The sequence below is a fragment of the Hyperolius riggenbachi genome, chromosome 9 (assembly GCF_040937935.1).
Source record: "Hyperolius riggenbachi isolate aHypRig1 chromosome 9, aHypRig1.pri, whole genome shotgun sequence".
Taxonomy (NCBI): domain Eukaryota; kingdom Metazoa; phylum Chordata; class Amphibia; order Anura; family Hyperoliidae; genus Hyperolius; species Hyperolius riggenbachi.
The window spans coordinates 278303384-278447562 of NC_090654.1; the positions used below are offsets into that span (position 1 = coordinate 278303384).

The following is a 144179-nucleotide window of genomic DNA, read 5'->3' on the forward strand; positions in this document are numbered from 1 at the left end:
TATGAGGATGCTTCGTCTCTGGTTCACTTTAAAGGGGAACTTCAGCCTAGAGAAACATATTGTCAATAAGTTACATTAGTTATGTTAATTAAAATAGATGGGTAATATAATCTCTTACCCACCCCAGTTTTAAGAGAACAGGAAAATATTTGTGATTTAATGGGGGCAGCCATCTTTTTGGTTGAAAGGAGGTGACAGGGAGGATGAGACACACAGTTCCAACTGTCCTGTGTCCTCATCACCCCTCCCAGCTGCGTGCGTTAGACTTTAAATCTCAAATTCAAAAAAAAAAAAAAAAGAACAACAACATCAGAAATCCCATCATGCTTTGCACAGCATCAGGGGAAAAATGCCCGGGCAGTTTTCTTCTCTGCAGCTAAAATGAGGCTTGGGTAATAAAAACAAAGTTCTGATGCTGTGAAACTACTAAAGAAACACCAAGCCTTTTCAGTGCTGCTGGGTAGATTTTTAGTCTGGAGGTTCACTTTAAATAACTACACACAGGCTATGAGGGAGAGTCCCCAGTCATCCATATACCATCTAGGAATGCCTGTTATCCATGGACTTCTATAGAGAACTTTCCATAATTGGACTATTATATCTTCTTTTCTATCTGACACAAACTGCTCAAGACAATTATACTCAGTTATTTTCACTTTTAATCCTTATTATTTTTACGAGTACACCGTAGAGCAGTGGTTCTCAAACTAAGGCCCGCGGGCCGAATGTGGCCCCCCTGAGGCTTTTTTACCGGCGCTTACAAACAAGTTGTATTACTTATAGATGCGATCAGCTACATCTTTAAATATTGGTGGTCCGCATATAGAATAGCAGTGCTGGTACCGCCCATCCACATGGAAGCCAGAAAGCAGTAATTCTCTGGTTTCCAATCAAATTCCACACCAGGTGACACTGCTGTCCACTGTAGGTTGTCACCTGGGTATGCTTCACTGTCCGGCCCACAAAGATTTCTACATCATTTTATGTATACTCCGGCCCCCCAGCGGTCTGAAGTATGTTGACCCGACCCTCGACCCAAAATGTTTGGGGACCCCTGCAACAACTCGGCACTCAAAGCTGTTTCTTCTGAGGGATGAAAGGGGTCAGTCTGCACCTGTGCAAATAAATACAATCTTCACCAAAAAAAAAACAACCTGTATACTGGCCCTATCGGACAAGCTAAAGGACGTGCAACAGGGAAAAATACAGGCGGAAAACATTTGGCAAAAAATTCTGTACAGTGAGACAGGCCGGGCACTGTCACTTTAAATGCTTTCTTACCTCTTGAGGCCACACAAATAGTACATTCAAATCTGCCAAATATCGGTAAGTCAAACCTTGGTAGATGATGGGGTGCTGGGGATGTGGGTGACCAGGGGAGAAATGGGCGGCACAGCAGCCGTTTCACGCCAGGCCGGCGCTTGCTCACGTGCGGTGTCCTGTACTTATTATTTTTACTGTATCGATTTGTTTCAATTACTATATTTAGTTTATTGTTCTGAAAGAAAAGCGCGGACTCCAGCTACAAGAATTCTCCTTTTATTATATCCACAAATAAACAGGTACAGAAGAAAGCCCCTACTGTCTACAGCTGTTTCACGCCTCTTCAAGTTACTTGGACTATATTTAGTTTATACATCATTTTTTTTAACCACTTGAGGACCACAGTGGTAAACACCCCTAAAGACCAGGCCAATTTTAACTAAAATGGCCACTGCAGCTTTAGGGCTGGTTCAGACGGACGTTTGGAGGCGTCGCGTTCGTTGGCGTTGCGTTCGTGATGCGTTCAGGCTTTCAGCAGCGTTCGCATTGCGTTTGGATGCGGTCGTGTTTTTTCTTCCCCTAGGGGGACATTACCCGTCGCGGTTAACCGCCCCTGGAAGCAACATGTAGCTTCCAGGGGCTCCTTGAACGCCAGTGAAAATCGGGACCCGAACGCCGCGTTTGTGCAAACGCGCGTAAAAGCTTGGTACAAACGCTCCCATTCACTTGAATGGGAGCGTTTAACGCCAAGCCCCGAACGCTGGCAGTAAACGCTCTGCAAACGTCCTTCTGAACCAGCCCTTAAGGCCTCGCTGCAGGGCCGCACAACACAGCACACAAGTGATTCCCCCCCCCATTTTTCTCCCCACCAACAGAGCTCTCTGTTGGTGGGGTCTGATCGCCCCCCCCCCAGGTGTTGTTTTTTTTTTTTTTAATAAATATTTATTTGTCTGTTTTTAAACAAACGTACTTTTTTTTTTTTCTTCTTCTTCCCCTCCCTCCCTCCCTCCCTGCAGCCAGCCAATCGTGCTATCGGCTGTCATAGGCTTCAGCCTATGAGAGCCGATCGCTCTCTTGTCCCCCAGGGAGACAGCCGTGTCACACGGCTGTCCCCAGTACAGCGCTGCTGCTGATCGCAGCGCTGTACTATGTAAATAGACGGTGATCACGCCGTCTAACAGTCCCCCGAGCGGCAATTGCCGCTCGGAGACTGAAGAGGGGGTGGAACTCCACCCCACAGCAGGAGATGCACGCACAGCCTGCGCGCAATCTCCTGCAAATCAGAGCCCCAGGACTTGACGCCAATCTGCCTTAGGCGGTCCTGGGGCTGCCGCCGCGACCACTCCCATTGGCGTTAGCCGGCTGGCAAGAAGTTAAATGAACAATAAAAATCGTTTGTGTGCTTGTTCTCAAAGCTCTGCAAAGAGTTTCCGCGCCTCCTGAGGGAAACGTTACCATAACCGTTTTGATATTAATATTGTTATTTTTGCTATCTCTAGAAAGTTTGTTGAATTAACCTTTTTTCCTACAGGATTTAGCTAGAGTTAGACTTAGCGTATTCGCATGCTTAATTGCGGTGGCAGTGACCTGGTCTCTATATGAGATCAGAGATTGTATCGATTGTACATACAATCGTTATTGGACTGTGTGTGGACTCACCAACCAATCTAAAAGGGTACTTCGCCTGAAGTGCTGCATGCCTTCAGGATTCCCTCAGGGTCTGAGGCCTAATGGTAAACTGCGGCAAAGGGAGCAGGAACTGGAGGGTGACTTTGCATTTCCGTCACAGGACGATTTGCATATTCAGTGGCAGACATCTCAGAGCTTACTCCAACCTGAATCATCACAAATGCCTTCCTTTTTTAGTAGATTTCGGTTTTGCAAAGCATTTTTAGTAAGAGGGCTTTTTGGTCCATTGTAGCCCCTCACACACTCCTATCGTGCGGTGGCTGGAAAGTGTAATGGTTAAGGGCTCTGCCTCTGACACAGGAGACCTGGGTTCTAATCTTGGCTCTGCCTGTTCAGTAAGCCCCAGCACCTATTCAGTAGGAGACTTTGGGCAAGTCTCCCTAACACCGCTACTGCCTATAGGGCGCGTCCTAGTGGCTGCAGCTCTGGCGCTTTGAGTCCGCCAGGAGAAAAGCGTGATATAAATGTTCTGTGTTTGTTTGTTTGTTAGACATTCTGGCTCACCATGAGCTTGCTGGGTAGTCTCTGTAACTCTCTCTGCAGTGATACAGCTGCAGCAATACTGTACATGAGAAATGCTATAGCTACTGGCGAAAACTAGATTTTATTTTATGGACAGATCTGATCATTCCCGATTGTTTTGGGTGACATTGATGTGTCTGATATCAGTGGCTCCACTTCAGTGATTTGCTGAGTTGGATGATCCTCGGCTGAACACTATCCCTGTAACAGTGCTCCCCTCCTATTTTAATATGGTTCCATCCGTTACTGCCTCCATTAGTGCCCCCTCTCTTACAGTGACCCTATTAGTACCTCCATTAGTGCCCCCTTTCTTACAGTGACCCCATCACTGCCTCCATTAGTGACCCGTTTTTTACAGTGACCCCATCACTGCCTCCATTAGTGACTACTTTTCTTGCAGTGACCCCATTAGTGCCCCCTTTTTTGCAGTGACCCCATTAGCACCTCCTTTCTTTCAATGCCCGCAGGAACGGCAGGTGTGCCAGCAGGGTAGTGCTCCGAATCGACATAAAAATGGCACCCAAAAAATCATTTCAGGCAATATTTATCTTAATTATCCGTGTTTCCCCGAAAATAAGCCAGTGTTAATAATTTTGGCTCCAAAAGATGTGCTAGGCCTTTTTTTCAGGGGATGTCTTATATGTCTATCAGGAAGTGTCTCTCAGCAAAACATTTCCTGTTCCTTTGTAAAGTACTGTGATGTTCTTGGATTTGAAGGTATGCTGTAATGATCAGGCACCTGCCCTGTCATCCCTGCACACAGCTACAGCTGATAACCTTGCTGTGTGCTGGGATGACAGGACTGGTACCCGAGCTGCGCTGCACCGCTGTGTCACCGCTTGCTGGCTGCCTCTTTAACGTCCGCTAGGACTTATTTTCAGGGTAGGGCTTATATTTCAAGCATGCTCACGATTACAACTAGGGCTTATTTTCAGGGTAGGTCTTATTTTCAGGGAAAGAGGGTATATACAAAAATTTGCAATTCTGAACTATTAAAGGTGAAACCTTGCCGAGCAGGTGAATTGGGCGCCGGCTTCAGCGGGTGTGTAATGGAAAATTGCGATCTTAGGCCCAAGCTGGTGATTTGGGCCCCTGACCCCAGTGAGTCGGCTATCAGTGCGCCCCACATCAGAGAGACAGTGGACTGCGCACGGACCGCCGGCCAAACCTTCTGCTTATCGCTTTGTACTGAATACAGAAGGGTTAGAAACATTACTGTCCTGGCTGAAGGGATTCCTGGTTGCAAAAATCTGGGTGCCCAGTGCCCACTAACAGCGGAAGTTTGGGTGTCGCCATAGACATCTATTGCAATAGCGATATTGAGAGGCCATTTGGTAAATAGCGGTCACTGGATTCAGCTAACGTAATTACCCCTGAATGCTGCTATTTCAAACAGGGCTATGGTGGCGCCCCGTAAAATTACATTTGTTTTTTTTTGGGGGGGGGGGGGGGGGGAGGGGGTTGCAGCAATTGGCAGCAGGGGAGGGGGAGGTTAAGGTTAGACATGAGTGGTGGTTAAGATCCGGTGTTTTCGGGGTGATTAAGGTTAGGCATGGGGCGTTAAGGTTAGGTGAGGGGGGGTTGGTTAAGGTTAGGTGTGGGGGGGTGGTTAAGGTTAGGTGCGGGGGGGGCAGTGGCATAGCAATTGGGGTTGCAGAGGTTGCGACCGCATTGGGGTCCCGAAGGGCCCTCCCTCAACTACAGTATTACCTCTCTATTGGTCCTGTGCTCATAATAATCACTTCTATAGATTCTTTGAATAGTGGTAATCATTAACACACTGCTCCCCATCCCCTTCTTGCACCTCTGACACTGTAGTTGCCATTGGCAGGTTTTGGTGTGCCTTATCAATTGATATGTATAGAGTGCTTGGGGGGCCCCAATGTAAAACTTGCAACGGGGCCTCACATCTACACCACTGTGTGTGTGTGTGTGGGGGGGGGGGGGGGGGGTTTAAGGTTAGAAGTGGGGGGGAGGGGTGGTTAAGGTTAGGCGGGGGAGGGGGTGAAAGTTAGGCGTGGGGGGAGGTTAAGGTCAGGTTAAGGTTAGATGCAGAAAGGGTGTCTGTGCAGGGGGAGTACTGTCAGGCATCGGGAGGTTCTGTGTGAGAGTAGGGTTATATTTAGCTATAGTAAGATATCATTATTTAACACCGATATTTTATGATCCTTCTTTACACTTTAATAGTAGAATATCTGTAAATCTAACGATATTCTACTATTGGCTTTCTTTGCGCCCTATTATTATGTATGCGGGACTCCTCCCCACATCTTATAAAAAAAAAATTAGTCCAAAAGGTAGTGCAGGAAGCAGCATCTTCCAAAGCCCTGCTGCTAGGAGAGCGTAACACTGCTAGAACTATGATACCAAACGTTTAGGAAATTCACATTTGTTACTTAGAAGTTTTCAAGTGACCTCAATAAGAGGAAGAAATAGTATTGGGGATTTTCCAGGAGTCCAGACTTTTTAAAGTGTACCTGAGGCGACATGTGACATAATGAGATAAACAGGTGTATGTAGAGAGCAAAACATATCGATAACCAGACTGTTTTACTTGTTTTATTTTGCTGCCTAGAAGAGTTAATTTTCAGGCATGCAAGTGACAGTACCTTGTCAGGAATATAGTAAACATTAAGCAAATTACAGCCATAAACGTTTTTCTGGCAGAATTCAACTTCTGAGTGCATTGAGAGATAGAAAAAGGTCAATAGTTCATGTATTTTCACTTAGGGACACTTAATAGTCTGCCACTAAGCAGAGACAACAAAACATTCAATCTACTTCGTAAATGTTTAAATATAAAATAAAACCATGTGATATTTAAAAAAAAAGGTCATTTTTTTAGGAGTAGGAGGATAAATACAATCGTTTATCTCACCAGTTTATTTTCATCTCGGGTTCACTTTCAAGCAAACCAGGAGTGAAAATAAAGTTATGATATAATGAATTGTATGTGTAGTACAGCTAAGAAATATAACATTAGTAGTAAAGAAAATAGTCTCATATTGTTTTCCTGTACAGGAAGAGTTAAGAAACTTCATGTGTTATCTATGCAAAAGAGCTTCTCTGAACTATTTGACCCACTGGGTTGAATTCAGTCTTGTTTCTGAAGCACTTTAACAGCCAAGAAACAGTGAGAGACAGCTTGGGATAAGGTTTTCCTGCAGGAAAGTTCAAAGGGTCATTATTTCTACTTTGTTTTACAGCTTAACTGGTTCCCCGCCGCCGTACAGTATATCTACGCTCCTTTGGACTTCACTTCCCCGCCCGGAGCGTAGATATACGCACCCCCCGCCGCTACCGCCGCTACCGCCGATGTCCGCTCTCCCGCTCGCACTCCCGCGATCGTGCACGCCGCTGCCCGCTCGCCCGGAGATCAATGAACGGGAAAATACATTCCCGTTCGTTGATCTCTGCCCCCGCAATGATCTGCTGCTTTCGCTAAGCAGCTCGATCATTGTAAAAAAAAAAAAAAAATACCAGCCTCTTTGTACTTCCTCCAAGCTTCCGGAAGGAAGCTTGGAGGTCGCATTAAACTGTTGCCATCTTGTGGCCAAATAGTAAACTACACCCTAAACTATTTTTCACACACACATACATTACTTATACAAAAAAATTAACTCATTACCTCCCACACTCCCCATTTTTTTTTTTTTTGTAATTAAAAAAAAAATAAAAAATGTACAATTAAAAAAAATACATAAATAGTTACCTTAGGGACTGAACTTTTTAAATATTTATATCAGGAGGGTACAACACTGTTACTTTATAAACTATGGGCTTGTAATTAGGGATGGACGCAAAACTGAAAAAAATGCACCTTTATTTCCAAATAAAATATTGGCGCCAAACATTGTGATAGGGACATAATTTAAATGGTTTTATAACCGGGACAAAAGGGCAAATACATTTCATGGGTTTTAATTACAGTAGCATGCATTATTTAAAAACTATAATGGCCGAAAACTGAAAAATAATGTTTTTTTTCCCATATGTTTTCCTATTTTCCCATTAAAACAGATTTAGAATAAAATTATTCTTGGCATAATGTCCCACCTAAAGAAAGCCTAATTGGTGGCGAAAAAAAAACAAGATATAGTTAATTTCATTGCGATAAGTAATGATAAAGTTATAGGCGAATGAATGTAAGGAGCGCTGAAAGGAGAAAATTGCTCGGATGCTGAAGGGGTAAAACCCCTCAGTTGGGAAGTGGTTAAAATACAGCGTGTGGTTTCTAAACTGCAAATATGACAGAATGATGCAATGCTATAAATAAATCTATATAACTAAAAATAAAAATGAGTCTTTCCTTTGCTACTAATGTTCCATTTGTTATCCGTACCACACATACAATTTCTTCTATCATAACCTTTTTTTATGCTTCAGGTTTGCTTCCAGAACAGATTCTGGCCCCACTGTTCTTATTTCCGCCATGAAAATGTCTTAATGCAGATAAATACCAAGAAAACCAATGTGATCCGACTTCAGAAGGCGTCGGTTATCTGAGCAGCGCACAGTTTGCTGGCAGTTAGAGGCAGGTATGGGGGGAATCACAGTAGGTGGTCCCCGTCTCTCCCATCTGCACTCCATTTACTGAAAACCTCTCCAATTAGGACTCTAAACATTCCTAGAAGCCTGATCACCGTATAGAGGCCGCTCAACGCACCATGGGAACCTCCGACACCAGCGGAATACTGTATAATCTAACAAAGTTAGCATTACCTTTAGGAACAGTAGAATGAGTGGTCTCTGCCTAGGAGAAGTTGCTTATCTGTGATGGAAAAGCAGGAGGTGTAGAAACGCCTTCTGAAATGCTATTTACTAGGGATGCTCAAATCCGAATCCGGGAGAAACCCGGATAGCTGCTATCCGCCGGATATCTCCCAGTAAACCTGTGCAGGGTGGGCTGGGCGGGGGGGTCAAGCTTACCTGTCTGACGTCTTCTTCAGTCCGTCCCTCGGCGCCTCCCACGATGCGTTCCACGCGGCGGTCACGTGACTACAAACACCTCCTCCTTCCGGGTTGAAGGAGGAAGTGTTTGTAATCACGTGATGCGCGTGGACCGCATCGTGGGAGGTGCCAAGGGACAGACGAAGAAGACGTCAGACAGGTAAGTTTGCCCCCCCCCCCCCCGCACAGGTTTACTGGGAGATATCCGGATAACAACTATCCGGGTTTCTCCCGGATTCGGATTTGAGCATCCGTACTATTTACAGGCTTACAGCACACTGAAGTTTGAAGACCGTGATGGTGGATTTTATGGCTGTAACTAATGGTGAATGGAGTCATGTGACCAAGCACTTGGTGTGAAGTTTGGTTAATATTGGTTTATTATATTCTGGTTCATATTTAGTAAACCCCTCAATAAATAAAGTGCTGCTGCCTATAAATAGCAAATTTTTTGGACTATAAGACTCACTTTTTCTCCTCCAAAAGTAGTGGGAAAAAGTCACTGCATCTTATAAGCTAAATGCAGGGAGTTCCTGACTTGTGAACGCCGCCAATACGTACCTCCAACCCGCCGCCATGTCAGGGACTCCCTGTACTGTGCCCATGCGGAGGGGGACACGGGGGGACAAACAGAGCACACAGGGGGGCACTAAGGGGCAGGCAGACACATGAGGACACTGGAACAGAGGACACGGGGACACAAAGGGGCATAGAGGTGGACACAAGGAGGACAAAGGAGGACACATGGAGATACAAGAGGTACAAGGGGGGCATGAAGTACAAAGGGGGCATAATCCACAAGATGCCTTTTCACCATGGATGCTCCAGGTTTAGTATTTTTTAGTATTTTTGTCCTCTTATGGTCAGGAGCATCTCATAGTCCAAAAAATACGGTAAGTCTGTGTGTGTCTTTATTGGGCTCTATTCACAAAACTTCTCATAAATTACAAGAAGTTTTAAACCAGGATGATACCATTTATTGGCTAACTAAAAATGAATAAAATAAGCAAGCTTTCGGCCTTGCAGCCTTCGTCTGGCTTATATCCTGTTAGTTTGCAAACTGGTGGTACAGACAGCTTATATACATGCAACATCAAAAGGGAAAACAGATATTTTTTCAAGCATCAATACATGTCATTAAGATGCCTTAATTCACACAGACCATCGACCTGGGGTTAGATGGTCTGTGTGAATTAACCAGCTGAGCGGTCTGGACGAGCTCAGCTCGTCCAGTACCGCCGGAGCCTGCCGCTCAGGCCCTGCTGGGCCGATTTGGCTCAAATAAAAAGCAGCACACGCAGCCGGCACTTTGCCAGCCGCGTGTACTACCTGATCACCGCTGCAGCGCGGCGATCCGCCGCATGCAGCGGCGAAAGAGGGTCCCCCCAGCCGCCTGAGCCCAGCGTTCATTGCGGCCTTCCGTGTTATTTCTGGCCGCCGGAGGCGATCAGAAGATCGCCTCCGGAGAGCCCTCTAGTGGGCTTTCATGCAGCCAACTTTCAGTTGGCTGCATGAAATAGTTTTTTTTTTCTTAAAAAAAAAACCCTCCCGCAGCCTCCCTGGCGATCTTAATAGAACGCCAGGGTGGTTAAGGCATCTTAATGACATGTATTTATGCTTGAAAAAATATCTGTTTTCCCCTTTGATGTTGCATGTATATAAGCTGTCTGTACCACCAGCCTGCAAACTAACAGGATGTAAGCCCGACGAAGGCTGCAAGGCCGAAAGCTTGCTTATTTTTATTCATGTTTAGTTAGCCAATAAATGGTATCATCCTGGTATAAAACTTCTTGCTTTTACTGATGGCTAACACGGTACAATACCCTACTGCTACTCATAAATTACCTAACTGATAAAAATAACCTATCCGAACATCTCAAACAACTCAAAGTAAGTTGATGCTGATTAACTTAATTTCAATATTACTTTTCTTACCTTAATTATAATTATATTTTTGCTCTTTTTGAGCTTAAAAATGTAACATAGATAAGGTGTAAACAGAGGAAAACAGGTGAAAAAGCTCTGTGAGTCTTGCCCGTTGTATAAGTTAAGTGTTATAATACAAAATATTAAAATACGGTTGAATCGGATGCAGCAATGTGCATGAGACATGTTAAAGGAACCAGGACTCTCTCTTTAGCAATAAAAAGTAATCAATTAAAATCAGACAGAACTGATAGGTTTTGGACTAGGGTTTTTCCTGAATGGCAGTTGCTAAGTTTAACTGCCAAAATAGCATGCAAGTGAGTAGGGAGGCTGGCTGGTATCTTGCTATTTTGGTAGTTAAACTGCCGTTCAGGAAATGCTTTTGAAAAAAAAAATGAAATACCTGAGAATCCCCCATGAGGAGATGGACTAGTCCAAAACCTGTTGGTTTTGTCAGATTTTAACTGCTTGCTTTTTTTTGCTACAGCAGTCCTTTAACCTCCTTAGCGGTAACCCCGTGTGTGACACGGGGTAAGCCGCCGGAGGGTGCCGCTCAGGCCCTGCTGGGCCGATTTACATAATTTTATTTTTTTTTGCTGGACGCAGCTAGCACTTTGCTAGCTGCGCCAGCACACTGATCGCCGCCGGCCCGCGCCCGATCGCCACTATCCGTTGCAGCGCGCCCCCCCCAGACCCCGTGCGCTGCCTGGCCAATCAGTGCCAGGCAGCACGGAGGGGTGGATCGGGACTCCCAATGACGTCATCCCGGGGGAAGTCCTCCAGGAAATCCCGTTCTTTGAACGGAATTTCCTGATCGGAGATCGCCGAATCGCCCTGGGCTCGCTACATGATTTACAAAAAAATAAAAAATAAAAATAACTGCTGCGCTGCCCCCTGGCGGAATTTTTCATACCGCCAGGGGGGTTAAAGGAAATGTTAGGCAATTAAAAAAAAATGAGATCTACTTGCCTGGGGCTTCCTCCAGCCTTTGGAAGGCATTTCCACACAAAGCTCCTGGCCAAGTGAGTGCGATCACGAGCGACACGGCTGCGTGCTTGCGAATGCACAGTGGCCGCCGACCTCCAGGGCCGGATTTGTACCCTTTACTGCCCAAAAACCCCCTCCAGTATAGGTAGCCAGATGGCCCTCTCCCCTCCCTCCAGTATAGGTAGCCCATTGACCTTTCCCTATAGTAAAGGCAGCCAGATGACCCATCCCACCCACCTACAGTATAGGTAGCCAGATAACCCTTCCTCCCCCTCCTCCAGTTTAGATAGCCTGAAGACCGCCCCCCCTCCCTCCAGTATAGGTAGTCTGATAACCACTCCCACCTTCCCTCTAGTATAAGAAGCCAGATGACCCCCCCCCCCTTCCATATAGATAGCCTGATGACCTTTCTTCCTCCAATATAGGTAGCCAGGTGACCCTCCCCCACCCCAGTATAGACTGCTGCCCACCCGCCCTTGATCCTGTGGTGCCCTAGGCCATGGCCTTGGCGGCTGCTTACAGAGGGGCCCCTGGGACACTGGCTGGGAGCAGAGCTGCGGCGAGAGACAAATATGCTGCCAGGGGCTGGAGGAAGCCCCAGGTAAGTAGATCTCATTTTGTTTAAATTGGCTGATATTTCCTTTAAGTACCTTTTTTATTGCACTTTTGTGATGTTGTTTTGCTGTATCCGCATACATCACATACATCGCCTCTTCCCTATATCCACATTGTCTTATCTGCTGCTGATAAGGAGATGTAGGCGATGATGCATTGAAGTGCAGCCAGATATGAGCAGTGAGGAGGCGGTACTGACAGATGAGATATATCTGCACTGAAGCATATTGTACACCTGCCTCCTCTCCATCAAGGACGCCCAACTCATGATAAGAAAGCTGTGTTTATTGCTACAGGCTTTTTATTTTTTCCTTTCTGTAACTATTGTTTTGTTTTCTATAGCGCCAGCTCTTAGGGGTCCCCTTTCTATATTCAGAACCAGAGATGTCGCAAACATAGAATTTTCCATTCGTGAACTGCAAACTTCCGTATATGTTCGTGAACAGGCGAATCTTGCGAACCGCTGCAGACTTCAATGGGCCGGCAAATTTTAAAACCTACAAAGACTGTTTCTGGGCACAAAAGTGATGGAAAAGTTGTTTCAATGGGCCTAACACCTGGACTGTGGAATGCCGGAGGGGGATCCATGCCAAAAGCTCCACCAAAAATTACGGAGTTGACGCAAATAGAGCTGCTCAAATCCGGAACCGAGAGATACCCGGATAGTAGCTATCCATGTATCTCCCAGTTACCTGTGGGGTGGGCGGGGGGATCAATCTTACCTGTCTGACGTCTTCTTCGGTCCGCCCCTCAGCGCCTCCCACGATGCGCTCCATGCACGTCACTTGATTACAGACAATTCCTCCGTCAACCCGGAAGGAGGAAGTGTTTGTAATCACGTGACCGCCGCTTGGACCGCATCGTGGGAGGCGCTGAGGGACGGACTGAAGAAGACGTCAGACAGGTAAGATTGACCCCCGCCCACCCCACAGGTAACTGGGAGATACCCGGATAGCTACTATCCGGGTATCTCCCGGTTCCGGATTTGAGCAGCTCTATTTGCGTCAACTCTGTAATTTTTAGGTGGAACTTTTGGCATGGATACCCTCAGTGGATGTTTGGGCCATCTCTATTCAGAACTCCCCTCCCCAGTTGCCTGAAGGGGAGGAGGGGCCTGGACTTATGCCTTCTTCACTAGGGCTCCCCTCCCGTGCTGAGTGCTCTACTGGCTGTGTGGTGGTAGTGACGACTGGGGATTAACTCTTCCACTGTCGGCTCTCTCTGGCGCTGCCACTGCAGCCAATAGGCGGCCTCTGACGTGCTGAAGACCTAGAGGAAGGCAGAGGTCAGAGGCCACCTAGTGGGAACGCCAGATAGACACGATGGTGCAAGAGGTAAGGGGTGCCACTGCTGCCGGCCGTGCTAATCCGTATATATCTGAACGGACGCAGCCAGATGAACATGACCTCAGGACTTTTTTACATGAGAAACTGAAGGCAGTGGCATAGGGATCACCATTAGTGGTGCTCAAATACCCCTTTTTAAAATTCGAGTTTGGTCGAATTCGAATAGTAAATTATTCGAGGTCAGTCGAATATTCGAGTCGAATAATTTTTACTATTCGATTCGACCTCGGACTTCAAGCTCACTATTCGAGTCGGTATTCGAGCTCACTATTCGAGCTGACTATTCGAATTGGCCTTAAATAGCTTCCAACACTTGTTTTGAGGGTGAATGATGCAAGAAACATCTTTTTTTCCAAGTAACAACAGCAAGTGATTATGTGGGGATGTTCCTTTAAAAAAAAATGTGGAAAGAGAAGTTGTGTCCTTAATTTTGTTCAGTAGTGTTACTGTATATACTTGTTCTTCTTCTTCTTTATCTTTCTTCTTCTTCTTCTAGATCTTCTTCTTCTATATCTTCTTCTTCTTCTTCTATATTGTCTTCTTCTTCTTCTTCTTCTTCTTCTTCTTCATCATCTTCTTCTTCTTCTTCATCATCTTCTTCTTCTTCTTCATCATCTTCTTCTTCTTCTTCTTCATCATCTTCTTCTTCTTCTTCATCATCTTCTTCTTCTTCATCTTCTTCTTCTTCATCATCTTCATCTTCTTCATCTTCTTCTTCTTCATCTTCTTCTTCTTCTTCTTCATCTTCTTCTTCTTCATCTTCTTCTTCTTCTTCTTCTTCTTCTTCATCATCTTCTTCATCTTCTTCTTCTTCATCTTCTTCTTCTTCATCTTCTTCATCTTCTTCATCTTCTTCTTCTTTTTCATCTTCTTCTTCATCATCTTCTTCATCTTCTTCTTCATCTTCTTCTTCATCTTCATCTTCTCCTTCTCCTTCTTTTTCAATATCGTCTTCTTCTTCTTCACGTATTTCTCTTTTCAATTTTTTTTTTAAAGAAATGCAGCTATTTTTGAGCGTAACAAATAGCTGGTGGGCGCACGCATGTTGGAAGCGCCATTGTATGTGCTCCCTGGCAGTGGAAACACAAAGACAGCAGGAGGTAAATTCAGCAGCAGGAGGAGGAGGATGAGTGTGTGGCAGCAGGCAGTCAATGAGGCAGGCAGCTCGCCGTGACATAATAGCCCTGGTACCTAGCGGTGATACCAGGGCTGTAAATAAACACAACAGGAGGTCCCAGACAGCGGTCGTGCAGCCCACATTGTGTCCAATACACAACTGGGACAACACAGTTTTCAACCCGGGCACCTCAGAAAAATTAAACCTTTTTTTTTTTTTTAATGGTTTGTTTGGTTTTGGTTTTGCAACCAATATAGCTATTGTTTGACGTAATAGCTGGTGGCAGAGTGGCAGCAGAAGGTAATTCTGTGTACCCTGGCAGTGGGAAACACAGACAGACAGCAACAGCAGCAGGAGGAATGGAGGAGTAATGTGAGCAGCTATTGTTTGACGTAATAGCTGGTGGCAGAGTGGCAGCAGAAGGTAAATCATCTGTGTAGTGTACCCTGGCAGTGGGAAACACAGACAGACAGCAGCAGCAGCAGCAGGAGGAGGTATGGAGGAGTAGTGTGAGTGTGGCAGCAGGTAGGCAGCGTGACATAATAGCCCTGGTACCTAGCGGTGATACCAGGGCTGTAAATAAACACAACAGGAGGTCCCAGACAGCGGTCGTGCAGCCCACATTGTGTCCAATACACAACTGGGACAACACAGTTTTCAACCCGGGCACCTCAGAAAAATTAAACCTTTTTTTTTTTTTTAATGGTTTGTTTGGTTTTGGTTTTGCAACCAATATAGCTATTGTTTGACGTAATAGCTGGTGGCAGAGTGGCAGCAGAAGAAGGTAATTCTGTGTACCCTGGCAGTGGGAAACACAGACAGACAGCAGCAGCAGGAGGAGGAATGGAGGAGTAGGCGAGCAGCTATTGTTTGACATAATAGCTGGTGGCAGAGTGGCAGCAGAAGGTAAATCATCTGTGTACCCTGGCAGTGGGAAACACAGACAGACAGCAGCAGCAGCAGCAGGAGGAGGTATGGAGGAGCAGTGTGAGTGTGGCAGCAGGTAGGCAGCGTGACATAATAGCCCTGGTACCTAGCGGTGATACCAGGGCTGTAAATAAACACAACAGGAGGTCCCAGACAGCGGTCGTGCAGCCCACATTGTGTCCAATACACAACTGGGACAACACAGTTTTCAACCCGGGCACCTCAGAAAAATTAAACCTTTTTTTTTTTTTATGGTTTTTTGGTTTTTGGTTTTACAACCAATATAGCTATTGTTTGACGTAATAGCTGGTGGCAGAGTGGCAGCAGAAGAAGGTAATTCTGTGTACCCTGGCAGTGGGAAACACAGACAGACAGCAGCAGCAGGAGGAGGAATGGAGGAGTAGGCGAGCAGCTATTGTTTGACGTAATAGCTGGTGGCAGAGTGGCAGCAGAAGGTAAATCATCTGTGTACCCTGGCAGTGGGAAACACAGACAGACAGCAGCAGCAGCAGCAGGAGGAGGTATGGAGGAGCAGTGTGAGTGTGGCAGCAGGTAGGCAGCGTGACATAATAGCCCTGGTACCTAGCGGTGATACCAGGGCTGTAAATAAACACAACAGGAGGTCCCAGACAGCGGTCGTGCAGCCCACATTGTGTCCAATACACAACTGGGACAACACAGTTTTCAACCCGGGCACCTCAGAAAAATTAAACCTTTTTTTTTTTAATGGTTTGTTTGGTTTTGGTTTTGCAACCCATATAGCTATTGTTTGACGTAATAGCTGGTGGCAGAGTGGCAGCAGAAGAAGGTAATTCTGTGTACCCTGGCAGTGGGAAACACAGACAGACAGCAGAAGGGCAGTACACAGCAGCCCACTGTAGGTGTAAAATGTGTGGCTGCAGGCGACGTAATAGTCAAAGTGAACCAGGCTGGCTTAGTGAGCAGGAGCCAGGAGGTGGTAAAGGGTGGTAAGGCACATTAATGATGGTTCCGGCAGCCAGTTCATGTCCCCCTCTCGCCGACAACAGGGGCCAGGAACTCGCCTTCCACCCACGCCTGGTTCATCTTGAGAAACGTCAGTCTGTCCACAGACTTGTGAGACAGACGTGAGCGTTTCTCGGTGACCACGCCACCAGCTGCACTGAAGCAGCGCTCGGACAGCACGCTGGAAGGGGGGCAGGACAGCACTTCCAGGGCGTACTGCGCCAGCTCGCTCCAGATCTCCATGCGCTTGACCCAATACTCCATGGGATCAACAGGGGCATCGCTGTCAAGCCCGCTGTACGACCCCATGTAGTCAGCCACCATGCGGGTCAGGCGCTGGCTGTGACCGGAGGAGGATGCTGCTGCATGCATCTCCTCTCTAGTCACTGCTGCCGGAGCCTCTACAGTCCTGTAGAGCTCGTGGCTGAGAGACAGCAGGTCTGTGGGGCGCTTGCTGCTGCTGGATGCAGGCACCTGCTGCTGCCTCTGTGCTGGCTGCTGGACAGTGGGGGTGGAAGGCTGGGGGAAGGCTTCCTCCAAGCGCTAAACAAGGGCCTGCTGCAAGCTCCTTATTTGTTGCGCTGGGTCTCCTCCTGCAGGCGGCAGGAACTGGCTCAACTTCCCCTTGAGGCGTGGGTCCAACATCATGCTGATCCAGATGTCCTCCCTCTGCTTCATCTGGATCACCCTGGGGTCCCTGCGCAGGCACGTCCGCATGTGCGCTGCCATTGGGAAGAGGCGGGCCACGTCTGCTGGCACATCGACGTCAGTGCTGTCCTCATCCTCCTCCTCTGCCGCCTCATCCTCTCTCCACCCCCGCACCAACTCAGCTGCGCTGTGCTGATCCCCCTCATCAGCAGCCAGGTCAGGGACCTCCACCAAGTCCTCCTCCTCCTCACCCCTCAGAGGTGGACTGCGCAGCTGGTTGCCGCTCCTGCTGGTCCAAGGCTGCCGCTCCCTGTTCCAGCAAAGCATCGAGGGCCCTGTTCAGCAGAGAAACCAGGGGCACCCACTCGCAGACCATAGCATGGTCCCTGCTCACCATGTTTGTGGCCTGCAGGAAGGGAGCCAGCACAAAGCACACCTGCTGCATGTGCCTCCAGTCATCATCGGGGACGATGGACGGGATGTTGCTGGTCTTGTCCCTTCTCTGAGCTGCGGAAACAGTGGCCAGGGCAAGGTACTGGTTGACAGCGTGCCTCTGTTCAACCAGACGCTCCAACATCGCCAGGGTGGAGTTCCAGCGAGTCGGAACGTCAAGGATCAGCCGATGGCGTGGCAGATCCAGCTCCTTTTGCACGTCTTCCAGGCTCGCACAGGCTGCAGCCGAGCGCCGGAAGTGACGCACAACATTCCTTGCCGTTTCCAGCAGTTCGCCCATCCCCTGGTAGGTGCGCAGGAACTTCTGCACCACCAGGTTCAGCACGTGGGCAAGACAGGGGATGTGGGTCAGGTTTCCCCTGTCTATTGCGGCAACCAGATTGGCCCCATTGTCGGCCACCACCTCTCCGACTCTGAGGCCTCTGGGGGTCAGCCCAATCCTCTCCTGCTCCTGGAGTTTGGCCAACACATGGGTTGCCGTCAGCTTGGTCTTCCCAAGGCTGACCAAGTGCAGCAGCGCTTGGCAGTGGCGGGCCTTCACGCTGCTGCTGAGGCGGGGGGTTTGGCCAGGTGTGCCGGAGGATGGCAGAGGATCGGAGGAACCTGCTGCAGTTCCCCTGACCCTGCGGGGTGGCACCACCCACTGTGTTGCTGCTGCTGCTGTGCCCGCTGCTGCTCTCCCATCCTCACCCCCTTCCACCAAGCTGACCCAGTGGACAGTGAAGGACAGGTAGCGGCCTGTCCCGAAGCGGCTGCTCCAGGAGTCCATGGTGACGTGGACCCTTTCACCAACCGCGTGCTCCAGCCCTCGCTCCACATTGGCCATCACAAAGCGGTGCAGTGCAGGAATGGCCTTGCGGGCAAAGAAGTGTCTGCTGGGGAGCTGCCAGTCTGGGGCTGCGCAAGCAAGCAGCGCACGAATGTCGCTCCCCTCCTGCACGGGCGTGTACGGCAGGAGTTGGGAGCACATGGCCCGTGCCAGCAAGCCGTTCAGCTGCCGCACGCGACGGCTGCTGGGAGGCAGAGCCCTAACCACCCCCTGGAAGGACTCGCTCAAAAGGCTCTGGCGTGGCCTTTTGCTGACACGGGAATCAGCAGACACAGCAGAGGAGGCCACTGAGGACTGGCTGCCAGAACAGGCCTCAGTGTCGGCGGCAGGAGTTGCAGAGGGGGGAGGAGCAGTGCGTTTCCGCACTCCTGCTGGTGCTGCTGGAGGAGCAGGAGGGCGGGTGGCTGCTGTTGCTGCTGCTGCTGCTGAAGGCTGTGCAGTGATGGGTGTGGTGCCACTGCCAGCACCAGATGCCTTCAGCCTCTGGAACTCCTCATGCTGGTGGAAATGTTTAGCCGCAAGGTGGTTGATGAGCGAGCTGGTGCTGAACTTTAAGGGGTCTGCACCTCTGCTCAACTTCCGCTGACAGTGGTTGCAAGTGGCGTACTTGCTGTACACAGTGGGCATGGTGAAAAACCGCCAGATTGGTGACAGAAACATCCCCCTACGGCATGGAAGCGCTGCTGCCTGTCTCCCTGTGGTGGTTGGGGGGGGGGCTTGGGTGCGGCTGGTGGTGGTACTGGCTGATGCTGCTGCTGCTGCTGCTGAGCCTGAGACACCAGCAGGCTGTGGGACGCTGCCAATGCTTGCAATGATGCGCCTCCTTGCAAGGCCCACAAGCGCATCCTCCTCCTCCTCCTCAGAGCTGCTGAGGACGACATCCCCTGGAGGTGGTGGCACCCAGTCTCTGTCTGTCACCGGGTCATCATCATCATTGTCACGTACCTGAAGGTAAGGAGACCGATGTGCTGAGGACAGCAACCCCTGCAGCTTATCAACCCCAAGCCCTGAACTGGAAACAGGTGCCTTGGGTTAACACGGGGCAGGAGTGCTCGCAGATCCAGTCGTTGGAGTGAGCAGGAACTGGAGACTCCCGCAGGACGGGCCTGGTACTGCAATGACCCGTACACCAGAGATGATGTTGCCACGCAGGTTCTGTAACAAACTGGTAGAACCGCAGATCCTTGAGCAATCCGGGGTCGGTAGCAGAGCAGGTAGTCAGACGGGCAGGGTTCGGCAACAGAGCGGGTTATCAGACAAGCAAGGTTCGGCAGCAGAGCGGGTAGTCGTACAGAGCAGGGTTCGGCAACAGAGCGGGTTATCAGACAAGCAAGGTTTGGCAGCAGAGGGGTAGTCGTACAGAGCAGGGTTCGGCAACAGAGCGGGTTATCAGACAGGCAAGGTTCAGCATGGAGTAGGTCAGGAATCAGGCAGACAAAGTGTCACGTCACGGGAGCAAACTTGCTGCAATACCACAGCACAGAGGTCTGGGCTCTCCAGGCTTAAATAGGCCGTTTGGCGCGCACCGCGCGACGCGCACACAACGTAGTGCGTCACGCGCACACGGAGCAGCGCGTCACGCGCGCATGCGCAAACACGGACACGCACATGCGTGATACACACGCGCACGCCCGTGCACACGCACGCACGCACAACAAGAAGAAGATGCATAAAACAGCCGTCTTTGCGCGCGCGCGTGCACAGCAATCATGCCCACACCTTGCGGTGCCAACACTTTCGCCGCACAACGCCACGCGCGCTGGAGAGCCCCGACAGAACACCCTGCCGGGAGGCCCGCCGAGACCCCCCAGAACGACTGCCAGCATCCGCATGTGCCAGCCGCCTCACCTGGACAGGTAACTGACCGTGACAATGCCCCCCCCCCTTACGGGCAGCCTCCGGATGCCTCCTGGTCTTGGTTTATCTGGACACCTCTGATGGAACCGTCTCACCAAAGCAGGTGCATGAACAAAAGAGGCTGGTTCCCAGGTGTTGTCCTCTGCTCCATAGTTCTTCCATTTAATGAGATATTGTACCCGACTACCCCTACATCTGGAATCCAGAATATCTTCCACTTCATATTCCTCTTCTCCATTCACTATGTCTGGTGAAGGTGGTCCTGAATTCTGTCCAGGAAAGAGGTCCGGATGTACTGGCTTTAACAGAGAAACGTGAAAGACAGGATGAATTCTGAGGTTGCTAGGTAATTCAAGTTCATAAGCTGATTGTCCAATCCTTCTTCTAATTTTAAAAGGCCCAATAAATTTAGGACCTAGCTTCTTCGATGGGCATGTAAGTCTCAAGTTCTTGGTTGATAGGTATACCTGGTCCCCCACTTCCAAGTTCACATCTCCCCTCCTGTGACAATCAGCCTTCTTCTTAAAGTCCTCCTGAGCCTGAGTCATTGATCGCTGAAGGAGTTGATTATTCTGAACCAACCACTTGGCCAATTCTTCTGCTGCAGGAACTGGAGATTCTTTCACTATACCAGGTAAAAATGAAGGATTAAACCCATAGTTGGCAAAGAATGGAGATTGCTTAGTGGACGTATGGACTGAATTGTTGTAGGCAAATTCCGCGGATGGCAATAATTGAGCCCAATTATCCTGTGACCCTGAAATGAAGCATCTGAGATATTGTTCCAGTGTTTGATTCGTGCGTTCAGTTTGTCCGTTGGATTGTGGATGATATGCTGATGAAAAATGTAACCGGATATTGAGTATTTGACAGAGTGCTTTCCAAAACTGTGAAGTGAACTGAGTTCCCCTGTCTGATACAATGTCATTAGGAACCCCATGCAACCTTACAATCTCCTTGATGAAGGTCATAGCAGTAATTCTTGCAGAAGGTAAGTTCATCATGGGAATAAAATGCGCCATCTTCGTCAATCGATCTACCACTACAAAGATCGTGTTAGCCCCATCTGCATTTGGTAATTCTACAATAAAGTCCATTGATATTGAATACCATGGTCTAGGAGGAACAGGTAGTGGATTCAACAATCCCCATGGTTTGAGATTCAACCCCTTGCTCCGGCTGCATACTTGACATGACTTGACATAGTTTTCGCAATCTTTCTGCAACGCAGGCCACCAAAAAAAACGTTGGACTAATTCCTGGGTCTTTGCTACTCCAAAGTGACCGGTCAGCTGATGGTCATGGCACAGTTTGAATACTTCCAACCGATGTTTTTCTGGAACAAAAACCCTATCTTTGAAAAGCCACAACCCGTCTTTGGCTACCAACTGTGTCTTCATCTTGTCCGGTGGGTCTGCCGAATCCTGACGGAGCCGTTCTATTAGCTCCGGTTGTATTAATAAAAAATTCTGATTGGAAAGGATAGTATCCATTACTGTTGGCATCTCTTCTTCAGGGAACATGCGCGACAATGCGTCCGGTTTGATATTCTTTGAACCAGGGCGGTATGTGATATGGAAAGAAAATCTTGAAAAGAAAAGAGCCCATCTGGCTTGTCTTGGGTTAAGTCTCTTTGCTTTCTTCAGATACTCTAAGTTTCTATGATCCGTGTAGATTAGGATATCCTGAGAAGCCCCTTCCAGTAAGTATCGCCATTCTTCCAAAGCATATTTAATAGCTAACAATTCCCTGTCTCCCACGTCATAATTCCTTTCCGCATCCGACAATTTCCGGGAAAAGAAGGCTATGGGGTAGAGAATTGCTTTTTCACCCGATCTCTGTGATAACACTGCACCCACTGCTGAGTCTGAAGCGTCCACCTCCAGGATATATGGCATGGCCGGGTCAGGGTGCTTGAGAATGGATGCAGAAGTGAACAGTTTCTTTAGCTTCTCAAAGGCGCATTGAGCTTCCTCTGTCCATTTAAACGGAATATGTTGTCGGGTCAGCCTCGTGATGGGTAAAATAATGGCGGAAAAGTTCCTAATAAATTTCCTATAGAAATTTGCAAATCGTACAAATCTTTGTACTGCTTTTCTGTTGATTGGTGCTGGCCATTCAAGAATAGCTTGAACTTTCTGGGGATCCATTGTAAAGCCTTCTGCCGAGATAATAAGCCCCAGGAACTGAATTGTATGTTGCTCAAATTCACACTTTTCAGCTTTAGCATAGAGGTTGTGACGTCTTAATCGCTCCAAAACCTGACAAACTTGTTTCCTGTGTTCCTCCAAGGATGTTGAAAAAATCAGGATGTCATCCAGATATACTACTAGAAAATGATCAATAAACTCCCTGAGAACATCATTAATGAAATGCTGAAAGGTGGCTGGTGCATTGCAAAGTCCAAATGGCATAACTAGGTACTCAAAATGACCGTATCGTGACCTAAAGGCAGTCTTCCACTCGTCCCCTTCTCTTATCCTCACTAGGTTATAGGCACCTCTCAGATCCAATTTTGTAAAGATCTTGGCATCTCTTAATTTCTGGAATAGTTCCGGCATAAGTGGTAAGGGGTACCTGTTTTTGATTGTAACCTTGTTCAATTCCCTGTAGTCAACACAAGGCCTGAGGGTTCCATCTTTCTTTTGGACAAAGAAAATTCCTGCGCCAGCAGAGGACTTGGAAGGTCGGATGAATCCCTTCCTCACGTTCTCTTCAATGTATTCACGTAATACTTCTTGCTCAGGTTCTGACAGGGGAAACATTCGACTAAAAGGGATTGCTGATCCAGGCAGTAAATCAATGGGACAATCATATGGCCGGTGAGGAGGCAATGCATCCGCTTTCTTTTTGTCAAAGACATCAAGAAAAGTATGATACTGTTCCGGTATTGCTTCCTGCAAAGAAGATGTGCAAAGAAGAGTACCCACTGCTCTTGGTTGTTCCAGTATACAACTCTTGTCGCAATAGGTGGACGGAAAGGACACAGTGCCGGATGACCAATCAATGGCAGGATTGTGGGCTTGAAGCCAGGGTAATCCTAGTATGACTGGATGGAGCGGTGAAGTAAGGAGGTCCAGCTTCAGTTGTTCCTGGTGTAATCCTTGGATGGTGGTAGCAAGAGGTAATGTCTCATAGACAACCGGACCAGAGCTCACTTCACTACCATCGGCTAGATGAATTAGAAGGGGATTCTGTTTAAACTGCACAGGTATCCGGTGATTAGTGGCCAACGTGATGTCCATAAAGCAGCTGCATGCACCTGAATCAATAATGGCTGATACTTCAAGGTTTCCTGCGGGTAACTGAAATGAGATAGGAACAGAGAAATGATTAGTGGATGGCCGAATAATCTGAAGCTTATATGTATGTGGATTCTGCATGATTTGTTTCTTCTCACCAGGGGTGCGGATCGGGCAGGCATCTAGGAAGTGACCGGCTGAGCCACAATAGAAACAGAGGTTCTCCTGACGCCGTCTTTGTCTTTCTTCGGGGGAGAGACGAGAACGAATCACCCCAATCTGCATCGGCTCTGGCTGATCTTGGTCTGCCACAGGAGCGGGAGCACCAACAGAGGAGGCAGGTATCCAATTGGGGCGTGGGCTGCGTTCACTGAATCTCTCCAGCTGTCGTTCCCGGAACCGTCTGTCAATCTGGATTGCAGCAGTAATGAGCGTTTCCAAAGTAGTCGGAGCATCAGCACGTGATAACTCATCTTTAATGTAGGCTGACAGACCCTTCCGATATTGATACCTCAGGGCTGAATCATTCCAGTCGGTGTCGGCCGCCCACCGACGGAACTCCGCAGTGTACTCTTCCACCGACCGGCGGCTTTGACGAAGATATCCCAAGGCGGTTTCAGCAGTAGCACTACGCTGTGGATCGTCATATAGTACTGCCATAGCTGCAAACAGGGTCTCCGATGTGGCTAGAGAGACATGTTCTTGATCCATAAGGTTGTGGGCCCAGGCTTGAGGTTCCCCTTGTAATAGGGAGATGATTAATCCCACTTTTACCTCTTCGCAGTAATAAGTGCGAGGTTGCAGATTAAAGTAAAGCTGACATGAGTGACGGAAAGCTCGAAACTTGGTTCGGTCTCCAGAGAACCGATCTGGCATAACTACACGTGGTTCAGGAGGAGGTGGAAGAGGAGCTGCAGCAGGAGGTGCGAGAACTGGACTAGCGGCTGGAGGAGGAACGTTTACTGGAGCTTGGTTCCCAGTTGCAGACATTTCTCCCACTCTTCCTTCCAAGCGCAAATGGCTAGCCTGTAGTTCCTTCATGGCCTCAGTCAGGGCCGACATCTGTTCATACAAGGTGGTCAAAACCTTCGCTGCCTCAGCGGTCTCCATGTGATGCTGTGGTATTCTGTCACGTACCTGAAGGTAAGGAGACCGATGTGCTGAGGACAGCAACCCCTGCGGCTTATCAACCCCAAGCCCTGAACTGGAAACAGGTGCCTTGGGTTAACACGGGGCAGGAGTGCTCGCAGATCCAGTCGTTGGAGTGAGCAGGAACTGGAGACTCCCGCAGGACGGGTCTGGTACTGCAATGACCCGTACACCAGAGATGATGTTGCCACGCAGGTTCTGTAACAAACTGGTAGAACCGCAGATCCTTGAGCAATCCGGGGTCGGTAGCAGAGCAGGTAGTCAGACGGGCAGGGTTCGGCAACAGAGCGGGTTATCAGACAAGCAAGGTTCGGCAGCAGAGCGGGTAGTCGTACAGAGCAGGGTTCGGCAACAGAGCGGGTTATCAGACAAGCAAGGTTCGGCAGCAGAGCGGGTAGTCGTACAGAGCAGGGTTCGGCAACAGAGCGGGTTATCAGACAGGCAAGGTTCAGCATGGAGTAGGTCAGGAATCAGGCAGACAAAGTGTCACGTCACGGGAGCAAACTTGCTGCAATACCACAGCACAGAGGTCTGGGCTCTCCAGGCTTAAATAGGCCGTTTGGCGCGCACCGCGCGACGCGCACACAACGTAGTGCGTCACGCGCACACGGAGCAGCGCGTCACGCGTGCATGTGCAAACACGGACACGCACATGCGTGATACACACGCGCACGCCCGTGCACACGCACGCACGCACAACAAGAAGAAGATGCATAAAACAGCCGTCTTTGCGCGCGCGCGTGCACAGCAATCATGCCCACACCTTGCGGTGCCAACACTTTCGCCGCACAACGCCACGCGCGCTGGAGAGCCCCGACAGAACACCCTGCCGGGAGGCCCGCCGAGACCCCCCAGAACGACTGCCAGCATCCGCATGTGCCAGCCGCCTCACCTGGACAGGTAACTGACCGTGACAATCATGCCCCTCCTGAAACATGTCCTGCTGGGATGATGACCCCCCAAACTCCTCTCCTGATGCATGGATGGGACGCTTGACTGTCGCCACAGTCTTGCTGTCCAATCCCTCCTCCCCCAAAGTGCCCATCAGCATCTCCTCCTCAAAATCGCCAACAACAGCAGACAATACCCTGATGGTGCCTGGGGTAAAAAGACTGCTGAGTGACAGGTCGGCGACTGATGGTGAACTGGCCTCCTCCCCAGGCCCTGCTGGGCGGCTGCTGCGAACAGGGGTGGTGGTGGTGGTGGTGGTGGTGGTGAGGGTGGAGGCCTCGGATGCAGAGCTGATGGCGGGCTGCTCATCCTCCGTCATGAGTTGCACCACAGTGTCTGCATCCTTTTCCTCAATGGGACGTTTCCGACCCGGCTGGAGGAAAATGGGAGCAGGTGCTACACGCTGCTGCTGCTGTGTCTCTGCAGCGTGAGTTGCAGATGCTCCTGCTGGGCGGCGCCCAAGGCGTCCACGGCCAGTGGCTATGGGAGGAATGTTAGCCACTGACGCTGCTGCTGCTGCTGCGGAACTGTGCATGGTGGCGCGCCCGCGGCCGCGGCTTGCCACAATGCTGCTCCCTCTCCTCCTGATTCCCTTGCTGCCCTTCCCCTTGCCCAAACCGCGCTGGCTGCCACTTCCAGACATCTTCAATGTTTTGGGCGTATAGACAAAAGTTTTTTAAAAGGGCGGGTGAAAAGTGGGGTACTTTAATGGAGTGGGTTGGTTGGTGAGGTGACTGAGTGAGTGTCCCCTAGTACAGTAAGTAAGTAGTAACAGTCAGGAAGTACAACTAGCAGTTACAATAATCAGTAGTAATCACAAATAAATTTAGTGTGTGTACACTCAGACAGTGAGTGCACGCACGCAGGAGCTAGTAGCCTATGAACACAGTGACTGAGTGTCCTAGACTCCTAGTACAGTAAGAGTAAGTAGTAACAGTAAGTAGAACTAACTAATTACAATAATCAATCAGCGATCAGAAGGAAATGGAGTGTGGGTGTGTGTACACTCAGACAGTGAGTGCACGCACGCAGGAGCTAGTAGCCTATGAACACAGTGACTGAGTGTCCTAGACTCCTAGTACAGTAAGAGTAAGTAGTAACAGTAAGTAGAACTAACTAATTACAATAATCAATCAGCGATCAGAAGGAAATAGAGTGTGGGTGGTGTGTGTACACTCAGACAGTGAGTGCACGCACGCAGGAGCTAGTAGCCTATGGACAGTGACTGAGTGTCCTAGACTCCTAGTACAGTAAGAGTAAGTAGTAACAGTAAGTACAACTAACTAATTACGATAATCAATCAGCGATCAGAACGAAATGGAGTGTGTGTTGTGTGTGTACACTCAGACAGTGAGTGCACGCACGCAGGAGCTAGTAGCCTATGAACACAGTGACTGAGTGTCCTAGACTCCTAGTACAGTAAGAGTAAGTAGTAACAGTAAGTAGAACTAACTAATTACAATAATCAATCAGCGATCAGAAGGAAATGGAGTGTGGGTGTGTGTACACTCAGACAGTGAGTGCACGCACGCAGGAGCTAGTAGCCTATGAACACAGTGACTGAGTGTCCTAGACTCCTAGTACAGTAAGAGTAAGTAGTAACAGTAAGTAGAACTAACTAATTACAATAATCAATCAGCGATCAGAAGGAAATGGAGTGTGTGTTGTGTGTGTACACTCAGACAGTGAGTGCACGCACGCAGGAGCTAGTAGCCTATGAACACAGTGACTGAGTGTCCTAGACTCCTAGTACAGTAAGAGTAAGTAGTAACAGTAAGTAGAACTAACTAATTACAATAATCAATCAGCGATCAGAAGGAAATAGAGTGTGGGTGGTGTGTGTACACTCAGACAGTGAGTGCACGCACGCAGGAGCTAGTAGCCTATGAACACAGTGACTGAGTGTCCTAGACTCCTAGTACAGTAAGAGTAAGTAGTAACAGTAAGTAGAACTAACTAATTACAATAATCAATCAGCGATCAGAAGGAAATGGAGTGTGGGTGTGTGTACACTCAGACAGTGAGTGCACGCACGCAGGAGCTAGTAGCCTATGAACACAGTGACTGAGTGTCCTAGACTCCTAGTACAGTAAGAGTAAGTAGTAACAGTAAGTAGAACTAACTAATTACAATAATCAATCAGCGATCAGAAGGAAATGGAGTGTGGGTGGTGTGTGTACACTCAGACAGTGAGTGACCGCACGCAGGAGCTAGTAGCCTATGGACAGTGACTGAGTGTCCTAGACTCCTAGTACAGTAAGAGTAAGTAGTAACAGTAAGTACAACTTTTTCAGCTATTCGAGCTCGGTACCGAGCTCGAATAGCGCCGGGTTGCTCGAATAGCTCGAATAGTGAATGGGCTATTCGAGTGTACTCGGATAGCCCATTCGAATAGCTCCAGCTATTCGGAGCTCGAATACCGAGCTCGAATAGCTGAAAAAGAGCTCGAATATTCGAGCTACTCGAATATTCGAGCTCTGCTGAGCACCACTGATCACCATAGCAGCCATAGCAGCTGCTATGAGGCCCGTAGCCAAGTGGGGCCCAATGGCAATGGCTGATGGCAGTGGCATACCTACCACAGGGCTGTAGGTGCTCACAGCACCGAGTGTAGCCATGGTTAGGGGTGTCGTTGTGGTGCTCAGCCACTTTGTTTTTATACCTTGGACGTTCTCTCATTCAGGAAAATAGCAGCAGGCAGTGCAGAGTAGTGTTGTCCGGATCATGAACGATTCGGATCTTTGATCCGAATCTATTTTGTGAGTCGAATCATCCGAATCATCAAAATGAGTGATTCGGATCGCAAAAGGGGCGGGGCCAGGAGCGACACGCCCCCTCTCAGCGGGCAGCCGGGTCCTGCTGGAAGCAGAGCAGAGATGGATCGCTCTGTTGGAGGCGACTCAGGGGAGCCAGCCTTGCAGGGACAGGTAGAGAGGACATGGGTGCCACTGCCAGATATGTGTAGAGCACACATACTGGCTATAACGTGCTGCTCATTACAGGCTGGCTGTTCCGTAGTTGTGCACAGTGAACACATTGGAAACTTTTGGCTCAGCTCAGCATAGCTCAGTAACTTTGCAGGCACTGTGATTGCTGCGCAATATGATCCTCCTGCACTCGGCACTAAACAGCTGCACTTATCTTCCGGGAATGCTTTCTCTCACTGTGCGACGTTTCCATTCAAGGTATACAGATGAGCATATAGGTGAAATAATATATGTAAAGCATATGATTGCAGCATGTGGGGATTGTGTGCAAACAAACATTTCTGCTCTCTGCTCGTCCCTCCTCCCATCTCTGTCCACTCCCTGCCCTCTGTCTTCTCCCCTTCTCTGTGTGTCCACCCCCCTCCCCTTCTCCTGCCCTGCTAGTCATTTCACCCCCGAATGCTTCCCTTGTAAAATGATCCGAGATTCGGATCAAAGATCCGGATCTTTTCAATGATCCGATTCGAATCATCCGGATCATTGAAAAGATCCGAACTTCCCATCTCTAGTGCAGAGGACTGTACTACTTCCTGCACTAGATGTAGCACCCCTCCCCCTTCCTGTCCCGTAGGCAATGTGTCTCCTCGCTTGCTACACACAGCCTGCAGTGAGTAAATGTGCAGAGCAGCAGGGTGAGTATAGAGAATGATTGCTGTGCTGCAGCTGGGACATTAGCAGGGAGAGGTGGCAGGGTGTGTTTAGTGCTTCAGAAGTTGTATGTCATTGGTAACCATGTGCGCTGGCTGCTGTAATACCAGAGTGCCCTGGACTATTGACTATTCATCCTGATCAGAGTAATTAATCAATAATGCAGGGCAGTCTGCTGTTGCAGAAGCCAGTGATACAGGTGTAGACAGCCGACTTCTGTAGTGAGCAGACTTATTTCTTTTCCCAGCTCCCCCTCCCTCCCTGTTGTCTGCCCCCATGACCTTTTCCTCTCTTCACATTTTAGTAGCTTCTTTTAACAGCATGTCCCTGCCAAACAGCACTGATGATGTCTGCAGACCTGGTGAGAAGTCTTCCTGACATTTCTTCTCTCCCGCCAGGCTCCCCCCCCCCCCCTCCCATTTCTGACTGTCCTCAGAGGAGCTCACAGTCTAATCATACCATAGTCATAGGTACACCACTGGCTGACAGTGATAATGTCGTCCACAGTGGGCTACCTGAGGGTCAGAGTAAAGCTAGTGAAGTAGTTCTCTATACGGAGGTAGGCTACCTAATACTGGGGGCCTCTCTGGCTACCTATACTGGGTTGCTATCTATCACTGGAGGTCCCTCTGACTATACTGGGGGCTGCCTGATACTAGGTGGTTACATAATTCTGGGGGGTACCTCTGGCTTAAACGGGTATGTGTGGAAACGGGAGGGGGACAAAGTGCCTTATTTTTTATTTTTTTGTGTGGGGGCCCCAACCAAAATTTTGCTACAGGGTCCCATGGTTTCTAGCTACGTCCCTGGCTAAAGGTTATGCATTCACCACCTGTCTGCTGGGCCTACAACCCTTCGCCGTCCGTCACATGAAGTTACAAACACTGCCACCAGGCGGTGATAACACTTACCCATGCAAATTCCACAAGTGTTTTTTGCTTGACCAATTGTACATTTTTGTGTTTCTATGTGCGTTTTTTGGGCAATTTTAAGATGCACACAAAAAATAAGAACACAAGACAAATGTGGTGCCATTTAAATACATTATACGCGCGACCAACGCAAAATCATAATTCCGTACGATGGACGTGAATTCAGATAATTGTGAATGAGCCCCTTAGTGGGTCCAGACGTTACAAGGATTTGCAGGAAGCACACACATCCAATAACGGTCGGGTTACATTGTAAACCGTGTCCAGCCATGGTAGCCATGGTAACCAGTGTCTACCCCACGTGGAAATACTTATGTCGCAATGCAAACTCTCCCTTATGCTGTGTAATTTTATCACTGCATTCCAGACGTCCGTCATCCCACAACCCACATCTGCAGAAAATAACCCGGGCTACTGCTGCAGAGAAACACAGAACTGCTGCAGGAGGGAGAGCCGTCTTCATTTTATTTTTAGGCAAAATTCTGGGTAGCATTTTGGCCTTTCGTTTAGCAAAGCTGGTTGTTTTGGCACCAAGCACCTGAGCGGGCACCACTATAGCACTAACACTATAGTGAAAACCCAGCACAAGGGTAATATGTTGTTCCAGCGATCGCCGGACCCCAAATTTCTTCTCCCTCCGAGTTGCTACGACTCAGAGGGGGAATATTATTTTAATAGAAACCGTCACCAAGAATTGAACTTCATCCCAATCAATAGCTGATACCCCCTTTCACATGAGAAATCCTTTCCTTTTCACAAACAGATCACCAGGGGGCTCTGTATGGCTGATATTGTGGTAAAACCACTCCCACAGTGTGATGTCAATACCATAGTTCTGACATCACACTGTGGGAGCCTTGTTGCATTGTGGGCAATAAAAGCTGTTTCCAACTGCCAAAAAAGCATGCAGCATCTCCAACTCAGGACCCAGGGGAAGTGTGGACAAGGGACAGATGAGGAGGGTTCTAGACCCAGGGGAAGTGTGGACAGGGGATAGATGAGGAGGGTTCTGGACCCAGGAAAAGTGTGGACAGGGGATAGATGAGGAGGGTTCGGGACCCAGGGAAAGTGTGGACAGGCGATAGATGAGGAGGGTTCGGGACCCAGGGGAAGTGTGGACAGGGGATAGATGAGGAGGGTTCTAGACTCGGGAAGTGTGGACAGGGGATAGATGAGGAGGGTTCTAGACTCGGGAAGTGTGGACAGGGGATAGATGAGGAGGGTTCTGGACTCGGGTAGTGTGGACAGGGGCTAGATGAGAAGGGTTCTGGACTCGGGAAGTGTGGACGGGATAAATGAGGAGGGTTCTGGACTCGGGAAGTGTGGACAGGGGATAGATGAGGAGGGTTTTGGACTGAGGGGCAGTGTGGACAGGGGATAGATGAGGAGGGTTCTAGACTCGGGAAGTGTGGACAGGGGATAGATGAGGAGGGTTCTGGACTCGGGTAGTGTGGACAGGGGCTAGATGAGAAGGGTTCTGGACTCGGGAAGTGTGGACGGGATAAATGAGGAGGGTTCTGGACTCGGGAAGTGTGGACAGGGGATAGATGAGGAGGGTTTTGGACTGAGGGGCAGTGTGGACAGGGGATAGATGAGGAGGGTTCGGGACTCGAAGTGTGGACAGGGGATAGATGAGGAGGGTTCTGGACTCAGGGGAAGTGGGGTCAGGGGATAGAAGAGGAGGGTTCGCTGATACTGCTGAGGTGTCTCTATGTTCGCAATCTTTGCAGGTCGAGGAAATTGTTTCAAACCGTTTGCAGCCACAGGGACAGCAGCTGTGTGTGTCACAGTTTAATCTGCTGATCATGTTAATCTTCTCTTATAAACAAAACAGATGAGCTGTGGGGACATTGGTAATCAGCACATAGCTGTTGTGTAGTTGGGTGTTAATAATTCTTTTGTAGAGACTTTTGTAGAGAATTTCACGGTTTGCGTCTGGGATTTCCGCTAATTGCTGTCAGTTTCCACCTTCCAGGCTAGCGAAAGATACAGGAGCCCAAAGAAGGATGAAAGGCCATTCAGTTCAACATGTATTTTCTGAAAAGAAGTAAACGATTGCTAACACCTTGAAAAATTAGGTCAGGTGCCATTCACACAGGAAGAGACTTACCCAGCACACCACAATGATCGAGACAGCAAAACGGCACCCTCATGTACATACAAGTAACAAAGGCGACTAGGAAAAAACGGTGCTGGGGATTGCCGCTATTAGGCCCCGTTCACACTGCACGCGTTTCCAGCCGCGATTTGGAAACGCGTGCAGGTGGCCAACACGCACGACATCAGACATTGCATAGAGTGCAATGTCTGATGTTCACACTGCATGCGTTCCGGACCTGTGCGGTCCGGGAACGCATGCTGCACGCATTTTTTGTAAAAACGTGTGGCTGTCCCATTCACTTTTCAGTGATGGGATCAGCCACGCAACGCACACAAACGCGGATGGCGTGCGTTCGCATGCGTTGCGTTCCGCATGCGTGGCCATCCGCGTTTGTGATGTGAAAGGGGCCTTAGAGTATCTGTAAAATTAATGATATGCTACTTCATTCCAATAGTAAAATATCGGTAAGCTTTGCTATTTTACTATGTCTTATCCTAATCTTACTCTCACACAGAACCCTCCCTCTATCGATGCCTAATCCTAACACCACCCTCTACAGACGCCTAACCTGACCTCGCTCTACCAATATCTAACCCTAAAACCTTCCTCTACCTATGCCTAACCCTAAAACTTTGCTCTATCGATGCCTAACCCCAAGACCTTCCTCTACCAATGCCTAACCCTAAGACCTCCCTCTACCGATGCCTAACCCCAAGACCTCCCTCTACTGATGCCTAACCCTAAGACCTCCCTCTACCAATGCCTAAACCTAAGACCTCCCTCTACCGATGCCTAACCCTAAGACCTCCCTCTACCGATGCCTAACCCTAAGACCTCCCTCTACCAATGCCTAACCCTAAGACCTCCCTCTACCAATGCCTAACCCTAAGACCTCCCTCTACCAATGCCTAACCCTAAGACCTCCCTCTACCGATGCCTAACCCTAAGACCTCCCTCTACCGATGCCTAACCCTAAGACCTCCCTCTACCAATGCCTAACCCTAAGACCTCCCTCTACCAATGCCTAACCCTAAGACCTCCCTCTACCGATGCCTAACCCTAAGACCTCCCTCTACCAATGCCTAACCCTAAGACCCATGCCTAACACGTAAACAACCCCCACCCACCTTATCCTACCCTGTTGCAAAACCGCGATTGGCGGCAAATAAGGTAAATTTGGGCACCCAATAAAATTGCACATACTGAGGCATGTCAGATTCTATACGGCACCTCCAGGCGCCCAAATTTCCATTATTTGCCACAAATCGTGGCTTTTATAATAGGAGCCTAAGGTGGCACCTTTTTTACTGTTTCACCATCATCCTGCTGATTGAACCATTAGGCAGGAAGCACCCTTATTTCAATTGCAGGAGTTTTGTTGCATAGCAGAAACTCACGCAAAACCGTGTACGATGAAAGTCTCTGAGCTGCATACTAAAGGACATACGTCTGTGTTTCGCAATTTGCGTTTCATACGCCTTTTAAAGTCGTACAGCTTTCTGCTTTTATCCGCACACCGCATGCAAGTCAGAAGCAATGGTTTCCTAGGGAGACGCAATAGGTGTGCATTCTTAGTGCGTTTTTGCACCGATCTAGTGATGTATTTCCTCTTCCTGTTTTCTTTAGTAAAAAGGTAGACTTGCAAACGTTTGAAAAATAAACATAACAGAAAGTTTTACCACATTTCGAAACATACAGTGTATGGAATAAGTACGGTACATATTGCTGGAGCACGGTAGCGTAGTGGATAGCACTCTTGCCTAGCAAACTGGGTTTGTATGTTCGCCCTGTGTCTGTGTGGGTTTCCTCCAGGCAGGGCCGGGCCGAGGCAGAGGCTGGAGAGGCTCCAGCCTCAGGGCGCAGTGTAGGAGGGGGTGCCCAATTAATTCAGCTGTCATTCCTAATTGTGTATGAAGCAGAAAGAAAGAGGAGGATGTGAGGATGTGAGGATCTGCTGCCCGGTTTCCTGGTTGTGACACACTTCCGTCTCCACCCGCCCATCAATTCATGGTCTACCTTTCCATCACGTGATGCTCTGGCATTCGGGGGCTCTGATGTGTTTGGCGTCCTCGTGCTGATGTATTGATTTAGGCGCAGTCTGACACCCCACACGCCCCGCTCATCCCGCTTGCTGCGCTGACGCAGTGGATACAGTGGACGCGCTTCTGGATGGAAAGTTTGCCTGGATGCCTGGATGGAAAGTTTGCCTGTCCTGCTTGCCGTTCGCTTGTCATCCGCTGTAACCCGCCTGTCTCCTGTCTCCACCTGCCCTCCTGTTTCCACTTGTCTCCACTTGCTGCTTGCTGCTTGTCTCTGCTTGTCGCTTGTCTCCGCTGGTCTCCGCCTGCCTGCCTCTGCTTGTCGCCGGTGCACCGGTGCGCTTTCTTTCTTGTGCTCTCCTGTGCCTCTGTACCTAAGGGCCTCTGGGCCTCTGAGTTTCGACCCTCAGTGACTCCATTTCTGTGGCTCCATCTCTACTATCCGCCACGGACCACCCCGACTCCTGACCCCTGGTCTCCTCTGGATCTCCTCTGGATCTAACCATATCAGTGCAGTTGCTTCTGCACGGAAATCCGGAACTGCACGGAACCCCGCATGATTGACGGTGGCTATTACAGCACTCACTACAGCACTGCCTGCATCTCCTGCATCCCTTAGAGGCGGCCAGACTGGTATCGTATTGAGGGGTTACGGGGGGGGGGGGTACGGGGTTGTGCGAGGGGCTGGGCGGCTGGACGAAAGGTGCTCTGATACCTCCGCAGCTTGTATACTGCTGTATGAAATTTCTTCTCGGGTGGCATATGTGTATATGTGGTGTGGCGTTTACCCTGATTTTTCTCTGTGATGATTTCCATTTATGAGGTGCACCTATGTTGCATGATGCACCTATGATGTTATCTGCTATCAATTTACGGCAGGTTATTACAGGTTATTACAGCTGAAAACTATAATTAACTGTAAGTGACTGTTCTCTCTATATAAATATTACAATATATCACAGTTAGATCATAATTGAAGAACTAAGAGGGGGAGTTAAGTGTAATCCCTTTATAGTCCTTTTATAAAACAAAGGTTTGTTGGAGCCTGTACTTGACTGTATTAGAGGCTGTCTGCTGTATAAGGGTCGGTAGGTTTACAGGATTGAAATCTGGCCATGGCTACAGGTACAAGGAAAAATAAGGGAATTCAACCAGAAAAGGGCCTACACAATTTTGGTTTTGGAGCAGGGGGGATGGGTCATGGGGATGACCCCTTAAGTAAACCAGTAACCCCGAATAGGAAAACAGAAGGTATGTTCTCTCCCCAAGGTTCAGTGACTCCGCAGGATATTAATAAACATATCAAAAAAATCTCAGAAATTTGTGAAGTGGTTCAAAAATCTGCCAAAGAAAATCAAGGACGGGGTGAAAAAAAAAACACTAAAGAGTTACAACAAGTGAACTCACAAGAGGTGCAATATCTAACCCCTCAAGCAACTGGAATTGATGTTAATCAAGAAGCACGGGAGAGCAGATGTCAAAAGGACCACATACCTGATATAAATATAAGGGAATTAATGGAAGAATTTTCCGCAAAGATAAAAGTAACTATGGTGGAGACAGTGCAATCTACAATTAAAGAGACCGTGAGTAGTGAGTTTAAAATCATTAAGGAAGAACTACAGCAGCTCATGGATAGAATGGATAGGCTGGAGAAGAATCTGGAGGATTCGGTTAAAACTACTAACAAACAATCGAATGAACTAGCAACACAAAAAAAAATGCTAAAAGAAATCACATTAAAAATAGAGGATCTTGAAAACCGGAGTCGGAGAAATAACATAAAAATTAGGGGTTTTCCGTCAAACATACCGGCTAAAGAATTACCCTCTCTAGCACAAGAACTTTTCAAAGATCTTCTGAAAAAAGACAACGAAAATAAAATCGTGATTGATAGGATCCACAGGATTGGCAAAGAGAGATCACAAAAAAAAAGGGAAAAGTACAGATATCCTGTGTAGGATTCACTTCTTTCATGAAAAGGAAGAAATTTTAAATAAGGCCCGCTCACTGAGTAATTTTGACTTTAAGGGGTGGAAAATTGAGCTTTTCCCTGACCTTTCAAAACGAACTATCGATCGCAGAAGACAATTGAAACCGTTACTGGAGGCAATTAAAAAAAAGGAGGGACATTATAGCTGGGGATATCCCTTCTCATTGAGAGCAACGGTAGATGGGAATACATATAATTTGACAGATGGAGAGCCACTAGTAAATATTCAAAAAGCTTTAAAACTACCTACAATACATATCCCGGGTTGGGAGGATACTGATGTATGATATAAGGTCTACGGGTAGGGAAAGTAAATTATCTACTCTGAAATATAGGGTCATTGGGGGGGGGGGGGGGGGGGTGGTAGGAATAGGTGTCAAACCAGGTGGTAGGGGCTCTATTCCTGTTATCGTTGTTGTTTGACAGGTTTAGAAGAGTCCGACACAAGAAGTCAACAGGGTTGACTGTGAGGACTAGATCAAAAAAAAAAAAAAAAAAGTGATTGTTGGTTGATTGTGTAAAGTGATTGTTGGTTGATTGTGTATGATGTATGAATTAAGGATGACTGGAGTGTGTGTATGGCAGGATAGATGTACATTTCATGCCCTGGAGCCCCTCCCCCAGCCTACATCTCCTCTTGTCCATCATCGTGTACTGTCCCCCACTTGCCGTAATCTATTGCTTTTAAAAATAAATAAAGATGTGTGAATTAAAAATTCTCTCTATGAATGTAAATGGAGCCAATTCAGGCTGCAAAAGAGGAAGAATTACTGAGGTATTGCTGAGGAATAAAATTGATATTGCTTTTATCCAGGAGACGCATTTTCAGTTGGGGAAGGCCCCAACAATTTTTGATAAAAGATATAAGGAATGGATTAATAATCCTAACCGTCTTAAAAAAACATGTGGTGTAACAATTATTATAAGAACGGGTCTCGACTTTTCTGTGGATAGAATTTATAAGGATGACGAGGCCAGGGAACTTATTGTACTGGGGAGGGTAAAGGGAGAACCTGTAACTCTTGCTAATATATATGCACCAAATAGAGGCCAATCTGCTGTGGTAAGCAATTTTATCAATAAAGTTAAAACTAAAGCAAAAGGGATTATAATTTTAGGAGGCGACTTTAATTTACCGTTAAACCCCGAAAAAGATACCTCAAAGGGTAGGTCATATTTGCCCAAAAATGAAATATATGAAGTTCAAAAAACTATTAACAATAATAGAATGGTGGATATTTGGAGGATTAAAAATCTCAACGAAAGAGATTACACCTATTTTTCACATGTGTACCAGAATTATTCAAGAATTGATTATTTCTTAGTCCAGCAGGATATCATACTGTCAGTAACAGATGTAAAAATAGGACAAATCACTTTTTCGGATCATGCACCGTTGATAATGACCATATTGTTAAAGAAAAGATCTATAGAAAGTAAACAATGGAGATTAGATGTCTCCTTGCTGGATAAAACAGAACATATGCAACAGATTGCGAATGCAATCAAAGATTTCATAGATCTGAATGAAAATTCTGTTTCGTCGTATGGTATCCTGTGGGACACTTTAAAATGTGTCATTAGAGGAACTTTAATTAGTATTAAAAGTAAAATGAATAAAGGGAAAAACAACAAGATTAATAAGCTATTAACATCGCTCCAACAAGCAGAATGCGAACACCAAAAATGCGCAACAATTAAAACCTTATCAATAGTGACCGAAATTAGAACTGAACTTAATGACCTTTTGAATAGCAAATGTTCATTAGAACACAAAAAACTAAAAAAACAATATATGGTAGGGAAAAATAAATCGGGGAAAGTTCTAGCTGACCTCCTGAAAAATAAAGGGAGATCTAATTTTATCCACCATATAATTGATAAAAAAGGTACAATAATACATGACACTAAACAGATTTCAAGAGAATTTTCTAACTTCTATGACGAATTATATAATATGGATGAGTCAAATTTGTTAAATCCTAAAGATTTTTTAGACAAAATAAAACTCCCAAAGGTAAGTTTGAAGGATAGAATAGAACTGGAATCCCCGATCTCCCTGGCCGAGTTCTGCAGGACTGTAAAGGAATTACCTAAAAAAAAATGCCCAGGCCCTGACGGATTTAATGCCGAGTTTTATCAATCATTTACGGACATTTTAGCACCCCTATTTTGTAAGCTTGTGAATAACAATGAAAATCCTACAATTTTTTCTAACGAATCAAATCGAGCAATTATCACATTGATTCCGAAAGGGGATAAAAAGAACCTAAACTGTACGCAATTTAGGCCAATCTCCCTCATAAACTGTGACGTAAAAATCTACGCTAAAATATTATCAAACAGATTAAATAAAATAATTGGTAATCTCCTGGGGAAACAACAATCAGGTTTTATTAAAAACAAACAAACAAAAGATAATATATATACGGCAATTGATCTGATTCAAAAGTGTAGATTAAGAGGGAAAGATGCAGTAGTAATTGCAGTCGATGCCGAAAAGGCATTCGACCGCATCTCAAGAGGTTTTATCTTCGCAGTCCTGGCAGAGTTCGGACTGGGACCAATATTTATTGGGAATATGAGGAAGCTGTATAGAAATCAAAGTGCAGGCGTTAAAGTAAATAATCAGATCGACGACACATTTTCTATTTCTAATGGGGTTAGACAGGGATGCCCCCTGTCCCCCATATTATTTAATCTTGGAATTGAAACAATTATTCAATCTATCCAACAAGATAATGAAATTAGAGGTATACAAACGAAACAAGGCGAAATGAAGATATTGGCTTATGCCGATGACCTACTCCTATTCTTGACAGAGCCACTTAGCTCAACTAAAAAATGCCGAGACAAATTTAATTTGTTTGCAAAATATTCAAATTTTAAATTGAATAAAGAAAAAACTGAGATCCTAAATATAGGTTGCTCCATGAAAATTATAGAAGAGATAAAACAAATTAGTGGATTTAGATGTAATAACCAGTTCATTAAATATCTAGGTATCAATCTTACTAATAATCAGGATCTACTCTTTAAGAATAATTTTTTAAAAATAGTGGATGAAGGTAAAAAAAAAAAAATTGAGATCCTGGGACCGCTCGTGTTTTAATTTGATTGGTAGGATCAACATCATTAAAATGCTGATCCTCCCCAAACTTATTTTTCTGCTGCAGAGTCTTCCGATAGCCATCCCTAATACATGGTTCCATAACTGGCACAAGTTATTCCAGAGTTTTATATGGAGTAACACTAAGCGTAGAATAAATTATAAACTGGCCATGAGAAGAAAAGATCAGGGTGGACTGGCCGCACCAAACTTAGGCCCGGTTCACATTAGCGGTGGCCGTCCGGAATCGCCGTGCCGGAGCCGGACCGCTTTCAGAACGGACGGAACAGACGCACGGCAATAGCAATGAAAGCCTATGCGTCCGTTCACATGCGTCCGTTCTGCCGGACCGGAGCCGGACCGGATCCGGACCGGATCCGGACTCCGGCGTCCGTTCCAACATGCGCTATTTTTTGGTCCGGCTCCTCCGGCAGCCGTATCCGGAGCGGAGCCGGGCTGCACCATCCGGCCAATACAAAGCAATGAGAGCCGGAGAGCGCACAACACACTGGCTACAAAAACCGGACGTTCTACCCCACTTCCTATGCATTTTGGATGGGGACCACATGGGCCAAGCGTTCAAAGAGTGGGGCAGCAGCGATTTCATGCTGGAGCTCGTTTTGGCAGCAACATGTCTGATGTCTGATAACGAGGAGGCGAACAACAGGAAGGAGAGAATTCCCAGGTTTACGAGTAAAAAATGCCTGGATCCATGGTCCCAACTGCAGTCTCTGTCTCCACACGTCCACCTGTCTCCAACAATGACCCCAGACCCTTCTGCTGACCTCCCAGACCCCAGGTATTTACAGGATGGTATCTCCTTAAGAAACCGGATCCGGACCGCAACCGTGTTCACACCGCACGGAAACCGGATGCAAACGGACCGGATCCGGATAGGAACCGTACGGATCAGGTCCGGTCCGGCTCCGGTGCGGTCCGGACATCCGGTGCGGTTTTGACAAAACCGCAAGTGTGAACGGGGCCTTATATAACTATTATAAAAGTGTGCACCTGACAAGAATCCTGGAATGGAAAATAGAGACCACCACCGATATAAATAATAAGATATGGCCACGGCTGGAGGAGGAAGAATCCGATTTGGACCTTGTCTTCACTTGGATCCCTAAAAATATTAATAAAGTATATAACTTATCGTCCCATCCATTGATTAAACCTACTCTTAAATCACTGCTATGGTTTATTAGAAAATGTCAAAAAAATACAGGGTTCTCTCCCCTAACAACTTTACGAGATAACCCAGACTTTCCCCCAGGTCTTGACCCAGCCTGGTTTGGCAAACATAATATAAGTCGTGAAACTCGCCTTATTGATATTAGGGGTAGTCGTGTTCTGGGTATTAAACCGATTTTTGAAGGTAATAATCAGATTAGTTTATGGGGTTCCTCTCAGGTACGCAGCTTTACTCAAAAATGGATTCTACAATTTGCTCAGAGGATGGAACTGAATAATTTTGAGAAACATCTCTATCTGGGGAAAAAAATGAACAAATCGATTTCTAGTCTATATTCAGATATTGGGGCTGCAGAGTATGGCCGGGATTTCCCGGCGTATTGTAATAAATGGGAAAAAGAGCTGGGGTGCAGTCTGGAAGAATCTTGGCCACAAATATGGGCAAACAACTTTAAAATTCAGGATCCAAGGTTACAACTGATACAATTCAAAACAATTGGTAGATGGTATATTACACCGCTTCGTGTTAGTAAGTTTGCAAAACGCAGGATGATGTGTTGGAGATGTGGACAGGGGGACGGAGATACTCTACACATGTGGTGGTGGTGCCCGACAGTCAAAAAATTCTGGGATGATATCAGCCTTTTGGCCGAGAGACTGCTAAAAGAAAAATTTGAGCTTACACCAGAAGAAGCAATCCTTAGCTATGCAGATAAAACAAAAAAAAAAGAAAGCCCCGGGTGCGTATTGATCAAAGAATATGGTACAATAGTGGCTAAAAACATCATTGTTAATAATTGGAAAAATTCGACTTTTTTGGATATAAGGGAATGGTTTGTCGGGATGGATGAACTGTGTAAGAATGAGAAACTGGGATGTACAGCTAGATTTGAGGAAGTGTGGAGAAGCCTTACAGCCAACCTTAGTTAGGTTATCTGTGAGAGAGTGGCTGGGGAGGGGAGAGGGGCATGTATAAGAGGATGGTGCCTGATGTGTAAGAGGGTGTTGGTGTATGTGTGCAGGTTGTGTCTCGAGAAAGATAGTTAAACAGCAGGCTCAGCAACAGTCGCTAAATGTTGAGGTAGGGTGTGAAAATCTTTGTATGTAGCTACCATCAAACGGTGATGATCACACAATTCAGTTCAGAGGTATGGCAAGAAAAGAGTATTGCTAAGACCACAAGTAACTGATTACTCATGAAATTGGGTCTGTGTGCTGAGTTTGAAAAAAAAAAAAAAAAAAAAAGAAGCAGAAAGAAATAAGAAAAGGGGATACATAGCAGTGACTGCAAGCCAGATAACTAGATATTAAGGTGTTGGGGAGGTTGTGGGCCCTGTGGCCCTCTTAGTCTAATAGCAATCTGTGTGTGACAGCTGAGGTGGGAGGGATGGAGGGGCGCACTTTGGTGTCTCAACCTTGGGTGCTGGAGGACCTTGTCCCGGCTCTGTCTCCAGGCCCTCTGGTCTACTCCCACATCTCAAAAACCTACAGATAAGTTAATTGGCTTCTCCCAGTGGCATGACTATGTACTCTGTAAAGCTCTGCAGAAGATGTCAGTGCATTAAAAATGCATAATAATAATATGGTAGGACATTAGACTAGGATAATAGATTTTGATCTCCTCAAAGGAAAGCCAGTGCCAGTGACATGACTATGTACTCTGTAAAAGCCCTTCCGAAGATATTAGTGCTTTATTAATAATAACAATAGTTATAATACAGTTTCTATAAATATTTTAAATAGTAACATTTTTGAAAGTAAAAATATAGGTACCTATTCCCAGACTTTTCTGCCCCTCTCAACTGAATGGTTTCAGATTCGTATCTACAGAGGTGTGGGTATGGCATGTGCCATGGGCACCTCTTACTCGGGGCGCTGCTCCATAGCATACTTGGAGTTCGCTATACAGAGTCTAGATTTTATCTGGGTGACATTCTGCTTCGGTTTTCATCTTTTGGGGGGACTAGCTGCCTGTTATTTGGGGATATGTATAGGCTGATCTATTGCGATACTTTTAATTATTTATTTTAAGTATTTATATAGTGGCGACATATTACGCAGTGCTGTACAGAGTATATTGTCTTGTCACTAACTGTCCCTTAGAGGGGCTCACAATCTAATCTCTACCATAGTCATTTGTCTATATCCTGTAGTGTATGTATCATAGTCTAGGGCCAATTTAGGGGAAGCTAATTAACTTATCTGTATGTTTTTGGGATCTGGGAGGAAAACGGAGTGCCCGGAGGAAACCCACGCAGACACGGGGAAAACATACAAACTCCTTGCAGGTGTTGACCTGTCTGGGATTCGAATGGGGGACCCAGTGCTGCAAGGTGAGAGCGTTGACCACTACGCCACCATGCTGCCCTTACGGGCCATGCTTTACTCCAACTTGGTCACAATCAATTCCACCGAGACTACACTGTTTGGAGTGTCCCCCACCCATGGGCACTGTTTCCCCTCGATACGCCTCTGAATGGCTCAGAGTATATTTGGGGGTAATTAGGAATAACGATAGCTCTGAGGACTGTAGTATGGGGGTCTCTGCAAGGGAGCATCCAACAAAGCTGTATAAAATGAGTTATTTTTCATCAAACTATGACTATGCACTCTGTTATGCATAGATGAAAACAAGAGTACAGCAGCCACATCCATCAGTATAATGATTTATACATCTGCTGTATTAGATCTTTCCCAAAGAATGCCTTGAATGACGAAAACATGTAAAAACCGCACATAGTAAGAAGGACAGTGAAGATAGCAGCAGAATATCGGTACAATTGCCAATACCATACTACTTAATCCCTATAGCCAGTGGCGTAGCTAAGGAGCTGTGGGCCCCGATGCAAGTTTTACAATGGGGCCCCCCAAGCACTCTATACATAACAATCGATACGGCGCGCCAAAACCTGCCAATGGCAACTACAGTGTCAGAGGTGCAAGAAGGGGATGGGGAGCAGCTTGTTACTGATTACCCCCAAGCACTCTATACATAGCAATCCCTGCCAATGGCAGCTACAGTGTCAGAGGTGCAAGAAGGGGATGGGAAATAGTTTGATAATGATTACCACTATTCAAAGTATCTATAGAAGTGATTATTATGATCATAGGACCAATAGAGAGTACTGTAGTTGAGGGAGGGCACTTTCGGGGCCCCTCTGGCCCAAGGGCCCCGATGCGGTGGCTACCTCTGCACCCACTATTGCTACGCCCCTGCCTATAGCAGGGGCGTTGCTAGCCCCAAAGATCAGTGGCACGTGCCCGAATCTACTCTGGGGTGCCCTGATTGTCCCCCAGGCAGAGTCAGCTGTGATGCCTCAAAGGTGGGCATGCTGGGAGCTGTGGTGCATCAGTCGGGGGTATACTGGCTGCTGTAGTGCTGTAGTGCTTCTATGTAGGCATTCTGGGTGCTGTGGTTCCCTGCCGGGCACTGTGATGCCTTAATGGGGGCATGCCGAGAGCTATAGTTCTTCTGTGGGGGCATGCTGGGAGTTGTGGTGCCTCAATGGGGGGAGCATGGGAGGGGGTCCACTAGATGGTCAGGGAATGCTATGAAGCAAATGCCAGGTAACCTAGAAGCAGGCCAGCCCACTCAGCAGAAAGCCAGACCGGCCAGCACAGAAGCCAGGAAACTCTGCCTATTTATGTGATATGCCCCATTTTTTTTTTTTTATTAATGGAGAGGGGGCTTCAGCCAACATTTTGCTGAGCAGGCCCACTTAGACCTGTTTAGTTCATGTAAATATGGCTCCACCCATGACCACAACCCCATTCTGGTGCGTGACTACACCTATTTTCTGGAGTGCTCAAAAGTGCCCCGGATCTCTTGGGATCCCAGCAACATCCCTGCCCTATAGTGCACCTCCAGGGCCCTTTTTTTTATCATGCCCTTCAAGCCGGAATCGAACCAGGGACCTAAGGATGCAGTTTAGTTTTTTTTTACCTGGGAGTAAAACTCATGACATCATGCTTCATAGTCAGGGGCAGTACCTCGGACATACTAAGTGCCCCCTTTTACCTGCTTCACCTATAAGATATACATACAGAAATAGTACAGTTATAGGGATCCTGTAAAAAAAATAACATTAAATTGATGGAATTAATGAGTGAAGCTACCCTGAATATCGGAATTGCACTCAAAAATACATGCACGTGGCAACCTGTGACACAGACAGTGATTAAAATCACTAAATATGTGCTTGTGTGTATGATGGAGAACATGGGCACAAATCTGGGTCAGGCAGGAGGGAAAAGGACATTCATACAATCATCTGTACATCATAATCTTACTTGATAGTGAGAAGTGATAGGAATCGGCTGCAGGTTTATCTGATGCTCAGATAGACGGCTGATGCAATATATAGGTCACTCAGTTTCACTTCCATGTTGCGGAACTTTAGTTTGTTTTCTAGAAATAAGTCATTGCTGTAAGATTGAGGTTACATTGCAGAATTACTGTACGAGGCTAGGCGCCTGCTCACACCTATGAACTGTATTGCTTTCAGACCCGGATTTACATCGCAGGTGCTTATAGGCACAGATGTCTTGGCACCCTAGACTCCGCCCTCCATGAACCTACAAATACCCCACCAAACCGCACCGCAAGTGTGCTGGCTGTCCCAGCTGTCACCTCTCCCTTACTTCCCTTGCCTATCATAGGCAGCATTAGGTAGCCAGAGGTACCCTCAGTATTAAAGGCAGGGTTGCTCGTAAACTACGCCAGCGCGAATCTACGCATCGTAGTACGCAACTACGCATCGTAGTGCGTAGGCGAAGTTTAAGAACTACACGTACGCATTTCCGCGTAGTCGTAGTCCCGCTATGCGAAGCTTCGCCCGCTACGCGTAGTTGACGTATGTATTGCGAAGTCAACTACGGGTGCGGTAACTGCATCTATATGGGTCATTGCGCATGCGCAGAAATTTTATTGCCCTTTATACGCATACAATTCCGCATTGGATGGTGGAATGTATGCTTATATTAGTTTGTGTATGCGCATAGTTAGCAGATTATTGCGGAAATTTTTCCGCATAAGAACATAAGCAGTCGCATCAACTACGCTACGCAATACATGAAGCTTGCGTATTTTAATGCGTAGTCTACTGTATGCTAACGTAGCGAAGTGGCTGATTTTGGAGCCGTAGATTGCGAAGCGTATTTGCGTAAAAATACGTGTAGTTCCAGCGTAGCGAAGTTGGCTGACTACGACCATCCCTGATTAAAGGGGAACTGAAGTAAGAGGTATACAGAGGCTGCCACATTTATTTCCTTTTAATCAATACCAGTTGCCTGGCAGCCCTGCTGGTCTATTTCTCTGCAGTAGTATCTGAATAACACCAGAAACAAGCATGCAGCTAGTCGTTTCAGATCTGACTTTAAAGTCTGAAACACCTGATCTGCTGCATGCTTGTTCAGGGGCTATGGCTAATAGTATTAGAGGCAGAGGATCAGCAGGGCTGCCAGGCAACTGGTATTGCTTAAAAGGAAATAAACATGGCAGCCTCCATATACCTCTCTCTTCAGTTCCCCTTTAAGTGGTTCTAGTGTTTCTCCCGAGAGTCCCGACTGAAGAGAGATCTTGTTAGTGGAATTACCGAGAGCTGGGTGAGTAACCTCTCATTTACACTCTCATCAGGACTCTGCATAGGGAAGGAGGGAGGGAGGCACTCGTTGGACGGGAGTGAGCTGCCTTTCCATCCTCAGGCGCCTGTAGGCACAAGCCTACAGTGCCTTATGGTAAATCCAGCCCTGATTGCTTTTGTATTACATTGTGATGTTCTGCATTATAATGCAGCTGTTAGGACGGACTGCAATGCCCCCCTGTCAGCCTGGCCGTAAAGCGCGTATGTTAAAAAATGTACTGCATTCTAATATACAGTAGTACTCCCAGTATTCAGCATCAATGGGGATTGGCTGATGTCAGATAAGGGCAGTTTCTGGTTGCTTGAGAGTCAATATTAAAGAGGATCTGTATAAATAAAAAGCGCCCATGGGGGGTACTCACCTGGGGAGGGGGAAGCCTCCGGATCCTATCAAAGCTTCCCCTGTCCTCCTCTGTCCCACGGCGGCGGCGATAAATATTTACCTTCCCGACTCCAGCGCAGGCGAAGTAGCAGCTCTCGGCTCGGAAATAGGCAGAAATAACCGATACCAGTCGGGTCTGCTCTACTGCGCAGGCGCAAGTCTCCTGTGCAGTAGAGTGAACCGGACTGAGATCGGCTATTTCTGCCTATTTCTGAGCTGAGAGCCGCAACAGCGCCCCCCTGGAACAGGGAGAGGCAAATATTGCACAGCCTGACAAATTGTCCATTCCGTGGGCTGCAGCGAGACCCCAGGGGAAGTTTTTTTTTTTTTTTACAGAGTCTCTTTAAAAATAGGCCTAGCTAAAAAAACAGTACTATACCCCACACTGTTTACTTACCAAAAGCTCTGTAATAATGCTGAAATACAGTAATTAAAAATTTAGACAAAGGACAGACTTAAAGGAAACGCGAGGTGAGAGACGGAGTGATATGGAGGCTGCCATATTTGTTTTCTTTTAAACAATACCAGTTGCCTGGCAGCCCTGCTGGTCTTTTTGGCTGCAGAAGTGTCTGAATCCCTCCAGAAACAAGCATGCAGCTAATCTTAACAGATCTGACAATGTCAGAAACACCTGATCTGCTGCATGCTTGTTCAGGGTCTATGGCTAAAAGTATTAAGGCTCATGGTACAACTTTCTGTCAGATTGGATCTATTAGTCGGATCTATTAGATCATTTCCAACTGGTCCAATCGGATTGCGTTAGAATTTGCAATAGATTTTGGGTACTTATCAAAGCAAAATCTATCGTAAAATTGATCTGAAACAATTTGGACATCTACACACGATGCAATTTCTTATTAGATCTATCTAATAGATCTGTCTATCTGATGGAAAATTGTACCGTGTAGATGAGGCTTTAGAGGCAGAGGATCAGCAGAATAGTCTGGCAACTGCTATTGTTTAAAAGGAAATAAATATGGCAGCGCCAAAACATACCTCCCAACATTTAGAGATCAGAAAGAGGGACACTTAAGCCACACCCCTGATCACGCCCCCATCACACCCCCTAGTCACGCATACCATAAAGATTTCCTAAGAAAAATATGTTGTTTCATAATTCAAACCACACTGGTACTTTCTATCCTGGTTCGTTTTTCTTCATAGTAACATTTTAAAATTAGTAATATATCAATTTAAAGGATGGGAATAAAGTATAGTAAACACACTTTTTAGTAGAGAAATATATATATTTACAAAGAAAGAGGGACAAAGTCCTGAAAGAGGGACAAATGAGAAGGAAAGAGGGACAGAGGGACAGGGCTCCCAAAGAGGGACTGTCCCTCTGAAAAAGGGACAGTTGGGAGCAATGCCAAAATCCCACTCAACTTGTGTTCACTTTAACTTAATGTAGCATGTTTATTACTTACATAGTTATTTTGGTTGAAAAAAGACATACGTCCATCGAGTTCAACCAGTACAAGCTGTATAGTACTGTATAAGGAAGTGTAAAAGTAGGTTTTAACATCCTGCAAGACCATTTTTTCCCCCTTGCTTTGATTTCTTTGCTTGGGACTTCTGGATAACTGAGTTCTGGATAACAGGGGTTTTACTATATCTCACTACAGGGCCTCTTTAAATTACAAAAAGTCTTGAGAGCCTCTGATATAGGTGTGTGGAAATTTTACCCGGATAATTAATTTTATTTCGAGCATTTCTCTGAAAAGGCAAAGCGCAAACAACTTTACATTGAAGTGACGAGAGAGGTATGTGTCGGGAAGGACAGTGTGACAGGTTCAGCGCGCTGCGTTCTCACATTCTTGGCACAGAGCAACTCCCATAACTCACAGAAATATGAGGTCAACAATGGTAACACAATTACCTCCGAGGAGGAAAAAAATGAAACTTTTCACTAAAAATAAGTGTGGCATGTCGGCGGTGTTTACAGTAAAGGACAAACAAAGCAGAAACGATGTCACACCAGCTTTGCAGCATTTCTAGGCTGCGAGTGTTTGCACTGGCGTGTGCTGTCATGTGGGGCTGCGTCTGCAGCTGTTGTAAGGCACACAGCCAGCACCTGCAATAAATTCTCACGTCTACCTTGGCACGCAAATGGCGATTCTCACCTGCAGCAATAAGAAAAAAATGCAGAGCAATGCAGGACAAATGAAGAGAGAGGTATATAGAGGCAGCCATGTTTATTTCCTTTTAAGCAATACCAGTTGCCTGGCAGTCCTGCTGATCTTCTGCCTTTAATACTTTCAGCCATAGACCCTGAACAAGCATGCAGCAGATCAGGTGTTTCTGACATTATTGTCAGATCTGACAGATTAGCTGCATGCTTGTTTCTGGTGTGATTATTATTATTATTATTTAGTATTTATATAGCGCCGACATCTTCCGCAGCGCTGTACAGAGTATATAGTCTTGTTACTAACTGTCCCTCAGAGGAGCTCACAATCTAGTCCCTACTATAGTCATAGGTCTATGTATGTATTGTGTATTGTAGTAGTCTAGGGCCAATTAAGGGGAAGGCCAAGTAACTTATCTGTATGTTTTTTGGGATGTGAGAGGAAACCGGAGTGCCCGGAGGAAACCCACACAGACACGGGGAAAACATACAAACTCCTTGCAGATGTTGACCTGGCTGGGATTTGAACCGGGGACCCAGCCTTGCAAGGTAAGAGCGCTAACCAATATGCCACTTCTGCGGCCAAACAACAGGCCAAACAACAGGCCAAACAACAGGCCAAACAACAGGCCAAACAGACCAACAGACGAGCCAGGCAACTGGTATTGTTTAAAAGGAAATAAACATAGCAGCCTCCATAATCTTCTCATTTCAGTTGTCCTTTAAAGTGGACCGGAACTCTTGAACAGGACAGAAAATATAACAGAAATACACTCTGTATGTATTTAGAGAGTTTAGCCTGTCTGATTCCCCCTCATCTGTGACTAATCACAACTGTAATTAGATCTCTCAGCTGACTGCCTTGGCAGAGCAGCTAATTTGTAAACACAGGATGTTGACACTGTGCCTGCTTCCACTTGAAAAAGGGCCTCTGCCCGAAACGTTGTGCTTTTTTGTATGCTGTATCACCGCTATGGATTAATAAATATCTCATTGTATAATATACGTTGGAGGGTCGAGTCCTATGTGGAAATTGGGACTTTTTTGGATGTTTTTTAGGAGGTTTTGATGGGCCTCTTACCACACTGGACTCCCCGTGTGTGATTTACACAGTCTTGGTGGCCGGCAGGGTTCACACTTTATTGCACCTGCTTCCGTGAAAGCAGGAAGTAGACACACTGCAGATTTATTGCAGGATTTGTATCAACGGTAACAAATGTTTTTCTGTAAAGGTTATTATGCTGTTGCTTATCTTTTAGCGCAGTGAGTGAGTTCTAAGTTTGGGTCCGCTTTAATTCTTGTACCACAAACATGGCTATAGTGAACTTGCTGCAAACATTGGAGCAGGATAATGCTGTCTATGCTAGGACTATACTGAGAATTCTAGCTTGCATGCAAGCTGTATGCAGTGCAGGAATGGGCCAATCAAATGCAAGTTCTGAGGTTTTTTCGTGCTGCCTCTAGTTTGCATTAAACATGCATGCAAGGTGTAATTATTTCCATCTAAGTCAGGCTAGGTTCACAGAAACGCAAGAAAGTTGGCTTTTAAAATCCTACAAATCCCTAAGCAAGCTCATTTTCTCTTGGTTATATCATAATGGTACATGCTAGGCTGGCTTCAGCATGTAGCATTGTAGTGTGTTGTGTTGGTGGTATAATGGTTAGGATAGCAGCCTACCAAGTGGTAGGCCTGGGTTCGATCCCTGGCCAATGTATGTGAGTTGGTGTTTGACATCCTACAAATCCCTAAGCGAGCTCATTTTTCGCTTGGATATCATATTGGTACATGCTAGGCTGGATTCAGCATGTAGTGTTGGTGGTGGTACAGTGGTGAAGAGAGCTGCCTACCGAGCACTAGACCTGGGTTCGATTCCCGGCCAATGTATGTAAGCTGGCTTTTGAAATCCTACAATTCCCTGGAATACAAGACCGGAGGGGGGAGGAAGTCTGTCGAGCAGAAATTCTGCTTATTAGGGAAAATCAGTTCGGTGGGAAAAAAAATGTGCATTCGGTAAAATTCAGCGGAATTTCTTCTTTCACGGAATTCTTAATTCCACGGAATCCAGCGACCATCCCTACTCATATGTCCCTCTTTCAGGACTTTGGCCTCAATTCACTAAGATCATGCTGGAGATAAGGCAAGAGAAAACTTACCTCCACACAGTAAGAGAGTTATCTTATCTCTTCATTCCTTAAAGCGGAACTGTAGATTCAAATCAAACACACAATTGTTTCACTTACCTGGGGCTTCCCCAAGCCCCAGCAGCCGTCCTGTCCCACGATGTTCCTCGACAAGCCTCCGTTCTCATGTCAGCAGCTACTTTCAGCTCTGGCCACGCGTATCCTTTCTTCACGTTCCCCGCTATTGTAGAGGGGAACGCGAAGAAAAGATACGCTTTGCAGGGCTGCCCTGCCATCAACTTACAAGTCGAGGTACAGAACGGAGCGGCGGCGGGGGAACGGAGACTCGTGGAGACTCGGCTCATGACAGGACAGCTGCTGGGGGCTTGCAGAAGCCCCAGGTAAGTGAAGTGTTTAATTTGAATCTACAGTTCCGCTTTAAGTTACCTCCTCTATAGTTAAGTTAACAGCCTGTCTTTAACTTTAGAATTCTGGAGTTATTTTAAGGATTGAAGAGTTAACTTTAGAGATCTCACCTTATCTTAAAGAGACTCTGTAACAAAAATTGCATCCTGTTGTTTTATCATCCTACAAGTTCCAAAAGCTATTCTAATGTGTTCTGGCTTACTGCAGCACTTTCTACTATCACAGTCTCTGTAATAAATCAACTTATCTCTCTCTTGTCAGACTTGTCGGCCTGTGTCTGGAAGGCTGCCAAGTTCTTCAGTGTTGTGGTTCTGATATGAACTCCCCCTTCCAGGCCCCTCTATGCACACTGCCTGTGTATTGTTTAGATTAGGGCAGCTTCTCTCTGCTCTCTTATCTTTTACAAGCTGGATAAATCCTCCTCTGAGCTGGCTGGGCTTTCACATACTGAGGAATTACAGACAAGGGCAAAGCTGTTTGCAGGAAGAAACGAGCAGCCTGAAACTTCAGTGCATGAGAGATGCAGGGGGAAAGAAACACACAAATGATCTCTTGAGATTCAAAAGGAAGGGTGTATACAGCCTGCTTGTGTATGGATGTATTTTCTATGTGTGGACATACTGTACATCAACCTACTTCCTGTTTTGGTGGCCATTTTGTTTGTTTATAAACAAACTTTTTAAAACTGTTTTTAACCACTTTTAATGCGGCGAGGAGCGGCGAAATTGTGACAGAGGGTAATAGGAGATGTCCCCTAACGCACTGGTATGTTTACTTTTGTGCGATTTTAACAATACAGATTCTCTTTAAAGACAGAATAGGTTTGAGGTAAAATGTTTCCTGAATATTAAAAGCCTTATCACCATGGTGATAACTATAGAAAAGTTAAAGACAGGAGATAAGCTTAGTGAATTGAGGCCAATGTCCCTCTTTCTATGTAAATATACTGTATATATTTCTCTACTAAAAAAATATGTGTTTGACTCTAAACTTCATCCCCATGCTTTAAATTGATATATTACGAATTGTAAAATGTTAATATAAAGGAAAATGAACCAGGATAGAAAGGGCCAGTGTGGTTTCAATTATAAAACAATATATATTTTCTTATGAAATCTTTATGGTATGCGTGACTTGTGGTGTGACGGCGGTGTGATCAGGGGTGTGGCAGGGGCGTGGCTTAAGTCTCCCTCTTTCTCATCTCAAAAAGTTGGGAGGTATGTGTGTGCATTTGCAATGGCAATAACGTAATGCGGCGCAGCGCAAAAATTCAAACATGAAGCGTTACCATAGACTAACATTAAATGCATCATAGCATACATTTGCATAAACGCAGAGCAGGATCTGTGTATAAGACTACTTTTTAACCCTTGAAAATCTTCTGACAAGTCAGGGATCGTCTTATACGCCAGGTGTCATTGATGCCGGGTAATACGTGTTGTGCATACGCGACATGCTGATTTTCAATTACCGGGTGCTGGAGATTCAGCGGTCCCCGCATATGCTGGGGGAGAGCTCATTGCTCATGCTGCAAGGTCTGGGACGCCCAGGATGTGGAAGAAAGAGATTGCGCTGTTACCATAATACACGCCTCTTCCACCCATCTGGCCCGCCCTATCCTGTTACCACCTCTCAGATCTCGCTGCTGAGGACTGTAGTGAAGATCTGAGAGGCAGAGAAGGAGGTAAATAGGATACAAGGGCAGGTCCAGAAGGGTGAAAGAGGCGTGTTTTATGAGCACAGCGCAATCTATTCTTCCATACTGCTCTGATAAACAGGGAGAGCTGACCAATCCACTTAGGGAGAGGGAGAGCTGACCAATCCAACCAGTCAATCGCCTGCATAGTGTTATATACTGTGTACCACATACAGTACAGCACCAGTATCTATTCATACATAGCACCAGTATATGATGGTTTTTATTTTTATTTGGTGTGTGTTGGAATAGGGGTAGTCTTATATGGAGAGTACATCCCAAACTCTCTATTTTAACTGGAAAAGTTGGGGGGTCGTCTTAAAAGCCCAGTCATCGTATACACTGGAAAATACGGTGATTTTCAATAAACATAAGCCAGTGTATGAGGATCGCTACTGTAGTTTCAGTTTGGGGTGGAGTTGTCCACTTTTAGCCGTCAGTAAGTGACACCGAAATTGCAGGCTCCGCTCTCCCACACAGCGTAGGTGACTCAGATCTTTTTAAGTAACTTCTGAATTATTACGACATGGGATGAGACTTGTGCAACCCCGGCACAGAAACACGGGCATGTGAGAAAGCCAGAGAGATGTGAGCTGTAAGAGGGTGTTACTGTCAACACTTGGTGGGGCTGTATGATAACCACATAAGGGGAACCTCCACACACCTACTCATTACTTCCCCTCTGCATTAACCGCGACATACTTATCAATCATCACATTGCGTACTACTTGCCGTAAACAGATCGAAAGATAATCAAAGCAGAATGACATTTTCCAGGACAGACAACTCAGGGGGAACCTGCAGACATTTTCGTGTACACTGGGGAAGTCAAATGCAGGGAATAGACTTCCTGTGCCCATATACACCAACCCAGATGAAAGTATCCATGGAACAGCATTTTGGCAGTTGAACTGAGCAGCTTGAATTCCGTAAGTGCTTTTTGTAAATAAAGAAATACCTGAGAATACCCCATGAGGACATGGACCACTCCGAGTCCTGTCAGATTTTCACTACCTACTGTAAGTGACAGCAACATAAGAAAAAAGTAATTCATTGTGCATTTGCCTTTTGGGCAAAATCTACATTTTATATTTATGTTAAAGGATTAGGATGAATAGTGCTCTAGGCAAGATAGCAGTTTTTCCCCACCATTGATAGTTACCTGGCTGTTTTCGTAAGATTTGGTGGGAGCGAGCATCCACCAGGCCCCTAGACTCTCTACAGACCCTAGGCAACTGCCTAGGTTTGCCTTGTGGATGATTCTGCTCTGCGTATGTATTTTACACTCAGTGGCATAGCTAAGGAGCTGTAGGCCTCAATGCAAGTTTTACAATGGGGCCCCCCAAGCACTCTATACATAACAATTGATACGGTGCACCAAAACCTGCCAATGGCAACTACAGTGTCAGAGGTGCAAGAAGAGGATGGGGAACCGTTTGTTAATGATAACCACTATTCAAAGCATCTATAGACGTGATTATTATGAGCACAGGACCAATAGAGAGCTAATACTGTAGTTGAGGGAGGGCCCTTCGGGGACCCTCTGGCCCAAGGGCCCTGATGCGGTGGCTACCATTGCAACCTCTCTTGCTACGCCTCTGTTTACATTTTAGGGCCCGTTTCCACTTGTGCGGTGCGGAATCACCGGAAAGTCACCGCGGACGAAATCGCATGCGGGTGCGATTTTGCATGCGTTTTTCCCCACGACTTTGCATAGGGTAGTATGTATGCGATTTTAACCATGTCACTGCCTGTGTAAACTAACATTGCTTCCTATGCGAAATCGCGGGAAAAAACGCATGCCAAAACCACATGCGATTTCCCTATTAAATACATTGTATGCGATTCGCATAGCGGTGTGCGGGGAGCGAATTCTGACGGCTCTGCTGTGCAGATTTCCCCCGCACACAAACACGCTTAGGAAAACTGACAAGTAGAAACAGGCCCATCCACTTGTATTGGCTGTGCGAATCCGCATGTGGACAACGCATGCGGATTCGCAATAGTGGAAACGGGCCCTTACAATTATTTCATGATAGTTTTCATTTAATCACAGCTCCCAACTGTCCCTCTTTCCTCCTCATTTGTCCCTCTTTCAGGACTTTGTCCCTCTTTCTATATAAATATATATATTTCTCTACTAAAAATGTGTTTGATTGACTCTAAACTTTATTCCCATCCTTTAAATAGATATATTACTAATTTTCACATGTTAATATGAAGGAAAATAAACCAGGATAGAAAGGACCAGTGTGGTTTGAAGTATAAAACAACATATTTTTCTTATGAAATCTTTATGGTATGCGTGACTAGGGGGTGTTATGGGGGCGTGATCAGGGTTGTGGCAGGGACGTGGCTTAAGTGTCCCTCTTTCTTATCTCAAAAATTTGGGAGGTATGGTTTGATGTTTAGCTTTTTTGTACAACATATAATCCACATGAAGCAGCAAAATAAAAAGATATGGTAAATACAAACATACAAAGCTGCTGCAGTTCATGACAGGGTCACTTTGATAGACAGGTGTCTTTTTTTTTCACTAATGTATAACTATGTATAACACTATTCTGCACAGAATGAAGAGAATGCAAGTCTCAGCACACCAGAGCTCTACAACTTGCTAGATTATATAACTAGAATGATGAGAATCCTGCCAAGTTTACAGTCCTGCTCCCATTGCCTGCGGCTACTGCTTTCCCCGGTCACAGAATCATAGAATCCAGCAGTCATTGGCTGCTTCAGCACTTTGCACTCAGTGGAGGGAGGCTGGCTGATTCTGAACAAGCTGTGGGTGAGGATCTGGGAGGGACTAGAGGCAGCATGGACTTGTTTCACATGGAACTGCACAGATACTTTTTCATTTATTGCAAGCCTTCAGAGAAGCAGAAGCAGAAGCTCTGCTCTTCGAGAGCTTACAGAGTCCTGGAGTTCAGACCAGACCAAGAGTGAGACCCTTTGGAGAACTTTGCAGCCTATCTTTGTTGTAGGATCATGGTAGCACATAGAGGGCAGATACACATCTCCCTAGGCTTGTGTTTTTCCCTGGAGGGAAAGGGTGAGAAGAACGTGGTGTGATGTCACAGGCTTTCACCCACCGAGGCTCACTTTCTCCACTCTGAGTGACTCTAGCCTTCTCCAGTGCTAAATGTACACACCTTGCCATGAGTTCAGAGGGGAACACCAGAAGTCCTAGCAGTGGTTGACCCTCAGGGCTGAGCTTTCAGTCCTGCTTTTTTTTGAGAGCATGAACGGGTCAATGACATATGGCAACACTACCGCTGGCAGACTGGACTGCAAAACCCTCCTCGATCTAGAGGGTCATGAAACTCCAATCCCCAGCGCTTTCATGTTCTCCCTCGGGGTGCTGGGAAATTTGATTGCACTGGTGTTGCTGGAGAAGCGGCGTAGGGAATTACGGGGGAAAATCACCTTGTTCTTCATCCTCGTGACTGGATTGGTGATTACGGACCTGATTGGCACCTGTATGCTCAGTCCCGTCGTTTTGACTTCTTATTCCAGGGGGCACACTTTGCTTAAAATGGGTCTATGTGATTACTTCGCCTTTGCCATGACGTTCTTCAGCCTGGCCACCATGATGGTGCTCTTCGCAATGGCCTTAGAGCGAGCGTTGGCCATTGGACACCCCTACTTCTACGAGAAGGTCATTAAAAAACGGTGTGGGGTCATTACCTTCCCAGTAATCTATGGGATCTCTATCTTGTTCTGCCTTTTACCAATCATGGGATTTGGGGAGTACATACAATACTGTCACGGGACATGGTGCTTTATTGACATGAAGGGTCGAAAAAATGACACCAGATCCAACAAGGTCTACTCTATGCTCTATGCCACCATCCTCCTCCTCCTCATTCTCGCCGTGTTGGCTTGTAACTTCATCGTTATCGTCAGCCTGGTCAGGATGCACAAGAGGCAGAAGACTCGTAGACTTGGTTCTGTAACAACCAATAAGCGGACGAAGATTTCTGTGTCCGAGGAGATTGATCACCTCATCCTTTTGTCCATCATGACGTTCGCCTTCATTATCTGTTCAGTTCCATTTACAGTAAGTTAAGTCATTCTTCTTAAAATGGTATAAAACTCAGCCTTTCCTCTTTGTTTTAAAATAATATTTACAGCATAAAATCTACTATCACAAAAAAAATTTAATCAGAATAGATTTCAAACAGTTCATGTGTTTAACTGTTTGAATGCTATTCTGCTACAATTTTTTCACTTAGTTTTTCAGTGGAAAGCTGCTTCTGGATACATATGAAGAGGTGTTAACATTATCTTTTGTTTACATTTGTCAGATACCAGTAGTAAACAATTAGCAAAGTGCAGAGAGGCGTTCTCTCTGTTTCTAGTATATGTGCATGTGATCACTTGATGGATTTTAATATGTATCTACTGTACTTTGGGAATTTGTAGACAGACAATATTACTTTTGCACAAAAGCAAATATGATAACTGTACGGTTGATAAAAAGTAGCAAAACACATTTTTATTGAATGTTATTTTAGAGTTGTATCCCACTTTAAACAGCTTCCTTGTGGAAAATGTAAGAAAACTCAAGTTTGCCGAGGGCTAAAGTCGAGACCTAAAATGTGGGTTTGATGATCCCTCATATGTTTTTGCACCTGCCAATCACAGAACTTCTGACATCCTGTCCCAGCGGTAGTAATACACGTACATAATCTTGCACATTTTAAGAAAGAGGATTTGGAAAGTCTATTTCTAATTATGAAGAAAAACAAACCAAATAGGGGAGATACTGCAGAATCCAATAACATGCAGCTTGTTCATTCTGTGTTAAATCCAACACTATTTAGTTCAAGATCAAGTCTAGAAAATGTAGAACCTTGATCAGGTTTTTTTGTTGTCTATGTTCCATTTAGTGAGTGTTCTCTTTACTTTCTGGTCTCAGTAGTGCGTACGTATATTTACGCCTCCAGGGGAGCTGGGCACAGGGTGAGCCACATAACGTCTCTCCCTGCTGCCGCTGAAAGCCCCGGAGGTGAAAATACTATCCCCCCTCTGAGACGTAGCAACTCGGAGAGAGAAGTAATTTGAGGTACCCCAAATCAGTCTAGCGCAGGATTCCTAGTATAGCACTAGTGCTATAGCGGTGCACAGTTTTGGCTGAGCGCAGAAACAACCTGTTTTGTCAGTAACACCCATTACTGGGTAGAAAGTGAGGGAGAAATCCCCCTCCCCCCCCCTAAAAAAACAGACAGTATTAACAACTGGATATATTTGCAACTGGGTAAGTTTAAGCACTTGTGTCTGGATTTCCACTTGAAACCCTAATCCAAATGTCATTAGGTCTGGACATAGTGATGGTGGTGAGATTGTTGGGTGGGGTGTTACAACCCTTACAGCTGTCTGTGTTCCTGATGGAACAATGTTTACATTTGCCTAGTTGGAAAGGCTTAGAGCTCCTATCAGTTTTTAATGCTGTCTGTGTTTTTTATTTTATTTTTTTGGTAAGTTTTGGGTGTCAAAAATCTATCCTGGTGGACAGTGGCGTAGCTAAGGAGCTATGGGCCCCGGTGCAAGTTTTACATGGCCCACCCCCCAAGTACTCTATACATAACAATTGATGCGGCGCACCAAAACCTGCCAACGGCAACTACAGTGTCAGAGGTGCAAGAAGGGGAAGGGGAAAGCTTGTTAACGATTATTATCATTCAAAGCATTTATAGAAGTGATCATTACCAGCACAGGACCAACAAAGAGCAAATACTGCGGGTTGAGGGAGGCCCCGGTGTGGTTTCTTTCTCATTCTGATGATAGCCAAAACTTATCCTAGAGCTGGATGTTCAAATCGAGGTGACACCGACAGCAATAAAAGCCTGGTAGACAGGGGCATAACTAGAAATCACTAGCCCCCCTCCCCTGCAAAACTTTAGATAGGGCCCCTTCCCCTGCATACTTAATAGGGACAGTCTACAAATCTTTGTCTACAAAACTTTGTATGATTCCTTATCAGTGGCTGAGCAGATGCAGTTATTGTGCAGAGAGCAGAAAGCTTTTTCTCTCCTTGCCCTTAGTTGTCAGTCTCTTAGGTGACGGCCTTCTGTGGCTTATGGGCCCCACTGCAGCTGCATCCCTTGCAGGGTCTATTGTTACGCCCCTGCTGGTAGATGTTCTAAACACCTCCCCTCATTTGCTTAAGCCACATTTTTTTTGCCTGGGTTTAGCTGAACTTTAACCACTTAATGACATGCTGACGTATAAAAAAATCCTGCTAGAGCCTCTTAATGGCTCCGGGAAGTTTTTATAAGTCAGACAGTGCTACTGTCGCTGTGCGCGTGCGCGCTCCCGCGTGTGCATTCCGTGCACGTGAAAATAGTGAAAAAAAAAACATCAATGAAGAAATACACCTTTATTTCCAAGTACAGTATTATCACCATACTTTGTACTAGGGACATAATTAAAGTCTTGTGATAACCAGAACAAATAGGCAGATAAAATGTGTGAGTATTATGCAGTAGCACTGTTTATATTAAAACTATAGGGGATGAAATTGGAGAAATAGTGTATTTTTTCTTTTTTTCCTTGTTTTTCCCTTTAAAATGAATAGAAAATAAAGTAATTACTGAAAACACATATCAACCCCAAAAAGCCCAATTGGTGGTGAAAAAAACAAGATATAGATCATTTTATGGTGATTAGTAGTGATTAAGCTATTGGCAAATGAAAGGGATGAGCACTGAAAGGTGAAAATCGCTCTTGTCCGTTTCTTCACGCCTTTGGGGTGAAGTGGTTAAGAACTCAGTGGGAAGATTACTGAAAACTAAATTACATGGTAGAGGGGAAAATATCCAGCAAGTAATTCCAACGTTTCTGCCGAGGCGTCCACTTCCTGTTCAGTTGGGTTTTAATTAAACAGTTTATTCTGTTCGATTTGTCACAAAGTCTAAACGAGAGAAAAAAAAAAAAAGATTAATTGAACTCAAATCCCAGTCACAATTCCTGAGAGGAAATGGATACAAAACTAGACTGATATACTGCAAATGATGCAGACCATACACTGAGAGATACGCAGGGCTCCACTCACAAGGAATGTGAGATATTTTATAATTATAACAGCTCTTCTGCAGCTGCCTGGAGAGTTATTTTACATAGGCGGGAGGCGGAGACAAAATAACCAGTTTCAGCTTTAGGAAAGTCTTGTGAGACATGCTATCATCATTTTCTTATTTCTGCACAGGCAATCACTGCTTGGCACACACTGTCAATTTTGATTGGCCAATCACTGACCAATTTCACCACCTCTATGTCGTAGAGAGAGCTTATCTACACAATATGTTCATAGTATTTAGCCCCTTAAGCCTATCTGGACAAATATGTTCGTCCAGATAGGCTGTGCACCTTGCAGTGTCCTGCCGTTAGCCTCCCCCCCCCCCACCAGTGAACGGGAATATACTTCCCATTCACCTATCTTAGTCCCCCGCAGAAAAAACGACGGTCTGTCATCAGAGACCGCTGTATTTCTGCAGAAAAAGAAATTCCCCGTCTTCATTCTAGTTCCTGGAAGCGTCATTGTAAGCTTCCAGGACTTTGACTGTGGCCATCTTGTGGCCAAATAGTAAACTACTCCCACATATATTTAAAAATTAGCTGATTACTTCCCCACACCAAAAATTACCCAAATAAAATTTTTAATAAACAAAATTACAATTTAAAAAACAAAACAAAAGCAAATAGTTATCTAAGGGCCTGAACTTTTTAAATATGCATGTCAAAGGAGTATATCAATATACTTTTTTAAATTATGGGCTTGTAAATAGTGATGGACGCAAATTGAAAAAATGCACCTTTATTTCCAAATAAAATATCGGCGCCATACATTGTGATAGGGACATAATTTAAATGGTGTAATAAACGGGACAAATGGGCAAATAAACTACATGGGTTTTAATTACGGTAACATGTATTCATTTCTAACTATGATGGCCAAAAGCTAAGAAGTAATGATTTTTTTCCAATTCTTTCTTAATATTCCTTTTAAAATGGATTTAGAATAAATTCATTCTTAGAAAAATGTATCACCCAAAGAAAGCCTAATTGGTGGCAGTAAAAACAAGATATAGGTCAATTCATTGTGATGAGTAGTGATAAACTTATTGGCAAATTAATGCGAGGTGAAAGATACTCAGATGCAAAAAATGTACAACCCTGTGGGCTTAAAGGGAAGATCCGCGCTGCTAAAAAAAAAAAAAAAAAAAATGCACTCACTTGGGGCCTCTTCCAGCTCCTGGCAGTCGATCGGTGCGCTCGCCGCAGCTCCTCTCCCTCCGAGCGTTTCGAAAAGTCGCAATCACGACAATTTTACCACGATTTTAATGTTAGGGCTAGTACACTGCACACACAAAAAATCACTATAGCAATTGCTAGCCCTTAGCGATTTGCAGAAGCGATTTTGTGAAGAGATTTTCAGAACAATTTTTGAATGGATAAGGGCCCTTTTCCACTAGCAATCACTAGCGCTGAACTGAACGCTAGCGATTGCGATTCAGCAAAGTAACAAATTTCCCCGGCGTTTGCGATCGCGATTTTGCTATGCACAGGACTGCATAGCAAAATTGCGGCAAAAATCGCTCCGCGGCGCGATCGTGTTTCAGTAATAACGGTAGTGGAAATTATCTACCGCGATTCCTATGTTAAAATACAAACTGTAGCGATTTTAAAATCACTAGCGGTTTGCGATGTTGCAATTCAGCATCGCAATCGCCGCTAGTAGAAAAGGGCCCTGAGTGTTTTTGCACATTCATTCTAGTTGAGTCGCTCTTAGGGTTTAAGAAGCCAAACGCTTTTCAAAGGGCTGGTGATCTGAAAAGTGCTAAGAAGAGTTCTTGGTGCGCACCAGCCCTAAGTCATTGCAGGTGTTCTTTCTTAAATGAAAGCCACCCTCAGGCCTCAGCCACACGATAAGCGCTTTTCTGAGCGCTTTCTGATTGATTAGTGCTTTTTAACACTTTCATTAAAATCACGGTAAAAATCGCCACGATTTTTCGCGTATGCGATCCCGATGATTTTTATGCAATGTTTACTACGATTTTAATGAAAGTGAATGGGAGCAATTTTTTCAAAGCGCTCAGAAAGTGCTAATCAATTTCAAAGCGCTCAGAAAAGCGCTTATAGTGTGGCTGAGCCCTCAAAATGCTTTTTGTGTGGAGGGAAGTGGGAGGTTGCTGAGGAGTTGAGGGGGATTCTATCAGAGCCGGGACAAGGTCCTCCAGCACGGGAAGCTGAGATACCAAAGTGCGCCCCCCAATCCCTCCCACCTCAGTCATCACATACTGATTGCTAATAGACTATGAGGTGCCCCAACGCCCCCAACACCCTCAACACCTTAATCTCTAGTTATCTGGCTTGCAGTCACTGTCATGTATCCCCTTTTCTTATTTCTCTCTGCTTCAAACACAATAGGGGAATGATAGCTGAGTGAGTTGTGCGCCCCCTCCTACACTGCGCCCTGAGGCTGGAGCCTCTTTCGCCTCTGCCTCAGCCAGACTCTGTGCCCTCTCCTACACTGCGCCCTGAGGCTGGAGCCTCTCTCGCCTCTGCCTCAGCCAGACCCTGTGCCCCCTCCTACACTGCGCACTGAGGCTGGAGCCTCTCTCGCCTCTGCCTCGGCCAGACCCTGTGCCCCCTCCTACACTGCGCCCTGAGGCTGGAGCCTCTCTCGCCTCTGCCTCAGCCAGACCCTGTGCCCCCTCCTACACTGCGCACTGAGGCTGGGCTGAAGCCTCTCTCGCCTCTGCCTCAGCCAGACCCTGTGCCCCCTCCTACACTGCGCACTGAGGCTGAAGCCTCTCTCGCCTCTGCCCGGCCCTGCCCTGCGCCCCCTCCTACACTGCGCCCTGAGGCTGGAGCCTCTCTCGCCTCTGCCTCGGCCCGTCCCTGGATTCTATGGAATGGTACAAGAAATGAAACTACATTTTTAAAACTTTTCCTGAATAATTTAACACAATGTTTTATTAGATGTTTGGGCTGTTAATTAGCAAGTTTAGTCTACACAAGCTTAAACTGTACTTAGTAAAAATAATAAACTACATTAGTTCTACTTATTTCAAATTGCAAAAGAAAAATAAAACTTTGTATTTCATTTGAATTGCCTTTAATGTTTTAACAGCTATGCTTTCTAATGTAACCTTTATACAAACACCGTTCCCTTATCAATAATGCAAACATGCTGCATTATTTATCATATACTTTGCATCTAGGAAAATTTGTGACAAAATATCTGAGCCTTGTTGTTTCTGTACAAGACAGCTGTTTGTAGACCAGCGGGGGGAAAAGATCACCTTATCACCTAGGGCGGTTTTTGTTTTTTGAAAAACGCCTTAAAATAACTTGCGCAATAAATGGGATAGTTCATATCAGCGCGTTGCATCTGCTTTCCGTTCACAAAAGCGCTGCATGTACCATTTTTAGGGCGATTTTGCTCCAATGGAAGGTAAAGTGCAAAACGCTCACAAATCGCTTTGTGTGGTGATTGCATTCTCGATTTTAAGAATAAATACATTGTATTTATTATTTTCCGGGTCAAAGAGTTCACTTCCTGACTTGCGTCAGGGAGTGAATTAAAAAAATCGCTCTGCAAAATCGCTTTAGAAAAGTGCTTAAAAAAAAGCGCACAGTGGAGTGCCGAGAGGGGAAAAATCGCTTTAAAAATCTCATGCAAGTGCATGTCCGACCGATAATGCGACCAATTTCAGGACGAAAATTGGTGGCATTGTCAATCGCGCATGCTGTAAGATGTCAGGCCGAAGTTGGTTGGTTGGGTGTGTGTTGGTACGGCGGCCAGGGCTGAGCTCTCGGATTCCGAATTTCGAGTTTGGCATCAGAATTTGGCAGTTCACACTAGAAACTTGAAAATTCGGCAGTTCCGAGTACCGAATTCGGTTTTCCATTGAAGTCAATAGTGCCAAATTCCGCAGTTAATTGTGAAAAATGACTTGTTTCGCCACTTTAGTGTGGCCTTCAGCGATTGGGGATTTCCCAGCGGCCATTTTGTTTGCATCACCATTTGCCGAAGTTTCTTGTTTCAAAGGCAAAATTTTCGTGTTCCCAGCCTCTGCTATGCAGGCTGACTGTGACCATTCAGTGGCGGGAGTTCGTCAGTGTCAGAGGGTGGTGGCATGTCTAAGAGGATACTGGCGTGGGACCACTCCTGAGGATACTGGCGTGGGACCACTCCTGAGGATACTGGCGTGGGACCACTCCTGAGGATACTGGCGTGGGACCACTCCTAACGATACTGGCGTGGGACCACTCCTGAGGATACTGGCATGGGACCACTCCTGAGGATACTGGCGTGGGACCACTCCTGAGGATACTGGCGTGGAACCAGTTCTAAGGATACTGGCGTGGGACCACTCCTGAGGATACTGGCATGGGACCACTCCTATGGATACTAGCGTGGGACCACTCCTGAGGATACTGGCGTGGGACCACTCCTGAGGATACTGGCGTGGGACCACTCCTGAGGATACTGGCGTGGGACCACTCCTGAGGATACTGGCATAGGATTATCACAAGGTAAGTATCCCTGGTTAATCTAGAACAATAAAGGACTTTTTTTCGTTGTCGTGTTTTTATTTCTTTTTTTAATTTTGTGGAAATGGGTAAGGGGTACTGTATACCCCTGTACTCATTTCATCTGGGGAGGGGAAGGCCTCCGGGATCCGCTTGTTAAAGGGGACCCCCGGATGGCACCATGAACCCCCCCAGCACATCGGCGGCCCCCACCTCCTCCTAGGGCACCGGAGGTGGGGAAGAGCCTCTTGTCCATGGATTGGAAAAAGGCTCTGGGGGAGAGGGGGAGGCTTGGCCACCCCTCTCCTCCAGAGCCCCCCCATACTATGGACCATGCGGGCTGGTATAGCTCAGGGTGCAAAGCCCCACGTGGCCGGGACTCCGCATTCTGGCTATCCCAGCGTGCATGGGGGACAAGGGGTTAAGGAGGCTTGGGAAGGGGGACCCCACGCTGTCTTGTTTTCATGAAATGTATACAATATGTATACAGACCTCGGAATGCAGTAACCTGTGCTGCAGTCATTTTACACAGTTTAAAAAACATTTTTCCTATGAAACTTTGAAATTTATTTGCTCAAAAACTATAAGGTCACAATTTTTCTTTACATTGTTCCTACTCATCTGCTTAACATACATGCCAAATTTGGTGAAGATAGCATCTATGGGGGCTTTATAATTAACCGTGGGAGTTGGCACCATTTAATACAAAATAGAAATGCACTCGGAATACAAAAATTTGTAACACGAAATTCGGTTTTCGCCTGCGGTACACCGAATTTTTCTGAAATCGGAATTCAGCTGTTCCGATCAGCCATAACGGCAGCCAATTTCGCCGCCAGGGATGAGCTCCAGATGAAATCCAAATGAGTTTTATTGGGATTTCAGCCACATAATTCGTGCAGCTGATCATGTGGTTGGTAAACTTACTCAGCGGCCGTCTTCTTTAACCTCCTTAGCGATATGCCCGTCACTGTGTCGGGCATACCGCTCTGTGGCCCCGGGAGTCCCCCATAATAAATGTTTTTAACCAAATGACCAGAGCAGGGACAAGGTCCTCCAGCACCCAAGGCTGAGACACCAAAGTGCGCCCCTCCATCCCTCCCACCCCAGCCGTCGCACACTGATTGCTATTAGACTAAGACGGCCACAGGGCCCACAACCTCCCCAACATCTTAATATCTAGTTATCTGGCTTGCAGTCACTGCTATGTATGTCCTTTTCTTTTTTCTTTGTGCTTCAAACACAATTAGGAATGACAGCTGAATGAATTGTGCGCCCCTCCTACACTGCGACCTGAGGCTGGAGCCTCTCCAGCCTATGCCTCGGCCCGGCCCTGCAAATGACTTTAAAGCCTTTAACTAGCACTAGGCTAGTTAGTTCAAGTGTCGGGCAACCACCATTCCTCTGCGATCCCCCCCGATCCCCCCGTTTATACGTAACCCCCCCCCCCCTGGATCCAGCGATCGCGCAGCCTCCCGGCACAGCTCCGTGCTCTCTATGGGGAGGATCCGGTTTGCGCATGACATCATGACATTGGGAAAAAAATAGCAAAACCTCCTGAGCTGCGTAACGCTGAGGAGGTTAATCCATCCCACGTCGCGTCCCATGCGGGGGGGACATTTTATATATTGAAGCAGGGGCGTAGCAATAGGGGGTGCAGAGGTAGCGACCGCATCGGGGCCCTTGGGCCAGAGGGGCCCCGAAGGGTCCACCCTCTATCACAGTATTAGCTCTCTATTGGTCCTGTGCTGGTAATAATCACTTCTATAGATGCTTTGAATAGTAGTAATCCTTAACACACTGTTCCCCATCCCCTTCTTACACCTCTGACACTGTAGTTGCCATTGGCAGGTTTGGTGCGCCATATCAATTGTTATGTATAGAGTGCTTGGGGGGGCCCCATGTAAAACTTGCATCGGGGCCCACAGCTCTTTAGCTACGCCACTGTATTGAAGGGCAGCAGCGGGGCGGATGCGGCGGGCTCAGCCGATTTCCTGAAGATTTCATGCTGAAATCGGACGGGAATCGGCCTGCAGTATATGGACAGCTTTGACAAAGAGATACATTTGTCTCTTTGTCGAATCTGCCCATAATCTGCAGGTGTATGGCTACCTTTACAATGCTCACTATGCAAGCCTTTCAAATAAAGACACCACAGTGGCCACAGTGCTGCATTTTTAATGTAACCTTTTGTATGTTTTGACAAATAAAGTGATATCTTAAAAAAGCTGAGCCGGATTGTTTTGGAGCTTATATAGCACTGACATCTTCTGCAGCACTTTACAGAGTACATAGTCATGTCACTGACTGTCCTCAGAGGAGCTCACAATCTAATCCTACCATAGTCATAGTCTAATGTCCTACCATATTATTATTATGTATTTATATCGCACTGACATCTTCTGCAGCACTTTACAGAGTACATAGTCCTGTCACTGACTGTCCTCAGAGGAGCTCACAATCTAATCCTACCATAGTCATAGTCTAATGTCCTACCATATTATTATTATGTATTTATATAGCACTGACACCTTCTGCAGCACTTTACAGAGTACATAGCCATGTCACTGACTGTCCTCAGAGGAGCTCACAGTCTAATCCTACCATAGTCATAGTTTAATGTCCTACCATATTATTATTATTACGGTATGTATTTATATAGCGCTGACATCTTCTGCAGCACTTTACAGAGTACATAGTCATGTCACTGACTGTCCTCAGAGGAGCTCACAGTCTAATCCTACCATAGTCATAGTTTAATGTCCTACCATATTATTATTATTACGGTATGTATTTATATAGCGCTGACATCTTCTGCAGCACTTTACAGAGTACATAGTCATGTCACTGACTGTCCTCAGAGGAGCTCACAATCTAATCCTGCCATAGTTACAGTCTAATGTCCTACCATATTATTATTATGTATTTATATAGCGCTGACATCTTCTGCTGCACTTTACAGAGTACATAGCCATGTCACTGACTGTCCTCAGAGGAGCTCACAGTCTAATCCTACCATAGTCATAGTTTAATGTCCTACCATATTATTATTATTACGGTATGTATTTATATAGCGCTGACATCTTCTGCAGCACTTTACAGAGTACATAGTCATGTCACTGACTGGGCTCAGAGGAGCTCACCTAGTTTAAGGTCAATTTTGGGCAAACCGATCAAATTATCAGTATATTTTTGAGAGGAAACCTACAACGAACATACAAACTCCATGCAGATTGCATTCTAGCTGAGGTATAAAGCTGGGCCTCCAGTGCGGCAGGGTGAGGGCGCTATCCACTACATCGCCGTGCTGAACGTCATGTCCAAAAACAACAACTCGTTGGCTTGTAGCCTGAGAAGCAAGTTTTGTGAATCCAGGCTTGGATAAATAGCTCCAGGGATTAACTCGTTTTGTAAATGTTTGGGGGTACTGCAGATTTCTGAAGGTTTTCCCCAAACAGCGGCTTACATGAAGTGGCCGTGAGTGAGTGAGGGGCTGGTGACGGCGTCCAACCAAGCGGAGGGATATCACCATGTAGGGAGAGGGAGACTCCTCAGGTCCTGGGAACGGCCACCTACAGACAACGCAGATCTCCTGCCTTATAAACAGGATACAAACACTTATTGGCTCTGCTCCTGCCTTCTGCTGACGGACCAGGCCACATGTAGGATGACAGATACACACAGCTGCTCCTCTGCACACTGGCTACACCTGAAGCCAAACTCAGGCCAATACGCTTTGTTACAGAAGCAATAAAGCAGACCTGAAGCTAAAAACAAAATATATGATATAATGAATTGTATGTGTAGTACGGATAATGAATAGAACATTAGTAGCAAAGAAAAGACTCTCATATTTTTCTTGTCAGTTAAATAGCTTTTATTTAATAACATTGCATCATTCTGTCACAGCTGCAGTTTTAAAACCACACTCTGTATTTTAAGCTATAAAACAGAGCAGAAGTAATGACCCTCTGAACTTTCATGCAGTAAAACCTTATCTCAAACTGTCTCTCACTGTTTCTTGGCTGTTTAGAGGGAACCTGAGATGAAGGATTAGGGACAATTTATACTTGCCATGGGCTCTCCTGTGCCGTCCTTCCAGGATCACTTCTGGTATCTGCTAAAGTCGTGGTATTCTGTAAAGTCGTGGTATTCTGTAAAGTCGTGGTATTCTGTAAAGTCGTGGTATTCTGTGCCTGCACCGTCCGGCCATGCCTCCCATGGGGGGGGGACACATTTTATATTTGGGGGGACAGCGATTGGGGATCTGTCACATACATCAATCATCGCAATATCGAATGCCGTCACTGCTGCGCACACGACTGCATAGCTCACAACTGTCCCTCTTTGGGAGCCCTGTCCCTCTTTCCTCCTCAATTGTCCCTCTTTCAGGACTTTGTCCCTCTTTCTATGTAAATATATATATTTCTCTACTGAAAAATGTGTTTGATTCACTCTAAACTTTATTCCCATCCTTTAAATTGATATACAGGTAGTCCTCGGTTAACGAACGAGATAGGGACTGTCGGCTCGTTCTTAACCTGAATCCGTCCTTAAGTCGGGACTACCTGTTCTGCTGCCATTTTTAATGCAGAGTTGGTGCAGCGGAAGGTAAATAGAGGACATCTCACCTGTTCCATGGCTGTAGAAGGTCCCAGCGTGCTGCCTGGAAGCTGCGGGGCCCGAGCTCTCGCTCCGTCCACTGTCCTCCCGGCGGCTTCACATGTGTCACATAATGACGCATTAGCAGGCGCCGCCACTAGGGGGCTTCTCCTGATTGCGTCATTATGCGACGCATGTGAAGCCGCCGGGAGGACAGTGGATGGACCGAGAGCTCGGGCCCCGCAGCTTCCAGGCAGCACGCTGGGACCTTCTACAGCCATGGAACAGGTGAGATGTCCTCTATTTACCTTCCGCTGCGCCAACTCTGCATTAAAAATGGCAGCAGAACAGGTAGTCCCCGGCGGCGTGACGTCATCGCGGCGGGTCGGCAGGAGTTCGTATCGGCGAGTCGTTCTTAAGTCGGGCGTTCGTAAACCGGGGACTACCTGTATTTCTAATTTTCACATGTTAATATAAAGGAAAATAAACCAGGATAGAAAGGACCAGTGTGGTTTGAATTATAAAACAACATATTTTTCTTATGAAATCTTTATGGTATGCGTGACTAGGGGTGTGATGGGGGCGGGATCAGGGGTGTGGCAGGGGTGTGGCTTAAGTGTCCCTCTTTCTCATCTCAAAAAGTTGGGAGGTATGGTGTATGGAGGAAGAAAAGTTTTAGCCAGATATTTAGAAAGGGGTTATTTAAAGTAAAAGTGATTAAAATGTGGAATGTATTGCCTCAGGAAGTAATTATGGCAAATTCTATATTTGCGTTTAAAGCGGACCTGAAGGTTAAAAAAAAAAAGGTTCACTTTCTTGCCGCCTGCAGCCAACCTGTGCCAATGCCGTTTCCAAACAATCCTCTGTTCCCCAGCCATGTAAGTCAACGTCCATTGCACCAGCACGGCCCTGGCCGCAAGCATTCTCATACGTGCTTCAATGGCCAGAAGCGTGCTGAGCAGAAAATCTCACCAGGAACGCGAACGAAGGCATGCAGGCCAGCGGACGGCAACTGCCAGAAGCAAAAGTGAGCCGCGGGGGATGGAGGATCATTTGGTAACGGCGCGGGCACAGGTCGGATGCAGGGGGCTGGCAGAAGCCCTAGGTAAGTGAAACTCTTCCTTTTTTTCATCTTCAGGTCTGCAATAAGGGGGGCTTAGAAGCTTTCCTTACGTTGAAAGACATCCATGACTATAATTACTACGTAATTCCCAGTGATGTTGATCCAGGGATTTTATCTGCCATCTGGAGTCTGGAAATAATTTTTTCCCTTTTGGGGCTAATTGGACCATGCCTTGTAAGGGTTTTTCGCCTTCCTCTGGATCTACAGGGATATGTGAGGGAGCAGGCTGGTGTTGTACTTTGTTCTCTGGTTGAACTTGATGGACGTATGTCAATTTTCAACCTAAATAACTATGTAACTATATGTAACTAAGTAACTATGATACGAATCCAACTATTTACTATTGTCTCCCAACTCCCATGTGCAAAGGACAACTGAAGTGATAAGAACATGGAGGCTGCCATATTTATTTGCTTTTAAACAATACCAGTTGCCTGGCTGTCCTGCTGATCCTCTGCCTCTAATACTATTAGCCATAGCCCCTGAACAAGCATGCAGCAGATCAGATGTTTCTGACTCAGCTGACTCAGGTTTACTGGATTAGCCATATGCTTGTTCCAGGGTTTTGACTCGGATACTACTTATGCCAGAAGATCAACAGCCAGGCAACCGGCATTGTATACAAGGAAATAAACATGGCAGCCTCCATATCCCTCTTATCTTGGGTTCCCTTTAAATGAAGATAAAATCTGAATCCATTCGGAAATATCAGTGCCCCTACATCCAATCAGCATTCAGCAAACAGCTCTGCGGCATCCTCATTCATAGTTGTGAACTGACTCACAGCGTGAACTGGATATGCGCCAATCTTTTCATTTGCCAAGAATAATGTACACAACATCCCACTCTGCCCTTCCACGGCCGCAGCGCCAGGCATGCAGAATATGTCATTTTACAAACACAGCCCCGAAGTTTGCAGCACAGGAGAGGTTGGGTGTGAGCAGTCTGCACATGATGTCATCGTGGGGGACATAATATGACGTGACACGCGTCTTCCTGTGTGTCACTGTGTACACGCTGACTTCCCTATTCCAGCTGTGAATCAGAAGGATGAAGCCGCCTGTCTCTGGTCAAGGTTCACATCTATTTCCCCTTTCTGCCTATTTCATGATCCCGCTATCAATATACGCGGCTCCTTCTCTCGACTCGAAGACAGATCTGTCTTTTCATTGCCGCCTGGTTCTGTCATTCCATCCCGGCGTCTCGTTATTTTCTGGTTGCTGTTGGCTTTGCTGATCTGACAGTCCTAAATAAAACAGCCGCTCTGTTATCCTAAAACCAGCAAAACCGCACGGAACAGGGGACTGAGTCCCACCAGGGGCGTAGCAATAGAGGGTGCAAAGGTAGCGACCGCATCGGGGCCCTTGAGCCAGAGGAGCCCCGAAGGGTCCACCCTCTATCACAGTATTAGCTCTCTATTGGTCCTGTGCTGGTAATAATCACTTCTAGTGTTGTCCGGATCATGAATGATTCGGATCTTTGATCCGAATCTATTTTATGAGTCGATCATCCCAATCATCAAAATGAGTGATTCGGATCGCAAAAGGGGCGGGGCTAGGAGCGACACGCCCCTTCTCAGCGGGCAGCGGGGTCTTGGAAGCAGAGCAGAGATGGATCGCTCTGTTGGAAGGGAGGCAGCCTTGCAGGGACAGGTAGAGGGGACATGGGTGCCACTACCAGATATGTGTAGAGCACACATACTGGCTGCAATGTGCTGCTCATTACAGGCTGTCTGTTCCGTAGTGCTGCACAGTGATCACATGGGAAGCTTTTGGCTCAGCACAGCTCAGTAACTTTGCAGATAGTGTGATTGAAAGGCAATATAATCCTCCTGCACTCGGCACTAAACAGCTGCACTTATCTTCTGGGAATGCTTTCTTTCACTGTGCGACCTTTTCTTTCAAAGTATACAGATGCACATATAGGTGAAATATATGTAAAGCATATGACTTCAGCATGTGGGTATTACGTGCAAACATTTCTGCTCTCTGCTCGTCCCTCCTCCCATCTCTGTCCACTCCCTGCCCTCTGTCCATCTTCTCCCCTTCTCTGTGTGTCCACTCCCTCCCCTTCTCCTGTCCACAGACCTGTCCTGCTGTTCATTTCACCCCCGAATGCTTCCGGTAGTAAAATGATCCGAGATTCGGATCAAAGATCCGGATCTCTTCAATGATCCGATTCGAATCATCCGGATCATTGAAAAGATCCGAACTTCCCATCTCTAATCACTTCTATAGATGCTTTGAATACTAGTAATCCTATTCCTTAACACACTGTTCCCCATCCCCTTCTTGCACCTCTGACACTGTGGCTGTCCTTGGCAGGTTTTGGTGCGCCGTATCAATTGTTATGTATAGAGTACTTAGGGGGCTCCATGTAAAACTTGCACCGGGGCCCACAACTCCTTAGCTACGCCACTGAGTGCCACGACTGTAGGGAACAAATTCAGAGCAATATATTTCACCACCGGGCTCAGGCTGGGATGCAGAAACGCAATCGGTGCGGAAAACGCTGCGAAAATGTACATAATGCAAGTTGCCGCATGTAAAAATGCATATACTTGCATTTTGCAATGTGCGTTTTGAAAAACACTGGTTTGTATTGCATATTTTCCAAAAACGCATCAAAAAACGCACATAATGAAAGTCAGTGGTGACACAGAGGTATTGCGTTTTATTGAGTTTTGCATGCATTTTTATATGCGTTTTTTTTTTTTTTAAGTTTGATGTATTTCTGCTTCCTACTGATTTGCATAAAACTCATATCAAAAACGCATGCAAAATGTATACAATATGCAAACCGCAAACGCATTAAAATGCACGCAAAACACCAGAAAAACATACCCAATGTCGCTATCGGAGTCCTCCGATCCGATAGGTGGCGTTTGTGTCAGGGAATGGATCAGGAAAGTGACGCTGCACGTTATCTACGCGTTGTGTTGCTTACAGTGAAGCATACAGTCAATGAAAAGCATGCTTCACTGTACCTATCAGTAACGTAACTGCATCCAGTGCGTTACCATGCCGCACGCCACTTTACCATAACACACCAGCCGCATTGTGGACGTCGCCATAGGTGTTGCATTGCAGTGCGGCAAGACTGCCTATCTGTCCATTACTGAAACTTGCATGCAGATTGAAATAGAAAGATACAGTACTTTTTTAACTATGCTGGATTATAAAACGTATTGTGCAGACAATATTTTCGCTTTAAAGGACAACTGAAGTGAGAGGGATATGGAGGCTGCCATATTTATTTCCTTTTAAGCAATACCAGTTGCCTGGCTGTCCTGCTGATCCTCTCCCTCTAATACTTCTAGCCATAGACCCTGAACAAGCATGCAGCAGATCAGGTGTTTCAGACATTATTGTCAGATCTGACTGGATTAGCTGCATGTTTGCTTCTCGTGTTATTCAGATACTACTGCAGCCAAATAGATCAGCAGGGCTGCCAGGGAACTGGTATTGTTTAAAAGGAAATAAATATGGCAGCCTCCATATTCTTCTCACTTCAGTTGTCCTTTAAGGAAACCCCCACCAGAAGGTTCTGTCTCCCTCGTTGCAGTAGACACTACAGTACGTAAAATAATAATATAACTTCTGTCCAATCAGAGGCAGCGATGTGAGAACGCAGGTCTTTCCCACTCCATCCACGTCAGCCCTGGCCGGGTCGGGGGGAAACGAGGGGAGCGGGTCACGGATACACAAGCTCAAACAACAACTTAAAAATAAATCTAGCGCTACTTTCCTCCTTTTTATTGGGTCTCTCACAAGACAGATCCTCTTCCTGGCGGCCAGACAAGCCAAGATAAACTCCCAATGCTTCAGTCTGCGTATATTGTAAAGTCTACTTTGATGAGAAGACAGAAATCACTTCAGTGCGGCCAGGCCTGGATTTACATTACAGATGTTCTGGCATTACACTTCCCTCTCCATGAACCTACAATCCCCCTGTTGAACTGCACCACAAATGCAGGGCTGTGGAGTCTGTACAAAAATCTTCCAACTCCAACTCCGGCTACCCAAAATGGCTCCGACTCTGACACCTCGACTCTGACTCCTTAGTCTAATACTTAACAGGGCTGTGGATTTTGTACAAAAATCATCCGACTCCCGACTCCGGGTGCCCAAAATTGCCCAGACTCAGACTCCGACTCCGACTCCACAGCCCTGCACAAATGTTCTGGCACTTACTTCCCCTGACCTTTGTAGGTAGCCAGGTGTCCCTTAAAGAGAACCCGAGGTGGGTTTGAAGAATATTATCTGCATACAGAGGCTGGATCTGCCTATACAACCCAGCCTCTATTGCTATCCCAAACCCCCCTAAGGTCCCCCTGCACTCTGCAATCCCTCCATAAATCACAGCCACGCTGCTGACAAACAGCTTGTCAGAGCTGGCTGTGTTTATCTCTATAGTGTCAGTCTGCTGCTCTCCCCGCCTCCTGCAGAACTCCAGTCCCCGCCTGCATCCCTTCCCTCCCTGCTGATTGGAGGGAAGGGATGGGGGCAGGGACCGGAGCTATGCAGGAGACGGGGGAGCAGCTGAGACTGACACTACAGATGTAAACACAGCCTCACAGCACGGCTGTGATTTATGAGGGATTGCAGAGTGCAGGGGGACCTCAGTGGGGTTTGGGATAGCAACAGAGGCTGGGCTGTATAGGCAGATCCAGCCTCTGTATGCAGATAACATTCTTTAAACACACCTCGGGTTCTCTTTAAAGGATACGTCCGAGAAATAAAAAAAAAAACGAGATCTGCTTACTTGGGGCTTCAGCCACTGGCAGCCAATTCGTCCCTTGCCTCAGCTCCGGTGTCCATGAATCCCCTCCGCTGGACATGCCGATCTCTGTGCCAGTGCAAAACACTCCAGGCCACGTGAGCATGATTGCAAGCGGCGTCGCCGACTGCTCACGCAGCTGCAGAAGATCCCGACCTGGCGAGGTCAGCATGTCCACAAGAGGGAATCCCTGGACACTGGAGCTACGGTGAGGGACAGACCAGCTGCCAGGGGCTGGAGGAAGTCCCAGGTAAGTAGATCTCGTTTTGTTTTTATTTTTTGGACGTATCCTTTAATACTCAGTGTAACTCTGGCTGCCTAATACTAAGTAGCCAGAGGTGTCCCCAGGTATTAGGTAGATGGAGGTGCCCCCAACTGAAGGGAGATCTCGTCAGTGGAATGCTGAGAGCAGGGTGAGTAACCTCTCATTTATGCTCTGCTCAGGACCCTGCATAGGGAAGGAGGAAGGGAGGCACTCGGGGAGGGAAGTGAGCCGGCATTCCATCATCAGGCGTCTGAAGGCATGAGCCTACAGTGCCTTATGGTAAATCAAGACCTGAGTGCGGCTCTGTATACAAAGGGGTGCTGATAAGTTTCTGGCTTTGCCCAGGAAGAGTTATGAAATGACACATCTATTCCACATATTCCCCCTGAGACTCACTGATGCACTTGCGTAGTTGCATGTCTAGGTCAGAATAATCATAGCGGTGATAACAAACCCAGCACACTCCCGTGAGATGTCCAGTATCTGGGCTATCTTTTTTTTGTGGATATCCGCCAGTTCTCAATACTCAGCTCATGGACAGCATCGCAGGATGAATTTATAGCTGCCAGGGTTCTATTGTTCTCAGCACTGGTGGGCGTGGAGTCTAAGTGAGAAAGGGTCTTCACCAGCGCACCCCGCAAGGGATGATGGGCCGTCACTCCTAACAGGTGGCGAACAACTTTGCTCCCTGGTGCTCACCAGGTCACGACCCCTAGGACTACCCCACCGGAGATGAGAAGAACAGAAGGGGTTACCTTGCCGATGGGGAAGGAGAATAAGCACCAAAGTACCATATAGGACATACTGATGGGACTTGCTGGACAAGGACAGGAAGGGACAGGCTGAACAGGACTGGCTGGATAAGCACGGAAGTAATGGCCAACCTAGAAGGGACAGCCTGGAAGAGACAGACTGGGCTGTCTGAAGGGACAGATATAGGACAGACTGGCAAATGACAAACAGGCAGACTGATGAATGACAGGCAGGCAGACTGGCTGACGAGACAGGACCAGTCCCAAAGCGTGGCCCCTGACATAATCAAGAAGTCATACATCATATTTCAATTTCTCCATTACCGGTCAAGGCCTTGTGGATGTCCAAGATTCCTTCAAATCCATTAGAAAAACAACATTTTATTTATCTACAGCCTTTGGGTCTCCAAGTGTTCATAGAAAACTATATTCTGAACCTAAAAATAAACGTTGGTCATCGATAAGATACTACATATGACCTTGTATCCATGTTCTGAGACTGGAGGTCCTTCGTTACTAAACAGGGCAAGAACTGCTCAGTAGAGTGAAGCAACATGACCCCAGGAATGTTGGCTTGACAGGCTGACACTTGAAGTTTTTCTCTTAGGTCTGAGGACCATAATGTAGCTTCAGAAGGACCACCTATAGCCTCAGTGGTTGACCGTCAGGATATTATTTAGAAGGCTTAAAGATAGTTCATTTTAAAAGCTAATAACACTGGCTAGAGATATCTCCAGAATGAATAATAGACACAACAACACCACATTCACATTTCAATGATCTCTCGTCCCAAATAATCTAGAAATTGCCTCAGGCGGCAGTATTAGAATGATTGTTGCATGGGCATTCTATTCTGCTATCAACCGAGTAGCACGTACTTCTCCATGGAGATGGGAACAGATGACTTCACACCATCGGTACAATCTTTGAAGTACCCTCTGGGAACAATAGGAGTTGTGGGCAGTGATGTGACGAGACAGATCTCTACTGGGAAGATCTACAATGTCGGGGGACATTTGGACATTCTTTAGAGCTTCACCCTGGCAGACAGTCAAGCAAACTGAGCCCTATTTTTTCCAATGAAAAGTGCGTTTGTAGCCTCAAAAAGTTGTGGCTGCTCATTAGCACTAGACCAAGAGGTGGACCACCATATAAATGTTGAAAGGATGGTATGGAAACAGTTCTTAGAAGTCTCGTAGTAAGAAGATGGAGAGAGATGACAGAAGAACTCTGACAAGGCCAAAACCTACAGAGGATTGTACAGAGTAAGTACAAGTATTTAACAAGACTGGAATTACACATTAAGAAAATCAGATTCAGACTTCGTGGACAACCATCTGTCCCCATCACTGAAGAAGAAGTTCTTCTCCAAAAATAATATGGCTTCTGTCCATTTGGTAGGGATTTTGAAGATGGAATTTTCCCAGTCCATCCACGTCACAGCGTCAGAAGAGAGGGAGGGGGTGGGACAGGTCATGGAGATATAAGCATAAGCAGCTTAAATTTAAACCTGACTCTCATTTTCCCATATTTTTATTGGGTCTATCACAAACCAGATCTTCACCCTGGCAGACGGTCAAGCAAACTAAGTCCCTAATCCTTCAAACTAGAGACATAAAACATTGAGAAAATAGCAATCCCTTCGGTCTAGCTGCACACATGGTAAGGACTAACGGAGAGCCTTATTTCAGTTTACTGGCCTTGTTTATTGCTGTATTCAAAACGCAGTCATTCCACTGTGTTCCTAAATGTTGAGATAGGTCATTTCAGTGCCCACTAGGTGCCGCATTGCACTGGATTTGGGTGCCACTTTAGGCCATAATTTTAATTACGACTATACTGGTGCAGCCTAACGTACAATAAAATCACTGTCATTTGAGTGCCGGCAATAGCCTGGAGGAAAAAATAAGGTAATCAGCGGGGAAATGTATTAGTTATATGCCACAAGATTACCTACTGCAGAGCCAGAGAGACACCTCTGGCTTCTGCCTGCGCTCAAATTAGCACGTGTCTAAAAACTAAGTAACGACAGACGATACAATACAAAAAGTTCCCATTTTTTTATAAAAACGATCAGAAAAATTTAAAGGTTTTTTATTCAAGCAAGAAATGTGAATTTCCCATTTTTTTTCCGATATATTTTGATCGGGAATGGATAGATCGTCGGTTTCTTAATTTATACACCCACAAATTTATTTTTGGGAGTTTTCGATCATTTTTTTCAATACATTGTTCAGATGATTCAAAGGTTACAATAAATCAGAAAAATCAGTAATCGTAATTATCAAATCAAGAAGAAATATAAAAACTGATATGTAGTGATGTAGCGAACGGTTCGCCGGCGAACGGTTCCAGGCGAACTTTGGTGGTTCGCGTTCGCCTGGATCAGGCGAACTTTTGTGGAAGTTCGATTCGCCCCATAATGCACTATGAGGGTCAACTATGACCCTCTGCATCACAGTCAGCAGGCACATTGTAGCCATTCAGGCTACAGTAAGCCCTGGAGCCCCCCCCCCCCCCACCACCACCACCTTATATAAGGCAGGCTCGCTGGCCATGACACTCACTCGTGTGCCTGCTGCAAATAGACAGACTAGGGAGAGCTGCTGCAGATTATTTTTCCTAGGGAAAGATTAGTTAGGCTCTTGGCTTGCTCCTGGCTGATTGTTATTGCTAACATAGCACCCCTCAACAGCTCTTTTGAGAGCTAATGTTTTCCTGATGTGTTTTTTTTTTGTGTTGCTCACTGACACTGACATTATACAGCCCTATCTGTTGCAGCTGGACCTTGGTAATTGTTATTACTGTGCCAGCCAGGCCCTGCCTAACTACCTATACTGGGACACCTACCTATGCCTACCTAACTACTGGGGCACCTACTTACCTATACGGGGACACCTACCTACCTACCTATACTAGGGGACCTACCTATGCCTACCTACCTATACTGGGACTCCTACCTATACCTAGCTAACTACTGGGACACCTACCTATGCCTACCTACCTATACTGGGACTCCTACCTATACCTAGCTAACTACTGGGACACCTACCTATGCCTACCTACCTATACTGGGTCTCCTACCTATGCCTAGCTAACTACTGAGGCACCTACCTATGCCTACCTACCTATACTGGGACTCCTACCTATACCTAGCTAGCTACTGAGGCACCTACCTATGCCTACCTACCTATACTGGGACTCCTACCTATGCCTACCTACCTATACTGGGTCTCCTAACTATGCCTAGCTAACTACTGAGGCACCTACCTATTCCTACCTACCTATACTGGGTCTCCTACCTATGCCTAGCTAACTACTGAGGCTCCTACCTATGCCTACCTACCTATACTGGGACACCTACCTATGCCTACGTACATACAAAAAGATAATAAGGTTGTTGCTTCATTGTGGTCAGACCAAATTTGATCAGCTGGACAGTCACTGTTGTTCTATCATTGAGCTACCACAGCCCAGCGACCATATGGGCTGGAAAACTGCCACGACCTACACTCTGGCCACGGTGCGCACCAGTCCAGCACGGCCATCACTACTACACAAACAGCTGTTTGCGGTGTGTTACACAGTGAGTTTGGTGTGTCAGTGTGAAGCAGTACTCTAATTACACTCCCTGATTGATGTATACACATGCAAGATGTTTTAAAGCACTTTAGGTCTGCAATTTAGCATTCAATGTGATTTATGCCCTTAAAACGCTGCTTTGCGTCAAATCCAGATTTTTCCCCGGGACTTTGGGCATGTATCCCACTCCACCATGTCCCCCTCCAGGTGTTAGACCCCTTGAAACATCTTTTCCATCAGTTTTGTGGCCAGCATAATTTTTTCTATTTTTCAAAGTTCGCCTCCCCATTGAAGTCTATTGCGGTTCGCAAACCTTTCCGCGAACCGAACCTTCCGCAAAGGTTCGCAAACCGAAAATCGGAGGTTCGCGACATCACTACTGATATGGTGTGTGGCCTCCTCTGTAGAAGAGACTGTCGAATCATCCAATAAATGCATCAAGCGTTCAGTTCAGACTTGTTTGTTTAAAGAGAACCTGTACTGAGTAAAATTATTTAAAATAAACACATGAGGTAACTTCAAATGAACATTACATAGTTACCTTGCCATCAGTTCCTCTCAGAAGCTCACCATTTTCTTCTTACAGTGATCCCTTCCAGTTCTGACAACATTTTGGCAAAACTGAAATATATCAGTTGCTGCCAGTTATATATCAGTTGCTGTCAGTTACAGCTGAGAGGAGAACTGATGTGTCCATGTTTCCCTATGGCTCAAGTGGGCGATGTTACAGTTTAACAGTGTGCTGACCAGGAAGCTGTTATGGGGTAATATCCATTTTCAAAATGGAGGACGGAGAATTCCATTGATAACAGTGGACAAACAGGACGCAGGAGAGGAAAAATAGATTGAGGAATAGATTACACAGGAGGTAAGTATGACTTGTGTATGCTTATTTTGACTTTTAATTTTCAGTATAGGTTTTCTTTAAGGAAAAAAAGCTTTTATGTGTAAAAAAAAAGTTTGCATGCATAAAAAATTTCAAACATAGACAAATCACAAGAAATGAATAAACTGGAATGTGACTAACTGGGCACCGCCATAGGCGCCAATGCAAATTATCGGAGCAGAAATATCTGTATTTAATATCAATATTTTACTATCGGTATTACTAGGTGCCCAAATTTCCAGGCGCCTTTAGAGGATGTATGCACGGACCGCAGCCCAGCAAACGTTCCCCAGAAGAGAGGGACTTTTGAGGATTCGCATTTAGACGGATTTTAGAAGTCGGGAAACGTGAGCCGCGGCCGGCTGAGCCTCGTCTGTAAACTGTTATCCTCCGTCTTCAAGGCCGGTGTTTACACGGGACAAAGTACAACTCTGACTAACACAAAACATTCTTCACGGGTTAGAACACAATATGAAAGCTGGCAGGAGGAGAGACCGCAAGGCGTATTAAAGCGCAATAACTTTCCTCCAACAATCCAAGCTTCCTCTCCACCGCAGCGTGCCAGATAAAACTCAGATCAACCCGTCTGCTGGGTTTATGTTTTCTTAACCATTTCCAATCCTGCGCCGGACTATGACATTGGCACTTTCCAGTTCAGGCTCAATGTTGGACGTAGGCCAACATAGGAAGACATGGCCACCACTAGTCCAGCATGGCGTCCAACACTTTGATCACCCTACCTCTGCCCAAGGTCCTGTTTTAGCTACAGTGGGGCCCCGGGGTGAAATTAACCTGGGTAGCAATAACCAACCCCCCTCCACCATGCAGCCTCTGAGCCAGTTCCCTGGACCCATCCCACCACTCTCATTAGGTGTTTATCATATGTCCCCAGAAGAATTGTTGGGGACACCATTATTCCCCTCCTCCTTTCCCTTATAAATCCAGTGTACACACATTAAGGTCTTACTTTATCCAGGCAGGACAAAGGAGGCAGCACCACCCTCTATGCTACACACAGCGGAGTCTTACCTAATCCAGGCAGGACACAGGAGGCAGCACCGCACTCTATGCTACACACAGCAGAGTCTTACCTAACCCAGGCAGGACACAGGAGGCAGCACCACACTCTATGCTACACACAGCGGAGTCTCACCTAATCCAGGCAGGACACAGGAGGCAGCACCACACTCTATGCTACACACAGCAGGGTCTCACCTAATCCAGGCAGGACACAGGAGGCAGCACCACACTCTATGCTACACACAGCGGGGTCTCACCTAATCCAGGCAGGACACAGGAGGCAGCACCACACTCTATGCTACACACAGCGGAGTCTCACCTAATCCAGGCAGGACACAGGAGGCAGCACCACACTCTATGCTACACACAGCAGGGTCTCACCTAATCCAGGCAGGACACAGGAGGCAGCACCACACTCTATGCTACACACAGCGGAGTCTCACCTAATCCAGGCAGGACACAGGAGGCAGCACCACACTCTATGCTACACACAGCGGGGTCTCACCTAATCCAGGCAGGACACAGGAGGCAGCACCACACTCTATGCTACACACAGCGGAGTCTTACCTAACCCAGGCAGGACACAGGAGTCAGCACCGCACTCTACACTACACACAGCGGAGTCTCACCTAATACAGGCAGGACACAGGAGGCAGCACCACACTCTATGCTACACACAGCGGAGTCTCACCTAATCCAGGCAGGACACAGGAGGCAGCACCGCACTCTATGCTACACACAGCAGTCTCACCTAATCTAGGCAGGACACAGGAGGCAGCACCACACTTTATGCTACACACAGCGGAGTCTCACCTAATCCAGGCAGTACACAGGAGGCAGAACCGCACTCTATGCTACACACAGCAGAGTCTCACCTAATCCAGGCAGGACACAGGAGGCATCACCACACTCTATGCTACACACAGCGGAGTCTCACCTAATCCAGGCAGGACACAGGAGGCAGCACCGCACTCTATGCTACAGACAGCGGAGTCTCATCTAATCCAGGCAGGACACAGGAGGCAGCATCACACTCTATGCTACACACAGCGGAGTCTCACCTAATCCAGGCAGGACACAGGAGGCAGCACCACACTCTATGCTACACACAGCGGGGTCTCACCTAATCCAGGCAGGACACAGGAGGCAGCACCACACTCTATGCTACACACAGCGGAGTCTCACCTAATCCAGGCAGGACACAGGAGGCAGCACCACACTCTATGCTACACACAGCAGGGTCTCACCTAATCCAGGCAGGACACAGGAGGCAGCACCACACTCTATGCTACACACAGCGGAGTCTCACCTAATCCAGGCAGGACACAGGAGGCAGCACCACACTCTATGCTACACACAGCGGGGTCTCACCTAATCCAGGCAGGACACAGGAGGCAGCACCACACTCTATGCTACACACAGCGGAGTCTTACCTAACCCAGGCAGGACACAGGAGTCAGCACCGCACTCTACACTACACACAGCGGAGTCTCACCTAATACAGGCAGGACACAGGAGGCAGCACCACACTCTATGCTACACACAGCGGAGTCTCACCTAATCCAGGCAGGACACAGGAGGCAGCACCGCACTCTATGCTACACACAGCAGTCTCACCTAATCTAGGCAGGACACAGGAGGCAGCACCACACTTTATGCTACACACAGCGGAGTCTCACCTAATCCAGGCAGTACACAGGAGGCAGCACCGCACTCTATGCTACACACAGCAGAGTCTCACCTAATCCAGGCAGGACACAGGAGGCATCACCACACTCTATGCTACACACAGCGGAGTCTCACCTAATCCAGGCAGGACACAGGAGGCAGCACCGCACTCTATGCTACAGACAGCGGAGTCTCATCTAATCCAGGCAGGACACAGGAGGCAGCATCACACTCTATGCTACACACAGCAGAGTCTCACCTAATCCAGGCAGGACACAGGAGGCATCGCCGCACTCTATGCTACACACAGCGGAGTCTTACCTAATCCAGGCAGGACACAGGAGGCAGCACCACACTCTATGCTACACACAGCGGGGTCTCACCTAATCCAGGCAGGACACAGGAGGCAGCACCACACTCTATGCTACAGACAGCGGAGTCTCATCTAATCCAGGCAGGACACAGGAGGCAGCATCACACTCTATGCTTCACACAGCGGAGTCTCACCTAATCCAGGCAGGAGACAGGAGGCAGCACCACACTCTATGCTACAGACAGCGGAGTCTCATCTAATCCAGGCAGGACACAGGAGGTAGCACCACACTCCATGCTACACACAGCAGTGTTACCTAATCCAGGCAGGACACAGGAGGCAGCACCTCACTCTATGCTACACACAGCGGAGTCTCACCTAATCCAGGCAGGACACAGGAGGCAGCACCGCACTCTATGCTACACACAGCAGAGTCTTACCTAATCCAGGTAGGACACAGGAGGCAGCACCGCACTCTATGCTACACACAGAGGAGTCTCACCTAATCCAGGCAGGACACAGGAGGCAGCACCACACTCTATGCTACACACAGCGGAGTGTGTGTGTGTCACTTTAAATAACCTCAGTAAGCTGTAAAGTTACTCATCAGAAGTTTATTGCCGAGTTTCTTAACACACTTCCTACACAAAGAGGCTTATCGAATAGCGACTAACGGCACCACCACCAGACCATATAGATGGCTTAAAGATTGACCACAATGGGGTTTATGATGACTTTCAAACCACATAATGGCACTTAACAGAGCACAGATGGAGTCGTGCAGGAAAACGGAATGGTCTCCCTTATTTATTCATGATAATGAAGACCAAGTGGCTGCTCTTTGCCGCATGATCCGTAAATCCGCAGAAAATCAGCAGGAAGAAATTGTCTATATCCTGTAGAATAAGGGCCCGATCTCACTAGGCGATTAGTTGGTGATTCCTGCTATACGCCGAAGCGCTGGTGCTTTTTAAATCTCAAAACGTGTTGCCTGCAGCAATTTGCCGTGATTCTGGAGCGGTCGCGGTACAGTGCTTAAAAAAGCGCTGATCGCGATCGTCGGGAATCATGGGAGTGCACAGTGATTTTACGACTCTAATCACGGTAAAATCACCTGCGCAAAACTTTAGCGCTTTTGCCGATTTCGAGTGTGAATGGGCCCTAAGCCTCAGTGTTACAGAAAGGTAAAGCTAATGGAAGACTCAGTCTCCAAATGCAAATAGTGCGATCAGATCGCACTAATGGAAATGGTACCCTGCGTTTTGCGATCAGTTAACGATCGAAATTAGATTGCAAAATGCAGGGTAGTGGAAATGGGCCCTTAGTTGCATATGAAAATTTGCATTAAAATTTGCATAAAACTGTGAAAATTTGCATACATGTAGGCATTCTCCTACACTGCGCCCTGAGGCTGGAGCCTCTCTCACCTCTGCCTCGGCCTTGCCCTGAATACATACATTGATACAAAGGATGACAGATGTAACAAGGTTATAGAATATAGGACAAAGTTAGACAAGGGAAACGGTACAAAATACATGATCATGTGACGTTGGCTGGTTAGGTAGGTTCAGTACTAAAAGTAGGAGGATGTCCTTGGAAAGGAGCACATGATCATGTAGAATACAGTAGGGAAGAGAGGACCCTGGTCCCTGCCAAAGGCTTACACTCTAAGGGGAGGGGAGGTGGACACACTAAGGCCCATATGCAATTCAATTTTTCTCCTGAGTTTTTTCATAGGAGATTTTTCATCACCATTTTTCATCAGCGAAAAAGTACTATCAAAATTATTCTGAGAATTTTCTTGTTTTCAGATGGCTTAAAGTGAACCAGAGACGAAGCATACTTATGTATTTTACCATATATATCAGTGGGAACATTAGAGAAAACACCTACCCTGCTCTCTGTTTCATTATTTACTGTTCAGATTGATTCTTATCAGCCCAGATAAAATCCCCGACTGAGCATTCAGTCTGGCTTTGCTATAATGACTCAGCTATAATGATTCCTGAGCAGAGCCACAAGGGGGCAGGCTTGGGCTTGGAAAGACAGAACAGAAGACAGACTCAGCTATAAAGATTCCTGAACAAAGCCAGACTGAACGCTCAGTCGGGGATTTTATCTGGGCTGTAAGAAGCAATCTGAATAGTAAATAATGAAACAGAGAGCATGGTAGGTGTTTTCTCTAATGTTCTCACATATATATATGGTAAAATACATGAGGGTGCTTCGTCTCAGGTTCACTTTAAAAGGCATTTTACTGACAAGCAGGGCTGCTCAAATCCGGAACCGGGAGACATCCGGATAGTTGCTATCCGGATATCTCCCAGTAAACCTGTGCGTGGCGGGGGGGGGGGGGGGGGGTGATCAATCTTACCTGACTGACGTCTTCTTCGTCCATCCCTCGGCGCCTCCCATGATGCGCTCCACGTGCGTCACGTTATTACAAACACTTCCTCCTTCAACCCGGAAGGAAGAAGTGCTTGTAATCACATGACCGCCGCTTGGACCGCATCGTGGGAGGTGCCGAGGGACGGACCGAAGACGTCAAACAGGTAAAATTGACCCCCCACAGGTTTACTGGGAGATATCCGGATAGCAACTATCCGGATGTCTCCCGGTTCCGGATTTGAGCAGCTCTGCTGACAAGTTTAAAAATATCACCTAGGAGAAAACGCGGGAGAAAAAGTTAATTGCATATGGGCCTAGGTGGGGCCATAGGATAAGTATTCCATAGAGAGTGGCCAATATGCAATTTACTTTTCCTCCTCAGTTATCGCCTAGGAGATAATTTTCATATTCTCTTTAAAATAACTTTTAAAGTAAATAGCAACCCCATAAAAAAATTGAAAGCCAGATACTTACCTAAGGAGAGGGAGGGCTCTGGGTCCTAACGAGCCTTCTCTCTCCTCTCCCGGTGCCCGTTCCAGCGCTGGCTCTCCCACAGCAGTATTTGGCTAAATTGGTCAAATACTGCTATTTCCACCGAAGGAAGTCTTCGGGAGCCTGAGTGCTCCCAAACACGGTCCGCTCCATACTGCCCACACGTGAGCGCCCTCTATCGCACATGTGCAGTATGGAACCGCCTGTCTTTGGGAGGACTCAGCTGCCGAAGACTTCTGAAGTCCCCCGCGGCGGGTGATTTTAAACAGGGGAACCAGCACTGCACCGAGAGAGGAGAGGGAAGGCTCATTAAGACCAGGAGCCTTCCATCTCCCTAGGTACAGTAAGTATGTAACCTGCTTGATCCGTGAGCAACAGGCACTTGGCTAAGTGGAATCTACCAGACACTGATGAAATGATCAAAGATTTATTTGTGACCTAACAGTGGTCACTTTAGAAAGGAATCAATCAGTTATCAAAATACACTTTCCTTGCACATCAAAGGTCAAATAACACAATCTTCTGGTCTTCACTGCCGGTGCACCGGTGAAAGCTGCGGAAGGAATCGGTTAGTTACACAGAAATTATAGTGAGCTACAAAAGGTCTTCTTACACAACAATCAACCACTTTACAGCATATACAGATCACAGTACCGATGTTGGGCGTGGGCTGGAGATAGGACTGGTCTACTGAGTAATTCCGTCCAATATCTAATCAGTTCTCAGTCCCTTGCAACCAAGTCCAAGCTACATTGCTCAGCAAAACCTTGGGGGAAACTGTTCGCAATACGGTACTGAGTAGTTCACAGTTCGTTGGTTGGTCCAATCAGGACATTCACCTTGCTCCAAGATCTTATATACTCTTTAGGTTGTATTTGTAGCACTCAATACACTCTCCCCAGAATCCCTACCCTCTGGATTGGGCTCCCCAAAACAACAAACAAAACGATAAAGCAAATAATCAAAAGGGGTTAAAGTAAAATAAAGATAAATAAAATATAAAGTGACCGACGCACCCCTCTATACCATCAACACCTTCCCACTACAATAGATCTTTGTTTAAGTGCACTTTGTTGTTAAAGCTGAATGAACTCTGAATTAGTTGATGCAAATCTTGTAATCCAAATCTGTTACTCTGTATCTTGCTCAGGTAGTACCTGGTTGCTCCTGCAGCACACTTTAATATCATAAGATGCAGTGTGACTCCTCCTCCACTCTTCCTCTGCAATGCTGACAGGTTCACTTTAAATATCTCACTCCTGTTCACTCTGCAGAACACATCAACAGAAGAACTTGTAACTTGTAACTCAACTCCTGACTCGAAACGGACATGACAGGGACAATGTCTCTTTATCAACCAGACCATAATGCTGGCGGGGGCTGCATCAGCTATGCGGGTACTTTAGGGAGGCTTATGACAGTCTATCAGCAGCAGCGAGGCCTGAACATGCAATGTACAGGGGCAGACCCAGCATTTTCAAGGGGAGGATTCCTGAAAGGTCTCCCTCAGCCGCACACAATACTGTATAATAAAATGGTGGGACATCATGCTGGGTACACATAATGCAATCTCCCGTCCGACCGACAACGGGATTGATCAGGAGTAGTTTGGATACAGATAGTAATGAGGACAGCTGACATTGGTAATGAAAAAGAAAGTGAAGCATTCACATAGCAGGACGCACAGCTGTGCTCATACCTGACTCTGTTAAGTTCTCCAGAGCTGCACCATGCTCTGTGCACACGCTGCTGCTCCATGCTCTGTACACACGCTGCTGATCCATGCTCTGTACACACGCTGCTGCTCCATGCTCTGTACACACGCTGCTGCTCTATGCTCTGTACACACACTGCTGCTCCAGGCTCTGTACACACACTGTGGCTCCATGCTCTGTACACACGCTGCTGCTCCATGCTCTGTACACACGCTGCTGCTCCCTGCTCTGTACACACACTGCTGCTCCATGCTCTGTACACACGCTGCTGCTGCTACCTGCTCTGTACACATGCTGCTGCTCCATGCTCTGTACACACGCAGCTGCTCCATGCTCTGTACACCCGCTGCTGCTCCATGCTCTGTACACACGCTGCTGCTCCATGCTCTGTACATACGCTGCTGCTCCATGCTCTGTACACACTCTGCTGCTCCATGCTCTGTACACACACTGTGGCTCCATGCTCTGTACACACGCTGCTGCTCCATGCTCTGTACACACGCTGCTCCATGCTCTGTACACACTCTGCTGCTCCATGCTCTGTACACACGCTGCTGCTCCATGCTCTGTACACACGCTGCTGCTCCCTGCTCTGTACACACACTGCTGCTCCATGCTCTGTACACACGCTGCTGCTGCTACCTGCTCTGTACACACGCTGCTGCTCCATGCTCTGTACACACGCAGCTGCTCCATGCTCTGTACACCCGCTGCTGCTCCATGCTCTGTACACACGCTGCTGCTCCATGCTCTGTACACCCACTACTGCTCCATGCTCTGTACACACTCTGCTGCTCCATGCTCTGTACACCCGCTGCTGCTCCATGCTCTGTACACACGCTGCTGCTCCATGCTCTGTACACCCACTACTGCTCCATGCTCTGTACACACTCTGCTGCTCCATGCTCTGTACACACGCTGCTGCTCCATGCTCTGTACACCCACTACTGCTCCATGCTCTGTACACATACTGCTGCTCCATGCTCTGTACACCCACTGCTGATCCATGCTCTGTACACACGCTGTTGCTCCATGCTCTGTACACATGCTGCTGCTCCATGCTCTGTACACATGCTGCTGCTCCATGCTCTGTACACATGCTGCTGCTCCATGCTCTGTACACACGCTGCTGCTCCATGCTCTGTACACCCACTACTGCTCCATGCTCTGTACACATACTGCTGCTCCATGCTCTGTACACCCACTGCTGATCCATGCTCTGTACACACGCTGTTGCTCCATGCTCTGTACACACGCTGTTGCTCCATGCTCTGTACACACGCTGTTGCTCCATGCTCTGTACACATGCTGCTGCTCCATGCTCTGTACACATGCTGCTGCTCCATGCTCTGTACACATGCTGCTGCTCCATGCTCTGTACACATACTGCTGATCCATGCTCTGTACACACGCTGTTGCTCCATGCTCTGTACACACGCTGTTGCTCCATGCTCTGTACACACGCTGCTGCTCCATGCTCTGTACACACTCTGCTGCTCCATGCTCTGTACACACACTGTGGCTCCATGCTCTGTACACACGCTGCTGCTCCATGCTCTGTACACACGCTGCTCCATGCTCTGTACACACTCTGCTGCTCCATGCTCTGTACACACGCTGCTGCTCCATGCTCTGTACACACGCTGCTGCTCCCTGCTCTGTACACACACTGCTGCTCCATGCTCTGTACACCCACTGCTGATCCATGCTCTGTACACACGCTGCTGCTCCATGCTCTGTACACACGCTGCTGCTCCCTGCTCTGTACACATACTGCTGCTCCATGCTCTGTACACCCACTGCTGATCCATGCTCTGTACACACGCTGCTGCTCCATGCTCTGTACACACGCTGTTGCTCCATGCTCTGTACACATGCTGCTGCTCCATGCTCTGTACACATGCTGCTGCTCCATGCTCTGTACACACACTGCTACTCCATGCTCGGCGACATTTCCAGCGTGATTGGTTAGCTATTCATGGTGGATAGTATATAAAGTGAGTTGTGTTGATGCTAATGTTAGACACTGACAGGAACCTGAAAAAGGAGGACTGCCCTCCGAAACGTCGTCCATTATGTCAAGATGTCTTATTAATAAATTTCATTGAGCTATAATTATTGGATGGTGCCGGTCTTCATTTTCTTTCTGACACGTTGGGCCCTAAATGCTGCGGGACCTCTTGACTAGTGTTGGGCGAACAGTGTTCGCCACTGTTCGGGTTCTGCAGAACATCACCCTGTTCGGGTGATGTTCGAGTTCGGCCGAACACCTGACGGTGCTCGGCCAAACCGTTCGGCCATATGGCCGAACTAAGAGCGCATGGCCGAACGTTCCCCGAACGTTCGGCTAGCGCTGTGATTGGCCGAACGGGTCACGTGGTTCGGACCCGAACGCGCTCTGATTGGCCGAACTGTCACGTGGTTCGGGTAAATAAATACCCGAACCACGTCATATCTCCGCCATTTGTCTGTGGGTTTAGCTTTGGGTAGGCAGGCAGGGTAGTTCGCGCTCCAGCCACGCTAGCCAGGGTCCCCCCCAGTCATTGTGTGTCGCTGCTGGGAATAGTAGTACACCGCTCGCTCAGCATTCTGTTTACTGCCACTCTGTGTACCTCGCTCAGCCACACTATATAGCATTCTGTTTACTGCCACTCTGTGTCTGCTGGGAATAGTAGTACACCGCTTGCACAGCCACACTATATAGCATTCTGTTTACTGCCACTCTGTGTACCTCGCTCAGCCACACTATATAGCATTCTGTTTACTGCCACTCTGTGTCTGCTGGGAATAGTGGTACACCGCTCGCTCAGCCACACTATATAGCATTCTGTTCACTGTTCTGTGTCTGCTTGGAATAGTGGTACACCGCTCGTTCAGCCACACTATATAGCATTCTGTGTACTGTTCTGTGTCTGCTGGGAACAGTAGTACACCGCTCGTTCAGCCACACTATATAGCATTCTGTGTACTGTTCTGTGTCTGCTGGGAACAGTAGTACACCGCTCGCTCAGCCACACTATATAGCATTCTGTTCACTGTTCTGTGTCTGCTGGGAATAGTGGTACACCGCTCGCTCAGCCACACTATATAGCATTCTGTTCACTGTTCTGTGTCTGCTGGGAATAGTGGTACACCGCTCGCTCAGCCACACTATATAGCATTCTGTTTACTGTTCTGTGTCTGCTGGGAACAGTAGTACACCGCTCGCTCAGCCAGAGTATATAGCATTGTGTTTACTGCCACTCTGTGTACACCGCTCAGCCAGACTATATACCATTGTTTACTGACACTCTGTGTACACCACTCAGCCACACTATATACCATTGTTTACTGACACTCTGTGTACACCGCTCAGCCAGACTATATACCATTGTTTACTGCCACTCTGATTCTGCTGGGAACAGTAGTACACCGCTCGCTCAGCCAGACTATATACCATTGTTTACTGACACTCTGTGTACACCGCTCAGCCAGACTATATACCATTGTTTACTGACACTCTGTGTACACCACTCAGCCACACTATATACCATTGTTTACTGACACTCTGTGTACACCGCTCAGCCAGACTATATACCATTGTTTACTGCCACTCTGATTCTGCTGGGAACAGTAGTACACCGCTCGCTCAGCCAGACTATATACCATTGTTTACTGACACTATATAGCAGACTATATAGCATTGTGTGTACACCGCTCAGCCAGACTATATACCATTGTTTACTGACACTCTGTGTACACCGCTCAGCCAGACTATATACCATTGTTTACTGCCACTCTGATTCTGCTGGGAACAGTAGTACACCGCTCGCTCAGCCAGACTATATACCATTGTTTACTGACACTCTATGTACACCGCTCAGCCAGACTATATACCATTGTTTACTGCCACTCTGATTCTGCTGGGAACAGTAGTACACCGCTCGCTCAGCCAGACTATATACCATTGTTTACTGACACTCTATGTACACCGCTCAGCCAGACTATATACCATTGTTTACTGCCACTCTGATTCTGCTGGGAACAGTAGTACACCGCTCGCTCAGCCAGACTATATACCATTGTTTACTGACACTCTATGTACACCGCTCAGCCAGACTATATACCATTGTTTACTGCCACTCTGATTCTGCTGGGAACAGTAGTACACCGCTCGCTCAGCCAGACTATATAGCATTGTGTTTACTGCCACTCTGTGTACACCGCTCAGCCACACTATATAGCATTGCGTACTCTGCCAGTCAGTGTGTATATTGCTGGGATCAGTAATACTCCACTCACCGTCAACCACTATATGAGCTCAACATGAGTTCCCCAGAGACCTCCGCTGTGAGCAGCACTCCCAACAACAGCAACAGCCAACGCCCCACGCAAGCTATAACATCCACCCCAGCAGCCAGTGGTCAGCAGCAGCCCTCCCCGGAGGAGAACGTTGTGTCCATCAGTCCGTCGCCAGAGCGATTAATGAGGGCTGCCATTGAGGAGATGATGGGGCCTGATGTGGAGGAGGAGGTCTGGCTCAGGCCAGCATCCCAAGTTAATGTTGAGGACGATGAGGGGTCTGTGTCTGGGGATGTTGGGGTGGCAGAGGTGGTGGGTGGGTCAGACTCAGGAGAAGAGTTGTATGATGAGGATGATGATCGGGACCATCTGTATGTGCCTCAGAGTCCGACCCCGGAAAACATGTTGTATCGTGTGTTTAGGTACTAAAATCTGCGTTCCCTCCCAGTAGTGTTGGGCGAACAGTGTTTGCCACTGTTCGGGTTCTGCAGAACATCACCCTGTTCGGGGTGACTATATAGCAGACTATATAGCATTGTGTTTAATGCCACTCTGTGTACACGGCTCAGCCACACTATATAGCATTGTGTTTACTTCCACTCTGTGTCTGCTGGGAACAGTAGTACACCGCTCACCCGCCACTGTATAGCATTGTGCTCTGTGTCACTGCTGACAATAGTGGTACACCGCTCACCCACCACTGTATAGCATTTCTGTACTGCCACTGTACTGCTGCCAGTCAGCGTGTACTTTAAGGATAAGTGAAATGAGGAAGAAATCCGGTGAAAGAGGGAGGGGCAAGGGAAGAGGTGTTTCCCCTGACGGTTCACGTACAGGCCACAGGGGAGCACCCAAGAAAACCCACTCAATACTGCCCATGTTGTCCAGGACAACAACCCTCACAGATCCAAAAGAACAGGACCAGATAATTACTTGGATGACCTCTCAAGCGTCCAGCAGTGGGTTAAGCAGCACCAGCACATCACGCACGAGGTCCGAGTCCTCAGCCAGTTAAAGTCTGGGCTTTCTTTGAAGACTGCACTGAGGATGTTACCATGGCGATTTGCAAGGTGTGCAAGACCCGCCTGAGCAGGGGGAAAAGTATTAACAACCTCTCCACCACCAGCATGAGCCGCCACATTCTATCCAAACATCCCACTCTGTGGGCAAACGCGGCAGGACAGGGTACCACCAGCAACACTGCCTCCCTTGGGTTCACCAGACTCACCACCAGACCCGCCTCAGCAGCAGCAGTAGCCCAGCCATTGCGTGGTTCACAACATTCACAAACATCAGACGATGCTGACACTGTCACTTTCCGGACTAGTGCTCTTGAGGTCTCCCAGTGTTCATCAAACACAACAACCAACAGCCCTTCGGTGTGCAGCGCTACGGTTGAGTTGTCTGTTTCTGAGATGTTTGAGCACAAGAGGAAATTGCCAGCAAATGACCCCCGGGCCGTGGCAGTAACAGCCAGCCAGCATAGCCAAGCTTCTGGCCTGCGAAATGCTGCCATATCGAGTGGTGGAGACAAACAGCTTCAAGGGCATGATGTCAGTGGCCATCCCACGTTACGTGGTTCCCAGCCGCTACCACTTTGCGCGCTCTGCAGTGCCTGAGTTGCATGAGCACGTGGTCAGCTAAATAACCCGAAGCTTGAAGAATGCCGTTGCCTGCAAGGTTCACCTCACCACTGACACCTGGACGAGTGCGTTCGGCCAGGGTCGATACATCTCCCTTACCGCGCACTGGGTGAACCTTGTGGAGCCTGGCAGCGATTCCTCACCTGCTACGGCGCGGGTGTTGCCCACGCCGCAAACAGCTGGATAACAACAGCAGCACCTACCTCTCTGACTCCTTCTCCTCCAACGCATCTCAAAGCTGTACCTCATCCGGAAATGCTAACCCAGCACCAGCAGCAGTAGGATCGTGGAAGCAGTGCAGCACAGCTGTTGGCATGCGTCAGCAAGCGTTGCTGAAGCTGATCTGCCTTGGGGATAAGCAGCACACAGGGGAGGAAATTTGGAGGGGAATAAAGGAACAGACGGATTTGTGGCTGGCACCGCTGGACCTGAAACCGGGCATGAAGCTAGACACCTGGCACGAACTGGCAATGTACGCAATAGAGGTGCTGGCTTGCCCGGCAGCCAGCGTTATGTCGGAACGCTGTTTCAGTGCTGCCGGAGGCATCATCACAGATCGGCGTATCCGCCTCTCCACAGAAAATGCAGACCGTCTGACTCAAATTAAAATGAATCAATCCTGGATTGGAAACGACTACGCAACACTCCTGGACCCCAACCAAGTAACATGACCGATGAACATCTGGGATGGTTTAGCGTTTCCGGTCCCTGTTTATTGAACCTCTCATCTGTATTACATTTATGACTGCATGGCGGCAAAAAGCATTGCTGCTATATCCGCACGCTTTTTGTCCTCATGCAAGGCCTGGGTTGTTGTGTCTCACAAAGCGTGGCCTTCTCCTCCTGCGCCTCCTCCTGTTCCATCACGTGTGCTGCTGCTGCTGCTGGGTTACCGTTGCCGCGTGGTCCCTGTTTATTGAACCTCTTATCTTTATTACATTTATGACTACATGGCGGTACAAAGCATGCTATCCGCACGCTTTTTGTCCTCAGGCAAGGCCTGGGTTGTTGTGTCTCACAAAGCGTGGCCTTCTCCTCCTGCGCCTCCTCCTGTTCCATCACGTGTGCTGCTGCTGCTGCTGCTGGGTTACCGTTGCCGCGTGGTCCCTGTTTATTGAACCTCTTATCTTTATTACATTTATGACTACATGGCGGTACAAAGCATGCTATCCGCACGCTTTTTGTCCTCATGCAAGGCCTGGGTTGTTGTGTCTCACAAAGCGTGGCCTTCTCCTCCTGCGCCTCCTCCTGTTCCATCACGTGTGCTGCTGCTGCTGCTGCTGCTGGGTTAGCGTTGCCGCGTGGTCCCTGTTTATTGAACCTCTTATCTTTATTACATTTATGACTACATGGCGGTACAAAGCATGCTATCCGCACGCTTTTTGTCCTCATGCAAGGCCTGGGTTGTTGTGTCTCACAAAGCGTGGCCTTCTCCTCCTGCGCCTCCTCCTGTTCCATCACGTGTGCTGCTGCTGCTGCTGCTGCTGGGTTAGCGTTGCCGCGTGGTCCCTGTTTATTGAACCTCTTATCTTTATTACATTTATGACTACATGGCGGTACAAAGCATGCTATCCGCACGCTTTTTGTCCTCATGCAAGGCCTGGGTTGTTGTGTCTCACAAAGCGTGGCCTTCTCCTCCTGCGCCTCCTCCTGTTCCATCACGTGTGCTGCTGCTGGGTTAGCGTTGCCGCGTGGTCCCTGTTTATTGAACCACTTATCTTTATTACATTTATGACTGCATGGTGGTACAAAGCATGCTATCCGCACGCTTCTTGTCCTCATGCAAGGCCTGGGTTGTTGTGTCTCAAAGCGTGGCCTTCTCCTCCTGCGCCACCCTCCTCCTGTTCCATCACGTGTGCTGCTGCTGGGTTAGCATTACCGGTCCCTTTTCCTGGAACCTCTTATATGTATTACATTTATGACTGCATGCCGACAAAAAGCATGTTACCTGTGCAAAGAAAACAGACATTTCCCGCATTTAAAAGACAGTTTTCCCTTTGAAACTTTAAAATCGATTTTCTCAAAAACTATAAGCTCTTTTTGCTAAATTTTTTTTTCCTCTTGTACCCACTCCCAAGGTGCACATACCCTGTAAATTTGGGGTATGTAGCATATAAGGAGGCTTTACAAAGCACAAAAGTTCGGGTCCCCATTGACTTCCATTATGTTCGGAGTTCGGGTCGAACACCCGAACATCGCGGCCATGTTCGGCCTGTTCGGCCCGAACCCGAACATCTAGATGTTCGCCCAACACTACTCTTGACCAGGCACATCATTTTATTTCTGGGGAGTGCTGTCTGCTACAAAGTTTCTTTTAAAAGAGGGGGCAGGTCTGATGGGTGATGACTCAGGGGTGTAGCAGGGCTTGACAGGAGGAGTCCTGGTAGGCATGACAGGAGGTGTGGTCAGGGCGTGTCTTACAGCTGTACCTTAGAGATGGGAAGTTCGGATCTTTTCAATGATCCGGATGATTCGAATCGGATCATTGAAGAGATCCGGATCTTTGATTCGAATCTCGGATCATTTTACTACCGGAAGCATTCGGGGGTGAAATGAACAGCAGGACAGGTCTGTGGACAGGAGAAGGGGAGGGAGTGGACACACAGAGAAGGGGAGAAGATGGACAGAGGGCAGGGAGTGGACAGAGAAGGGAGGAGGGACGAGCAGAGAGCAGAAATGTTTGCACGTAATACCCACATGCTGAAGTCATATGCTTTACATATATTTCACCTATATGTTCATCTGTGTACTTTGAAAGAAAAGGTCGCACAGTGAAAGAAAGCATTCCCAGAAGATAAGTGCAGCTGTTTAGTGCCGAGTGCAGGAGGATTATATTGCCTTTCAATCACACTGTCTGCAAAGTTACTGAGCTGTGCTGAGCCAAAAGCTTCCAATGTGATCACTGTGCAGCACTGCGGAACAGCCAGCCTATAATGGGCAGCACGTTATAGCCAGTATGTGTGCTCTACACATATCTGGCAGTGGCACCCATGTCCCCTCTCTCTCATCTACCTGTCCCTGGCTCCCATCCAACAGAGCGATTCATCTCTGCTCTGCTTCCAGGACCCCGCTGCCCGCTGAGAGGGGGCGTGTCGCTCCTGGCCCCGCCCCATTTTGCGATCCGAATCACTCATTTTGATGATTCGGATGATCGACTCATAAAATAGATTCGGATCAAAGATCCGAATCGTTCATGATCCGGACAACACTACTGTACCTCTTTCTGATCTCTCTAAGATGGCCATGGCAGTTTTTCCTCCAGATAACTATGATTATAATACAGCCTATAATTCTATGGACTTGTTTTAGTTCTCAGGTTTACTTTCAGATTAAAGATGGCTAATCAGATTCCCATATTTCTGGCTCACATGCCAATTTACTGCAGATTGCATGAAGCTTGAATTTGGGCAGATCATAATCATCAGAAAGTAAATTCCCTTTCCATGCTAGCTGGAAATCTTGCAGGGCCGAGGCAGAGGGGAGAGAGGCTCCAGCCTCAGGGCGCAGTGTAGGAGGGGGCGCACAACTCACTCAGCTATCATTCCCCTATTGTGTTTGAAGCAGAGAGAAATAAGAAAAGGGGATACGTGGCAGTGACTGCAAGCCAGATAACTAGTGATTAAGGTGTTGGGGTGGGAGGGATGGAGGAGGGGCCTCTTAGTCTAATAGCAATCAGTGTGTGACGGCTGGAGTGGTAGGGATGGAGGGGCGCACTTTGTTTTCTCAGCCTTGGGTGCTGGAGGACCTTGTCCAGGCTTTGTCTCCTTGGCCATACCTTCTGAAGAGTCATTACAAGCTTTACACTCTACTAGTCTATATCTAAAAACCCAATCTAGAGTTCTGCTTTAATGTCACTCACTTGTTTTCCAGGTCCGGGTGTACATCAACAGAGTGACCGGTGACAAGGGTGAGGACGACATGGACCTCCTGGCGCTCCGGTTTCTATCGGCGAACCCCATCATTGACCCGTGGATCTTCACCATCCTACGGCCCTTCGTTCTCAGGGTGATGCGCTCCATTCTGTGCTGTCGGAGCTCTCTAAACTCCAAGAGTATCTCGAGTTTTCCCTCTCTCAGCACCCGCCTAGCGGCCAAAGCTACACTTGCCTCAGAAAGCACCTATGGGATCTCCAAGAAGACACCTATAGACAATGGTGAAAAAACAGACACCTGAGATGACCTGAGAAAAACCGGCAGTGCCGAGTGCAACTGGAAAGCACTTAATGCCACTAAGAAAACCCGCAATGTGGAGTCCAGCTCTAATCGGTGAAAGCCAACCAATTCTCTAGATCAGAGTGGTGGAGTGAGGCAGAATCTACCTGCTGGGTAGATCTGGGCCATCGTACGGATACAAGAATGAGCACGATGTTGGTGTTGACCTTTGCCAAAAGTCAAGAGCAAAGATGTTCATTGAGAAGCTTATAATTTTGGCTTCTGTACAAATTGTATGCAGTTTGAAAATGGACCAATCAGATTACTTTTCTGCCACTCCTGAGTGGACCAATTCCAAGCGGCTTACCTTGTGCCTTAAATTTGCATGCAAGCCAAAATTAGCAGCATCTCAGTGGCTAGCTGGAGAATTCAGTCATCTGAGTAATTACCGACTAATTCAGTAAAGTTTCCAATAGGTTCCCTGGACCTTATTCACTTATCTTTTCTCCTGAGTTTTCTCCAAAGAGATCATTCTTTATCTCAGCTAAAAAAAATAACCTTTCAACACCCAGGATTAACCAGTTCAGGACCATAGGCTTACACCCCCCTAGTGGCCAGGCTATTTTATACAATTTAGTGCTCTGCAGCTTTAAAAGCTTGCTGCAGAGCCATACCACGCAGCACACAAATGAATCCCCGCCTTTTCTGCCCACCAACAGAGCTTTTGTGTTGGTGGGCTCCGATCGCTGCTGGGATGTTAATTTTTTTTTGTTTATTTTATGAATGTCCCTATTCACCCCTCTCCCCCCCGCCAGCCATTGACAGTGATTGGCTGTCAAAAGCATCAGCCTATGACAGCCGATCGCTCCTAAGCCTCCAGAAGTGACAGCCGAGTGACACTGCTGTCCCCAGTACAGGGCTGCCGTAGATCGCAGCGCTTTACAATGTAATAGACGGCGGTTTCACAATCTAACAGTCTTCTGGGAGACTGATGACGGAGCTCCCGCTCCGTCATCCAAGTGGGGATGCGCGTGCGATCCCCTGCAAAACCCCGCCCCAGGACTTGAAGCTTTTCGGCGTTAGCTGGTCCTGGGGCTGCCATCTTCCAGACGGCTATAGGCATACCTCCCAACTTTAGCCACACCCCTGGTCCCGCCCCATCACAACCCTAGTCACGCATACCATAAAGATTTAATCAGAAAAATATATTGTGTTATAATTCAAACCACACTGGTCCTTTGTATCCTGGTTAATTTTCCTTCATATTAACATTTTACAATTAGTACTATATCAATTTAGAGCATGGGAATAAAGTTAAGAGTCAAATACATTTTTTAGTAGAGAAATATATATATATTTACATAGAAAGAGGGACAAAGTCCTGAAAGAGGGACAAATGAGGAGGAAAGAGGGACAGGGCTCCCAAAGAGGGACTGTCCCTCCAAAAGAGGGACAGTTGGGAGCTATGTTATAGACGTTAGATAGTCAGGAGGGAATTAAGCTAAAGTGGGGCCCAAGGCAAGGTAATAAACTTAATTTTCCCCTCTAGGCTTTTTTTGTAAGCTGTGGGAGAGTAATCAGACAAGGTGGCAGCTGCGCACCTTGACACCCACTAGGCCCCAGGCAGTTGCCTAGCATGCCTTGTGGATGATCCTGCTCTGCACCCGACAATGGAAAAAGTATTTAAAGGACAGCTGTAGGGAGAAGAATATGGAGGCTGCCATTTTTATTTCCTGTTAAACAATACCAGTTGCCTGGCAGCCCTGATGATCTATTTGGTTGCAGTAGTGTCTGAATAACACCAGTAACAAGCATGCAGCTAATCTTGTGAGATCTGACAATAATGTCAGAAACATCTGATATGCTGCATGCTTGTTCAGGGGCTATGGCTAACAGTATTAGAGGCAGAGGATCAGCAGGACAGCCAGGCAACTGGTATTGCTGATAACGAAATAAATATGGCAGCTACCAAATCGCTCTCGCTTCAGTTGTTCTTTAAATGCTGGCAATAAAGGAATGTCAAACTTAATTTTAATATTTTTTTATTACTAGGGGCTTGAAAGGTATGTTTTAATAAAGCGTAAAAAATCTCTCGTGGGAAAATTCAAGAGAAATTGTTCCCCATGTCTATGCATCTTTGCTTATGAATTTTTTATAAAAAAAAAAAAAAAAAAACATTGCCAGGACTCCACATTCCCCTTCTTTAGTTGTTGTGCTGGTGCTTCTGCTAATCCCGGGTGAGTAATTACCAAAAACTGAACTTGTTCTGAGAAGCATTTATTGCAGAAAAAGCCGTTTACATTTTCGGAAGAGCCAACACGGCCGTACAATGGATGTATGTAAAATGCACTTCTATTCCAATCCCTCAACAGGAATACAAATGTTCTATAGATAATATGGACAGTGCGGAATGGAGATAATTTAATTTAAAGATTTGTGTTTGTTGTGTGTGAGTTTTGTAATAAAAACATGATAAACCGGACTCTTGGCTGAGCGATTCCTCGCAGAATCTCTGACGTTTTCTTTGGTTGGGGGTTAAATAGATGTTTAGTAACTTATGATTCCCAGACTTTGAGTTTTATGTGGCTTGTGATTTATTTGGGTGTCATATATGCACAGATAATGGATCGGCACTGCAGTTTGCTTTTATCCCAGAAAGTGAGACGGAGTGAACAGGACACACAAGAAGTGGTCAAATATCACCTACCAGTGCTGCGGAGTGTGGTGGTGCGGTGGGTGCTGAGCACTGATAGCCTGACGGCCGTTTCGCGCTAGAAATGCTTTTCCACGGAGGCTGTGATTTCTTCCACGGAAGTGCATCTCCAGTGCGAAACGGCCGTCAGGCTATCACCGCACCACCATACTCCGCAGCACTGGTATGTGATATTTGGCCACTTCTTGTTTTATACTGTTGACTCAGCCTTACTTTCTGGAATAAAAGCAAACTGCAGTGCCGATCCTTTCCCCCTCTTTATCTGTGCATATGCTTTACTTGGTTCAGAGCACGCAAATTGCATCACAGTGAGGAAAGTGTGTGAACCCTGCCTGTCCTCCCAGTGGCGTAGCTAAGCAGCTATGGGCCCCAGTGCAAGTTTTACATGCCCCTCCCCTCAGGACTCTATACATAACAATTGAAAAGGTGCACCAACACCTGCCAAGGACAGCTGCAATGTCAGAGGGAGATGCAAGATGGGGGTGGGGATCTGTGAGTACAGTGATAACAATGATTAATACCATTCAAAGCACCCTTAGTAGTGATTATTACAAACACAGGACCAATAAAGAGCTGATACAGCAGTTGAGAGAGGGTCCTATGGGGCCCCTCTAGCCCTAGTGCCCACCGATGCGGTCGCTACCTCTGCAACCTCTATTGCTACACCCCTGTGTCATCCTCAGCACCAGCTATCTCCTGCTGTAGTGCCAACTACTTTTCTTCCAACACTGTATCTATTTGGGTGGGAATCCTCTGACAAAATGATGGCAATTCCCCAGATTTACCCAACGACAAGGAAAAGGTAACACACAGTGGCGTAACTGCAATTCATGACGCCCGACAACAAAACTTTGATGCCTCCGCCCAATGGTCACACCCCCCTCCCCTTGGGGCCCTTCACAACCTGAGGTCCCATCTCACAAAGGTCATAGCACAAGTGTGGCCACCCACCATGATCTTCACACCCATAACAAGTGCAGCCACAAAACCCCTGATCTGGAGTATAGTCCCCTGTATCGGAGGGAGGGAAGGTTAGTAGTTGGTTAGAAGTTTGGGGACCCCCAAAGCTCCAGGCCCCCCTGTGATCGCAAGGGCTGCTGTATTCTGGTTATGCTCCTAGTCAGGGCTGGATTTACCATAAGGCACTATAGGCATGTGCCTACAGGCGCCTGAGGATCTAAAGGTGGCTTACTCCCCTTCCCGAGTACCTTCCCTATGCAGAGTCCTGATGAGAGTGTAAATGAGAGGTTACTCACCCTGCTCTCGGCATTCCACTGATGAGACCTCCCTTCAGTCAGGGACACCTCTAGCTACATAATACTGAGGTATCTCCAGCTACCTAATACTTGAAGGAACCTCTAGGTACTTAATATTGAGGGTACTTCTTGCTACCTAATACTAAGGGGCACCTGTAGCTACCTATGACAGGCAAGGGAAGTGAGGGAGAAGTGACAGCTGGGACAGCCAGCACACTTGCATTGCCTTTCAGTGGCGGTTTGTAGGTCCATGGAGGGCGAAGTATAAGGTGCCAGGACATCTGGCTCCTGTGATGTAAATCCGGGCCGGCCCCTAGTAACACACCAATATCCCAAAATAGGCATGAGCTAAACAACAGCAATAAAGTACAAATATTTGTTTATAAAGTACAATGAGCATCAAAGTAAAAGAATAAAAAATAGTCTTATAGAGAAGTCTCCATAAATGTCCAAACTATGATTCCCCATAAACAGTGTAAGCAATTGTCTCCAAGCCTTCACAACAATGAAAGTCTTTGACTTGTGTTTCACCAAATCTTCAAAAGTAAATAACCGATTCCAGTCTTGCTTGAACAACAATTTGGAAAAAAATCGTGCCAAAACCACTATCATGGAAGCAGCAGGTAATTGGGAAACTTGTAGGTTAAGAAAAATTGTGCACTTTCAAAATGGATGTCCACCAGAGTAGAAGACTTGGACTTCCCATCTTTGTCCTAACATAAGGCTAAGGAGGAAGTACCAAAAATAACTTTCTTCTTGCTTTTTTGTTCTTTAAAGCGGAACTGAACTCAGAACTTCCGCCCTGCTCTAAAAGATAAGCAACAGCATAATAACCTTTACAGAGAAACATTTCTTTGTTACAGCTAATACAAATCCTGCAATAAATCTGCTTCCTGCGTTCATGGAAGTAGAGAAAGGGTTAACCTATTGTGATTACTTGAGGATGAGGGGGAATTCTGCCACAGCGACCTGATTAGGAGGACAGATATGATTGCCCGAGGTATGGGGTGTTCTCCTCGCCCTGTTTATGTGGGTGAATACGCCCAGTTCAGCCGGATGAGATGATGGTGAAAAAAAGAGTAAAGGTGGAAATGTCATCAGGATTGGCTTCAGTCACATGCAGTTAAGATGGAAAACGCCTTCAACAGTTTTCTCCTTATTTGCTATGTAAAATTCACTGAAATCAAAATGTGGACAGTAAGTACAATACATATGTTATGTAAGCAGGACATGCATTTATTTACTTATTTATGTGTTTTTTTCCTGGGGTAGTATTGGTGATTCTGCTGCTTTCAGTGTATAATCTAGGCCTAGATTTTTTGATGAAAAACCAGTTAATCTACCAGCATGTTTCAGCTTGCTAACTGACTCACATATATAAGATTTCACACATTTTAAAAGGAAATATTTTGGTTTGAAATGGCTGCGTGACTTATTTACTCAAACAAAGTGAGATCTTCTTTGAAGATTACAATTTTTTTCCCCAACACGGTTTTTTAAGATTTCCATTTCCTCGTCATCATCGTATCTGGCTGATTGCCCAGTATATTCGCCCACATAAACAGAGCGGGGGAAACGCCCCCATACCCCAGGCAACCATATCTCTCCTAGGCAGGTCGCTGTGGCTTTCTTCCTGTGTCTGAAGCTCACACACTTTATATAAATACATTTGATAGAGCATTAATAATAATGAATAAAAACCTTCATTCAGAGACATATCATTTACGAGGCACCCTAGGCTGGTGCCTAGGGCCTGATGTGTTCCAGGGGCCTGGCTAGCACCTTCCCAGATCCCTTCTACCACTTCACCAGTAACGCCAGGTGATAAGTAGGAGGAGCCAAATCTGCTATGCTGTCTAGAGCCCCATTTAACATGAATCCATCTCTGCCCTCATCTCCTCAGCAGGCTCCAGCTGCTTGCTCACTCCCAGTATAAAGCCGCCATCCCTGCTTGAGAACGATAACTGATAGAACGGATCCGCTCCTAGAATCCCTCCACTGGCTTCCTATCCAGTCCAGAATCAGATTCAAGATCCTGTGTCTGACCTACAAATCCGTCCACAAAACCTGTCCAACCTACATTTCCGATCTTACTCAGAGATACACACCTAGCCGCTCCCTCCGCTCTTCCAATGAACTTCGCCTAACCGCCCCCCGAATCACCCAGTCCCATGCACGCCTCCAGGACTTCTCAAGAGCTGCTCCAACACTATGGAACTCCCTACCTCCACCTATTAGGGCAGCCCCCTCCTTCAACATCTTCAAGAAGGCCCTCAAAACTCACCTTTTTCACTCTGGCCTACTACCCCTCACAAGTGCTCTAAGCCCACAGCTGAACTCTGGTCCCCTACCTCTCGTGTCCCTACCTCTCCCTCTAGATTGTAAGCCTTTGGGCAGGATCCTCCTCCTTTTGTGTCCTACCTGATCTTGCACCTCCATTACTGTGAACCCATGCTATGCATCTGAGTGAACCTAACTTGCCTAATTTCCATTCTCCCCTCCAGTGACTGACTAAGCATTACCTTGTACTCCTACTGTGCTGCGTGATCTTGGTTGCATGTATTCCTGTATTGTCCTTGTGCTGTATGTCACCCCTAAATATTGTCTGTAACCTCAACTAATGTCCAGTGCTGCGTAATATGTTGGCGCTTTATAAATACAATAAATAATAATAATAATAATAATAATAGCTATCAGGCTGCAGGCAGGCGTGGCTTTAGCCGACAGACCAATCATTCTCCCTCTGCACATCCATGTGACTAAAGGGGAGTGTTTTAGACTGACTGGGAGTGAGCAGGCAGCTGGGGGTCACTGAGGGGGAGGTGTGGATCTATGAATTTGAGTATTTTATTTTGCAGAAATTACAAGATGAATCAATTAAAAGTGATACACTGATGAATGCTAATGTTTTGGGCCTTTACAGCGCAACACCACATGCAGCAGCAGAGCCCCTGTTATCTGTAATTCAGACAACCAGAAGTCTCAACTAACTGGCAAGCTTGATAGATAACAGGGCCCCTTTTTTTTTTTAAAACAGGATTGTCACCACAGTTAATCTTTAATAAAAAAAAACCCCTCGCGTTGTAATCGGACAGTGTGTGCCTATTTAAAGCGGGATTGTCAGCATGAAAATCAAATTTCAATTACAATACATGTGTTATGTAAGTAGATTAAAGCAGGAGGATTAGCCATACTATGCCAGGTAAATACTTAAAGAGAACCCGAGGTGGGTTTAAAGAATGTTATCTGCATACAGAGGCTGGATCTGCCTATACAGCCCAGCCTCTGTTGCTATCCCAAACCCCCCTAAGGTCCCCCTGCACTCTGCAATCCCTCATAAATCACAGCCGTGCTGTGAGGCTGTGTTTAACAATAATAACAATAACAATAATATTTATATAGCGCTTTTCTCCCTGGGGACTCAAAGCGCTGTGACCCTGCATCATGCAGTCTCAAAGGCTCGGGAAAAGAGGTGAGTTTTTAGCCTTTTTTTAAAGCTGTCCAGAGAAGGAGCCTCTCGCACTGATTGTGGAAGTGAGTTCCATAGAGTAGGGGCTGCGTAGGAAAAGGCCCGAGCACCAAATGTTAGGTGTATCTTGGGAATAACCAGCTTCATCTTGTTGGCAGAGCGGAGGGTGCGTGGAGGGGCATAAAGTTCCAATAGATCCGCTATGTATTTGGGTCCCATGTGGTGTAGAGCCTTGAATGTCAGCAGGCAGATCTTAAAATTGATTCTCCATTTTACTGGCAACCAGTGAAGAGTTTGCAGTACTGGGGTGATGTGTGAGCTGCGGGGGGCATTGGCTAGGAGTCTGGCTGCAGCATTCTGTACTAGCTGTAAGGGGCGCAGAACCTTTTCTGTAGATCCGATGAACAGGGCGTTGCAGTAGTCTAGGCAGGAGGATACAAATGCATGAACCAGGGCAGGTAGGTCTTCAGCTGGGATAAGGTGTTTGATTTTCGCTATATTTCTTAGATGGAAGAAGGAAGACTTGACGACAGCTGATATCTGCTGTTTGAGTTTTAGATTTCCATCCAGGATCACCCCAAGGTTTCGCACAGAGTCTTTATACTGTACAGTATCTCCCCCAATTGCTAGTTTGAGGTGGTGAGCATTTTGAACTTTATCCATCATGTGTGGACCACCTACCACCAACACCTCTGTTTTGTCAGAGTTCAGCCTCAGCCAGCTGGTGTTCATCCAATTTTGTAAATCCACTAGACACGCATTTATGGATGCTGATGGGTCTTGGGTGCCAGGCTTGAAGGACAGATACAGTTGTGTGTCATCTGCATAACAATGGTATCCTAGGCCATAGTTCTGGATTATTTTGCCCAGTGGCAGAGCCGGATTAAGGCTAAATGGGGCCCTAAGCAAAGTAACTGATTTGGGCCCCCCATCATGTCGTAATAGAATCAGAAGATGCAGCTGCACAGCAATATGTCGCACACACCGGGCAGCCGAGCTACTGGTTGCTATGGGCAACAGCATGCTTTCCTCTGTGGGTGCACAATGCAGGGAATAGCAGCGGCAAAATGCAGAGTGAGAGATGAATGGCTGGGACATTTGCACTCAGGGGCTGGGGCACCCCTGTGAAGAGGGCGCCAGATATCACAGCAGCAGCACTTTCCCCCTGCATCTCCAGCCTGGCAATAGCAGAAAGCTCTGGACACCGCCAACCCAGAAGCCGTTCCCCAGACAGAATTACATAACCACTCCCACCACCGAACAACCAATTTCCTCCCAAACTAGACAGCCCCCATGCAGCCTCCATCCCAGTGAATACGATAGTCCAGCAGAGAAGGCAGCCGCAGTGGGGGAGAATGACAGCACCAGATGAATCACATTCACCTATTGCGATCCAAGCAATAGAGGTCCCGTCATCCGGAGCCCATCTGTCTCCTCTAGAGTGCTGCCGCTCTGTTACTACTACTATTACTACTTCCTACTTCATGTCTGATCTGAGAATCCGGAAGTTCAGAGCGAGCGGCTGCACTGTAGAAGAGGCAGATGGGTTTCAGATGACGGGATCTCTATTGCTTGGATCATGGATAGGTGAGTGAGCGTTTGCCATCTGCTGCTATCATTCTTGCTGCAGCTGTGGTTCTCTGTGGGAAGGGAGGGTGGAGTGGGCAGCGGCAGAGCGCACAGTAGCAGGAGGGGGACCTAGGAGGAGAGCCTGGCTCTGAAGACAATCAGCAGCGCACGGCATCATTTGACAAGACAAGACAAATAACATTTATATCGCGCTTTTCTCCTGGTGGACTCAAAGCGCCAGAGCTGCAGCCACTAGGACGCGCCCTATAGGCAGTAGCAGTGTTAGAGAGACTTGCCTACAGTCTCCTACTGAATAGGTGCTGGCTTACTGAACAGGCAGAGCTGAGATTCGAACCCTGGTCTCCTGTGTCAGCGGCAGAGCCCTTAAAGGGACTCCAAGCAGTGCCTGTGGATATGCCTTTAAGCATACCCACAACTAATTCATTACATCCTCACACCTACCAGCATGATGTTTGTAATTATATCCCCCTGGGTTCCTTATATTTCATTGCATTGTGCTGAATCGAGCTGCCAACTTTGGAGAAAAGTCGTCCTGTGGCCGTGATTTCGATCGTGAAAATATCAAAAACTAAAAGGCATAGAGCAGTCGTTTATATATCATTGGAAAGAGGAGAAAAAGAGCTTTAACATGATATGCATCTTTCCATAGTTACTGCACTGCTCAGAGTCCCTTTAACCATTATACCATCCAGCCACCGCTGACTTTGGAGAAAAGTCGTCCTGTGGCCGCGATTTTGATCGCGAAAATATTGAAAACTAAAAGGCATAGAGCAGCTGTTTATATATCATTGGAAAGAGGAGAAAGAGAGCTTTAAAATGATATGAATCTTTCCATAGTTACTGCACTGCTCAGAGTCCCTTTAACCATTATACCATCCAGCCACCGCTGACTTTGGAGAAAAGTCGTCCTGTGGCCGCAATTTCAATCACGAAAATATTGAAAACTAAAAGGCATAGAGCAGCTGTTTATATATCATTGGAAAGAGGAGAAAGAGAGCTTTAAAATGATATGAATCTTTCCATAGCTACTGCACTGCTCAGAGTCCCTTTAACCATTATACCTTCCAGCCACGGCTGACTTTGGAGAAAAGTCGTCCTGTGGCCGCGATTTCAATCGCGAAAATATCGAAAACTAAAAGGCATAGAGCAGCCGTTTAGATATCATTGGAAAGAGGAGAAAGAGAGCTTTAAAATGATATGCATCTTTCCATAGTTACTGCACTGCTCAGAGTCCCTTTAACCATTATACCATCCAGCCACCGCTGACAGGATGGCAAGGGCTGGTTTATGTGCTAATGGGGCCCCTTTGACTCTGAATGGGGCCCCAAGCGACTGCTTTTGTTGCCTGGTCGGTAATCCGGCCCTGCCCAGTGGGAGCATGTAGACTGCAAAGAGTAATGGTGATGATAGTACAGAATCCTGTCGAACTCCATAGGGAAGTGGCACTGGATTAGAGTAGTGTGTGCCCAGACATACTTGCTGTGTCCTGCCAGATAGGAAGGTCTGAAACCAGCTAAGAACAGTACCCCTTAGCCCACAGTAATTCTTCAGTCGCTGGATTAATATTTCATGATCCACAGTATCAAATGCTGCAGACAAGTCAAGAAGAATCAGAATTGAGCAATCACCCTTGTCCCTTGCAGTAAGTAGATCATTCATTACTCGGACTAATGCTGTTTCAGTGCCGTGCCTTTTCCTGAATCCTGACTGAAAAGTATCAAAGATGTTGTTATCTGTAAGCCTGGCTTCCAGCTGGTTGGCGACTACTTTCTCGATAACTTTTGAAAGGAATGGTAAGTTCGCCACAGGTCTGTAGTTGGTTACAGAATCAGGATCTAGTGATGGTTTCTTCAAGAGGGGTTTTATGATTGCTTTCTTTAGTTCTTCTGGGAAAAGTCCACTTTGCAAGGAGCACTGAGTGATTTTGTGAAGTGCTGGCCTGATCAGCTCTGGGCACTGCATTAAGGATCCAGTTGGGCCAGGATCCAGGTCGTAGGTAGTGGGGCGGAGACTTTGAATGAGAATTCCAAAATCTTCTTCACTCAGAGTGTCAAAGACTTGCCAAGGTGGTACGGTAGTAGGCAGATGAAAAGTCCAGTGGTCAATTGATGTTGGTGTAATGCTGGCACGGATGGTAGACACCTTGTTTGTGAAGAAGGCAGAGAATTCTTCACACCTTTCCCTGGAGTATGTGGTTGGGGCTTTTAGGCAGGAAGGATTGCAGAGTGATTCCACTGTGTGGAAGAGTTGACCAGCTCTGTTGTTGGCTGTAGATATTTTTTGCGAGATAAAGTCTGATTTTTTCTTGATTATTGCTTGTTGGTATTGTCTGAGGTGTTGAACTAGGCTAGATTTGTGCTCCCCAGTCCCTGATTTACGCCACTGTCTTTCTAGTCTGCGCCCTTTCTTTTTTAGATCCATGATGGTTTTGTCAAACCAATTAGCTTTCTGCTTTTTGGTTGCTGATTTGGTGCGCCATGGGGCAATACTGTCAAGTGTTCCATATATTGTGTTGTTGTACTGGGTTACTAGAGTGTTGGGGTCCATTTGACTGTGGAGCAGATTTGTAAAATCCAGGTTGGCAGTTATCCTCTCCGGTGTTAATTTATTCAGGGGACGGATTTTGATTGTTTCTTTAGGGAGCTGCTTGATAGGGTGATGTTCAATAGTAAACTGTATTATGTGATGGTCTGACCACACCACTGGGGTAAGGTTACTGTTATGTTACTATTGTCCATTCCAAGGTGGAACAGTAAGTCTAGCGTATGCTCTCCTCTGTGGGTAGCAGATTTTACAACTTGTGTGAAGCCTAGTCCACCCATGAGTTGGTTATTAGTTCATTTGCATTTTGTGATTGAGTGTTATCAGCCCAGACGTTGAAGTCACCAAGGATGATCCATCTCGGATAAGACAGAGTTAGCATTGCCAGAAGTTCTGGGAATTCCTGTAGGAATGGGTCAGCTTCTTTGGCGGGACGATAAACCACTAAAATTTTGAAGCCTTTACCAGCTGAGATCTGGGCACCTATACATTCAAAATACTTTGTTGAGCCAACATTCAGGGCTCTGAGCTGCAGAGTTGTTTTGCCACAAATTGCTACACCCCCTCCTCTGCGGTCTCGTCTTCCCTCACTTAGGACTGAGTAATTGTATGGGATGGTTGCTTCCAATGTGGGGCCCGCATTGGCATCAATCCAGGTTTCAGTGATGCATGAAAAATCGCATGTCTGAATAAGGTCCGCAATAATGGCTGTCTTATTGTTTATAGAGCGGGCATTGCAGAGCAACGCGGTGACTGCATGGGGCTTAGCATTGGCGACTTTCCCTTGAATGGGCCTGGGTCCCTGAAGTTGGACTGAGTCTGAGTGTGGCATTTTTTATGGGCCTGGCCACCTTTTTTTTCCTCTGTGCGTTTTATTTAAAATCCCTAGAGATTGCAGCAAATTAGCTTGTTTTTTCCGAAGGTGAGATGCAGCTCTTGATGGCCTGAGAGATAGTAAGACGCTGGCTGTATAGATTAACATTGCTCTTTGGGAAGGAATGGGTTAAGTAAGCTCTTCCTTTGATTGTTGTTTATCAGTGGGAAAAGTGACATCTGTAGTGTCAGTCTCAGCTGCTCCTCCCCCCCCCGCCGGTCCCTGCCCATACCCCCCCCCCCGTCCCTTCCCTCCAATCAGCAGGGAGGGAAGGGATGCAGGCGGGGACTGGAGTTCTGCAGGAGGCGAGGAGAGCAGCAGACTAACACTATAGAGATAAACACAGCCAGCTCTGACAAGCTGTTTGTCAGCAGCGTGGCTGTGATTTATGAGGGATTGCAGAGTGCAGGGGGACCTTAGGGGGGTTTGGGATAGCAACAGAGGCTGGGCTGTATAGGCAGATCCAGCCTCTGTATGCAGATAATATTCTTCAAACCCACCTCGGGTTCTCTTTAAGGAGTTCTGGGGGGTTTGCCTGGCCACTACATGAGCCTCCACGATCCTCCAGCGATGTCCTCCATCACCTTGTGGACTCCTAGTGGCTTCCGGCGCCCATGCACGCAAGTGGGCATGTCACATCAGCAGATGTGGGGTCAGCTGACACTCCGGCTTCTGTGCATGGGGGAAATCGGAGAGCCGATAGGATGTCGCTGGGGGAATCAGTGGAGGAAGGTGAGTATTCTGCCTACACCTGGGGGGAGATTAGTGCTTTTTTTGGCTGGTTGGTCAAGCAACCGGCAAGTACATGTATCCCGCATCAGGCAGGGGCGTAGGAATAGACCCTGCAGCCCCTGCAGTTGCAGGGGGGCCCCTAGCAAGTCAGGGGCCCGGAGGAGGAAAGGCTGTCACCACCGGCGTACCTACCGGGGATGCGACTCTCTCAGCCGCAGGGGGGCCCGGCCGCCCGGGGCTGCTCTGGGGCCCGCTCACTGTGCGTGGGGGGAGCGCTGCTCTGGACCCCCCAGCAAGGTGCTCAACTGGCCGCAGCGTCTAATAGACGCTGCGCCAGTTCATTCCCCGCAGCCTAGCTCCACCAGCAGCCTGCATAGTCTCCGGCAGGCAGAGCAGGGCTACGGCAAGATGGCCGCCGAAGAAGCCCTACACTGGAGACTATTTGTGTCTCTAGTACAGGGCTTCGGCAGCCATCTTGCCGTAGCCCTGCACTCTGCCTGTCAGCGCGGGAGATGTGCTGCAGGAGGACTCGGGGAGCTGCGAGCCAAATGCCGGGAGAGGAGAAGACTTCTGTCAGGTAAGTGAATTGTTTCTTTTTCACAGGTGCATTTTTTTTTCTAGTGTCTGCTGCCTACATTGTGATTTTCTGGTCACTGCTGCACACATTGTGATTTTCAGGTGTCTGCTGCCCACATTGCGATTTTCTGGTGTCTGCTGCCCACATTGCGATTTTCTGGTGTCTGCTGCCTACATTGCGATTTTCAGGTGTCTGCTGCCCACATTATGATTTTTTGGTCACTGCTGCCCACATTGTGATTTTCAGGTGTCTGCTGCCCACATTACGATTTTCTGGTGTCTGCTGCCTACATTGCGATTTTCTGGTGTCTGCTGCCCACATTGCGATTTTCTGGTGTCTGCTGCCCACATTACGATTTTCAGGTGTCTGCTGCCCACATTGCGATTTTCTGGTCACTGCTGCCCACATTGCGATTTTCTGGTGTCTGCTGCCCACATTGCGATTTTCTGGTGTCTGCTGCCCACATTACGATTTTCTGGTCACTGCTGCCCACATTGCGATTTTCTGGTCACTGCTGCCCACATTGCGATTTTCTGGTGTCTGCTGCCCACATTACGATTTTCTGGTGTCTGCTGCCCACATTACGATTTTCAGGTGTCTGCTGCCCACATTACGATTTTCAGGTGTCTGCTGCCCACATTAGGATTTTCTGGTGTCTGCTGCCCACATTGCGATTTTCTGGTGTCTGCTGCCCACATTGCGATTTTCTGGTGTCTGCTGCCCACATTACGATTTTCAGGTGTCTGCTGCCCACATTGTGATTTTCAGGTGTCTGCTGCCCACATTACGATTTTCTGGTCACTGCTGCCCACATTGCGATTTTCTGGTCACTGCTGCCCACATTGCGATTTTCAGGTGTCTGCTGCCCTCATTACGATTTTCAGGTGTCTGCTGCCCACATTACGATTTTCAGGTGTCTGCTGCCCACATTACGATTTTCAGGTGTCTGCTGCCCACATTGCGATTTTCAGGTGTCTGCTGCCCACATTGCGATTTTCTGGTGTCTGCTGCCCACATTACGATTTTCTGGTGTCTGCTGCCCACATTACGATTTTCTGGTGTATGCTGCCCACATAAGGATTTTCTGGTGACTGCTGCCCACATTGCGATTTTCTGGTGACTGCTGCCCACATTGCGATTTTCTGGTGACTGCTGCCCACATTAGGATTTTCTGGTGACTGCTGCCCACATTACGTTATTCTGGTGACTGCTGCCCACATTAGGATTTTCTGGTGACTGATGCCCACATTGCAATTTTCTGGTGACTGCTGCCCACATGGCGATTTTCTGGTGACTGCTGCCCACATTGCGATTTTCTGGTGAACTCTGTCCACATTACGATTTTCTGGCCCACATTACGATTTTCTGGTGAACACTGCCCACGTTACGATTGTCTGGTGAATGCTGTCCACGTTACGATTTTCTGGTGAACGCTGCCCACATTACGATTTTCTGGCCCACATTACGATTTTCTGGTGAACACTGCCCAAGTTACGATTGTCTGGTGAATGCTGTCCATGTTACAATTTTCTGGTGAACTCTGCCCACATTACGATTTTCTGTCCCACATTACGATATTCTGGTGAACGCTGCCCACATTACGATTGTCTGGTGAATGCTGCCCACGTTACAATTTTCTGGTGACTGCTGCTCACGTTACTATTTTCTGGTGACTGGTGCCCACATTACGATTTTCTGGTGAACTCTGCCCACATTATGATTTTCTAAAGGCCCACATTACGATTTTCTGGAGAACTCTGCCCACATTACGATTTTCTGGCCCACATTACGATTGTCTGGTAAAATGCTGCCCACTTTACAATTAATTTACAGTGAAACGCTGCCCCATTACGATTATTTGGCACCTATGGGGGGGGCCCCATCCAAATATTCGCAGGGGGGCCCAGTGATTTCTAGTTACGCCCCTGGGCAATCCCCACCAGTGCCGGATACTGGGGGCTCTGCTGTATAATTTTTTTGTTTTAGAGAGGGGAAGGGTTACAACCATTGGCTGTTATTTCTGTCCATTTCCCTATTGGGGAGGTTTTTTTTCTGTTCGCTTGTGACACATGCAAAAGAGGAACAAGATGGTAGTGAAAAATTGTACCCTCTTTCTTCTGGATGCGAGGCGTGGATGAGTGCACTTTGCGCATGCGCAGTATGGGGAAATCTCCACTGTGCAGGCACTCAAAGCTCTTGGCAATGGGAGTGTGATTGAGGATACATGCGCAGTGGCCGTTGATTCGCCGTGTTGCCCGGCTGAAAGAGGGGCGCTGCAGGGGACTTGGAGATCCCGCAGTGACGGCGCGGGCGCAGGACGGCTGCAGGAGGCTGGTAGAAGCCCAAGGTAAGTTAAACTCATTTTTTTCCTTATGTTTTAAGTCCACATTTAAAGAGGAACTCCAGTGAAAATAATGTAATAAAAAAGTGCTTCATTTTTACAATAATTATGTATAAATGATTTAGTCAGTGTTTGCCCATTGTAAAAGCTTTCTTCTCCCTGATTTACATTCTGACATTTATCACATGTTGACATTTTTACTGCTGGCCGGTGATGTCCCTGGAAGTAGCTGCTGCTTGCTTCTTTGGCAGTTGGAAACAGCTGTAAACAGTTATTTCCCACAATGCAATGAGGTTCACAGACAGGAAACTGCCAGGACCATGGTCCTAACATCACACTGTGGGAGGGGTTTCACCACAATATCAGCCATACAGATCCCCCCTGATGATCCATTTGGGAAAAGGAATAGATTTCTCATGTAAATCAGCTTCAGCTACTGATTGAGATGAAGTTCAATTCTTGGTCACAGTTTCTCTTTAACCTCCCTGGCGGTAAGCCCGAACTGAGTTCGGGCTATGCCGCCGGGAGGCACCGCTCAGGCCCCGCTGGGCCGATTTGCATAATTTTTTTTTTGTTACACGCAGCTAGCACTTTGCTAGCTGCGTGTAACCTCCGATCGCCGCCGCTACCCGCCGATCCGCCGCTATACGCGTCGCCGCAGCCGCCCCCCCCCCCAGACCCCGTGCGCTGCCTGGCCAATCAGTGCCAGGCAGCGCCGTGGGGTGGATCGGATTCCCCTTTGACGTCACGACGTCGATGACGTCGGCGACGTCATCCCGCCCCGTCGCCATGGCGACGGGGGAAGCCCTCCAAGAGATCCCGTTCTTTGAACGGGATCTCTTGATCTCTGATCGCCGAAGGCGATCGGAGGGGCTGGGGGGATGCCGCTCGGCAGCGGCTATCATGTAGCGAGACATTGTCTCGCTACATGAAAAAGAAATTTTTTTTTTTTAAAAAAACGTATTTGCTGCCCCCTGGCGGATTTTAATAAACCGCCAGGGAGGTTAAGGTGCTCATACACTTATCGATTTTTTTGGCAGATCAAGTTCCAAGGATGCAAGAAATAAGATGGTCATAGGGCCAATTTTTAGGGGAAGCCAATTAATTTATCTGTACGTTTTGGGGATGTGGGAAGAATTCGGAGTGCCTGGAGGAAACCCCCGCAGACAAGGGGAGAACATACAAACTCCGTGCAGATGTTGACCCGGCTGGGATTCGAACCAGGGACCCAGCGCTGCAAGGCAAGAGCGCTTTTCGTCGACCATACCTATCATATACTCACTTTAAGGCAGATAGCACACTCATTATTATTAGTAGTAGTATTTGTATAGCGCCAACATCCAGGGATGTTTCTTGAGCAGTGCGGGCAGGGCGACCACCCTGGGTGCAGACCGGCAAGTAGAAGAAGGGGTGCGCAGGCAGAAGGACATAACCGCTAGGCGGCGGGTGACGCGCGGTGCAGCCAAATGGAAGAAGAAAGAAGATTACCAGCACAATCACCTTCCATCACGCCTCCTGGTCTGTCTGCGTCAGACGTCAAGTCATCATCACGTCACCACCGCGTGATGACACCTGTTGTCCTGTAGCGTTACTGCAGGCTGTCAGTGCGCGGCGCCCATGGAGGAGTCGGCTTTCCAGGCTCTCTTCGCCTGTGTGTTTTCCTGGTCCCTGCTTCCTCCTGGATGAGCGGCTGGTCACTAGTAAGTAGGCAGATCTACTTGTAACCTGTGGCTGTGTGACTGTCCCTAAAGAGAAAGGGTTCGTGAGTCCACAGGGGTGGGGGGGCAGGGGGCACAATTTTTACACCCTCGCCCTGGTTGCAATTTAGACTAGAAACTGACCTGCTGACATCTTCCTCATTGCTGCACAGGGTATATTGTCTTGTCACTTAACTGTCCCTCAGAGGGGCTCACAATCTAATCCCTGTCATAGTCATATGTCTATGTATGTTTCGTGTACTGTAGTGTATGTATCGCAGTCTAGGGCCAAATTTTAGGGGGAAGCCAAGTAAACTACTGTATCTGTACATTTTGGGGGTGTGGGAGGAAACCGGAGTGTCTGGAGGAAACCCATGCAGAGACGGGGAGAACATACAAATTCAGTGCAGATAGTGCCCTGACTGGAATTCAACCCGGTAACCCAGCGCTGCAAGGGGAAAATGCTAACCACTACGTCACCATCATGTGCGTTTTCCGCAGGTAGCAAAACACGCACCACCGCCCTGGCAATTAAATTCAATGGCTCGCTCGGGAATCATAGGTTGTTCTCGTCTTCTGCAATCTAAAACTGGACAGTTTTCTGCTTTTCCCCACATAACGTGAGCACTTGTAATGTATTTCCCAACAATCCAGAAAATCACAAACGACAACAGAAAACCTTGCATGGAGAACACAGATGCAAAGTAATTACTGAGCGCCTGAAGCCTCCAAATTCTGCAAGAAAAGGCTACGTCATATGTGCTGCGTGTGACCAGGGCCAGATTTACCATAAGGCACTTTAGGCTCATGCTTACAGGTGCCTGATGATGGAAAGGCGGCTCTCTCCCCACCCTAAGCGCCTCCCTTCTTCCTCCCCTATGCAGAGTCCTGATGAAAGTGTAAATGAGAGGTTACTCACCCAGCTCTCGGTAATTCCACTGATGAGATCTCGCTTCAGTCAGGGGCACCTCTAGCTACTTAATACTGAGGTTTCCTTTGGCTACCTAATGCTAAGGGGCACCTGTGGCTACCTATGACAGGCAAGGGAAGTAACGGAGAGGTGACAGCTAGGACAGCCACCACACTTGCAGGGCAGTTTGGCGGGGGTTTGTAGGTTCATGGAGGGTGAAGTCTAAAGAGCCAGGACATCTGTGCCCAGGGCCGGGCCGAGGCATAGGCTGGAGAGGCACCAGCCTCAGGGCGCAGTGTAGGAGGGGGCGCAGAATTCATTCAGCTGTCAATCCTAATTGTGTTTGAAGCAGAAAGAAATAAGAAAAGGGGATACATGGCAGTGACTGCAAGCCAGATAACTAGATATTAAGGTGTTGGGGAGGTTGTGGGCCCTGTGGCGCCTCTTAGTCTAATAGCAATCAGTGTGTGACAGCTGGGGTGGCAGGGATGGAGGGGCGCACTTTGGTGTCTCAGCCTTGGGTGCTGGAGGACCTTGTCCCGGCTCTGTCTGTGCCTATAGGCTCCTGTGATGTAAATCCGGGCCTGTGCGTGCCTAACCTGGCATCTTTACCAACAGTTATGGGATAGAGGCCTTGGAAAGCTGTATAACTTCCCAGCTGGTTAAAATTATTATTCATAAATAAATAAAAACATCTTGAGTCAATAGTCCTCGTTTTATGCTCACAGATCTCACACTGGAATGTTATTAGGCATCAGAAAAGGGAAAACACATGTTATTGGCCTAACACGAAGACCAGGGAATTCCTCTGTTCCACCAGATTAATCCCCCCGGGGCGCGCATTCCACACCGGCATGTTCCAGTCTTACAATGCTCACGCTGAGGCCTCTTTCACACGGACGGCTGGATTGCGCACTTGCCGAGTAGTTCATCCTCCCGATTTGCGCCCACAAGCGCCATTTGGATGCAATTAAAATGCAGGCGCACGGCAGCGTTTGTAATAATATGTGTCAGCGCTTAAAGTGAATCTGAAGTGAATATTAAAAACAAAAACAGATACTTGCCTAAGGAGAGGGAAGGCGCTGGGTCCTAATGAGCCTTCCCATTTTTCTCACGGTCCCCTCGTTCCTCCGCAGGCTCCCCCGTTCAAGTCCCCACCACGAGAGGCTTCAGAAGTCTTCGGGAACCCAAGCGCTCCAGAAGAAGAGCGGCTCCGTACTGTGGGTGCGCGGGTGTGCCTGAGCAGGGGTGATCTCCGAGCTTAATCACGAGTAATCACGAGTGATTACTGCTGCTCCATGCTGCTTTCCATCTTTTAACGCTTCCGCCTTCAGAGTGGAAGTTTTGGCTAAGAAGGTAGAAGTGTAACTATGTCAGCAGAAACATTGTTTCAGGCCCCAGTGTGAAATGTTTTCCGTGTTTTGCATATCTCTGCACTGCTTCATCTCACCACTCCTCATCTTCTGCTCCTCTCTGCAGATCTCTACACTGGCTCCTCCCACCACTCCTCATCTGCTGCTCCTCTCTGCAGATCTCTACACTGGCTCCTCCCACCACTCCTCATCTGCTGCTCCTCTCTGCAGATCTCTACACTGTCTCCTCCCACCACTCCTCATCTCCTGCTCCTCTCTGCAGATCTCTACACTGTCTCCTCCCACCACTCCTCATCTGCTGCTCCTCTCTGCAGATCTCTACACTGTCTCCTCCCACCACTCCTCATCTTCTGCTCCTCTCTGCAGATCTCTACGCCGGCTCCTCCCACCACTCCTCATCTTCTGCTCCTCTCTGCAGATCTCTACACTGTCTCCTCCCACCACTCCTCATCTTCTGCTCCTCTCTGCAGATCTCTACACTGGCTCCTCCTACCACTTCTCATCTGCTACTCCCTTTTTCAAATTTCTACAATGGCTTCCACATCACCTAGGTCAAAGGTGGCCACACACCATACAATTTTTTAAATATCTGTTCAATTTAAGAATTGCAAAACATTTTTCTGACTGACTGTAACATTTCAAAAATATGACCAATGTACCACACATGTATGTTAAATTTTTCCCCAATTATGATAAAAATGATTGGAAACTTTGACAAAATTGCTAGGGTGTGTATATTAATAAATAGACAATCTAACACACACCATACAATCTATAGAAAGATTGAAGAAAAATATCTGGCATTCCGGATTGATAAAAATTGAAGAAAACGGGAAATGCTAACAGATTTTTCAGTCGAATGAAAAAAAAGCTTTCAATTTTTTCGGGAGATCCGATCATTTTTATCGAATTGCCGTAAAATCGGATCATTTTGTTGTATCGTGTGTGGCCACCTTAAAAAACTACTGTGCTTTGCTTTGCTTTTCAATCACTCTTATGGTGGCCATACATGGTACAATTTTTTCATACAATCTTACCATTTCTATGTAGTATAAGGGTAAATTAAGTGAATATACTGAAAGAATAATTTAGGCAGTTCCCTTATATTACATAGAAATGGTAAGATTGTATGAAAAAATTGTACCATGGATGTATGGCCACCATAAGGCTCAACACACACCATACAATTTTGGTTGTTCAATCTTACCCCTTTCATGTAGTATAAGAGCTTATCCAATTAATCATTCCAGGTATTTTCAATCTGTTGGCCCTTATACTACATAGATTTGGTAAATCTTTACAACCAAGATTGTATGGTGTGTGTTGAGCTTAAGTGTTCCTGCCCCACCTACATTCCAGGACATATACATAAACACAATTCTTACTGATCTCTAAACTCTTCCAATGGCCTACTAATGACTTCCTCTCTCATAACCTCTTTCCACGCATAGCTCCAAGACTTCTCAAGAGCTGTCCCATTAAGTTTGACCCTACATTTAACACATTTCAACTACCTTTCACAACCCACAACTTTAAACTTGCCTACTCATTTTTGTTGTGTCTTATCCATCACTCATTAGCCACAGTTCCATTTCCTCCACGTTATATATTGTGTTCCTCTACCTCTATACATTTATAAATAAAAGATAATAATAGCAGCTTGACCAGGAATAAGAGCTTCTAGTGAAGAAAGAACTATCCCCAGTTTTTCGATGCTTTTAGATGGATATGGGGAGAGGAACTGCTGTTCCATGAATCATGCTAAATACAAAATATTCATACTTGACCAGCTTGAGATTTTACAAACCACATCGTCAAGCAGATGTAAATACTTCTTCTGCTTCCATAGTGACTGCAGGAGTGACTCTCGGCCATTTAGGAAATATCCTTCACAAAATTCTTCAGTTACGGCCAAGTGTTCCCCTTCTGGAGGCGGATGTTCAGCTGGTCACGCTATGGTCGTCGGCTCAGTCACATCTCAGGGTCACTGGAGATCCTTGCCTCTCTATATTCTCATGTCTGCGGAAAGTTATGTCCTCCTTGGGAATTCTCATAACTTATCCCAGCAGCGTGCAAAGCGGGAACGTAGGAAGTGGACTATCCAGCATGGTAGACACTGAGAAGTAGTGTTGAGCTCAAATTTTGCATAATTGTAATTTCGCATCAATATTCGGAATAATGATGCTAAATCGTAATACGAAATTTCCAGCAAATTTATTTTAAATTATATTACACAATTTGCCTATTACGTGTAATTATGAGAAAATGCAAAGTGTAATTCTTTGAGAAAATGTCAAATGATTTTTTAAAAAAAGACCCTTTAGTTCTTGAAAAAATCAATTTTAAAAAATTCAAATAAAAAGACTTTGTGTGTCGTGCATCCCCCCATGACGAGGTGCCTTTTCTTTGCTGCTAGCGGCAAAGCTCCGTTGAGGGCGGGTATTCCTCCCAGCATCCTCCACTGCCGAAACAGTGCAGTGTCTCGAGCTGGAGACTCCCTTAGTGCAGCGTGCTCTGGCAGGGAGCGGCTGGGGACTAAGCCGCTCAGGAGGCCGTGACTTCCTGCCGCGTAGCCGCACAGATGATCCAGGAATCGGCTGCCCTAACAACTGCAGCATGGGGGCAAGCTGGGATTGTAGCCACTGAGTCCTATCTGGAGAAGAGGCCATGCCCACGGCCTGAACTTGGCCCAGCAATGTGGGGTTGGTAGCCATCAGAGAGGTAAGCAGTGTGGTTGAGAGCTTCCCAATCCTTCTTCAACTGTCTGGAGGGAACCGCCCACTGCTGACTACTTCCTCTCCTCCTGATCCTCCCCCTTACTTGCCACCCAGCATCTCCCTGCATGTCTTAACCCCTTCACTGCTGCAGCCCTGATACAACACTTCTATAGGCTACCACCCCCTATAGGCTGCAAAACCTCCATCATGGCGGCCCTCCCCCAGCCTCGGCATATGTCGGGCCTAGCTTCACGGTATGCAATGCAACACGCAGATAACGGGCAGCACGCACCACTTTCCCATTCCATTGCACTCAGAACAGGATTATCCACCAGGCAACCTAGGCATGCGCCTGGGGCCTCATGGGTGTCAAGGGGCCCACCTGCCTCCTTTCTCTGATCTCTCTCCACAAAGGTACACCATATCTACAATCTATCCTTGGGCCCTGTTACATCTTAATCCATCTCTGATTGCACTGCTTTGCTGCTGTCATAGGGAACGCAACTCTCACTGTGAACCCAGCCTGGGCTTCAGGCCTCTTGTAAACATCCACAGCTGGACTGACTATGACTGACTTTGTGACCTCTTTAGGGAATTTTATTAGGAAATACACAAATCTTCTCGTTAATGAGAATGGATGCTGCAATTGCCTTGTCTTTGCATTCCATAAATCAGTTATATTTCCTCCTGCTCTCTGGTAATGGATAATATCCCTGCACTGAAGACAGGAGTCTGGGAAGAGACATGGGAGATGGCTCAGGGCCCTGCTATGTACATGACATTGTGAAGCTTTTTCCTAATTTTTAAGTATGATATATTTTGGTTCTATCTGTAGACATGGTGGCCTGAAATTGTACTTTTTTTTAGCCCATCTATCACAGCACTGTGTGAATCCAAATGTTATTAACAGTACTAACAAGGGCGTAACTGGACTTAATTGGGCCTTCCTGCAAAAATGACAGCATGGGGCCTCCATGGTCCCCAAACACAATGCGGGTCACTGTTCACATGATCGGGAGCCGGCAAATGGCAGCAGAGAGTGTTCTGCTTTCAGTCAGTGCCTGGAAGCAAGTGACATCACTGGGAATGCAGCCTATCCATTCACTAGAGGCCAGTGACATCACTGAGAATGCAGCCTATCCATTCACTAGAGGCCAGTGACACCACTGAGAAGGCAGCCTATCCATTCACTAGAGATCAGTGACACACTGAGAATGCAGCCTATCCATTCACTAGAGACCAGTGACATCAATGAGAATGCAGCCTGTCCATTCACTAGAGACCAGTGACACCACTGAGAATGCAGCCTATCCATTCACTAGAGACCAGTGACATCACTAAGAATGCACTCTATCCATTTACTAGAGACCAGTGACATCACTGAGAATGCAGCCTATCCATTCTCTAGAGACAAGTGACATCACTGAGAATGCAGCCTATCCATTCTCTAGAGACAAGTGACATCACTGAGAATGCAGCCTATCCATTCACTAGAGACCAGTGACATCAATGAGAATGCAGCCTATCCATTCACTAGAGACCAGTGACATCACTGAGAATGCAGCCTATCCATTCACTAGAGACCAGTGACATCACTGAGAATGCACTCTATCCATTTACTAGAGACCAGTGACATCACTGAGAATGCAGCCTATCCATTCACTAGAGACCAGTGACATCACTGAGAAGGCAGCCTATCTAATCACTAGAGACCAGTGACATCACTGAAAAGGGAGCCTATCCAGTCACTAGAGACCAGTGACATCACTGAGAGTGCAGCCTATCCAGTCACTAGAGACCAGTGACATCACTGAGAATGCAGCCTATCCATTCACTACAGAGCAGTGACATCACTGAGAATGCAGCCTATCCATTCACTAGAGACCAGTGACATCACTGAGAATGCAGCCTATCCATTCACTACAGAGCAGTGACATCACTGAGAATGCAGCCTATCCATTCACTAGAGACTAGTGACATCACTGAGAATGTAGCCTATGTGTAATGATCGGTGTAACACAGAGCGGGTCTGATTACCGGTGAACTGCAGTATCACCGAGAATACAGAATATACCCGATTATTGGTGATCTGCAGTATCACCGATAATCAGATATATCTACTAACCTCTGGACACCTACTAACAAGTGAGTGTTAGATGCAAAAGTATACTTTGAGTACGGCACAGAAGTATGATCCTTCTGATGGCCTAGACTCTCCCGGGGGAGGAGCTAGGCTGAGAGTAGGAAGGACCGAGCGTGAGTGACACCAGAGAGAGGTTGTCACTAACAGGTCTGGGAACTGCCTCTAACAGTAAGGTCAGTTCTCGAGGTCGGGCAGGCCAGGTCGTTAACACACAGACAGATAAGGTACAGATTCAGGAGACAGATACGGAATCCAATAAACAGGCAGGGTTTGGCAACGAAGTATCAGAGTAGCAAGGTACAAAGTCAGGAGGCAATTACAGAGTCCAGGAACGAGCAGTGTTTGGCAACAGGATATCAGAAATAGCAAGGTACAGAATCAGAGTTCAGAGGAATAGTCAGGCAGGCAGAAGGTCATAACAAATAATACAGTTCAATATTCCTAATGCTAAGGTGTGAGTTCCTTGATCATCAACACCTTTGGAAACTATGCTAGAACACAGATACAGACAAGGTCTGAGTGCTACCAGACACCAGAGAAATGACCAGCACCCAGTATATATACTATAGCGCTCTCCAGCGCCACCCCTAAGTGCTGGACCAATGAGAACTGGTGAAAGCTGACTCTCCTCTGGCTGTCATATAAGCTCTGCCTCTCAGCGTGCGCGCGCGCGTCCTTCTGAACCTGTGTGGACTATCAGTCCCAGCCACACCAGACATGTTTTGCAATGTATCTGCTGACTCGGGCGCGGGAGCCGCCGCGCTGCTCTCCAAGCAAGCGGAGGCCTCCCCGCGTCCAACCACACTGTCATTAACATTGTCATGCGCGCAATCTGTCGCATCCAACGCGGACTCCACCGCTCTGCCCATGCGGCATGCGACGGTTTCTTCGCGTTGTGCCGCCATGTTGGACGCGGAAACAGCCGCCTCACTCTGAGCGTTTGCGGCGGCTTTTCCGCGTTTCCTCCCAGTACCCCCCCCCCCCCCCGAGGAGTGGACTCCGGACAGCTACTACCAGGCTTCTCAGGATGCAACGCGTGGAACTCCCTTCTCAATTTGTCAGCATGCATGCAACATTCAGGTACCCATGATCTCTCCTCAATACCATACCCCTTCCAATGAACCAGATATTGTACTGAGTTCTGAACTATACGTGAGTCTAAAATCTTCTCTACTTCGTACTCAGGTTGGTCATCTACCATCACAGGAGGAGGAGGAGTGGGACCCACATGGACTGCTGGCTTAAGCAGGGATACATGAAAGGATCTTACGCCACGCATGCTGGCAGGAAGATCAATAGCATAAGTAACATCGTTGATCTTTCTAGTTACTGGAAACGGACCCACATACCTGGGCCCCAACTTGGCTGAGGGCTGTTTCAAGGTCAAGTGACGTGTGGACACCCAGACTAAGTCTCCTGGTTGAAACCTCCACTCTAAGGAACGTCTCTTGTCAGCTTGACCTTTTTGACTTTGAAACGCCTTCTCCAAATTATTTTTCACGATCCACCACATGTCTTTAAATGACCTTTGCCAGGCCTCCAGAGCTGGAAACGGAGTGGAGGCGACTGGCAATGGGGAGAATTTAGGCAACTTCCCGGTCACTATCTGAAATGGGCAGAATCCCGAGGAAGAACTTTTCAAATTATTGTGCGCAAATTCTGCGAAGGGCAAGAACTTAACCCAATCATTTTGCGCTTCTGCAACGTAACACCTCAAAAACTGTTCCAATGACTGATTGACTCTTTCCGTCTGACCATTGGTCTGTGGGTGGTAGCCCGACGAAAATGACAGTTCCATGCCCATTTGGTGACAAAATGCCCTCCAAAATCTTGAGACAAATTGGACTCCCCGATCTGATACTATGTTTTCCGGAATGCCATGCAATTGGAAAACGTGGCTGATGAATAAATCGGCCAACTCCTGGGCCGAGTGGAGTCCTTTCAAGGGCACAAAATGGGCCATTTTACTAAAGCGTTCGACTACCACCCAAATGACCGACATGCCCTCAGACCTGGGCAGCTCACCCACAAAATCCATGGACAAGTGGGTCCACGGCTCACTCGGGGTGGGCATGGGCTGCAACGTTCCCACAGGTGCCAGCCGGGAGGGCTTACTCTTCGCACACACCGCACACTCTCTAACATACTCCTTGCAATCTGTTGCCAGAGAAGGCCACCAAGCGCACCTGGCAACAAGATCCTGTGTTCTGGAAGCCCCAGGGTGTCCCGCATTTTTGTGAGTGGAACATCTGTAAAATCTGAAGACGGAATGGCAGTGGTATAAACATAACCCCTTTGGGCTTCCCCTCCGGGACGTCCTGCTGAAAGGGACCTAAAGTCTTTATCCAATCTTCCCAAGTCTCAGTTGTTGCTAGTACCAGTTTCTGTGGGACAATGGTCTCTGGGGCGGAAGGCTGTGCTGTCTCCGGCTCAAAGCATCTGGACAGGGCATCTGCCTTAATGTTTTTGCTACCTGGAGTGTACGTAATTATAAATCTGAACCTCGAGAAGAAAATGACCATCGAGCTTGACGGGGGCTTAATCTCTTAGCTCCCTCGATGTATTCCAAATTTTTGTGATCAGTGTAAACTGTAATCGTATGTTCTGCTCCTTCTAACCAATGACGTCATTCTTCAAAGGCCAATTTGATGGCCAGGAGCTCCCTGTTGCCTATATCGTAGTTTCTTTCTGCCGGAGAGAACCTACGAGAAAAATAGGCACATGGGTGCAATCTACCCTGCAACCCTGACCGCTGCGACAGCACAGCCCCTACCCCGACCTCCGAGGCGTCCACCTCAACGATAAAGGGATAGGATGTGTGGAGTACCCCTTTATGAACCTTCTATAGTAATTGGCAAAGCCTAAAAATCTCTGAAGAGATTTTAACCCCACTGGTTGAGGCCATTCCAACACAGCAGAGACCTTGGCAGGATCCATAGACAGGCCTGAGGTGGAAATTATGTACCCTAAAAAGGTGACAGATGTTACCTCGAAGATGCATTTCTCCAATTTAGCGTAAAGCATGTTTTGCCTTAGTTTGTCCAATACAAACTTGACGTGTGTCCTGTGCTCAGAGAGGTTGTTTGAGAAAATAAGTATATCATCTAGGTATACTAACACGAATTTGCCCAACACCTCCCTGAATACCTCATTAATTAGTTCCTGGAAGACGGCCGGGGGCGTTACACAGCCCGAAGGGCATCACCAGGTACTCGTAATGCCCGTCGGGCGTGTTAAAGGCCGTCTTCCATTCACTAGAGACTAGTGACATCACTGAGAGTGCAGCCTATCCTTTCACTAGACAGAAGTAATACGAGTTTGATGAGTCCATTATGACGTAGCCTCACTGTAAAACGCCATCACATGAAGAAAAAAAGTGAAACGTAGTTTAAATAGATTTTTTATGCATTTTTAATCATGTTTACTGAAAATATTTTTTTATGTTTGTTTTTGTCTGTTCTTGCATTTATATGCAGTATTTACCTGACTGGACCGGAACCCACCCACGGAAACACATACAAAACTGATGCCAATTGTAAAAAACTGACAGGAGCGGACTGGACACCTTTTTTATGTGCCTGAAAAATTAACTTTTTCAGGCAGCAAAATAAAAAAAATTAACAACCTGGTTATTAATATGGTTTGTACTGTACATACACATGATTATCTCATCATGCCACATATCGCCTGGTGTACACTTTAACCACTTAACGACCAGCTAAAGCTGATAGGCGACGGCTGGTCGTTCGTGGTTTTGCCTGGAAACGGCCGCTCGTACGAGCGGCCTTTCCATGCCAGGTCACGGAGACTGTCTCCGTGAACAGTGTGCGAGCCGCCGATCGCGGCTCGCACGCATAATGTAAACACGCGGGGAAGAAATCCCCGCTGTTTACATCAATACGGCACTGCTGCGCAGCAGCGCCGTGACGGAGATCGGCGATCCCCGGCCTCTGATTGGCCGGGGATCGCCATAATTTGATAGGCTGAAGCCTATCCTATCCAGCGCAGGACGGATATCTGTCCTGCGCAGCTCATAGGGGGGAGGTAAGGGGAGGGAGCGCGCAATATCGCTGCGGAGGGGGGCTTTGAGGAGCCCCCCCGCTCGGCCACACGGAGCGGCGGCAATCAGACCCCCCCAGCAGGTCATCCCCCTAGTGGGGAAAAAAGGGGGGGGGGAGGAAGTCTGATCGCCATGCTGTAATGACGATCTGTGCTGCTGGCTGGAGAGCCCACTCAGCACAGATACTCTGGAGACAGCCCGGTCCTTAAGTGGTTAAAGCAAATATGAAGTGAAAAATTAATTTATTTCCCCTTAGTAGCATCCTTTCTGTTCTCTGACTTCTCAGAATGACACCAAAATGTATCATGAGCTTTTTAACTACGGCACCCAGAAAATGAAATCATTCAAATCAATCTCAGACGATCCTGTCCCGTCTCCAAACGACCTCAGTCTTCCATTCAGGCTGACCAATCGATGCTTCCAAACCATTTTTTGGTCAAAATGCACCGAAAGTCAATAGATCTGACATTTTGGGGGAATAGATTCCCTGCAAATCGATCAAATTTGGAAAATCAATAAATAATGTATTTTTTGGACTATGAGACGCTGCTGACCATAAGATGCACCCAGGTTTAGAGGCCAAAAACCAGGGGAAAAATACATACTAAGCCTGGTGCATTCATGGTGATGGGGCATCTTGTGGATTATGCCCCCTTTTGTACCTCATGTCCCCTTGTACCCCTTGTGTCCTCCTTGTGTCCTCCTCTATGTCCCTTTGTGCCCCCCATGTGTTCATCTCTGTCCTTCTTGTGCTCTCCTCCCAGCCAGGACAACCTCTGCAAGGAGTTTGTATGTTCTCCCCGTGTCTGTGTGGGTTTCCTTCGGGTAATCAGGTTTCCTCCCACATCCCAAAAACATACAGATAAGTTAATTGGCTTCCCCCTAAAATTGGCCCTAGACTATAATACATACACTACACAATATAGACACATGACTATGGTAGGGATTAGAGTGTGAGCCCCCTCAGAGGGACAGTTAAGTGACAAGACAATATATATACTTTGTACAGCGCTGCGTAAAATGTCGGCGCTATATAAATACTAAATAATAATAAATAATAATCATGCCCCTTTGTGTCCCCCTGTGCCCCCCTCTGCATGGGCACAGTACAGGGAGTCCCCGACATTGCAGCGGGTTGGAGGTTAGTATTGGCAGGCAATCACTAGTCAGAAACTCCCTGCATTTGGACTATAAGACGCAGTAACTTTTTCCCCCACTTTTGGGGGTGAAAAAGTGAGTCCAAAAAATACAGTATATGAAGCACCTTTAGACTAGACATTTTATCTCCACACCAATGTAATCCTGAACTTGCTGGTCAGATACTGAACCCGGGCAGACTCTTGCATCTGACAACCGGCTGTTTATTCTCTGGGTGTGATAAATATACAATAAAGATAAAATGATTGAACTTTGTATCCTGCTCAAAGGTGTCCAGAAACTGTGTCAGAGTTCAAAGAGGTTTGTAAAAGTAGAAGTTAAAAGACAATCTAAACGGACCACTTCACCGAAAAAAGTAAGCAGCAATCTGACAGAACCGACAGATTTTGGACCAGTCCATCTCCTCATGGGGGGTTCTCACGCTTTTCATAGTTTTCAAAAGCATTTCCTCAACGGCAGTTTAACTGCCAAAATAATAAGATACCAGCAAGCCTCCCTAGTCACTTGCACACTATTTTGTCAGTTAGACTTAGCAACTGCCGTTCAGGAAATGCTTTTGAAAACAAAGAAAACTCTGAGAACCCCCCATGAGGAGATTAGACCAAAACATGTTGGTTCTGTCAGATTTTAACTGCTTATTTTTTTCACTGAAGTGGTCCTTTAATTGTGATTTACACGTTATAATAACACATGGACACGTGAGCAAATAAAATTTGTGGGTTTTATCCAAAGTAGCACGTTTAATTTTAAAATTATAATGGCTAAAAACTGAAAAATAAAGAGTTCTTTATACTTTTTCTTATTATTCCACTTATAATGCATTCAGAATAAATTAATTGTAAGCAAAAATTGCCACCCAAAGAAAGCATAATTGGTGACATCCTCCTCCCCCCCCCCAAAAAAAAAATATATATATCATTTTGGTGTGATAAGTAGTGATAAGTCACTGGCAAATGAATGGGAGGAGCACTGAAATGTGACAATTGCTCTGGTTTATAAGGGAAGTACCACCTGTAGAGGTTGCATGGTTAAATGACAGATTTACCCCTGTCTGCATGCTTGATGTAAATGAGTATCTCATAGGTTGTTGTCACCGGAGAATCAGCATCACAGACAGACTTGAGAATAATGATCAGGCGCTCCGCAATGGCAGCCTCCTTGTCTCCCTATAATCATCCACCACATCAATTATACATGCGGAGGAAGAATCGGCGGGGAACAGGCTGTTATTGGCAAGTTTTGGGCCAGACAGACAGGATATTGGCAGCAGAAACACAAACACAATTACAAATGGGACATTTCTGCCGTCGTAAAAATCTGCAGAAGAAGAGATGGATTTTATTTTCCGGCTGTGGAAGTTAAATAGCTTGTGATTAATATTGGAAATGTTGGTGTCATTCTAAGAAGTCAGAGAACAGAAGTATGTTACTAATGGGAAATAACACTCCAGGGCCCATGTGCAATTCACACTTGGTTATCAAATGCATCTTAAAGAGAACCCGAGGTGGGTTCTGACAATGATATCTGCACACAGAGGCTGGGTCTGCCTAAACTGCCCAGCCTCTGTTGCTATCTCTATCCCCCCTAAGTTCCCTATGCGCTTTGCTGTCCTCCATAAATCACAGCCGCGCTGTCGACACGCAGCATGTCGCAGCGGGGGACCGGAGCTATGCAGGAGGCGGGGGGAGTGGCGAGACTGACACTACAGAGATAAACACAGCCCGCTGCGTGTCGACAGCGTGGCTGTGATTTATAGGGGACAGCAGAACGCAGGGGGAACTTAGGGGGGATTAAGATAGCAACAGAGGCTGGGTAGTATAGGCAGACCCAGCCTCTGTGTGCAGATATCATTGTAAGAACCCCACCTCGGGTTCTCTTTAAAGGATATGTCCAGGCAACAACAACAAAAAAAAGGATCTACTTACCTGGGGCTTCCTCCAGCCCCTGGCAGCCGTCCTGTGCCCTCGCCGCAGCTCCGGTGGCTCCCGGTCTCCTCTGCTAGTGCAGCCAGGTCAGCTTCCGAGATAGCTTCGTCTGTGTTCCACCGCACAGGTCATGTGGTCTCGCTGACGTTATCCTGACGGTACTGCGCAGGCGCAGAACTACTGCGCTGTATCGTCCTGATGACGTCGGCGAGACCATGTGACCTGCGCGGTGGAACGCAGACGAAGCTGACCTGGCAAGGTCGGCTTCGCCAGCGGAGACCGGGAGCCACCAGAGCTGCGGCGAGGGCACAGGACGGATGCCAGGGGCTGGAGGAAGGCCCTGGTAAGCGGATGTTTTTTTACATCTGACAGAAAAATTGCAAGGTGAGTACGGGCCTTAAAGGGACACTTAAGTCAAACAAAAAAAATGAGTTTTACTCATCTAGGGCTTCCAATAGCCCCCTGCAGCTGTCTGGTGCCCTCGCTGTCTCCCTCCGATCCTCCTGGCCCCGCCGGCAGCCACTTCCTGTTTCGATGACAGGAGCTGACAGGCTGGGGACGCGAGTGATTCTTCGCGTTCCCAGACACATTAGCACCCTCTATGCTGCTATATGGTATATGATATATGCTATAGTAGCATAGATGGCGCTATTGTGGCCAGGAACGCGAAGAATCACTCGCGTCCCCAGCCTGTCAGTTCCTGTCACCGAAACAGGAAGTGGCTGCCGGCGAAGCCAGGAGGATCGGAGGGAGATGGCGAGGGCACCAGACAGCTGCAGCGGGCTATTGGAAGCCCCAGGTGAGTAAAACTCATTTTTTTTGTTTGACTTAAGTGTCCCTTTAAAGGGAAGGTCCGTGGAACAACAACAAAAAAATAAATCCACTTACATCGGGCTTCATCCAGCCCCCTGCATCCAGCCCCCTGCATCCGTCCTGTGCCCTCGCCGCAGCTCCGTTGGCTCCCGGTCCCCTCCGGTGCATATGCCGACCTCGCCAGGTCGGCACCTGCCTGCATCCTCCTGCGTTCCACTGTGCGGCTCACTGAATGGGTGACTGCACCTGCGCAGTACAGTCCGGATGACGTCAGTATGGCTCTGAGAGCCGCTCACGCAGGCGCAGTCAGCATCTTGAGCCAGAGGGGACCCTGGACTACAAGCGTGGAGTGGAGCTGTGGCTTGGGCACAGGACGGCTGACAGGGGCTGGAGGAAGCCCCAGGTAAATGGATTTTTTTATTCCATCCACTTCGGATGTGTCCTTTCTAGCTGGGCTCTCTGAATCACAAGACTGACTGCACAGAATTACAGAGATGTTAGTGGTTAAAGAGACACTGAAGCGAAAAAAAATGATGATATTATGATTTGTATGTGTAGTACAGCTAAGAAATAAAACATTAAGATCAGATACATCAGTCTATTTGTTTCCAGTACAGGAAGAGTTGAGAAACTCCAGTTGTTATCTCTATGCAAACAAGCCATTAAGCTCTCCGACTAAGTTAGTCGTGGAGAGGGCTGTTATCTGACTTTTATTATCTCAACTGTAAGTGAACTGTTTACTTTTCCTCTGCCAGAGGAGAGGTCATTAGTTCACAGACTGCTCTGAAAGAATCATTTTGAATGCTGAGTGTTGTGTAATCTGCACATATTATAGAATGATGCAATGTTAGAAAAAACACTATATACCTGAAAATAAAAATATGAGAATATTTTCTTCGCTGCTAATCTTCTAGTAATTATTCATAGTACACAACCAATTCATTATATCATATATATTTTTTCGCTTCAGTGTCTCTTTAAAGCAGCTCGTGATGTTTAATTCAGTTATGATTATACGGTAGCTCTGTGTGGCCCAGATTAGCGATGCCTTGATCTGTGGCTGTCGGGACTGAGGAATAAACACGTGTGAAGTCTGGCTCTTGCTTGGGATGACGGGCAGAGGAAGGGTTATGATATAACGTGATGATGTCAGAGGAGGCGGATCTCTGGAGTTCCCACAAGTCGTTCGCTGGAAACTGGCAAGATCAGAAGTCCCACGATTTCCCACCGCAGCCTCTGGCCTCATATGTAACAGAAAACAATGTTTATTTTTTAAAATAAGATCGCTTTTGGCTCCAGGCATTCTGTGCATGCCATTTTGTTTTAATTGTTAACATCAGTATAGAACATACATTTATAACGTTACTTCAGCTGAAAGTGTTCTCAGTGATTGGGCGGCACATCAGGGGGAGGGGAGCAGGAGAAGCTATACAAAACGATTTCTGTGCAGCTAGTGATCCCCAATTTCTGCCAGCAGTCATAGGTGGCCCCCAATCTCTTCCAGAAGCTACAGGTGGCCCCAAATAGCGGTCAGCAGCCACTGGTGGTGATCCCCAACAGCCACTGGTGATCCCCAACAGCCACTGGTTATCCCCAACAGCCACTGGTTACCCCAATTTCTGCCAGCAGCCACTAGTGACCCCCAATCTCTTCCAGCAATCACAGGTGACAGCCAATCTCTTCCAGCAATCACAAGTGACCCCAAATCTCTCCCAGCAGCCACTGCTGACCCCAATCTCTGCCAGCAGCCACTGGTGATACCCAATCTCTCCCAGCAGCCACTGGTGATCCCCAATCTCTCCCAGCAGCAACAGCTGGCCCCCAATCTCTTCCACAGCCACTGGTGATCCCCAATCTCTGCCAGCAGCCACTGGTGATCCCCAATCTCTCCCAGCAGCAACAGCTGGCCCCCAATCTCTTCCACAGCCACTGGTGATCCCCAATCTCTTCCACAGCCACTGGTGATCCCCAATCTCTGCCAGCAGCCACTGGTGACCCCCAATATCTTCCAGTAGCCACTGGTGATCCCCAATCTCTCCCAGCAGCAACAGCTGGCCCCCAATCTCTTCCACAGCCACTGGTGATCACCAATCTCTGCCAGCAGCCACTGGTGACCCCCAATCTCTTCCAGCAGCCACTGGTGACCCCAAATCTGCCAGCAGCCACTGGTGACCCCCAATCTCTAACAAAGTCATAGGTGACCCCCAATCTCTGCCAGCAGCCACTGGTGACCCCCAATCTCTAACAAAGTCATAGGTGACCGTGACCCCCAATCTCTGCCAGCAGCCACTGGTGACCCCCAATCTCATCCAGCAGCAACAGCTGGACCCCAATCTCTTCCACAGCCACTGATGATTCCCAATCCTTTTTTTGGTAGCAACAGGTGGGCCACCACAATCTCTGCCAGCAGCCACAGGTGGGCCAGAATCTCTGCCAGCAGCAACAGGTGGCACCTAATATCTTCCAGCAGCCACAGGTGGCCCCTAATATCTTCCAGCAGCCACAGGTGGCATCCAATCTACGGCCACGCATACCCAGAAGTGCTACCTGCACAGTACTCCTCCAGTTATGTCTCCAGTGAAATTACCTTTTGCTTATTGTTCTACTCTAGCGCCATTCAAGAGTGGCCAAGGAATCACTGGCTGTGAGGACGGGAGTAGAGGTAGCGGGAGGTAGACAGGAGAAGAGGAGGACCGCTCTGCAGCATCACAGCTAAATATGAAGTCGGTGGTAGTGCGTCCTTGTGTACTTTGCATGGTGGCTACCAGAGGAAGCATGAGAGGGGAAGCCCAATGGGCCCCCCTTTAGCCTCTGGCCCCCCAGTGGCCGCAAGGCCTGCCCTCCAGTAGATACAGTATGCTTTCGCACTCGCCATGGTACCTCTCTAGCCACTGAACTCTCTTCTCTGTAGATCATCAGCAAGTGGTTAGTAAAATTCAGAGGTCAAAGACTGAGGATGTCGAGGCAGAAATAGAATTTGAATATATAATGTGGCTTTAGGAAAATGAAGAGAGACAATTACTCTGTCTTCTGGAATTTGAATATAGGCTGTAATAAGAGTAATGAGACTCAGAGAATGACATCCAGAATCTGATTGTTCCACTTCTCATTGTTTATTATTATCCTCCCCTGGCCATTGTCACCTAAATTTAAAGAGGCCCTGTAATGACCTATTGTAGAATGCAGCACATTATTCGAGATTAGATACCCACTTTTACTGTAGTCTTCCTGGTTTCAGCATCAGAAACACCTCCTATAGCTGTATATTGGTATGTAGCCTCGCCCTCCCAGTGATGCTTAAAGGACAACTGAAGTAAGAAATATATGGAGGCTGCCATATTTATTTCCTTTTATACAATACCAGTTGCCTGGCAGTCCCCTGGTCTATTAAGAATGATGCAGTAGTGTCTGAATTATGCCAGGAACAAGCATGAAGCAAAACTTTCAGATCTGACAATAATGTCAGAAACACCTGATCTGCTGCATGCTTGTTGATGGTTTATGGCTAAAAGTATTATAGGTAGAGGATTAGCAGGATAGCCAGGTAATTGGTGTTGCTTTAAAGGAAATAAATATGGCAGCCTCTTGCTTCAGTTGCCCTTTAAAGTGAACCTCCAGATTAAAAAGCAGCAGCACTGAAAAGGCTTGGTGTTTATTTCACAGGTTCACAGCATCAGAACTTTGTTTTTCTTACCCAAGCCTCACTTATAGCTGCACAGAAGCTAAGCTCCGCCCCATCAAAGAAATCTTCCCCGGAATTTTCTCCCTGATGCTGTGCAAAGCATGATGGGATTTCTGATGTTGTTGTTCTCGTTGCTTAGCACGCGCAGCTGGGAGGGGTGATCAGGACACAGGACAGTTGGAACTGTGTCTTATGCTCCCTGTCACCTCCTTTCAATCAAACAGATGGCTGCCCCATGACAAAGATGGCTGCCCCCATGAAATCACAAACATTTGCCTGTTCTTTTAAAACAGGGTGGGTAAGAGATTATATTGCCTATCTATTTTAGTTAACATAACTAATGTAACTTAATGACAGTATGTTTGTTTAGGCTGAAGTTCCCCTTTAACCTTCCTAGCGGTATGGGCGGGCCTGACTCGTCCATAAAAAACTAGCCAGGAATGGTGAGGACGAGTCAGGTTCGTCCAGCAATTACAAATACTCACCTGCGGCGTGCCGGATCCCTTGCGGCTTCCCTGCAAGCACATTCCTGACGTCTTCTCGCCGATCCCCAGTGGCAATCTCCGTTCTTCCGTGTTTGTTGCTTCCTGTCCCACTGCGATCACATGTCCCTCAGATGCCAGGAACCTGAAAGCTCACAAACTTGGTCATTGAGTGACTGTGAGTCCAGGTTACAAAAAGTGGGCGGAGCCAAAACAAATTTCACTGGGAAAATATCAACTGCAGCCATTCTTGCACTGATAATGGCAGGGTTCTCAAACTTTGCACAGTTAGTCACTGGGTCACTGGGACAGGGCCGGGCCGAGGCATAGGCTGGAGAGGCTCCAGCCTCAGGGCGCAGTGTAAGAGGGGGCGCAGAATTCATTCAGCTGTCATTCCTAATTGTGTTTGAGGCAGAAAGAAATAAGAAAAGGGGATACATGGCAGTGACTGCAAGCCAGATAACTACATATTAAGGTGTTGAGGAGGTTGTGGGCCCTGAGGTGCCTCTTAGTCTAATAGCAATCAGTGTGTGACGGCTGGGGTGGGAGGGATGGAGGGGCGCACTTTGGGGTCTCAGCCTTGGGTGCTGGAGGACCTTGTCCCAGCTCTGCACTGGGATAAATATTCAAGGAAGTGGTTGGAGCCTACAACAGCCAATCAAAATTCACCTGTTTTCAAGGGGAATATTTAAAGAGACTCAGAGATGAGTCTCACTACAGTTTTTTTATTTACCCAGGGCTTCCTCCAGCCCCATAAGCATGGATGTGTCCCTCGCTGGCCTCCTCAGCGCCATTGTTCAGCCGCAATCTTCCCCAGTAAGTGGCTGTGTGACGTCAGCAGCGGACCTTTTGCTCATGCGCGGACCTTCTCCGCAAGCACAGAAGGCCCCGGCTGACATCACACATTCAGACTGCGTCCGACTGAGACGCTTACCGGGGGTTGACTGTGGGAGAACGGCGGCGCTGAGGAGGACGGCGAGGGAAACCTCCATGCTTATGGAGCTGGAGGAAGCCCCAGGTAAGTAAAAAACTGCAGTGAGATTCATCTCTGAGTCTCTTTAAATTGCTGCATTTTTACACAGTTAATAGCCTCAAACCTGGGTGACTGTGGTTTAAATTCTGGAAAGGGGGTGGAGCCACAAACAGCCAATTAGATTTATCTTCTATGGGAATATACAAATGATTGATGCCAAGGACCCCAAAGCTCACAAACTTGGTCATTCAGTGACTGCATGTCAAGGTGAGAAAAAGTGGGTGGCACCAAATAAATTTTTTACATTGGAAAATATAAACTGCAGCCATTCTTACACTATTAATGGCAGGGTTCTCAAACTTGATACACTTGGTCACTGGATGACTGGGATTAATATTCAGAAAAGTGAGTGGAGCCTACAACAGAGAATCAAAATTCACCTATTGATTTTCAAGGGGAATATTTAAAGGATACCACAACTGACATGTGACATGATGAGATAGACATGGGTATGTACAGTGCCTAGCACACAAATAACTATGCTGTGTTCCTTTTTTTCTTTCTCTGCCTGAAATAGGTAAATATCAGGTATGTAAGTGACTGACTCAGTCCTGACTCAGACAGGAAGTGACTACAGTGTGACCCTCACTGATAAGAAATTCCAACTATAAAACACTTTCCTAGCAGAAAATGGCTTCTGAGAGCAAGAAAGAGATAAAAAAGGGGGCATTTCTTATCAGTGAGGGCCACACTGTAGTCACTTCCTGTCTGAGTCAGGACTGAGTCAGTCACTTACATACCTGATATTTACCTATTTCAGGCAGAGAAAGAAAAAAAGGAACACAGCATAGTTATCTGTGTGCTAGGCACTGTACATACCCATGTCTATCTCATTATGCCACATGTCAGTTGTGGTATCCTTTAAACTGCTGCTCTTCTTACACTTTTAATGGCAGAGGCCTCAAACCTGCTACAGTCGGTCATTGGGTGACTGAGGTCCAAATTCACTAAAGGGGCGGGGCCACATACAGCCAATCAGATTTCCTTGATGGATAAACTGCTTCCATTCACACATTTTTAATGCCAGGAACCCGAAAGCTCACAAACTTGGTCATTGAGTGACTGTATGTCAAGGTCACAAAAAGTGGGTGGAGCCAAGAACAAATTTCACTGGGAAAATATAAACTGCAGCCATTCTTATGCTGGGTACACACTATGAGATTTTCTGGCCGATTTACTGTCAGATCGATTTAATCGGAAAGTCCTCAGAAATCGATCGGACATGTTGGAAATAATCGATCTGACAGTAAATAGGCCAGAAAATCTCATAGTGTGTACCTAGCATAACACTGCTAATGGCAGGGTTCTCAAACTTTGCACAGTTGGTCACTGGGTGACTTGGATTAATATTTAGGAAAGTGGGTGGAGCCTACAACAGCCAATCATAATTCACCTGTTGATTTTCAAAGTAATATTTAAATTGATTGCACTCTTAATGGCAGAGGCCTCAAATCTGGTACAGTCAGTCACTGGGAGACTGGGGTTTAAATTCTGAAAAGGGGGCGCGGGCGGACCACAAGCAGCCAATCAGATTTGTTTATTTTCAATGGGAACATACAACTTATTGATGCCAAGGACCCAAAAGTTCATAGCCTTGGTCATTGAGTGGCTGTATGTCAAGGTTAGAAAGTGGGCGGAGCCAAAAACAACTAACTTTTTACATGGGAAAATATAAACTGCAGCCATTCTTACACTGTTAATGGCAGAGTTCTCAACCTTGGCACAGTTGGTCACTGGGTGACTGAGATTAATATTCAGAAAAGTTCAGAAAAGTGGGTGGAGCCTATAACAGCCAATCAAAATTCACCTATTGATTTTCAAGGGGAATATTGGAACTAAAGAGTCGCAGCCACAAACTGCCAATCAGATTTCCTTGGTGGATAAACTGCTTCCATTCTCACAATTTTGATGCCAGGAACCTGAAAGCTCACGAACTTGGTCATTGAGTGACTGTGTGTCAAGGTTACAAAAGTGGGTGGAGTCAAAAACAGATTTACCTGGGAAAATGTAAACTGCAGCCCTTTTTCACTGTTAATGGCAGGGTTCTCAAACTTTGCGCAATTGGTTACTGGGTGACTGGGATAAATATTCAGGGAAGTGGGTGGAGCCTAAAAAAAAGCCAATCAAAGTTCACCTGTTGATTTTCAAGGGGAATATATAAATTGCTGCCATTCTTGCACTGTTAATGGCAGAAGCCTCAAACCTGGTACAGTTGGTCATTGGGGTTCAAATTCAGAAAAGGAGGCGGAGCCACAAACTGGCAATCAGATTTGTTGCATTTCACTGGGAAAATGCAAATTATTGATGCCAAAGACCCCAAAGCACACAAACTTGGTCACTGAGTAATTGTGTGTTAGCGTTAGAAAAAGTGGGCGGAGCCAACACCAGCCAAATACATTCCCGGGCAACGCCGGGTTATCAGCTACTATCATATACAAAACAACATTTTACATTCCGTCATCCTGCTCTGAACCAATCAATATCAAACTTGCTTGGGGTGACATCTTCTCTGACTAGGGAGTCGATATCTCAGGCATAGAAGGTGGCAGATCAATGCTTTGTGGACCAGACACCTCCAGCTCAGGTTTAAAGTGATGGTCCAAGCAAATTAAAAATCGGCTGTAAGGAGCTGGAGGAAGCCCCAGACAAATGGATCTTTATTTTTTTTTATTTACTTTGAGGTTTTCTTTAAAGGGAACCAGAGACAAAGCACCCTTGTGTATTTTACCATATATATCAGTAAGAACATTAGAGAAAACACTTACCATGCTCTCTGTTTCATCCTCACTGATAAAAGTGTCTGTTATCAGCTGTGATAAGAATCCCGGACTGAGCATTCAGTCTGGCTTTGCAGGGAATAATTATAGCTGAGTCATTATAGCAGAGCCACAAGGGGGCAGGCTTAGGCTTGAAAAGACACCAGAGAAGACAGACTCAGCTATAATCTTTCCGTAGCAAGGCTAGACTGAGTGCTCAGTTGGGGATTCTTATCAGAGGTGATAACATTCAGATTAAACAGAGAACAATGAAACAAAGAGCAGATTAGGTGTTTACTGTCATGTTCCCACTGATTTATTAGGTAAAATACAAGAGGGTGCTTCATCTCTGGTTCTCTTTAAGGCATCTCTGATCATTTTGACATGCCTGGCATCTACGGAACATTGATTAATTTAGTAAATTGTCTAATGACTATTGTTTCATTTCAAGGTGAATTAAAAGTCATTTCTCTACTCTGGTCAGGCTACGTGCAGAAATGTGGTCACCTAATGATTTTATGGCCAGGTCTGTTTTTCTCTTCCTCCTCAATCACAGACCAATTTTACCACCTCCATGCAGTATTAGAGTTTACCTACACAAGCTACTCGTAGTATTCAATATCTGTTAGATATTAAAAGTTGGTCAGTGATTGGCCAATCATAAGTGAAAGTGTGCACCTGGCTTTGGCCTAGAGCCATGCTGATTAGCTATGCAGAATTTTCCTCCCAGATCATTCTGGGAGACCAGGTATATTTTCTACTGGCTTTGGAACTCTCAGTTAAAAAAAAACATTCCACAGAGATCACCTGACAGGACTAAAGAGGTCGCTACCTGTGATAAATTTCAGAATGTAAATCAGGGAGAGGAAAGACTTTCCAGTGGGCAAACACTGACTATAATTTATAAATGAATAAGTAATTGTATCCATGATGTTATTTTCACTTCAGTTCCTCTTTAAATTTTGACTTATCTCTCTCTGGTCTGTTTTAAGCTTTGTTCGTGGCGACCACATCCTCTGTGCCGTGTGCATGCTCGGCGCAAGATACGCTATCAGTCCGTGCCATTAGCATGGAAGGGAAGCAGCAAGTATTAACGGAATGTGTCACCTTGCCTGCCAGATGAGTGCTCTCTCCAAGAGAATGTAGAAAGTTTTTATTACATTTGTTTTATTTATCATTTTTTCTACTCTATATGAAGCGTCACAGATGAATGTTTCATATTTTTGAAAGGCAGTAAAATTCATAGCAAAACATTTTGACAATTAACTACTGCCAACAGTCAAAGAGGAACTGTAGTGAAAATAGCATAATTACTATAATTGCTTATTTTTTTGCAATATTTATTTATAAATTATGTAGTCAGTGTTTGCCCATTGTAAAATACTTCCTCTCCCTTATTTATATTTTGAAATCTATCACTGGTGGTGATCTGGACGGAATGTTCTTTACTGAGAGTTCTATGCACAGAGGGAGATGGTGCTTGCTTGGCTGTTGGAAAAAGCCTTTATTTCCCACAATGGCTATTATTCATGAACAGGCTGTCGGTAAGGGGAACCCGTGCGGGAGAATACCGCCATCGGTAGTTTATCCTTCTAGGTGGTCATTCATAAACTTTGTGCCTGGGGCGGTAGCAGTGCGGAGGTTTTCTGGAGAATGGTGTCGGCAGGCGGGCGGTAGGCATGCGGAAACAGAAAAGCTGTCCGAGTCCCTCCATGCGGTGCTCTCTCTGCTGATGTGTGGGAGGTCCGTCCCATTCACTTACATGTACTCCGCAAGCTTCCCGCTACATCCAGGGGATCGGTAATCCCCTTCCGCATACCGCTATGCGGAAATGTTTATGAATGAACATTTTGATACTTTTTCTGGATAACTGCGTATCCACACTGCACAAGGCGGTACGTTGTCACTCTGCACGGGAATGTCAGCTCCGCATACGGAAAGAGGCTTTATGAATACAAAACTTGCTTAGTGCTCGGTAAAGTCAGCGGTATTACGCATTTCCGCATGCGGGAATGCTTTATGAATGATAGCCATTGCAATGAGTTTCACAGACAGGAAACTGTCAGGACCATGGTCATGACATCACACTGTGGGAGGGGTTTCACCACAATATCAGCCCTACTGACCCCCCTGATGATCTCTTAGAGAAAAGGTAACGATTTTTCGTGGGAAAGGGGGGATCAGCTACTGATTGGGATGAAGTTGAATTCTTGGTTACAGTTCCTCTTTAATATGATTCTTTAGGATGAAGGAATAACACAGAATTAATAAATAATATACAAACCAGTACTAGGGACACGCCCGTTCTGCAGAGACGGAGGAGGACACGGTGGCTTTGGATTTTTCAGCGCTCTGGAGATGTCTGAACACGGCTTCTGTCATCTGGCGGAAATATTTCGTTTTGAAGAACAGCAGAAACAAAGGCCTGCAGTGTGTCCAACGATGAGATTTTCTTGGAAAGAGACAAGAAAGATCCTTTCAGCTTCATTATGCTCTGGCTTGAATTTTCATCTGGCCTCGTCTTTGGAAGAATCGGATTTATATGTGTGACCACCACTGCCAGGGTTAGGGTGCATACACATGTCTACCCTATTTTTCGGAATATAAGACCCACCTAGGTTTAGATGGGGAAAAAAACCAAAACCTAGGTGTGTCTATAGTTCAGGGGCGTCTTATGGACCTTTGCCCCCTAAATCTGTCTCTAAGCTACTCTATCTAAGCAACACTACACTAACCCCTGCTGCCCTTACCAGTTAGTGCTGGGTCCCCTCCCCTGTTCAAATCCCAGCCAGGTCAACATCTGCAAGGAGTTTGTATGTTCTCCCTGCGTCTGTGTGGGTTTCCTCCTGTCACAGGAGCCCTAGTGGTCAGACCGCAAATTGCCTTCCAATCGGTTTCAGCACACAGACCATGCAAGCTGTGGGCGTGATCTTTGCGCAGAAACTGACGGAAATTTGGGCAGCAGCCCGACCAGAAGGGAGCCTGTGAGGTACGGTAATTACAACTTTACACACTATTTCAGGGTATCTGCCACCACCACTGGTATGGGCCAGTGGACCCGACTAACTGACTAGTCCTGCAAATAAAAACGGTTAAAACACGCTGTATTCTGTCTAGCTAACAACAATACAATAGTAGCGTCTCTCCAGAAGTTTGGTTCAGTTTGTGCGGCTGAGAAGCAGGGTAGCGGAACAGTGAATGACTTTGATAAAGTCTTTATTCACAGGCAATATAAATAATTAATCTATACAGACAATTATTAAAATCAACAAATATTGAAACATTAATAGCCAGCATGAAAAATAAAAGAAAGGGAGAAAAAATACTTAGTTTCATGGAAAAATGTCCTTTTGTGGGAAGAATCAAAGTCCTTGGTAAAGTCCTTTGTTTCAGCTCAATTTAAAATCCAAGCAAAATGGCCACCACTTGTTCCTCACGGTGGCCACGCGTTCATGAAGGTGGAAAATGGAGGAATGAGGGAAGAGTCCCTCGCAGATGCTTCTGATGAAGCTGGTTTGGGGGTGTGGCAATGCCAGCCCCCTCTGAATTACCCACCAATGACAGTTCCTTCCCTCTGAGAGATTTTGGGTTTAAACATATAAAATGCCGTAACTCACAAACGATACAAGTCATATTTAGGTGGATAACAGATTCATATTTGTCGGAAAATACAGATTAATATGACATCAGACATGGCTAGTGCAGCGGACCCAGTTCTGGAGAAGGGTCATACCTCAATAACCGGACGGGCTATCGCGATGAATTCCATATCAGTCCGATGGCCAGATTTTACCGAATAAGACTATATGAATTTCATAGCTGTGCGATGTACAGTTGCCATATAATCGACAAGAAACCATACATTATATGCATTCAGATGGCCCGTGGTCGGTGCCGGATAGTCTGGATGACATCAGGTTTTGAATAGACTTCCTGCTGGGAGTAGCTTCCTTGCTCTCCCTGTATGAAAGGGCTCACCAAATGGAGGTAATTGAAAATACACATTCTCCGGGATACAGGCCTGGCCCAAGCTAATTAACACATCAAAAGACATCCTGTGTCTAAGTACTGCTAGCCCAGATTGACTGCAGCTGCTACTACACAACCAATCTAGATATAGCACGTCACTGGCAATCGGTGCAATAAACCGATTGCGATTGCGTTCTCGTTTCTCACGGCTGTTCCGTGACACTCCGGGCACTCTGGTTTTCTCCCACTTCCCCAAAACATACAGATAAGTTAATTGGCTCCCCCTCAATTGGCCCTAGACTATGATACATATACTACACTATATATACATAGACATGTGACTATGGTAGGGGTTATTTTGTGAGCCCCTCTGAGGGAGAGTTAGTGACAAGTGAAAATATACTCTGTACAACACTGCGGAAGATGTCAGTGCTATATAAATACTAAACCATATTTATAATAATACACTGCACTACACACTACACTGACCCCCTGCAACCCTCCCAACTAAGCTACACTGCACTTACAATTCAGGTCTTACCCATCCAGTACACCTTGCGCTCCTCTCCCACGTCGCTCCGGCTTCTCCAAGGCATCTACCGACATAGCTGTACACACCGGCTGCCTTCTGCGTCAAGTGTGACCCCGACGTACTTGCGGTTTGCGGTAGCTGGACAAAGGTGGAAGTGTACCGAGGCCACGGAAAACGGAGGACCTGGAGGTGTACAGGCGGCCGCTGCCTACAGCTATGTGAGAAGATGCTGGAGGAGAAGAGGAACCTTTGGAGAAGCGGAACGAGGTGAGAGAGGAGCCCGGCGCTGAATGGGTAAGACCTGAACCTGCATTGCACATTTTACCGTATCCTATGAATACAAGACGCATCCACTTTTCTTCCCCAGCTTTGGGGAAGAAAGAGTGCATCTTATATTCTGAAAAATACGGTTGTTTTGATTGGCCAATGCCTGGTCAATTTTACTTTCTTCATGTAGTATGAGGGTCAACGGATTCTGAACACTATGAGCAGATTGTGTGGGTAAAGTCTCATACTGCATGGAGGTCAGGTCTGGGCCGAGGCGAGAGAGGCTCCAGTCTCGGGGCGCAGTGTAGGAGGGGGCATACAACTCACTCAGCTATCATTCCCATAAGAAAAGGGCATACATGGCAGTGACTGCAAGTCAGATAACTAGAGATTAAGATGCCCTGGGGCCCCTCTTAGTCTAATAGCAATCAGTGTGTGACGGCTGGGGTGGGACGGATGGAGAGGCGCACTTAGTTGTCTCAGCCTTGGGGGCTGGAGGACATTATCCCGGCTCT

General features: G+C 46.9%; 2 protein-coding genes across 2 annotated transcripts in view; one reads left to right on the forward strand and one right to left on the reverse strand.

Annotated features, from left to right (window-relative positions):
• Window positions 1-55673: 55673 nt before the first annotated feature.
• On the forward strand, window positions 55674-100528 carry PTGER2 (prostaglandin E receptor 2). Its single transcript, XM_068254647.1, has 2 exons — window positions 55674-56910; window positions 97774-100528. Exons 1-2 carry the CDS (start codon window positions 56092-56094, stop codon window positions 98074-98076), a joined length of 1122 nt encoding a protein of 373 aa, XP_068110748.1. The 5' UTR covers window positions 55674-56091; the 3' UTR covers window positions 98077-100528.
• Window positions 100529-141103: 40575 nt separating this feature from the next.
• The window catches only part of TXNDC16 (thioredoxin domain containing 16), a 118587-nt gene continuing 115511 nt past the window's right edge, over window positions 141104-144179 (reverse strand). The window contains exon 22 of the mRNA XM_068254648.1: window positions 141104-141348. Coding sequence (XP_068110749.1) covers window positions 141241-141348 — 108 coding nt within the window. The 3' untranslated portion in view covers window positions 141104-141240. The remainder of the gene's footprint in view (window positions 141349-144179) is intronic.

Coding starts and splice junctions, on each gene's coding strand:
- PTGER2 (XM_068254647.1), top strand. CDS start 56,092: ATGAACGGGTCAATGACATATGGCAACACTACCGCTGGCAGACTGGAC. Junction 56,911..97,773: donor TCTGTTCAGTTCCATTTACA/GTAAGTTAAGTC, acceptor CTTGTTTTCCAG/GTCCGGGTGTACATCAACAG.